The 144,179-nt window shown below is 38.4% G+C and overlaps 1 protein-coding gene across 1 annotated transcript; it reads right to left on the minus strand.

Moving 5' to 3' along the window:
* Nucleotides 1-10,756: 10,756 nt before the first annotated feature.
* Nucleotides 10,757-104,433, minus strand: LOC145982677 (uncharacterized). Its single transcript, XM_083116047.1, has 3 exons — nt 104,352-104,433; nt 64,834-65,039; nt 10,757-10,864 (listed from the first exon to the last, which is right to left on the minus strand). Exons 1-3 carry the CDS (start codon nt 104,362-104,364, stop codon nt 10,757-10,759), a joined length of 327 nt encoding a protein of 108 aa, XP_082972173.1. The 5' UTR covers nt 104,365-104,433.
* Between the last annotated feature and the right edge of the window lie 39,746 nt (nt 104,434-144,179).

Here is a 144,179-nt window from a genome sequence, read left to right on the forward strand (position 1 = left end):
CGACCCAATTGCCTTAGTTAACCGCTTTCCGAGGGCTGGCACTTAAGTTAATTTAAAGGAGCACAGGAGCTGGCAGACAAATGCCCTAAATTCACATAAAGGTTTAAAAATTAAAAGGAATAATATGTTAATGAGATCCATGATTTGTATCTATATTTCACACGTAAAAATACCTCAGATGTGTGAAAGAGAGATAGAGTGAATGTTGTGAGAGTTTGAGGAGGCTTTGTAAACAGTTGTTGATTGCAATATTTTTTTTTGTTGTTACAATATATATTCACTTTTTACCGTTCGTCAGTGTTGTTATTTGACGTTTTTTCAGGAACCAGATATTATGCTATTAGTGTTTTATGATTGTTCGAATCTACATATCAAAGGTAAACAAAACAGTGTAACATTTCAAGCTATTAATCTCCGCCTCGCAATAGTATGACAATAAACGACCGTCTCAGTTACCGAACTTGATAACTGGACCGTGAGTCACGACCGGTTTCCCGTACACATAACGACGTTTGGCCCCGTGCCGGTGTATGATTGACACGTCATTTCGGGGACCGTGAGTGCACTCGTTACACACACACACACTCACACACACGCATATACTTATATACCAACAGTAAAAATCATATAAATTGTCTCTCAAATCTGCGCGTTCCTTTTCCTCCAAACAATTGTTCATGCCCTTAAGAGAAAACCTTTTAGCAGCAGTACTTCTCTCCTCGGTAATTTAAAATGCATTACAGAAAACAAATTGCGAGCGAAGCGACCAATAAAATTTCAGATCCAAATTTTTGCAAAATGAAAACAATGTCGATTTAATATGGGGAAAAAATTCATGGAGTGCCATATTATTCTCTTTTACATTTTTTTTCATTTAGATTGTTTAGATCCCGTCGACCCCTAGCTACGGCTCTGAACGTGACTAGACTGCAAGAAAAGCAGACATTGCGAGCGAAGCGAGCAAGGACATTCTACAAAAGGTATTTATATTTGTATAAAATTTGAAATCAAGGCGGCAATTGCAGCTCTGTCCCCCCCCCCCTTCCCCGCAGGTGCTCTTGGCAGTCTGGAAGAAATAATGCAAGAAAGACGTGAAAACAAAATCCATCTTGAGTATCGTCTTGTCCTGCTATTATTAAATTCTGCTACTCTTGCTTTCCTTTACTTCCATGTTTGCCCCTAAAATTGATTTCTGTTCAAGGTTGTGGGGGTTTGGGGTTTAGCCACTGCACCCCCTTCCCCCGTAGTTGCCTTGAACTTTCATCGGCTTGAAAATACTTAATTTTCTTTAAGAGTATAATATAGTTTAATAACGGCGATAGGATTCATATATCCTAAATTTCTAGGTGAAAATATAATAATATAGGGGCATAGATGTCTGGAAGGGGGGCAAGGATTGCCACATCTTTCCCTTAGAAAACGAATGTCAACCAAAAAGTACGTTTTCACTTGTATAATTTGATTTCAGTCATAATAATTTACATTAATTATTATAATGAGGATGCAGGAATGCGATAATGCAACACAATTATCGTGGTAATATGCCCCATGGAAAAATACCTTGCTTGTCTCTTCGTGGAAAAAATCTGCAGACGTCCATGATTAGGGGGGCATTTGTCCTCCCCCTGGCCCCCTGGGCGCATGCCTATGATCCCCGTGATGGAATATGTAGCGCAAAGCCAGGGCTTTAAGATCAAATTTGTTTTGCTATTGTTTTTATTAGTAATTACCTCAGTTTTCTTCCTCTGAAGTTAAATTATTCTTGATGACGATTTATGATTACATTAAAGACAAGAATGAACATACACAATGAACCCATTTTGGTCGGAACTCGAACTCGGAACCTTGTTCGGCAAGAAATACAAATATCCATAAGGCATGAGTGTTTCATTGGAGATGTTCCTCTACTTCTGTCATTTTATAACTAATATATTTCTTTAATATACAATAATAAATCACAACTACCTAAAAATAAATATTATTTTGCATTTTCACGTGCATATGTTTTTTTACGGTTAGGGTGTGAACTGGCACCTGTTTATTTAGATTGTTCTTTATGTTTCGTGTGTAGTTAAAGATAGGAAAAATGCTTGAGGAACGATTAGGGCTATAAGAATTCCGCCCGTGACAGAGTGGTTAGCACAGTGCGCTACGATGTCTGATGTCCTGGGTTCGAATCCCGTCGTGCGTATGGGTGTTCGTTGTGAGTGCCCCTTCATCAATTTCATCATATCACTCATCCTCGTCGTCGCGATTATCAAGAGGTGAAAGAAAAACGACGCTAAATAAGAAAATAAAAAATACTTAAAGAACCATTCTTATTTCCGGACGTGTCCTACATTTTATAGTTGTGTCTGGCCTCCGGAAGGAATTTGAAACAAATCTCAAATGTCTTATACGTATTTTGGGCATCACGTAACTTCAAATTAGATGGAGAAACAGAAAAACTGACGGGAGTCTAAGATAACGTGGTTCCTTGGAGAAGTAAAATCAAAGAGTGTGCATGGTTGCTACTGGATTTTCGGAAAAGCTCAGAAATTATTTCAAGATTTTCTACATCCGGAAAAGTCAGGATATATGTATAAAAATGCTTACTTTGTGAAATTTTATCGATATAAGTGTCGGTAATTTGTTCGAACTAACAAGTAATTATTCCCCTTATTGGAGAAATAAGGCACACAATTCTGTTTTTTCCCAGTGTATAGTAGTTTTTTACATATTAATAAACAAGAACTTCCAGACTTTGTTTACGAAATTGTGATTTTTTTCCTTCCCGAATTCATGGATTGTTTTCTCTTCCCGGCCCCACATCGACGAAAAACGTTCTGTCTTACATACACAAGTTGAAATCACATACAGCCGTGCTATTAATTAGCAGTTGAGGAATTTTGGACTCAACCGTTCACTTAAACATTAATTTTTGAGCTGAAGATGTCATACTCTTGTTATATGCTAAGATGTCCTAGTAAATACGTTCGTGTCCAACATTTTGAGACAATTTGTCTTACTCTCCTCTGAAGAGCGATCTGATAGCCCTATGCGTGATGAGAACAGTTTTTGCTCAATTTCTAATATAATTCATTCCAGCATTTCCTTCAACTTCTATTACCTTGTTATTGCCTCCAATGCTTACACAACCTTTCCTTCGTGCTCGACATTTGGGTTCAGAAATGTTTACAACACCCCCATCTCCCGCGTGTAAATAGCAGGAGGCAACAACACTCTGGAAGACCATAATGTATACAACTTTTGTTTACTACATATTTTACGAAAATATTAGAATGTTAGCTTGATATAACTGTGGATTGGAACGAACGAAATAAAATACCTGTTTTATACGCACACTGGAACGAGGGAAGGCCAGCTGTGAGTCACTCTGGCAGTGAAGGTCAATGATCGAAGCAGTTAGTGCTTGCTTCCTACAAGCAGACGCCTTATCTTTCCTCAAGGAAACATGGAAATCTTCGTTACTTTTTTTCGCCAGACTAATGGTGAACATTTACAGGAACGTAAGGAGAAGTATCGTATTCTATTGGAATTAGATTTCGTGGTGTTTAAAAGATATCATAACAATATGTAAATCTCTTTTGTGACCTACACTGAACTTATTTTAAAGTTCCATTGACATGTGAAAGCGGAAATTTAGAGATCCTTCTTCCTTACGATTTCTAAACAACCGAAGAATGTGGTGAACGTGAAACTACTTATTGTTCGCAACAACGATAGGTATTATACAAATGGTTTCTAATCAAAAACCCTATTACATCACAGGAAGTGATATTTAAAACAATTCTACCACGTATCCAACGTAACCAATATTCAGATTGATTCCAAGCTTCTGTTTGGGTTATTTTGTGTCGCATTTTTACCTCTTGCGATAATCGCGATGATGAAGATAATGGGTAATGATACGAATGCAATTCTACATCTAAGCCTCAACAGGTTTCAAAAATGGTTCCTTTAGCTTCGTAGAGTGATACGGTGATTTTGATTTTTATTTTCATTTGGTATTTTAAGTCCACTTTATGCACCCAGAGGCTAATCGAGACTGCATCTACAGTTTAAAGTGGGATCCTAACCACTGTCTCTCCACCGGGTATCGAACCGGGGATTCCTTGATTACAAGGCGACTCCCCTACTACAGCGCCATCGGGAAGGATGAGAGACAGAGACAGAGAGAGAGAGAGAGAGAGAGAGGGAGAGAGAGAGAGAGAGAGAGAGAGAGAGAGAGAGAGAGAGAGAGAGAGAGAGAGTTACGGTGACTACGATAATGAAGAATTGAAAGTAGCAGAACGACTAAGCTATTCTTTTGTCAATATTGGGATTGTTAATGAATGTTATGAATGTCATTTCAAATTGAAAAAAAAATAAACTAAAAAATTTCCAGAGTGCCGTTACAAATCGTTAATTTTTCTCTTTCCACACATTACTTTGCTACTATGTAGATATTTGCATGCTAAGATGTAGAAAGTGCTGCATATTCAGTGTGTGGAATTGAGATTTATTTCTGAGAATGGAGTGAGTAATGGGAAAAGGATCACCTCACATGTTTGGATTATACCCCCCCCCTTACACACACGCACACAAAATACATCGGCTGTTGTTCTTATAAGGAAATATAACATGTATGAATTGTGTCAAGAAATATTGGAGCCTATTCACATCCCTACGGAACTTGGAAGAAAGCCCACGTAGAGATTGGGAAGTTTTGTTCCGACAAAATCGGGATGTATTGGAAATTAATAAGCAAAGTCCTACCTTGTGCTTTGCACCAAGCCATGAAGGCGTATAGGGGGTGTGGAGTTAGTGGAGTTGTGGCCCAACGCTTTCTTCATCAGGCTGAAGGTGGGAATGATGTGATCAGCACCACGCCCCTGGCCGCCTTCCCCAGAGTTTCCTCCAGGTACCCACTTTATACGACGCTGGGTGGGCACCGAAGCAGCTTGAACAGGTGGACAAAATCCCGATTATCCCCCGTCGGGGATCGAACCCAGATCTCTCGCATGGTAATAAAACGCCCTAACGACTTTGCTACTGCGGCACATACAGTAATTAAGGCAAGAATTGTTTTAGCGTTTCGTTCAACGTTTTTAGGGGAATCATTTTCGGAGATATAACGTGTAGCTCTTGTCGGTTCTGCGACCTGGCTTGAGAAAAGGCGATTTTCTTACGAACAACATTCCACCTGACAAGTCACGTGACTTTCCTACATTTCCTGTGCCTGTTGGCTTTTGCATGAAAGACGAGTTGCTCTTGATACAGGCAGAATCACCCGATCAATTAATGGTGCAATGTGTGTTGCCTACCCTTCCGGCATTATTTACTGCCATTAAAGTCTTATTGGGAAGAACTTTTTTCCACCACTGTACATGTCTGATTCTTTACCAGAACAACCACTCAACAAAGAGTATGGCATTGTTAATTTGGATAAGTTCAAAAATCAGGGCACTCACTGGATCTGTTATCTTAAATATTTAAAAGATGAGGCATTTGTGTTTGATTCATTTGGAGGTGTTCCACCTGAAAATTTAGTAAAATATCTAAAATCAACTCATCTTTATTACAATAATGCCCGTGTTCAAAACTTCAAAGATGTTAATTGTGGACATTTGTGTTTATCTGTTCTTAGATATATGTCTCAAATAAATAAACCATCAATTGAAAATTTTCAAAAGGCCCTGTGGTATTTAAAACATCATGGGGGTATTCCATCTCACCAGCCAAAATTCAATATTGAAACTCAAATTACATGATGACATAGTGTATCCCAAAACAATAGCTCTCAGAGCATTTTATGGCATGTACTTGATCCCCAATATTACACACCACAACAACAAAATTGCAGTTGGTGATGAAAAAATTGTCATTACTCCAGGGCAGTATAATCTGTCTACTCTAAATGCTCAATTACCCAGAGGTGTAGTTTTAACTCAAAATTCTGTCACTCACAGAGTAGAGATTGTATCTACTACAGAGACAGTGGATCTGGGTACTATAGGAGAGCTGTTAGGCTTTGAGAACAACACAAAACTTGAACCGGCCATTAAACACACTGCTATGAATATACCTAAATTCTTAGCCATAGAGACTCTAAATATTCACTGTAATGTGGCCGAGGGTATGATCACCAAATCAAATGGCATAGGCACTCACAAACAAACTGGGATCATTGCAACATTCAAACCTAATTCTGAATTTATGGAGCCAATCATCTACAATCCATCCCCAACATTATATTTTCCTGTGTGCCATAATAGAATAGATTAAATTGAATTGATGGTCACTAATGAAAAAGAAGAATTAGTTGATTTTGCTGGAGCCACAACAACTGCTATCATAGAGATTAATATTTAAATAAAAATACATACAAGAAAAAAATGGAAAATATTGAGAGTTATGAGCTACAATCATTCCCTCCAAACAGGAGGACATTTGCAAATTTAAATCAACCCAACACAGAGATTGAGGTTGATCTTGATGTAGGGGATGGCTTTATACACCCCCACAGAGCAGATCTATACATCAAATTTGATGTTGTAAAGCTCGATGGTACAGATTATCCGGCAAATTCAAATATAAGATTGTGAGATAATTTTGTGCCACATCTATTCTCTGAAATTGAGATCAGAAAGCATGGTGTTGTTATAAACAGAGTAGATTATCCGGGTATTACCTCCACAGCTTTGGCCACACTAAAATTATCCAAAACCGAGGCTTCTTACTACAAAATAGGTGGATTTGAGGCTGGTGATAAAATATTATCCAAGAACCACACAGTGCTGTTCCCCATGCGCCTGTTGCCAGGATTTTTCTCAGATTACTAAGATATTATGTGGAAGGGTGGTTTAAGAATCACATTTAGAAGAGCTGCAAATGATAATAATGCTTTGATGAGGTACAGTGCATTAAACTCTACAGGGGAAGCTCTGCCTAATACCCTACCTGATGAAGGCAAATGCATTATTCAGACTATGGAGTTAAGAATCCCTGTTGTTGAATATGAGGCCAGTTATGCTCTTAAATACAAAGCTGATATAATAAAAAATCCACAGGTTCTTTTACAATTTTATACATATCAATGTGTACAGAAGCCCGCAACTGGTACATATTATGAGTTTGATGCTACAAATTCATTCTCCAGCATGCAATATGACATGCCGGATTTTGTAGTAGTGCTGTTTCAGACTGGAAGACACAATAATCAGGAAAAAAATTCAAGTAAATTTGATAACTGCAACATCAAGAACATATATCTTAAAATGGCAGAAATGAGGTCTTTCCTAGAGAAAATTATAATTTAGACATGTCCAAGGATGATTTCCTCAAATTATATGAAGCATTTTCATCCTTCAAAAGGGTCACTACTGGCAACACTGACATGTATTACACACCAGATGAATTCAAAGCACAGAGACCCATGTTTGTCATCAACACTTCAAAAAGGAAACAAGTTGTGGTTAATGACAGGACAAACATTAAAATTATCTGTGAATTTCACGATGCACTCCCTGATGACACAATATGTAGTGTTATTCTCATAGGTGAAAAATCATATGTTTATGATGTAAGAAATGAGAGAGTCACGGAGCAATTCTAGAGGGCCGAGTCAAACACAGAATCCCCTTGATTACAAGACAATAATACAAACATTTTGCCGTCAGGAAAACTTTTATATATATTACTTACCCAAATTTAACAGCACTTCTGCTCGTGGCAGGGAAGCTCATATCAAACAGCACTTCTGCATTACAACAGAGCTCATAAACAGCTCCTGTGTATTGCAGGGAAGCTCAAATAAAGCACTTCTGCTCGTGGCAGGGAAGCTCAAATACAGAAATATGCAATAATGTTCTGTAAGTTACAGACTCAGGTTTATATTATTGCGACAAGACTAAACCAAAATGCAATTTAGGCTTGCATGACAATATCCAAGAAGCTAATATTATTTTTACTAAGAATTTCTCTTTGAGCTAATAACATGATGAATGACATGTAATTTTCCCTGAAAAGGCACAGTATAGATAAGAATTTCTCTTTGAGTAAATAACATGATGGATGACATGTAATTTCCCCTGAAAAAGCACAGTGCAGGTTATATTTCCTGCATGCCCGCAGATATAATCTCCCAGGCGTACAGAAAGAGGCCAATATTCTCTTTACTAAGAATTTTCTCTTTGAGTAAATAATATGATGGATGATATGTTATTTCTCTCTGAAAAGACACAGTGTAGATTATATTTCCTGCATGCTAGCAGATATAATCTCCCACGTGCATAATTTATTGCTGGCCGGGGCATGGGATTGATCAAAGATTAGTAAAAACATGCAAGCAATTAATTATGCTTGCCCGCTCTTCTCCTATTGTATTGATCGGGGGGTTCAACAGCAATAACTAGGCTCTGGTGATCCCCAATATAAAATAATTTTGCTTTTTTATGCTGTTGTATAATATTTTTTACCAGGTTTCAGATCTGGGAGTTGTATATCAACTAGCAATAATTATTCTCAAAATCTCACGTGTGGACATATTATTTTGCCACATGTATTTCAATCTTACATATTTTATCAGGACTCAAACCCGAGCCTCTTGTTTACAAGACAACAATATTAACATTTTGCCATCAGGGGAGGCTTCACATTTTATCAGGACTCAAACCCGAGCCTCTTGTTTACAAGACAACAATATTAACATTTTGCCATCAGGGGAGGCTTCACATTTTATGAGGACTCAAACCCAGAGGCCTCCTGATTACAAGGCAATAAAAACCATGGGGCTATGCACCACACTCTACTTCACTTGAATTCAGAATTTCTTAAAATTAAAAGCATATCACACTTGAAGAATTGGGGTATAAGCCCCTCTTGGCATAGTCTTAAGTATAGGCAAATCTGTCTGAGGAGGGTTCATCTTTTCTACACTTGAATTCAAAATTTCTTAAAAATAAGAGCATATCACACTTGAGGAATTGGGGTATAAGCCCCTCTTGGCATTGTCTTAAGTGTAGGCAAATCGGGCTGTTCAATCAAATAGCCTCTTCTTTTCTACACTTAAAAATTGGGTTTATCCTATATACTTTTATTCTACTACTTAGCCATATATATATATATATATATATATATATATATATATATATATATATATATATGAATAAGTTACTTAAAGAAGTAACAATAAACGATGTCGAGGGTATATTTTACACATGTTCTGTTAAATGGTACCTTAATCCCAATGTGCACAATAGGCTTTCATATGTTATGATTTATTTTACATAAAAATTGTACATAGGTACACTATCCAATTGTTTTGAACAATTATCAAAGTATTATAAATTATAGGTAATTTTTGAAAATACAATATATTCATCGTGATAATAAATTCAACTTGTCAGCAAATTTATTCGTATGCAATTTGTTACATTATAATAGTATCTAACTAAGTGCAAGAGTCCATTCAACAAGACTAGGATTTTGGGAATTGATTTTACATCAGTGAAATTTGTTGTTTTCAGTTTAGTTACAACACAAAATCTGTATACACACATATTAATCCTCGACATTTTCAATGTGTTATTTGGCATTCTGTTTTTTCTTTATTATTATTTATTGGTACACTGGTAAAATATCACTGTATCACTGAATAAACTGTTTTCTCTTAGAAACCTTCCAATGTATTGGCCGCCTGTTTAATTGACAACAATGATGGAAGTAACGTAACATTCCAGAAAAGTTACTACTAAACTTGAATAAGTGACGAGAGTATGCAGAATTTACAGATAGGAACTTTCATCCTCGACAACTTGCAACAACGTCACTCCTAATCAACAATAAATTACTCCACAAGAAAATGTAACCTTCCTTTGGTTATACAAATGATACACTATTATAAACTATAAGAGTAGCAAAACCTTAAATTACTAATTATTCTTCATGTATATTGTAGCCTCGGAATTTACTACTACTTTGAATGCACTGAATGTACTTCGTAAAACACACATGGCAATATTTTTTGTATAGGATATTGGAGTCTTCTTATGCAATCCTCTACGTCTAATAACTAATGAGTCATATTTCAGAAATATTTCTTACAATTTTGAAAAGGATCTCTTACTACATAATGTTAAAAGTTTTCTTTTCTCACCTATTAACTTCGCCGGTATGTTCCCTTTCTATATGAAATACACAAACGCATGTTTGTTGATGTTTATATCATATGAAGTGGTGAATACAGCATTTTTTTATTGTCTATGAATAAAATGGAAACTTGAAACCTTACAAAAATGAACTTGACATGTGAATTATTTGTAGGGTCTGATACAATTATATTATTCAATGCAACGAGCCAGATTTTATAGAAATTATAATTTTCACTTGTTTTGCTGTATTGTTGGCAGTGGCGGCGATTAGGGGGGCCTGGAGGGCACTTGTCCTCTACTTCTTGCCACTATTGCCCCCGCACTATGCTACACCTTATCTAACAAGGGGATATAAACTGTCCTTTCCCCCCTCCCTTTCCCCTGTTTTTGAACCTTGAACCCCTAGTTGTCGAACCCAATTCGCCGCCACTGATTGTTCGAAATACGTCTACTTCTCCACGATTTTTTCTTAAAATCCTATGCTAATCCTCTACTATATTTAAAGTACAAATTCAAAATAAACTTTGGTATTATTTTATAAGCAGTCTTTACAGTCTGTACAGATGCGTCACATTGCTTTATATGTGATGGCCTTCATAAATTCCATCTGCTTCTTTGGAACATTAAACCTGAGTGTCACGTTCTCCAAACTCTTCAGATTCGCACTCATCCATGTTGCAAGCTAGCTTATCTTGCAGCGTGGCAGTATCATCATTGCGTTGACCACATGGCTAAAAATTAAAAAAGAAATAAATATGCTTGAAAAAAAATATTGGTCAGCATAAGAAATAAGAAGATGTATGTGTAATAAACTACGGAGGCACCCTTGAATCTGTACAGCATAGCTGTATACACACAGGATAGAAAATGCTAATTTTCGAGGGCTCGTATCCTCGAAACGAGACTTCAACCAGTATAAAGTTACCAAGGAAAGTTGTTCGTCTTGATGTTCTCACGCTGCGAAAATTCGTTGGTCATCTACAGTGACATTGACACTCTGTACACACACACACACACACACACACACACACACATACGTGTAAACGTGGTTTTATAAGGCCCGAGTGAGTGTACATATGTTGTTGGAACCACTATAATTTGATAAATTAGCATAATCAAATTCATTTTAAAATGTCGAGACCATGCAAGTGATTACAAATACCACCGTGGTTTTTGAAAATTTTCATTTATGCAGTTTTCCTCACGAAAAAATGGTTACTATTCTTGTTGGAACCTGGTGCCAATATCACCTGTCTAAATTACGTGTTGTAATTTTAATACAATTGCATCCGTTGTGGGTACCAATCAATATTGCACAAACCGTCCAACCAATCACAATTCTTGTAGGTCACATGATTTCTTCCTGTGTGTAAGCAGCTACGTGCCATACCGAATTGGGCAAATAGTTGTGAAATGCGCTTTACGGCGTCAATTGAGAGCGCGTAACTTGGACGTATCTGTCTCGCCGCAGAGCATTCTGAAGGGGAGGGATAAAAAAAAGTTCCTCTCGTTGCGGTCGGAAGGGGAGGGGGAAAAGAAGAGTTCCTCTCGCGGCGGAGTTAGGAAGGGATTAACTGTTGTGCAGTCAGGGCCGTACTTAAGGAGTTTTTGCCCCACTGTGGAATTGAGACAATAATCACATTTACCCTAATTGCTGAATCTTAATTTTTACTTTGCATACTTTTATGTGTTGTTTGAAGATTTCAGAAATCAAAGCAGGCTTGCGCGGCCTATCATGCCGCAACTGTGTGAAACGGAGCTCTTTATTGGCACGCTACCAAGCGAAATGCAATAGGTAACAAGCGACAAGAGATACGTATCGCTTGGAAGTGAACCCTTAGTAATCAATTCGACATTTCGCATTGATGCGACAGGGCAAGCTGCACATGTCGCTTGCGGGTTGATGCATTATTGTCCATTTTTTTCCACTACGAAGTGGATGTAAACAAAAGCACGTGTTCTAGAGAAAGCCAGTGCAGCCCTATTGGTGGATTCTGGCCGTAGTTCCTCCGCAGACCTTTTGCACCCTGATAGATAGTCCATTCAATGCCGTCTTGAAACTAGAGTTATACAGCATTGTATGCTGTTCAAAGCATTTACTAGCCTTATGAATTCATAACCATTCTTTAGTAAAGCACCTACGGTGACATTCACTCATTTAAATTAACGAAATTCCCGCTACTTGTCAGTCACTCTGTGTTGTGCAGTGTTGCAAATTCGCAATATTAAGTAAAGTCTATAATCTTGAAACACCGGATTAGACAGAATCAGAAAACATGATTTAGACTGACACTGACTGACATGGGAATCTCTAGGTAACACACGTGTTGATGCATATACTACAAATACGCACACACTTCCAACTTCATGCTTTTTATCTAGAATGGTAAAATCAACACACTGCAAAAGGTTCTAGGGAAACCTTTGAAAAAGCCAAAGTGCTTGGTGCGAATACAACCAGTGATGCTTAAAATCGTACGGAATGTTACTTTAGCATTTATTACATGATCCACCTACGTTTCCTTTCCTTTACTTCCACATAAAACGTGCTCAGATTTCAGGAACCTGAATTCCCCCAGCTAGTCAAAGAAAAATGCCAGATGCATACACTGGCAACTGCTTCCACGAAGGAATTTGTAGAGGGCGGGGACACAAGCTTTTGGCGTTACAGATGGGCAAACTGTGCCATTCAGTGTTGCTACCTGACCTTTATAGAAACATCGTTACAATTCGGTAATATTCCAAAGCTGTTATCGTATCTAATTGCTATAGAGCCAACTTCGCAACTACAAAGTTTTATTAATGTTCCAACACGCGTGTACGTAATAAGACCTTCACATTTCTTGTATCTAATTCATAAGGGAAGAACTAACATAGTTGGAGACACTACTTCTGGCGGTCAAGAATCTTCCGAAACACTGTTACCCTCAAGCACACGGCTATTTATAGCTTTCCTCCCCTCGACCCTGCAAAACCTGCCCTCCTCTCCGTTGCAGTGTGGTGGTTCTCGAGATTTTGCGTAGTGTTTATAGGTTCTAAGTATCATTGAATGTTGATGTGGCTTCAATAGCAAGTGTTACAAAACATCTACATTTGAAACCTTGAACAAGTGGCGATACCAAAATTGCGGGGAATCCAGAGTATTGTGTTGAATCGTTAACTTCTGAACAGGTGTCTTAAAAACAAGCATTTATGCGGTCCGCCAGGAAATTCAGCCGAACAAAAACGCGGATGGCACATTTTAGCCGATTTTGTACTTGCTGCCGTCAGCAGGAAAGTGGATGTTTTTTTTTCATGAATATGAGTTTATCTACGCTGGTTAAATTATTGCATGATTCATTTGGTTTATTTTACTTCGCATTTCTACCACACTTGGTTAATCGCGAGGATGAGGATGAGTGATGATATGGTGAAATTGATGAAATAACACTCACAAAGAACATCCATGCCCAGGCCAAGATTCAAACTCGGGACTCCTGGCGTCGTAGCACACAGTGATAACCACTCCGCTACAACGGCCAGCTGTGTGAATTCTTCTTACATGGTATATTACCATTGACAAGAACTGACATTGTTGGTAAGTGTTTACCTCTATTTTATTATATTTTCTTCATCTCTAATATTTACAACAGTGTTCATTTTAAAAACTAAAATTTGCACATTTTTAAAAGTCCCTCTAGTTTCGAAACGTTGTGGAAAATACTGACACTGAAGCTAACACGTGCGCTGGGAGGGAGGGGCAAGTGCTGGCGAATAGAAAGTGGGCACCGCTCGCATTAATACAAATTTCGGTAACTTATTGGCCACACCTACTTCGTTCTAAAGCTGGAAACAGTATAGGTTTTTCGCGCATGAGCGGTGAATTTCTTGCTTTAGATTGAAGTCGCCAGTGTTCATGGGCGTCCGGAAGGGGGGCAAGGGGGGACGTGTCCCCCCTAAAAAATGAAAGTCAACCAAAAATTATATATTTCACACATATGATTTCATTTCAGCCACAATAAAATGTGTTAATTAATGCACGAACATGATAAATTCAAATTTAAGCAATGTTTTTTGAGGGAACATTGGGGAAATTGTGGCTTATTTGCCCCCCTGGAAAAAATACCTTCCTTTCCCCTCCCTGGAAAAAATCCTGCTGACGCCCATGCCAGTGTTGCCTGTCGATTGTCGCCTGCCACTTGTCGCTTCGATCTGAAGTCTCCTTGAAGGGGTCAGGGGAAGAATTCTGACAGGCGACAAGCGACAGTGTGCTTCCACATCGACTAGAGACATGGGTTCCTTTTGTCTTGTAGACTAAAACATTCACCGCCCGTGCACGACAAGTTGAGGCGTCACGATGCACAACATTGATAAAATAGCCAGTTTGAATGACATAACCAAGCGACATGAAATATTTGCAGCTTACTGTGCTGTATCAGTTCGAAACGTTTCATTGATTACCGAGGCTTGTCGCTTGTCGCGTTACGCTTCGGTCTAGAAGCTGCTTAAACGGCATAAACGGCAGGCGACTAGCGACATGGAGATTTTATACCAAAGCGACAAGCGACATTAGACCATTCAATATAAGGCAAAACATTGACCGCGCATGCGCGAACAAAAGTACGAAGCGGCATGATGCACGGTATTAACAAAACTGGCAATCGGAGACACACAAACTTCAAGCGACACCTGCATCTTGTCGTGTCGCTTCTGTTCGAAAGGTTCAATTAATTACTGCGGGTTCGCTTCCAAGGGACACGTGGTGGTTGTCGCTTTCGTGTGAAATCTCCCTTACAAAGACGACAAGTGACACGGAGAATTCACACATAAGCTGCAAGCGGCAAGCGACACTAGCACAGTTAGTTTAAATTCAAATATTCACAGCACATGAGCTAACAAGAGCACGAGGTGACAGGATGCACAGTATTGAGAAAACTGCCTAGTCAGAGCGACACGTGCAGCTTGTCCTGTCGCTTTGATACGAAAGGTTGCATTTATTTCTGAATACTGGTTTCCAAGTTAAGCGTGTCGCGTGCCGCTTGTTTTATTGAATTCTTCTCAGGAAAGGAAGAGATGCTTTTACAAATAGAGTTTCCCGCATAATTGTAATAATGAATGATCGACGTATAAACTTGATGTGAAGCGTGTTTGTTTCGCGAATGGAGCGAACAATAAAACGTTTTATAAATCTCATTCCTTGCAACAACCCAATCACAGTAACTGTTCATCCCCTGACCTCTACTTCCACGTCACCCATGAAGTCTGCTGGTGTTTCTTTGCACCTGGACCACAAGCGTTTCGTTCTCGCGCCTTTTTTTTACCGGACACCTGGTGTTTTCTTACTTCGGTAGTTCTTCTCGCAGTGAAGTGGGAGGGGTAAGTTCCACTTAAAGCCTCCCCGATGGAGCTGTCGACCTCCGTGGAGGATTGGTTAGCACAGAGAGCTACGACGCCACAGGTTCCGGGTTCGAGTCCCGGGTAAGGCATAGGTATTTGTGTTTGTCCAAATGAGAAAACTGAAAATTGAGATTAACCGAGAAATGAAAATCTTGAGAATAAAGTGAATAACTTCCGCTTGGGGGTATTCCTTTAAACAAAATGGCGTAGTAGTAGCTTCGTCGCCTTGTAATCAAGGGATACCGGTCCGATACCCGGTGGAGGTACTTAGTGGTTAGGATTCCACTTCAAACTGTAGGTCCAGTTCCGATTAGCCTTACTGTGCATAAAGTGGACTTAAAACACCAACTCAAACAAACGAGTTCCACCTGCACCAAAAGCAAGCATACAGTCAATAAGTTTAAATATCGTATGTCTTCATGTCGATAAAAATAACCCTTTTTACCACCTTGCTACCTCAATATCACAAACACTTCACCCTTGCAATACGCAACCACGATTAAGAAAGAGAAATGAGCCAACGTTCTCGAGGCAGAGTTGGGAGAAGTATATTATTGGTAAATAAGCATATCGTACAGTCACGGACACTTCTGTGTTGTAGCAACATTATTGACGTTCAATGGGATCATTAATACCATGACTGTACAACCCTAAACTGATGTTGCGTTATATTTTCTTGCAATGTCGGCTGTAATAACTCTCGTAACATGTCGCAATAAAACAAGTGGCTACACCAAAGTGAGGTAGAGGCGAACACACTATTATTCTGCACTGTTATCTCAAGAATCCGATATAACGATAAAATCTTGCTAATTATCAGGTAAATCAATTAATCATCGTAATAAGCAATAATATGCATTGGATTGTGGCTGTTCACCGAGAGTTGGACGGCGGAGAGCGAAGGACTAGCCTGTTTCCCGAGAGAAGAGGCCGAGCCTCGGGTAAAGAAATATAAAAATAAAACTTTATTACCAACGGTCAGATCCAACTGAAATTAAAGACAGCCCAGCAGCAGATTATCATCGACGAAATCCCCAAAGCAGAATTTGATAGGAGATAAATTAAGCCCGATATTAAAGGTTAAACAGCTAGACTGGATAACAATAGCTACAGACTCTCTGGCACTGTCTTCGGAACGAACGTGCAGGTTACAATAGGCCCGATCTTAGGCTAACCTCTCTTCGAGGTGCTTTTTGAAAGGGTCAAAGAACTCCAAATATACGGGCGAAGATAGCAGGACAAGAGCCTACGACTTGAGGACAATTTAGCAACGCTTGGACAGAGAGGGTACAGTAACGAACCTTTTGAATAGCAAATAAATAGACGAGCAGAGAAGCGGAAGACACAGTTTTACTCGGGTTTTCTTCGACGCGCTATCAGACAGTTTTACTCAGATTTTCTTCGACGTGTTATCATCGTCAATCTCTCGCGAACCACCCGCGAAAGTATCCGCTTTGTGTGTCGCGCCGTTCCGTGTTGTTTTATTTCGCACGTATCTGTGTACTATCAAGATGGAGTAGAGACAGAGAAAGGCCCTGCTGGGGGGGCGTCTGACCCAGTTGCCACCTTGAAGATGCGGAGATCCAATCTTATCGCCCGGAAGCTATCTATTGACCACGCCGCAAACATCCACGACTTCACCACGAGGACTTCAGTCAGAGCCGACAAAGGTAAGCCGGAATGGACGTGAAAATGGATAGGTTTCGTTAGCCCCGTCGTGACATCCAAGGAACTCGCTTAATTACATAAACATCTCGAACAGACATTGCTTATTACGGTGATTAAATTGCATCAACAATATTTTTAACAAGTAAAACCGTACAGCTTTCAGTTATTCAATTATACAAAGTATTTAATATTCAGATTGTACGACGCTATAAATTGTCAATATAATTATATAACAGTGATCCTGGTTAACCGCAAAAAGTAACCATATAAAGATTAACATTCAATTACAACAACATAAAAGGAGTAGTGTTTTTGCAGTGCAGGTTAAGCTCCTACCGGAAGAGATTTTTCCGTAAATGCTAAAGTAAATGTCAAATTAAGAACAGTTTAAATTAATGTAGCTAACTTTAAACATGCCGCCGAACTATTATTGTATTAATTACTCATGTATTTTGGATTGCCGAGATATGAATGCGTGAGTGAAAGTATGAGTGAAAGGGGCAATGATGTAATGTTTATGCATGTGCTCTTTTATAGAAATTACAGTATATATATAGAACTAACCCTGTGGTGTGATTTGTTCTACCCTATGTAATCTCTTGGGCTCCAACTGATGGCACTTACCCTGGGACAAAAGGTAAATAGGTTCTTTATGATTTCCTTTTGTTTATTTGTTTAATTGTTTTGTGGGTCTGACATTACCATTGTAATGTAGAACCAGAACGACGTCAGGCACGTTAAAATAAGTAGACGTCGCGTTACGTTAAACCGATATTAGCAACAGAGGGAGACATTTCTTAATCACAAGAAATGCTTTCAATTCACTACTTATAAAAAGTAGATGGTGTCGTCTAGGCAGAACAAACTGACTCGACTAGAAAAGCACAAGAAGCTAAAGGTCTCGATCATTGCGATCATATGGTCTAGTTTTATTATTGTGTGTAGTTTTATCAACTAACCTTGAAAGAAACAGTTTGCATCGACGTACACACGAAACATTTCCAACCATTGACAGCACAAAACATGCCGCTACTAATACACAGAGACGTAGTGCAACAAGCCTACGAGCGCAAAATGAACAATCTCTATTTTATGGTGGTATTTTAGGACTTTAGATTTGAATGTCGTTGGAGGGAAAATGGATTGTGCACTTAAGCATATGCCGTGTTTCAGGATATCTTTTACGGAAATGAAGCATTACAGTCGTAATCCATCGTTAACAATAACTAAATTCCATCAGGTTTCCTCACTTTGTCCTACATTGCGCAAATATTTGTAACATTTAATTACATCGATGAAACTTTTTTTTCTGTTATTTATTTTTCTAAATAAGCATTCAAACCAGAGACCTAAACGAATACGTACATGTGGGCATGTTAGAGATTTATCCTATAAAGAAATATTCTTCGTAATAAAGGAGTTAGTTAGTTAACACGAACAGTTTTCTTTCTCTTCGTCGGATACGGTGCACAGTTCACTTTTCCCTTCAACGGTTTCTCATGAGCAGACCTGTCATAAAAAACTGCAAATAGGTAAATATTGATTCGAAGTATTGAATTAATTAATAATAAAATCCTAGGTAGGTCACCCCGTGATAGTCAGACACCATACCACGTTCATTATTGAACTTCAGAAATTGCATTATAATATTAATTGTCAGAAAGGTGTGGAATATTTATTGATGATTATAATGTGAATCATGTAAAGGTAAAATAAAATTTATTAAATCGTTGCACGAATGTAGCTGTTAGAGCCAACACTTCCTATCTCACTTAATGTCCACTATTTTGGACAATTACTTGATTTAGGAATATTTGAAAAATACTAGCCAACGACGAAGCTGCTATGCCTGCAGTCGTTTGTAGAATCCACAGAAAATCTCAGTCCGGATACGAGTGCATCAGCTTAATCTATGGCGTAAACTTGATCTGACTTTTGTAATTGTTACTCGGCCCAGATTTGAAAGCACCACTGATGCAAGGCCTCTTGTTAAGTGAGCTTGTCATCCGTTTCTGTTCCTCAAATCCTAACTTATGTTGGCGGGATCTCACCTCACGTAAAAGTGTATCATTTTAAAGAGTGGGAAGTTGCATGAACGATTACTATACCGTAGCTAAGAAATGCTGATTACAATGACAGAAATATATTAATGTTGCAACAAAGTTATCGTTGAGAAATCACATCTTGTAACTTGGATATCTAGAAAAGTATTACAAGAAAGTTTGAACATTGTAATTTTTGACTTCATTGAAACTTGATGAAAAATGTGGGAAGATTTTTATTAGATTCTTGTGTTTACAGTCAAAAATACAATTAACACCTGTTATTGTAAAATATTCTGGTTGCGAATATGAGAGTTGTTGAAAGGTTCCCAATATAGCTATTTCGTTCTTTGATTTATTGGGCTGCTTTAAATAGAATTCGTGAAAGCAACGAGAGCAAGTGAAATATTCATTCGAGAATTAGACTGCAACAATCACTAGCAGAGTTGTCTGTTTCCATTCGAATCGTGCCCGCGACAAAAGCAAGTTCCGAGCGACCCAGCTGACCGGTGGCGCCAAAGTGTCGGGAATCGTCTCAAGCAGACCCTCAGTGAGCACACAGGCAATGAATTCGGTTTCTAACTGACACGTATACATACAAGACCAGGGACGTGACCGGGGATGGAGGATTGGGACAAAATATACTTTGTTCAATTTGGACCAAATTGTCTGTTTTTACCATGTATTTAGTAACAATTGATTTGCTCGCTCACACTCTAAACATTTGTTTCTATGACCCGAAACTCACGATTATGCTTATTCCTTCAAAATTGCTATTACAAAATTGTTAATTTGACTTCACGTAATGGATTTTTAGTTTTCAATATAACGCAGGTGCTCTGCATAGCCATGGAGTCCAACAGCCTTTTTAAAGACAAAAGCCTATCAACGGGTTCTTCGTTGAGCGCATTGAGTCCCATCGCCGCTGTTATCAGACTTTCTCAATAGGAGCCAGATCGTCCTTAATAAGTTTTCCGAACTATATTTATTCTTTTGAGTCATCACCCAAATTTTGGAGCTCTGACCAGAGTTCGAACCCAGGACCGCGGATAATACGTGGGAGACATTTTCATGGTAAGAGCATGATAATTACAATGGAATGAGAACCCAGGAGCTAGATATTTTGGCGCCCTAGTAGTAGGGTGACCATAATATTTTGGCCCAAAAACGGGACATCCCAAGGAGATCAGTTTACCTCCTCCCCTCCTGAAAAATCAGTTAGGCCTAATTATAAAATTATTGTTACAATTATACTATCGTTATTATTATTTGAAATATGAACTGTCATTTTTATAATCTCGGTGTGACTTACACGGTATTTCTGGTTCCTTCTGATCAACCTTTGATGTTAGCCCTACGCTAAAGTTGAGGAGTGCAAGAAGTATTTATCAGAACAATCAATCTTCTTGAGAGCAGTTATATTTTTTCATCAACCACTTATAAATCTCCTTGAAAACCTTACCCCACACATCTGACGCGAGATTTGCCATTTGAGTTTCTCGTTTGTGTCTTGTACCAAGTCCCTATTGAAACTGCATGTACGCTTCTTGGACATGCTTATGCACTGCTCTACAAATAACGGAACACACGCAAAACAATACAAATTTTTTTAGCATGAAATGTCTCAACTTTATACTTGGTTTTCAAGCTAACACTTATACTTTTATAAAACGGGACAAATAGTATTTTTAAATAATATCGAAGGGACGACCGGGACACGCCTCTCAAACGGGACTGTCCCGGACAAAACGGGACGTACGGTCACCCTATATAAATGACAACATCAATGAACTGTTGAGAAGAAGAGCGTGTCAAACAGCACGGTGTATTGAAATCGAGAGGTTAGGTTACGATGAAATGTTGCACGCAGAATGAAGCAACAACCGTCTACAATTTATCACAACCGAAACTTAGTCTTGATGGTTATTTATATCTCGAGGGTAGCAGCTTTGATGACGTCAGTGTTCATTTAATGACGAGTAGATAAATGGTTACTACGAAGTCAACGGTTGTGAACTCGATTTACTTGTCGCCCGCCGTCCAATGTTCCGAATTCTGGACTGGGCATGGACGCGAGTGTCACTTCATCAACTTCATCCTCATCGCGATTAGTCAAAAGTGTCCGAAAAGTGAAGTAAAATAATAAAAATGAATAAAAGTTGAGTCAGGTATAACGACCTGAGCGTTTCTGTGTGTGTTGAATCCATGTATCATTGAACTCCTCCTTTAAGAGGCAGATCTTCAAAGTAATCACCTAGGATCTTTCAAAAGTTCAATACCTGTTCAGGATAAGAAGACCGTTCCAAATCATACTTCGGATGGAAAGTCACAGCAGTAACAATCCTTCTCATAGGCGTGCGCACGGAGGGCAAGGGAGACATTACAATATGTGGGTATTGTCCATCATGAGAAAAAACCACATAAGCACAAGAAGACCAATACAATTCACTAAAAACAAAATAATTTAAAAAAACAATTTCGTGGTTGGTCGACACGTCACCGTCAAGTTAACATAGACAATGTGTTTACAAGATAACGGCACAGCTCCGAATGACGATAGGAAATGCTCCACCCCAGTGGCGGCGATTGGGTTCCAAAACCGCGGGGTCAAAGACAATATTTCCCTTTGAAGATAAGGTTTAGCACAGTGCAAGGACAAAAGTGACGAAGAACAGGGGGCAAGTACCCCCTCGCCCCCCTAATCGCCACCACTGCTCCACCATATTATGACCCCCCTCCGGCCCGTGACAAAACAAAAGACTTTCGAATTTTACAACAGATATACAAGCACATAAATTTCAATGTTGACAAACATGAAGCAATTTTTAATGTTTTGGTTGCTCCGTCACTCGGCCCTTCCATACGCGGACTATGCATTCGGTGACTTAATTACATACGAAATTTAATATTTTGAAACTTGTTTCGTTCTTGATAAGTCGGCCCCCGTGGTGGAGTGGTTAGCACATCGTGCTACGACACCAAGGGGCCCGGGTTCAATCCCGGCCTTGGCCTGGATGTTTGTGAGTGTCCATTCTTCAATTTCATGATATCATCACTCATCTCCATCTTAGCAAAAAGTGGCACAAGAAGCGAATTAAAATAAAGCAAATAAATCAATCAATCGTTCCCTATAATTCGACATTAATTTCAGCAATATCAATTTCCAACGATGTGGTTTGTCCTGCAATTATCAGGCAAGTTATATTCACGAAATCTATTGTTTCTAGATGTTACAGTCACCTAATGCTTCCAAATTAGTTTGTGTGAGATAATTTCTCCCCCAATTTATGTTATTAAAGCTTTTACATTCCTGTGATTTGGCATAAGCAAGTGGACAAACTTAAAAAGAAAACTACGACAAAAAGTCACATTTTAAAATTAATATACGATAGGTAAAATGGCTTTTTCTAGGCTCGTTACAACACTGTATGGTATAACCAAATAATTTTGATTGTGAACTATAATAATGTCTTCAGCAATGTATGAACTTTGTTCGGCAACACATATCGAAGTGTTTTTCGCAAGGTTTTTTAGTAAGACTGTATAAACAGCATTTGGATAAATTTTCAGAAGAATGATAAAAGGCACCTGTCTGTACTATATGTCATTCGGTTTTCTCTAAATTTGCTCTCAAAGACCTCCAGGGACTGCCCCTGCACCCTGGCGCTGACTCTAACTGACAGTCATCTTGAAACGAGCAAAGGGGCAATGTGTTTTCAAGCCGTTTATATTGATGGTGCACTGGTAATGCTGTCACCTTTTTATCAAGGGTCCCGAATTCATGTCCGGTGGAGGCACATATTTGCTTGGATTCCGTTCAAACCCGATTAGGTTTGAACGAATTCTCTTCATTCTCGGGACTTAAATCAACCCTTTAATTATTATCATTAGTATTCAGAAAACGTCACCCACCATTCACTTACTCTGTACGCATTTCTGTGCGGAATTTACTTCCAATTCCAAGTTTTCCTTTAGGGCACCGCCCTGCGTAACGAAGTGGGTAGCACGCCACGAGTTCTTAGTTCGATTCCCGACCTGGGCATTGGGGTTCTTTGTGAGAGTCTCTTCTTCAATTTCATCACTCATTCTTTTCTTCGCGATTAGCCAGAAGTAGCAGAAAAGCGAAGTAAAATAAACTCAATCAATCAGTGAATCGAATCAAACTTTTCAAGGGCCTCTAATAAGGTAGTTCTCAACCTTTTTCAGTACGGGACCCACCCTGAAGAATATTACACTTCACGGGACCCACAAGTATGGGTGCCGGCAGAATTACTTGAAGGGGTGTGCACCCAGTTTATAATAGTACGTGTTTTTGCTAAAATCGAGTAATTTACGAAGCCCTCTTTTACGCTTGCTTAAACAAATTTCACATACTTCATTCTAGAAAAGTAATTACATATATAATTTTAAAAGCTGAAATTGGGAGATGCCGGTGAAAAGCAATGGTAGGGTGCGCATAACAGAAATGTAAAGCTTAGACTACGGACACCACGGGTTGAATTTAAAATATTGAAACAATATATGCTAGTATTTTAAATGTAACAGTTTGTAAGACAGTAAGTAAATTCTCAAGCTCGACTTCGCTACCCACGAAACACCCTCTCGGGACCTAGCTGCGGGTCGCGCCCCATAGGTAGGGAAACGATACGATCCAATGCTTTATTCCCCCTAGCACTTGAGTCGGACAGAAACAAGTTTGGGAAGAATGCTTCTGCAAGCTGTGTCAGTGTATTACGCCTCGAAGTCTGGAGAAGGGTCGGCGAAGGGTGGGAATGAAGGAAGGAAAAAATAACGTTTGCTTCCACAAATTAAACTTGCAATAGCATAATTTTACTTGGATTCTCTTATTTTAAGTTTGCAGCTGAATCAGCAGGCAAGTTGTCCATCACTATGTTTATAACTATGCCACATGCAATACAAAATTTGAGGATTGAAAGAAAATCGCTAAGGAGACCGAGGACAACGGTAAACTATAAAATAACACGACGTACTTCGCGACAACATCAAGGGGATAAGGTGTATACAACCTCTCGCCTCACAGAAAGCAAGTTCAAGAGAAGTACAATCAATAAACGATTTTTCAAACCCATATATTTTATCTTCCTATGGTTTTTATGGGTATGTCCAATGATATTTTGTCCCTAAAATACACACCCTTCTGTCTCCCTATTTTTCCTGTTGTATTTTCAGGTTAGTGTTGCCCACGGGACGAGACAGGACAGGCTTTCAAAAATTCGAGACGAGACGAGATTGACCATGTGTCATAAGACAAACGAATATTTTCGAGACGAGACAACATTTCCACGAGATGAGACAGGCCAAAGTCTCGTCTCGTGGGCAACACTATTTCTGGTACAATGGAAATATTACGGGACGGTTTCCTTAACTTCATATTTACCATGGACCCTGCAGTACGTGCTCAAGACACTCGATCCAAATAATCTTTGCGATGAACTGAAAGTAAGCGAATGAAATATATCTAATCAAACCTATCATTATAAACAATTTTATTGGCATACGTACATTCACTAAAGTTCCAACCAACCACGGTTAAGTGGTGAGATTAACAGCCTCCAGAGCCAGAGGTAAGCGGGTTCAACGCTGGTTAGGCACAGACGATTCATTGTGTTTGTGCGATTTTAATGCCATTACTTCATCTTTCTACGGTGAAAAGCAACGTAAAATATCCAAAATGGGACACAAAAATAAAAGAAACTCTCCCCATTAAGTGTAAAATAGCCTATGCAACTTAAATTTAGTCATGGGCGGATTAACTGGGAAATGAGATACTCTCGCCCGAAACGTCTCAAAATATTATTATAAATGAGATGGCCGAGTGACATTAAGAAAGTATCAGCCCTTGTACCTCCATCGGAGAAGAGGTCGGTGATCCTCTATGACTAGGGAACAGCATTATTCTATATAGTTCACTTTGTTCAGAGATAGGTTGATCGAGACTGGATCACGAGGAGAGGGGAATGCTGCCATTCCTACAATATCTTGTTATCAAATTTTTAACTGTAAATATTTTAATGAAATATGAAAAGAAATTGCACTGTTCTCTAGGGATGTTCCCTACCAATGTTTCTAAATTTATTTTGTTCATAAAATGATTTAATGTAACGTGTATGGAAGGGAAATTCACTTAGTAGGCCTAGCAGTAAGGCACAGTTCTTGCTGTAATAATAAAATATTACTAATTGCCAGAGCTTAACCGTTATCGATTGCGTCGCCATCGATGTGGCAACAGATGGGGACGAGTAATACAATTCGACAAGACGTGAATTTTGACGTGAACCAAGTTTCAGCACCGTTCAACGTGAAAGCTTTATGGGTTATTTTCAATGATTACCGTTTCAAAGTACGCCAGCTATATTTCCGCATTTCTATTCGTAATGTCACTGATTGGGAATGACATTCTAAGAATGTGGATTTTCATGAATTATTAGCTGAGTGAGTGTGTGAAGACACGTGTCTCCTCTGACTAAAAGCGCAAAGTTAGAGTACAGACCCGTGGTAGCAGCGTGCCAAAGATTTATTGGCGGTAGGAGGAGAGGGTTTGCACGTAATTTTCCATTTATCCCATAGGAAACTTCAAGTCCGTGCTTCTTATGTATATGGATACAATACGATATCCCCACCCTTTCCCTTGCAGGAGTAATGCGGCGAATTCAGCAGACTTTCAAAAACCGCCCCTTCGCACTCTGTGATGTCTCAAACTGAAAATACTAATATCTAGGTATATTACCTTTAAATAAATGGTTCTCAACCTTTTTCAGTTCGAGACCCACCTTGAAGGATATTACACTTCACGGGACACACAAGTATGGGCGCCGGCAAAATTACTTGAAGGGGTTTGCACCCAATTTAAAATCATACTTTTGCTAACATCGAGTACTTTAAGAAGCCCTCTTTTACATTTCCGTAATGAAATTACGTATACTTACTTCAAGAAAAGTAAATATGTGATTTAAAAGACTAATTTACTCTAGTCTAACTTAACACGCATGATGAAATTGAGAGATGCCGGCAAAAAGCGATGGTAGAGCGCAAATAATAGACATGAAGAGCTTAGACTTCGTACAACAAGAGTTGAATTTAAATTGTTAAACAATGTATCTTAGTAATTAAAATGTAATAAGTGTTTGAGACACAAAAAATAAATTTTCGAGCCCGACTACGCGACACACCAAACGCCCTCTCGGGACCCTGCAGTGGGTCGCGCTCCATACGTTGAGAAACAACGCGTTTAAATACATTATTAGCCATTGGTATGAAGATATAAAACATTTTACCAAGAGTTTTACTTAACTACAAAGATTTAAATTTCCATACTTGTAATTGCGACAGTCAGTTAACAAACAACACCCTTAATCCACCATAATGCAATTATCATTTCAATTATTTTAACGGTTATCCCAACGTTAGCATTTTTCACATGTCCCTGCGCATTAACACTATGTTACACACGCATATCTCTAAGTTGGACGACAGAAACAGACAGAATGACCGGAAGTATGGGCTTGCTTACTATTCACCCTGAAACAACAAAATCAAGTTGAGTGATTGATACTGATATGGTTGAATGCTCTGCCCAGACTTGAAGGCGCCAATGCAACAGTCTCTTTTTATCTTCCCAGTTGTATCGTTTACGTGTCGGGAATCACTCGCCAAAATACAAAGTATTTCAGTTCGGCTCTGTTTTTTTATTTTTTTATTTGATTTAGTTTATTTTACTTCGCGTTTTGTGCCTCTTGGGGATGAGTGATGAAATGATGAAATTGATGAATGGACATTCACAACCAACCAAGCCCGACCGGGATTCGAACCCGGGACCCTTAGTTCGGCTCTGTGGCTGAATGGTTAGCGTAACGTGCAAAAAAACTTGGTGTCCTAGTTTCGCATCCTGGATAGAACCTGGACATGAAATTGTGTGTGTTCCAACAAACTGTTTCATTATTCATCCTAACCTTCATATTATCTGCAAGACTTGCCATATGAATCCTCAATTTGGGAAAGGCACATCCATTTGCTGCTCTTTTCTTCTGATTGATTTGATTTATTTTATTTCTTCCTTCTGTCTCTTTTGGCCAATCGCGAAGATTAGGATGAAATTAATGCAAGGGCAATGACAAATACGTATGGGCAGTGAGTAACAGACAGACTGACTGTGAGTCTAGAAGCCAAAGCCCCGTTTGTCGTCCAGGCAGAGCGGGATTGATAACATTTGGTCTCGTTGACTATTCCTTGTTTTGGGCAGTATCGACATTTTCATTATTATTATTATTATTATTAAGGGTTTTCTTATCATGAAACTTCACTTCCACTAATTGCATGATCTGTATTAATAGCACTTGTAATCTTTAAGATATAGACATCTGATTAAAAATTATTCTGTAAATTTAGTTTCTTTTTAAAAAAACTGAAACTTGAAAATGCATTTCACCATACCACACAAATACCGCACACGCACTAAAGGGAAATAAATGAAAACTACTGGTAAAATTCTAGCCAATTTTGATATGTCGCACGACCTCCTTCCCATTTAAATTTCTGAAGTTGAATTCAAGATGGCAGACATCAGGATGGCTGCCGACCATGCGGGTGACGTCAATGTGGTTCCCCCTTGGCCAGTCAACGACTGGTCATTGCCATTTTCACGTTCCATGCCGCAGTGGCCTTGTACTGGGGGTGTTAAGTGACTTATTGAGCCATAACTTTGTGGTATTGTTAACTCTGCAACAATTAAAGTTAGGTGAAAACAAATGTCACAGTTGTTTTCCTGGTGAAATTCTAGCCCATTTTGATATGTCGCATGACCCTCTTCCAATTTTAATTTCTGAAGTTGAATTCAAGATGGCGGACATCAATATGGCTGCCGACCATGCGTGAGACGTCAATGTGGTCCCCCCTTGGCCAGGCAACGATTGGTCATCGCCATTTTCACGTTCCATGTCGCAGTGGCCTTATACCGGGGGTGTTAAGTGACTTATTGAGCCACCCTGTATGTATATTTATACATATAAATTTAAATATAAAAATCCACGGTCGGTTTTATTTAATTTTTTGCTTTTGACGTCAGTCCACAATAAAACTTCAACTTAGATTCTATTTTGTATAACCTTACTTGGTGCCTTGTACCCAGGATATCCTTCTGGTTATTTGTTGAGATAATACATTCAACTTAAGAAATCGTATTAATAATAAGTTGAGATAGGATTATTTGTGTGTAAAATATTTGTGCCCTACGTAAGAAAGTGACAAAGAACTGTACTGTTTGATCGGGTGAACAGACTTTTTCGTTGCAGCTGTATGGGATTAAGGGATTAGCGAGCTAGCGACAAGTAGGTCAGTGGTACAAACATGGTTCGAACGTCGATCTCTCCGTCTTAGGACGAAGCAGCCGAAATAGGCTGGAATAAAACACTTGAATGCTGGGGCAATAGAATGTAGTTTTGTAAAAAGTAGTACCATAAATCTTGCGCGAGAATGAGCGAAGAAGAATTTGCGAAATTTGAGTTGCATTTAGAAGATTTTTTTTGCACGATATACTGCGCAGTGTCAGAAAGAAAAATATCAAGGATGGAAAAGTGAAAGTGCACAGGGTGTTCAAAAATTAACTGACGAAAATGAAAAGAGCATTAGCCTCACGACACTTTCCTTATTTACGTAGCAGAGTAGAGAAGAGGATAGGGAAGAGCAGCTTAAATATAGGGAAGAGGATATCTTTGGCTGCAAGTCGTTTCACTCTTCTTCCTTTAGAAAGTTCCGACCATTAAAATTCAAATTTCAAGACAGCAGGGGATACATTATTTTCATTATTGTAATGGTTGTTTCTACATACTTAATTTTTTGAGGACGCATTTGGAGGTGTTCATGCACCACTGGCAACCCCCGTGCGCACTACTATGCCCTCACATATCAATTTTAATTTGCTTCATATGTACAAGCTGTTTTTTGAAGGTGTGTTAATATCGGTTGTTTTATAGACCAAAATAAAGTAAATTGTACACTGTTACTCTTCTGTGTACTTATATAGGCTATATACACTCTCTCTCCATTATTAGAGTTTATCCGCCCTTGTGGCACTCTTTCTCATCCTATTACTGTGTTTATATATATATATTGGTTACTGGGACTCCTTGTTGGCGTAGTGGTAACGTCGCCGCCTTGTAATCAAAGGGTCCTGGGTTCGAATAACCATTTGAGGCATAACATGGTTAGGTTTCCAGTTTAAACTGTAGGTCTAGTCCGGTCCATACTGTATGTAAAGTGGACTTAAAACACTAACTCGATCAATCTATAATTTCTTTTTTACTGAAAGGTGCTATTCGGAAACGAGCAAAGCGTTTTCGTTACTTAAGAAAAATTATCCAACTTTAACCAACAGAATTATAATCGAAACGTTGTTTTATATATCTCGGCTATGACTGCCTGGAAAAGTTAAAGGAAGTAACGATTGTTAAATGTCGGTTGACTCATTATCTTAGCACAATAAATTCTGGGTTCGAATTCCTGTCAGTTTCATCTGTATTACGTGGCAATAAATAATTCATTAGCGCCAGAGATATATAAAGATACAGTAAACATATCATTTTGGGGGAAGGGGTACTGACTGCATTTACGTACAGTATCGGACAGTATTAAAAAAAAGTCGGTAATTGCTTTAGTAATATATCAAAAGGTTGATTTCTGGTTAAATATTTTTTTTTACTATTTCGTTGTTGTTAATTTTATCGGAAGAAAAAATTCTTACACTCTCCAGAAGATAAATCATGTATTAATTTCCGAATAATTAATCACCATTATATATGATATGCATATCATTAACATTCTTCTGTTAAGCCTTGCATGTATCCTGCAGCGAACGACGGAAACCTGTCAAAATACTTCATCGCAACCAAAGCAGTGGGACAAAGGCCACGACTGTAGAAATGAAGGTTCCAACGAACGTCTCTTTCAGGCGCCAAAGCGAACACTTATATACACAAGCAACAGTCGCGTGTGCATGGGGGCAATTGGTTGAGAATACAGTACTCCCCATATGGTTCAAGCTCGCTGTACAATTAACTTCAACTGCAAATAAAGATGGCGAAATGGTGTGAACGTTGTCTGCTATCGCAATTGTCCCCAATGGCGTAGTGGTAACGGTATCACATATAATGATGCGGTCCGGCGTTCGATCACCATTAGAGCCTCAGCGGCTGTTTCCATTGGATGATATTCAGCCAACAACTTCCCCCACAATTGTTAGCGCGAAATCACACCCATTGAAATGATTCCGGCAAACGTTTCGGAGCGTGTTGTAAACACACTTTATACGCATTGCTCCTACAGTGCCTGTGGCAGTGATTAAAGGTGCAAATATAACGATTATATTCTAAATGTAGTCCTGCATTTTGTTCAGTCTCTTAACAATGACCAGACTATCTATCAGAATATATAAAACGATGTGTAGGGCCTCACACAACCTTCAATCGCCGCTAATTTGGAGGTGATTTGATGTGAACAAGAAAAAGCATAGATTCAATATTAACATATTACTTTGAGGTTTAGAAAATGATAAAATATGTGTGTAACACTGGTGCAATAATTGGTTCCCTTTAATTAATGATTATAATTTTGCAATTATTATAATTATTATATAACTGCACTAATATAAACAACAAAGGAAGAAATGATTCATTAGAAAATAGTTTCTTGAATTTTAAGGTTAAAAAATATCAATATCTATTCATGTCACTGCTTGGGAATGACCTACTAAAAGCGCGGATTTTCATGAAAGACTAGCATGCGAGTCAATATGTGAAGAAAATCGTCTCCTCGAATTAATAGCGCGGAGTTAGAGTAGAACCCAGAGAACACTGGTAGCAGCAGATTTTCCATTTATCCTTTAGGAAAGTTCAATTTGCTGCTTCTCATGTAGTACATGCATGTGAAATATTGAGTTCAGAGTGCTGAAAACGTTTCTCCCCTACTTCTCTGTTGTTACTAGCGTTTTACATGAGAGTATTTATGTTTTGAACGTAGTTTCCCCCTTTCGCTGTAAGTAGGGTTGCGAGATTTCTAAAAGGTGGTAATGGAGATATTAGGCGTTCTTTTGTCAAGGTAGTAGGGCAGCTACTTAAGGCGTTAGGCATTTTAATTTTTTTTGTTTGGCATATGGCACTAGGCGTTAAGTTGAGTTCTGGCAAAGGGGGAATCGACCGCCCTTATCTTTTTTCGTTGTGAATTGTTTAAATATATATATATATATATATATATATATATATATTGGTATATATTGTGAGCGCTCACGTTTACGCTTGTCAGCGAGCATTGAGAATCGACCGAGGGTTGAATATTTGATTTCATGAAATTGCGCAACCGCCGCATCGAGAACTTAAACATGAGTGACGTAAGGGTGATTTGCGACGTAAGGGTGATTAGCGATGTCTGCAGCGAGGAGTTCCCAGAAAGTGAATACGTCGGCACAGCTAGGCAGGTTTGTTCCCGGTGCGATCTCCCGTTAAGTCCACGTGAAGAAACCAGTCTACCGAACAGCGGGGGGCAAGCCAATGAGACCAGCGCGCAACAGGTATCTCTGGGAGAAGCAGAACGGGTCAACGAAGCAGCTAGTCTCAGTGGTACCAACTCCCAACAGATCATCGAGATGCTACTGCGGATGGAAGCCAGGATGGAAGCCATGCGAAGCGGAATCGAAGCCAAGATGGAGGCTACGCGAAGCGGAATCGAAGCCTCGCTAGAATCAAAGATGGAAGCTACGCGAAGCGGAATCCAAGCCTCGCTAGAATCAAAGATGGAAGCCACCCAAAGCAAGATAGATGCCATCAGCACCCAGATGCGAGTGACGGAAGACCGCCTCCAGGAGACCATCCGTACTTCCGGTGAGGCGATTACGCAGGAACTCGTCACGCTGGTACAGGAATGCGAATCCCGGGTCGAAGCCAAGATCGCCGGAATCAACGTGCGGATCGACCGGCAAGAAAACCAGATGGCAACACTGTCTCAGAGCGTGCGCGACCAAGAGGAAGGTATGCAGCAGATGGCCCGACAATGCGTGCAGTTGGAAGCGACATGTGACCGTGGCATAGACACCCTGGGGCGACAAGTGAGAGAAATTTCAGGTCGAGCTGAAGGAAATTCCGAACGGATTGAGGACCTCGAGATGAAAGTGCGTCAACTGAGCATAACTAGCAGCGGCACTTCACATTCGTCGCGGGAGCCCCGAGTGACGTCACCACCGGCAGCCGAAATCGCCACGTGGTCGAACGGGGAAAGCGACCAGCGAGCTCCAGAAACGCCCCGCCCCCTTCGAAGAGAAAACACTGCGACACCACGGTTGAGTCCGCGCCGCGAGCAGAGGGACGAGGATTTACAGTTAGACCCACCGGTCGCCAGGAGGGCTCTGTTTCCGCCCGAATACCGGAAGCACTTCAAAAAAATTTCGGGTGCTGACAGAATTCTTTCTTCCACGTACCTCGAGGAATTTAATTCTACCGCCCGAGAGTTAGGTCTGACGGACGAGGATAGGCTTCTGATTCTGAAAGGTTTAATGCAGGACCGGGCTAAGAACTGGATGAACAGGAACGAGGGGAACTTCAATTCATATGAAGAGTTCAAAGAAGCTTTTCTCACTTATTTCCAACGTCCCCTGCAGGTAGAGAGGATGCTAATGCAGGTGAGAAACGAACGATACGACAGGGGCGGAGGACTCACGTATGCCCAGTACTTTTGGAAACGGTACAACGAGTTCAAGTCTCTGAAACCCCAAATGACCACGGCGGAGATAATAGCCGCTCTGGTGTACCATTTCCCACATGAGATTCGTCGTCATCTCAATGGAGCATGCGTGTTTGACGCCGACGCGATGTCCCTCACACTGGAAAACCTGTTTCAGTGCGAGGAGGAGAGGCAGAAAACCAGAGGTGAGAAGTTTAGCAAGCGGCGCCGACCGGAAGATGATTCGTCGCACCGGAATAAACACCCGCGCGTTCCTCTAGTCCAGCAGGGATGGAGAGGACAGCACCACGCTCCAGGCGCTGAAAGGAACCGCCAGCTGCAAGATCCACCTTCACCGCAACGAAGACGCCCGTTCAGAGGCAGGAGACGGCGTGGAGGTCCGACTCGTGCGTCGCCAAGGAGGAACGACAGCTTCTTTCAGAACGGCCAAGTCCGAGATGGCTTTTATCAGCGCCACGCGGATAGCAGGTCGGTCAGCCCGGAGTCAGATCGGGGAGATGCATGACGCCGTGGAGCGAGGACGCAACGGAGCCCAGCGAGAGAAGAGACCAGACCGAATTCCAGACGCGGTTCGCCCAGGCCAGGACCGTCGGGATACCAGCATCCGGGAAACTAATAAAAGTCTCGCGTCAGGGCTCGGATGCGGGGCAGACTACACCTGATCCACCTTCGCTTGAGCCGAACCACCCGGATGTAACAAAGACCACGCCGATCAGAATTCGTGCTGCTTGGCTGGACGAGGAGATCCACGCCGACGAGGAAGCCGAGGAAAGTCAAGAGGACCGCTGGCCTTCGAAATCGCCACATGTACAACTGCGAGTGGGCGATGAAATTGTGATGGGGCTCCTAGACACAGGAAGTGAGGCAAGCTTATGCTCGGAGGCAACTTGGCGGCGCATGACAAAGGGAGTGCGCAGGCCACAACTTCGGCACGTACGAGACTTTAGACTCATCGATTTCTCGGGCAAAGCGAGAGAGAGGCCTCTCGGTAACACCATTCTGCAGGCAACGCTGGATGAACATCATGTTGAGGTTGAGGTTCTGGTGGTCCAGTCATTGTCCGTGGACCTGCTGCTAGGAATGGATTTCCTGAGCCGGTACGCGTCTGTGCTTAACATCCGTCGACACTTTGTAACCTTGAATAATCGCGACGAAGAGTTTAACGTCGAATTCTGGAGGTCATGCGCAGGAGAAGAGGGCGAGTTCCAGCCCGTCGTCGCTTTATGTTCGGAGGTCGACCGCGACAAAGGAGTACAGGAAAGATTGCACGCCGCAGTTGCTTCGTGTGAGAATCTCTCAGCGAGTCAGAAGCAAGTTTTTGCCAAACTTTTGAGGAAGAATGCCGTCGTTCTTGATGAAAGGCCAGGAAAGTGCCAGAAGTATACGCATGAAATCCGTGTCGAGGGAGAAAGTCCAGTTGTCAGTAAGCCTTACCCGATAGCGTTTACACATCGACCGGAAGTGCGTCGGCAGCTGCAGCAGATGCTGGAGTGGGGCGTAATTAGGAAATCACGCTCCGTACATTTGAATCCTCTACTCGTGGTGAAGAAATTTGACAATAGCCTCAGAATTTGCGGAGATTTTCGCGCGCTAAATACGAGGTGTAAGCTGGAACGCGTCAGAACATTAAAACTACAGGACACCCTACAACTGTTCCATGGCAAGCACGTCTGGATTCTGGAAGGTCCCCTTGTGCGAACAGAGCATGCCTTATACAGCCTTCGGATTCGAGGATAACCTATACGAGTTTACCGTCGTTCCGTTCGGAATCTCTAACGGTGTGCAAGCTTTCACGAACGCCATGGCGGAAGTGCTCGGAGACGAAGTGAAAGATTTCTGTCTGTGGTATGTTGATGACATCTTGTGCTTTTCAAGAAACGTGGAAGAACATTTCGAACATCTAAGCATGATCCTCACTAAATTACGAGATGCGGGAATGACGATTAAACTCGAAAAATCGGCTTTCTTTCAACCGGAAGTGCAATTTTTGGGCCACATCATAGATGCTCAAGGCGTGAGGCAGGACCCAGTGAAGTTTGAAACAATAAGGAAGCTTGAGCCCCCGACATCAAGGAAAGGAGTCCAGCGCCTTCTAGGGATATTTACGTGGCACCGGCGCTTCATACAGAACTTCAGCGAACTTGCGTCACCCCTATTTGAACTGCTGAAGCAAGGAAAGGCATGGAAGTGGACAGATCAACATCAAGGAGCCCTAGATAAACTGAAGGACGCCGTCTGTGAACAGCTTCGATTCTACCACGCTGATTTTTCTGACGTTTTTTATGTCCAGTGCGACGCTTCGATCACGGCCGTGGGCGCAGTACTGTATCAAGAAAAGGAGGGGGAGAAACGTGTGATTCAGTACGCCAGTCGTTCCCTGCGGGGGGCGGAGAGAAATTACACCGTCGGAGAACTCGAGTGCCTGGCCGTGGTGTGGGCCATCGAAACCTTCCATGTTTACCTGGCCGGAGGCCACTTTGTTGTGAGAACTGACCACCGGAATCTCCAATGGATGCACCGCGCGAAAAACTGGAGTGGGAGATTAACGAGGTGGAGCAATCGCCTTCAGCGCTACTCGTTTGAGGTGGAGTATGTGAAAGGGCGAGAGAATGTTGTGCCTGATGCCCTGTCAAGATACGTTGGAGGGAAAGGATTAACAAAAGTGCACGTAAATTTGATGCAGTTCGATTCCCCGTACCTGACCACCTTCAGCCGCGGGCGGTTTGCGGAGATGCAACACGAAGATGCCGAGCTCGCACAGTACTTCAGTATCCTGGATGACCAGCAACCCGCAGATCCACGTCGCCAGCGACGCGTGAAAGAGCATTTTGTCGTCGCGAACGGGATCCTGTGCAAGACAGATGTCCACAACCCGGAGCGCCTGAGGGTATATGTGCCAGCTGAAGCGAGAAAGAAAATCTTGGAGGAAGCGCATGACAAATCAGGTCACTTCGGGGGGAGGAAAATGTGGAGATACTTCGAGAGTACCTATTATTGGAAAGGGATGCGGAAAGACGCTAAAAAATGGGTGCGCGATTGCGTCATCTGTATGCAAACTAAGCCTAACCGCGTCAGAGCAGCAAAAAACCCAACATCGTTTGTGGCAGAGAAACCGCGGGAAGTGTTGTTCGCAGACTGCGTGGGACCACTCCCGAAAAGCAAGGACGGCATGAAGTACCTATTCACAGTTATGGATGGATGCAGTCGTTTCCTGGTTGCGTATCCAGTCAGGTCAACCGCGACGAGAGTGCTGATCCGTAAGCTTACAGAAAATTACTTTGTGTACCACGGAACTCCGCGCTACATTCTCACGGACCGCGGAGCTCAGTTCACAAGTAACCTTTGGAGGGACACTTTGGAAACATACGCAGTGAAGCCCATATGGACCCCGAGCTAGAGGCCGCAGGCAAACAAGGTCGAACGCATGCACTGTGAAATGAACCGCCTCTTGAGATTATTTTGCCATAAACAGCATCAGGAATGGAGCAAGCACGTCACCTCGATTGTACTCCTCCTAAACAACACAGAATCCAACACCCTTGGGTTCACACCAGCAGAACTACAATTCGGCAGCACACCTCGGAGAGACGTAATTCGTCACTTTGGGTTGAAGGAGGACAACCGCGACCCAACTGTCAAACAAAAGATTTTGATGGCCGTCGAACGGACGAGAGAAACCAGGAAGAAGGCCAATGAAAACAGGCAAGAGACGGCGCCGAGATTCGAACTGGAGACCTCGCATTTGTAAAAAATCACGGACTTAGCTCTCAAATCGAAGGAAAAATCAAAAAGCTCTTTTTCATGTACGATGGTCCGTATTTCTGCAAGAGCAAGATCGCCGCCAATATTCTGGAGTTAGTGGACTGCACGTCTGGGAAGACCATAGCACCCCAGCATATAGAGAACTGCAAGAGGTGGAACTGTTCCGATGAGAAGCGCAGAGAGTGGACAGCACTGTGCGAGAGTAAGAGCGACGTAAGAGTGCAAGCTGACACGTAAATGCTCGCATCTTGTTCTTGTTTCGTATATATAATCTTCATATTATGTTTATATTCAGGGTGTTATTATATATGTTATGTATCTGGAAGGTCGCAGTGTCCGTGCAGTTCAGAGAGTAAATTTTGTATACAGGGTGTTCATGTATTTGCTTGTCAATTTTTATATACAGGGTGTTAATGTATTTGTTTGTCAATTTATATACAGGGTGTTAATGTATTTGTTTGTCAATTTACATACAGGGTGTGCATATATTTGTTGGTCAATTTTGTATACAGAGTGTTCAAGGATTTGTAACCAAAAAAATTCTGTCCCTGTGTAGAGCGAATTTTTCACGCTTACGAAATCCTTGGAAGAAGAAGGGGGCGAGGTTGTGACAGTCAGATTTACCGACGTCATTATTATTATTATTATTATTATTATTATTATTATTGTCCATAGCGGTTAAAAATGTGTTGATTCAAAGCGTTGAGAGTTTTAAGTTGTAAGAATACATATTTGATTTTTGCCAAGCCGACGGGAGGAACGAGACGTTCACGTGTCTTAAGGGAGAGCACCTGAAGGGTCACGTTATGCGTCTAAAGCTTAGGAAATTCGACCGTAATGACGAACATTTAAATATCTCGGTTTCCAGCGGTCAGATTCACGTGAAACTTATACCAGCGCCGCGGCATGTGTGCAAGGACGGATGTGTGGAGTTTCGTCGCGATCAAGCAACAATTACGGACGCCAGATCAAATCGGTTGTAATTGATCAGTTTGTGGACACCGCTTGCAATTGAGCTATGGGCGACAGCGAGGCTGAGGCTTAATCCGCACAAACTCAACTTTGAGCACGGCTCGTCCCACTTGGGAGACAATAGAGCAAAGTGAAATGACTCTTCGGAAGCGTCACTTCAACGAACGCCTTGCGTCTCTTTCCAAAATCTAAATAAACCAAGGACATGGTTTTTCGACACACAGTCTTACCGCGATCCTTGTAGCGAGAGCAGCTCCGTGCTATCTCTCCATATACAGTTTTGCCGCGATTCTTGTAACAAGAGCACCTTCGTGCTACCTCTGCGTGTACAGTGGACTTTGTTGTGTTTTACGAACACCAGTGTGTGTGATAGACAGTAAGTCTACACGAGTGCGCTTACCTCAACCGCTGGGAGCAGTTGAAGCGAGACCGTGTTTTTTGTGATTGCCTTACGCCGTTTATAATTTTTTGAGAAACGAGGAACACCGGAAACTATGGCGGGCTAGAGGAAGAAGAGAGATGAGGGCGTTACGTCGATTCGCCCGATGTCAGAAGAGACTACGCCGATGATGCCTACCATACGCCACGGAGAGAGGGAGGAACGACGAGCCACGCCGATGATGCCTATCCGCCGCCATGGAGAGAGAGAGAGAGAGAGAGAGGTCGAACGCCGCCCTATTGATACGCCGATGATGCCTACCATCCGCCACGTTGACGTCCCGACGCCCAGACCACCGATCCCGAGGGGAAGAGAAACCGAGAAACCAGAAGTATGAACACGTTTCGCATCTTCATCGTCGCGACCAAGGAAACCTTCCGTGTGAATACTATGTGTTTTTCAATCGCCCATAACGACGCCAGGATGCACCTCGGAAGCTGAGAGTTGGTAATGTATTCATCTGTGTGATTGTCAGCACGTGACGGCCCGATTGATTTAGAGAACGCCCTTGAAATTCGTCAACATTTTGAAAACGCCCACTCAACTCGAAATTTTATATCAAACTCCCGTCGCGCTTGTCATTTGTAATTTATTCGTCTCAGGTCAATTTTTCTTATTCCTTGTGATAATTTTTTAATGGTCTTAAATTTATTGTTGTTTGTGCTCCTTTGTATTCGTTTAAAGTGCGTACTATTAGAGTAAAGCGCCGCCCACTTAATTGTTTAATCTACTTGAGGTGTTAATTTTTTATGTGTCAGTGCTAGCTATGTCAGGCAGCATGTGTGATTATTTAGTAAAAGTATTTGCCTGGTAACATGAATTGCTCGTCGCGGCGAAGTGTTTAAGTCCCGCCTGCTAGAGAGTATATGTTTGCGTCACTCAACGGAGGTTATTTGTTATGTTTGAACCACGTGAGGTCTTGTAAAAGGAAAACGTCCGCCCACGTGAATGTAATTGTCGTTGAGACGCCTTTGTTTATGCTGGTTAAATAATGTATTGTCAACGCGCCGACTAGTTTCTTTTTAAAAGGTGAACATAAGTAAGGGCTGGCTAGGATTTGAGTAGCACTGGAGCAAAATCACAAATGACCTGATTAGACAAAAAGTAAGGTAAGATTAATTGAGAATGCAATAATTAGGGCTTGTCGTCATAACACCTGTACATGTCATGTATCATTCTTTGTGTCGATGACCCCGTGAGGATTGATTCTGTGAGTGAAAGTGAGAGTGAAAGAGGGGGAGATGTAGTAAATTGATCTTTGTTGATTATGAATGGAATATACTTTTTATTTTCATGTTAATTTTGGGCTATATCATTTCGTACGCATGTCGCTACCCGTGATTTTCAGGTATGCAGCTAGCCGCTTCCCGGCTACAGGTAAAGAGGTGGTTATTTGAAAGTACATATGTCTTTGTGTTTATTCGATATGGCTTATCACTATGCACTGTCGGTCACCGGTTCCTACACACGAACTTAACCTGGACCGTAACGCTATTTCGCTTGTCCGAGGGAGATTTTGCCGCCTCTATCTAGGTAGTGGTAGCATTTGTTTTCCCGGGCAAGGGAGGGCGTTTCACACAGAGAACAGCAATTTCAGGAAATCAGGCTGTGATTCCGCCCTTTGGAATTATTTCTCACTTATTGCAGACGATTATTTGACCAGAACCTTAGATAACTTGCAGGAAACATCCCGTTTCTACCGTTCTGCACGCCCTCTCATATCCGCGTCGTGGTTAACCAGACGGTACAAATTAGTTACCTTCACCTCGTACTAATCCACACAATCCACAATACTTTCACAAAAAAAAATACTTGGAACGGTAGCCATATTATTGGTATTATAACCTGAGCATTGCATTGGTTTGGTTTAGAGTACGAGGTCGTTGTATTATGAAGTTTATCTAATTTTGTGTGGTGTCGCCAGTGTCACATGTTGGTACAATGCTGAGGATTTCGGTTTTCCCCTTAGTTGACTTATATTCAATGACAACTTAAGGAAAGCTAAGCACTTGTTTATCGCAGAAGAAAATTGTTATAACAATGTAAAATGTGACAAATCCACAAAAAAATTATATGCAAGGTAATTTCGTACTTTTTAAGTCACGCGTATATAACAGATACTGAATGAATGAATGAATGAATGAATGAATGAATGAATGAATGAATGAATGAATACTGCATTTAATGTTCTTTGAATATTGCTCATGTATTAGGGGAGTATACAGACCCCCCCCACCACCACCGGTACGCTCTCAGACAAAAAAAAATGTAGAGTAAAAAGTAAAGTTGTTGTATGGAAATATGACCATTCTATTCAATTGCTATTGCCTTCGGTTTGTAGACCGATTGATTATAAAAAAAAGTGTTTTCTAAACTTTTTTTCCGAAGAGCTTGCATTTTCTGCAGCTTGCGTTTGCAATGTACGAGGTTGCAACCAGGAGACAGGACAACCAGGCGATCTTGCTTCTCTTCAATCGGTATCTAAGGTTGCCAGACCTTCATCTTTTATGCTTAACTTCGCTGCTTTTAAATAACGTAATTTTTCAACATTAAAGCATAAAGTTGGTTTACACAGTTTAAATTGAGAATATTTCTGTTATACGTTTCGTGAAGCAATGCAGAGAGAACACGGGAAGGGGCGTTCTTAGTTCTCTCTCTTCCCACACGACTTGCATGTGTTTCTGAGGCAGTGGCAACCATGCCCACTAAGTCCCTCGCCCTCGCAGACAAGGGATGGGGGGGGGGCACTCGGTGTTGATTTTAGATGTTATCTGTAGAAGCACTTCGCAGGTTTCTCTCGCTCTTCCTGTGTAACTTGCGATAAATGCAGAATTCCTGTGTTGTGCGCACAATCGAAGGCAAATGTAAAAATAGACAAATTGCTAATCATTATGTAAATTAATTCTTTGTTCCTCAATGTGATTTCCCGTGTAAAAATACTGTAGGCTTAAGTGTAACCCTACTTCAAATAATATATAAAAATAATAATAATACAGCTTCTTAAAGAAAGCCCTGCCTGGGAAAGTAAATAATGGAAAAACTATGGATATTTTTCCTGCTATAATGTTTCCCGTTGACTGTATATAGGAAAAGGACGTTTTGCTGTGGTCTTCGAAAACGATAGCGTCAAGGGGTCGTGGGTTTGATACCGGTGGGGACACGTGTACAGTGGTACGGATTCCACTTTAGACTGTAGGTTCAGTCTCGAATAGCCTTTCTGTGCAAAAAGTGGCAATTGAATTCTTCGAAAAGTAGCATACATTTCAAATCTTGGTCGTCTAATACACGAATGTTTGTGCTTACAGTTGCCATGCATCGCCAATATCAACACTAAACTAAGAGTTCCAGTGTATTTCTATTTTACACCCATTTTCTACCTATCGGGTTAATCGCCACTTATACGCCGAATTTGCATAAATTTCATATAGTCTGAATCTCTGGTTCATTCCGCATACAACGGGATATGACTCATTTCTCTAGGGCAATTAGCCTCCTATCTACACTCATTTAATTGAATCTCTACATTTTACTCAAAATCGGCTCGGGACCAAGGGGGTTACATGTGAAAATGGCCTTGGGAATCAAAAGGTTAATGTAAGAAATGGTCGAAAAGTTAACAATGTTTCCCAGTTTTCTTTGTTCAACAAATGTAAAAGAAAAATCATGCTAAAACGCTTTTGCAAGTCAGTTTAAATACAGATGTCTGAGAGATATGTGCAATCAAACCATGGCCAGTATTAATGGAAGGACTATTATGCCAACTCATTTTATACAGGCACACTTTGTGCTTGGAGGAAGTGGGTGGTCAGACGAGGCACTTTCTGCATCTCCCAAATAAATCAAGATTACATTCTGAGCTCCCAGCAGCCACTTACGGTTAACAACTTTTTTCTTTAGTAGAAATTTTAGACTAAATATTTGGTCAAAATTGCCGGTTTTCAATCAATTTTGCAAAAAAATATTTCTTGCTTGCTTCGATTGTAATATAAACGTTTCTACACGTCACATTATTTTGAACGAATTGGCGACCTACTCAATTAAAATGTTCCCTACATAACTATTTTTTTGTTTGGTCTATTTCGTGATTGAATCGAGACAATGAAGTGGAATGATAAAATTATGAAGGTACAAACACGATGTCCATGACTCCATATTATCGCGTTTATTCCTTAGATTTAGCTAAACTTCGCGGAAAATTGTGAAAAAGTATTAATGCAATCTTTCAAACCAGAATTTTGGTAATTGTTTGACACCCTCAAGATTGGCCCATGTAAGCAATTGGATCTCCGACGCTGTGCTTCTTGCTTGAGTGCGAGGGGACGTCAAGGGAGGGGAGGGGGTTGGTGACGCCGTTCTTGGCTGATTCGAGGGTTGCCGCTTGAAAGTACGGAAAGAAGGGAGACTATGCCATTCCTGTTTTCTCTGCTTTCAGGGCATATGGCCTGAGAGCGAATGATTGTCTACAGTCGGGTTAAACATTATGGAGACTCGAGTTTGAACTCCAATTAAAAATTAACCAGTAGAGCTACGTATTTAAATTTCGTCACGATTGGACCACAAGTTTTTTAATTACAGAATGTCGAAGTGAGCATAGTTTGAAAAACACATAAAAAGCTGCATTTTTTGTTCTCGTCTCACACATAAAGATCGATATTTAAGATTTATTGGGGATCGAAGGCATTTAATACCGAGAAAGACTTGATTCAGTTAACATGCATTTATTATTATTATTATTATTATTATTAGACGTATAACATATAGCGAATACATTACATTCAGTTAGGGAAGTTGTACAGTGAATATTGTTTAAAATTTGTGCATTCATAGAGCCGTAGGTTGAGAATTCTACGCCAAAAACAACAACACAATTCGACACACCCTTTACACACCATTAAACTTTTGCTTCTGTCGAAAGTATAATTTTAGAACATATATACTCAATATGAAGGAAAGCTCTTATTGTGAACCGACCGAGGAAATTTACTTCACTCAATTTAGGGTTAAAACGGACAATTTAGACCGGTTTGTTAGTGTAAAAAAATATGTATGTGAAATTATCCAATATTTGAAGGCATAGAAAACATTTCCAGGTCCCTAGCCTCCCCCTTCCCTGCATTGAGGGAGCTGCTGCTGTGCAACTGGACACCGCTGAAACCAACTTTGTTCTATTTTATGTCTTATATTTGTGCAGTTATAACCCCACCAAATGATCCCCTGTTTAAAAAGGAAGTGGGGGGAGGGGTGATGGACTGCGAGATTCATTTGTGGAGTTTATGGACAATACGAAGCTTTGTCATCTTCCAGACCATTGTTGTTTAGAAGTCATTTGTATTTCATATTTATTTTATGTCGCTTTTCTTCCACTTTTGACTATTCACGACGATGGATCATGATTATGTTAAATGGATGAAGAGACACTCACAAAACCGTCTCGTCCAGGCTGACGGGACTCGAACTCGGAGTGTACGGTCACTCAACGCACTCTTCCACAGTGTCGAACCTTTAGAAGTGGGGGAATTAATCTTTTCACACCATATTTCTCAGGAAATTACGTTACGACTATGCGTCAATAAGTGATTGAAAATATCATTATATTTTAACTAACAGTAAAAGTGTTGTTGAAAAGCTGTGATTTCTTTCTATAAAAATATGTTTCAAAGTATGGATATTTGTGTAAGAATAGAATTTAATCGGTAGGTTTTTAGAACTACAATTATATAGTTTAAAACTTTGTTGAAGAGTTTGATTCATTTTCTAAGATTAATCATTCATATTAATATGATACTTTTGGAGGTTAAGGCTTTCATTTTAAACCTAAAATTCCCAATCCGTTGTTCGGTGTAGCCATAGGCTAGAAAACACAACACTGAGCGGCGCATAATATGTTGACGGTAATGACTTGCAACAACTCTTTAGTTCTTTTCCTGAATATCCAGGAAAAGTAACTTGTTTATCTAAAATAATTCACTTATTCTACACATGTTTATGTAGTTTATTTATTTATATTAATATCGTTAGAATAAAATACAAAATTTACTTAAACGTTTTCCTTCTAAATGCTTTGAATTCAAAGCTTTATTCTTCCATAGCATTTGAACTTCAGAGGGAAACAAGCATGAGAGGAATGCTTGGCGCCTCGAAGTCCGGACAAGAGGCCGCGAAGAGTAGGGAGGAGCAAGGGAAAGTAACAATTATACCAATACAAAATTAGATTACAGCAGTAAAAATTAGTTGCATTTTGTTACTTCCAGTTTGCAAATGCAGCAGTAGGCAAGTTGTCATCGTGAATATTGTACACATTGTTGTATGCAATAAAAATCGAGGATTGAAAGAAAGGTTGTAAGAAATCCGAGGACAATATCAGAATGTCATAGAATACGGCACACAGCAGTGACAAGAGAGCGGAGAACGTGGTGCAGTGCGATGTGCACACGAAGCGAAAATTGGTTGCTAAGAGCCCTAAATCTCCTCTCCTAACCTAACAACGTAGAATTGTCATTAGAATCAGTGGCGGCGATTGGGTTCCAGAACTGGGGAGGGGGGGGCAAAGACAGTTTACTTTGGTGCATAAGATTTAGCATAGTGTGAGGGCAAAAGTGGCATAAATAAGGGGACAACAGTTTCCCTCGCTCCCCCTAATCGTCGCCACTGTTTAGAATTCTAATTGTAAAAATTAAACATGCTAGTTGCTTAGGAGAGTTAAGTTTAGTGCTGTCAGCATATTTTATGATCCTGTGATCCCGAGCGGCTGTCTCTTGATATATTACAGTTTCCTAGATACAGTGTGTTACTTTGTAACATTGTATATCTGACAATTATAGTACAATAAAATGTTCAATACATCCAAATGTCAACCTCTCTTCCACGTAGTACAACCTCGACTGCATTGTGCAGAAGAAGGAGGTTCTAGCGCTTGGATTCACAATCAGTATAATCCTCTGTGGGGTTTGCGTTATATGTTTGTCCCTTCATCCATTTCTAACATTCATTAGCATCCTCGCAATTAGCCAGAAATGGTAGAAATGCGACGTTAAATAAACTAAATCAACTAACAATAAAATGCTCAACGTACAAACACAACTGCATAAAATATATGTGACGCTTCGAAAGACGGTATTTTGAACTTATTATCCCTTCCCATGCCTTGAATTGCCTCGAATGTAAATATTCCTTACGTTGCTTAACTAAAATTATCCCCTAGGATAGTGAAATGGTAAACATTAATGAAGCGACAGAAAAATGCAACGTATAGCCTTTAACGTTAATCTGAATTGCTTTTCTTCGGTTAATCGTTAATGAGCATTAATGGTGGAATGCAGAAATAAGTGAAAGAACGAACACAATGGTATATCTGTGCCTTACTCAGGATTCTAAATTAGGGCTTCTGGCTTCGTAGCTACTCTTCATGCAGACCGGAAGGTAAAAAAAAATGAATACAATACAGTTGATTTGATTTGAATATTATTATTTAGCGTCGCTTTTCTTTCCCTTTTGTCTAGACGAAACGATGGGATGAGTAATGATACGATGAAATTGATGAAGAGCGCCCACAAAGGAACACCCAAGTAGCGTCGTAATGCGCTGTGCTAACCTTTCCGCCACGAAGGTCAGCTGCAATAGATTGATCGATTGATTTGCTTTATTTTACTTCGCTTTTTGTGCCACTTTTGGCTAATTTGCGAAAATGGGGATGAGTGATGATATGATGAAATTGATGAATGGGACTCACAAGCATCCACGCTCAGGCCGGGATTCCAACCCGGAACCCCTGGTGACGTAGCGCGATGTGCGAACCACTCCGCCATGAGGGCCGGCAGCTACAATAGAGTCGAATTTACTGAATGAGAACATATACGCATTGATTGATTGATCGATTGATTTGGTGTTTTAATTCCACTTTATGCACAGTTAGGCTAATCGGGACTGGACCCACAGTTTAAAGTGGGTTCCGAACCACTATATGGCTCCACCGCATATACCGTTTTAAGGGGAAGTTTAACTACATAGCTTTCATTTTTTACTATCCCTTCAACTGAGCGTGCTGTTGACAATATCACCCGCAGTACGGCCGTGATCGAGAATGTGTGGAGCCATATCTTCTGCTTGAAAGGTAGCACCGTAAGATGCACAAGAAAGAACTTTACCTTTTGTAGCACTCGCCCACACACATTTTAATGGCATAACCTCTGCCTAGGGCTTCGCTGTTCCCCTAAGTACACTTGTTTGTGTAACTACGTAAATATTGTCTCAATAAAGCCACACTAAGGAAATGAACACGCTTCCTTTTACTAAAACTGAATTTTATGTTGGCCCTTTATTTTATTACATAATTTATGTTAATCTCAATCAAATAAACATCTACATATTATTCACGTTTAGAAACGGGAAGAGTATTTATATAGTTTTTTTTTACCTTGTCATTCTAAAATTAATGGAATTAATATTTTCTTTATGATCGTAGATGGTAAGTACATGTGTAGTTTCCAGGCATTATTTATCATAAAGGAATAAAATCAAGGTTTTCTACTCGAGGTTTTCCCCTTTCCCCAAAGTTGTCTGTTGTAGAACATTAGCAAAGATACCCTTATTTCATTGTCCTCTCTGTTGTTTTATGTAAGTAAGAATGTGCATTAAGGATGATACGCATATAATAATTCGAATATCCCTGCGTAAGAATTTGTATGTTATCTATTTATATTTTCTCTTGAATACACGCACATAAACAACACGACAACAAGAGCAGGACACAGAATGTAACTTAAATGGAATTCTATCAACTTCAACATACGAAATGATGGGTTTCCTACTTTGTGAAGCTGATACGCAATGGAGAGATAGATGAACGTGATAACGGGCAGCTTAGCAAGTCGCGTTGATCCTTTTCTGCAAGAGGGGAGCGTACTTGTGTTCCCCCGCGACGTTGTCAGGTGAGGAGCTTATCAACTTTTGAAGTCGCACTTTAAGCAGAGAGGGCGGGAAGTGAAGACGACAAAAAGTGTGGCAACGTAGCAAAAAAACTCATGCACGGCGCAGTGGCCGCAGAGGTGGATCGCATAAAACAACAGTGTTGCCAAACACGGTCGTTAGAAAAAGAACTACATTGAAGTTAAGGACTCAGACCAAGCAGTTAGCTTTTAGACGTATGAACACTTGTCTCCGTCTCTACACTGTGGATTCTGTGTTCGAATCCTGTACGAGTTTAGGGAGCTTCCAGACCAAAGTGAGAAGCGAAGCATATAACTTGGAAACAAACACTCAAAAGTATATGTGACGTTTCGAAGTGACATGACAAGGTACACATGTCGAGTCGCATTGCGTCGTTCTAATCTGGTGGCGTCTTCTGGTAGCGCAGCTGCACTGAATGCTTGCTTATATTCTTAAGAGGTGCGTGTTGCTTGTTACTTCGGTATGAACCCCTTAGTTTGTACACACTGTTATTCTTAATATGAGCGTTTATATATATGAAATATTCGATAAAATATAAATGAAATATTCGAACCAATACTATTTTGCTATATTTTACTTCGCTTTTTATGCCACTTTTGGCTAATTTGCGAAGATGGGGATGACTGATGACATGATGAAATTGATGAATAAACACTCACAAACGTCTATGCAAAGGCCAGGATTCGAACCTGGGACCCGTGCGTCGTTTTCGAACCAATGCGACACGACAAACAACATGTGTCGCTTACGTGTTTCTCGCAATGAGCGTTGCCGTGTTTCTCCCATCTGGGGTCGTGCCCACGCGTTGAATGGTTTCTTACGGAGAGACTTCAAACCGAAGCTACAGGGAACAAGTATCACACAACGTCGGCAAGTGACAATTAAGGTTCACATCGAAGTGACAAGTGACAAGACACACGGGTCACTTTAGTCTATCAGAAAGCATTAAAATGCGAAAGCCCGAACACCAGACCGATGCGACATAATTCACGATATTTAGAAAACTGCCCATTCTGTGCAACACGGAAGCAATAAGCGAGACGTTAAACTTGTCACATTGCTTTGTTTCGAAATGTTGAATTCATTAGTGTTGCAATTGTCTCAAAGCGATACGTGTCACTTGTCGCCTTCCACTTCGGTCTGAAAGTTCCATGAATGTTATGCATCATGTCGTCTTGGTCTGTTGTTGGCGGATATGAGAAGACTTGCATATAGACCAAGGTACTTGTGTCAATTGTCACTTCGATATAACCCCCCCTCCCCTATTGCCCCGTCGATTGTCACTTTTGAACAGAAATCTCCATTCTTATTTCTTTAAAAAAAAATATTATTATTTCGTTATCAATTCATTTTTCTTCAGCATGACCGAAACAAGTAACGAGAAGTTACCAATAAAGTTTGAAAACTCTGCTATTTGTTTCTTGGCAATGGAAGAAAATGTGCTTTAGAAATGCATTTATAGTGCATTTACTAGTGTTATATTAAAACCAACTGATAATTTATTATGGATACATAAAAAAGTCACATTTGGAGGAAGAAATTATCTTGTAAAGTATTGTTTGAGTATAGGAATAAAGTATAATAGAAGAACAGATTTGATTCCAAAGTATTAAGTTGGCAACATTGACAGCTCGGGAGCAACAGGACGCCCAGGCGAGCGGGGAATCCCGGCGGCCGCCGAACGAACCTTTCCTTGCCCCTCAACCCCCTGCGATGTTCGGTACCAATACATGCGAAATAGATCCAAGATTTTACACACCCCCACTTCACGGTACCAAGAGATGCCATTAAACACCACAGTTTTACACAGCCTTGAAGGTACCAGCTTTCACCAGCAGGTGGCAGAGTGTAACACAGCCACATAAACACTATTCCAACAAATATGAACTTTTTGGTACCTTCGAAATACTTCGCGTACAGGTCGCAAGGGCTCTCAGGAGTCTCGAAATGGCCTTTTCCTTATTGGGACCGGCAAAAAGTCCCAACAATTTTTTTGGTCCCATTAAGAAAGGTGTTTAAAGATACGCCGGTCCTAAGAAGAATATATCTGCGTACCCACACACATTCACGCACACACACGCACACGCACACCCCCGCCCACACACACAAATACACACACAAGGTGCAGAAAATGATTTCAACAATGCTTGGATTGAAAACAAATAATATTTCCTAATAAACATTACTTGGATTGACTGATTGACTTGTTTTATTTTGCTTCACTTCTCGTGACACTTTTGGCTAATTTGAGAAGATGGGGATGAGTGATGACATGATGAAATTGATGAATAGACACTCACAAACATCCATTCCCAAGCCGGGATTCGAACCCGGGACCCCTGGCGTCAAAGCGCGATGTACTAATCACTCCGCCACGAAAGCCGGCGAAATATTACTTGGAAAGCGCTTTTTTCAGTTTAACATCCAACCAACACAACAAATGATGTTACCAATGTAGCTTGCAGGGGTTCGTGTCAGAGTTGCCACTAGCGTCCATTGTTTAGAGAAGCGACTTTAAAACAGTAGCGTACGAGTCTTATCAAAACATTAGTGAAACGAATAATTACACTTAAGAAGTTTGAATGATAATGGTGTGTTATATACTCCCTCTGTCCCATAATTATTGTCCGGTGCACTTATGTTTGTTGTCCCATAATATTTGTCCGATAGGCAAACTGTGACATTGGTGTATACAGAAGAAGAAAATTAAACACGGGAATGAGTCATACAACGTTATTACTCAAGGATCAGTACAAATTTGCCGATCAAGTATCCAAAAGAACATAAATAAAAAGTCACCATTTTGGCATACCGGACTATAATTATGGGACAGAGGGAGTATTATTTTCAACCTGGGTGGTTGAACGGTTAGCGCTCTCGCCTTTTGGTGCTTGAGGCCTATGGTATCATTCCCGTTGGGAGATCAGAAATTTCGGTGTTGAACTAGCATGGTGAGAGCAATTACTTAGAAATGAGTGTAGTGGACTCCGATCTCGAAAGTTGGATAACAACTGCGATTCGATTTGATGCACTAACTACGCGGCACCCAACATATACCGCTTGGCATGTTATGAACCTCTTCAGGATTTTTAATAGAAAATATATGTTTCGCTGTATGTATTCAAAAATGTAATATTTTTTGTTTTCCAAAAAATAATGGGAGAAAAATACTGAAAAGTAATACCCCTTTTTTCTTCATAGAAATTTCTATCGACTCTGAATAACGTACTGCTCAAATATTATTTTAACCTTATTAGCTGCCAAATGTAAAGTTGGATACAATGGAAAAGTAATTCGCTAATCAATTTTATGTTGTCAATTTAAAACCCAAACAGAGACCGATATGTTTTAAGCATAGAATTTGCAATAAAAAGCAGTTTCCAAAGCCCTGTCATTGTATTTGAGAATTTAGAAAATAAGCAAGAGAACAGAAATGCTTGAAAACCACCATCCACTGGTTGACTGAGTTGGTGCTTTAAGTCCACTTTATGCACACTACGGCTAATCATGACTGGACCTAAAGTTTAAAGTGGGATCCGATCCACTATGTGCCTCCAGCGGGTACCATCCACTGAGCACCACAAATAGTCACAAACTAAAAGTATGGAAGCGAATTGTCCGAATTGTGAAAAAAATATTGTAAGTCGCATATAAACAGGCATTAAAAACGATGTACCTAGGTAGCAATAACTCTGCATTCCAAATCACAACAAAACAAGGACATGAGTTTAGTGTGTGTTATATATATTCATTCATCCACAACTCCGGTCTGAAATGTATTTGTTCCTGGATCTGTCCATCCAGCAATCGTCAGAACCTACAGAGAAGGGGGATGTCTCATCCCGAGGGAGTTTTCAGGAGCTAAGAAACTTGCCATCAAATTCTGGGACATGTCACATGAAAAAAGAGAAGAAAAGAAAAGAAAAAAATCAGATAGAAATGAATATTTACACATATTAACGGATCCCTCTTTCATAGCTCGCCTCAAAAACAAAACTGAGAGCTGTAAATCGAACATAAAAATATCAAAGCAGGACAAACGCATCACAAGTGCGTTTTGTGCAAACATGTGTTCAAGCAGGACCAAAACTTGGTGCAGTTCTTAGAATGTTCGCTTTGTGATTAGCAATGGCCTACATTTCGTGTGTTATTCCTCTGATGATAGTTTGTAAATCATCTAGTGTCAGGTTGCCCCGAATACATGTCCATTTGCCCCGACCATGTTAGGCAAACGGACACTGGAACACCATGTGATTGATGGGACTATTTTGAGACAGGCGTTCCTTATTATGTGTATTATGCTCATGGTCGTATTTAAGGGGGGTGTTCAACGGGTCCAACCCCACCCCCCTTTGGTTCAGTAAAATTACCAGATTACCTGTTCTATCCGCTATGAGCAGTGACTTGCTTTTAAAACTTTCTTCGGACTTACAGTATTTTGTTCTAAATTAGAGGCGTATATGAGACATATGGATGGGAAAGAAATTAATTCCACACACCAGATGGGTTTGCAATCCAAATGTCTGCAATTTCCTGATAGTTTCGAACTTTCTCTGGAAAATACTCAAAACACACCTGCCATTTTGCAAATTCGATACAGTTACATGTAATTTCTGCCTGAAGCAGCTGTTTGTGAACTTATAGCGCGAATATTACCATTTCATTATAAGTTCTCGATATGGTTCGCTACCATTCAAGAATTAAGTATGCCTAAGGTTCAAACTTTTTGATAATTTGAAATTTTCCAACCGTATGATAATCCCGAAAGTTGATAAATAATTTCCCAAAGTCTAGATCGGAATAGGAAACTTTTTTCCGATTTTTCCTTATTGGAGATTATAACTGCAACTGGGTTAGCTTCAGCTATTAGTGCATCTACTCTCTCTGGGTTGGGTCGATTTGGATTTAGAAAAAAATGTTAGTGAAGGATATGATGGTGCTGATGTAATGGGTGGTAGCATTAAGGGGGTGAGATAGATAATATCAGAGAAATGTCTAAAAGCAATTTTTGTACATTGTTCAGCACATATTTTAACCCTGGCTGTTGCCCATTTCTGTGGAATTTCTGCAATATTGAGACTGTCAAATCAGTTATAATTTTCCCCTCGAGTCTTCTCAAAGAAGAACCCCCCGTGGAGGAGTGGTTAGCTCATAGCGATACGATGCCAATGGTTCCGGGTTCGAAACCCGCCTAGGCTTGGACGTTTGTGGGTGTCCATTTATCAATTTCATCATGTCATCACTCATCCATATCTTCGCAAATTAGCCAAAAGTGGCACAAATAGCGAAGTAAAATAAAGCAAATAAATGAATCAATCTCCTCAAAGGAATTTGGTTTTAGAAATTGCAGTGCAAGAAAGCCAGCGAAATACTGTAACGTTCTCAAGTTGTTTGACACAAGATGGACAGAAAAGTATCAGTGCTAAGTATAGGGTGACTTGTGAAATTGTACTCACTAATAGTAGAAGCTTTACTGTTGTTCATTTTTGGACCATTTTGTAGTAGAAATGAACACAAGTTTGTCTGAATACAGACAACATATTGAAAAATTGCAACAAATTATTCCTATATGAAATGCCTATTCTTCATTCATTTTAATAGTGTGTTAACACACAGAACCCGAAAAGTGGCAATTGACACATATACTTTGACTCCAATAAGACATTAACGTGTATAAACTTCAAATGAATCCCTTTTTAGTGTGTAAAAATACACACAGCAATGCATAAAAGGTTACTTTTATCAGATTCTGTTCCATGTGATGCACTAAAATGCATCAGTTGGGAAGATCAGACAATATCATTTCAAAGATAAAAAAATTACACATTCAGCTGTGTGAACTGATGCATTAAAAGTGTAAGTTCTGTGTGAAAATGTTGGATGGCCTGGTTGATATTTTTTTACATTTTCAAAGCTGAATGAAGAATGTGGCAAACAGTAATTGAAAAGACATATCCAGGGTCTGCATTGTAGGCAGTAGAAAATTGTGACAAGTTCTTTTACTCAAATATGCACAAATTGTTGGTGATCTTGGCTACACTGCCAGTTTCATCTTCAACATCCGAGAGGATTTGTTCAACATTATAGAGGTTGAAATAATGCCCTCCCAATTCAACGGGATATTCTCGACTAAAATGTCCTGCACTGTTAAGTGTACATACAAATATTAAAATAACACCGATGATGTTATTTTCAATTTTGTCAGATTAATTCTAATATTATTCTTTTTAAAAGTGAAACTGGGAATAGCTTTTTCGAAAGAATTTTCTGCTCACTTTATGTAGAGATGTTAGAAGTTCGTAGATAAACTTAATTTAATATATTGGTGGCCTTTCATGTGGTGGCAGATTGGATTTTGATAGCCAGATCATACCCAGAGATGGTATACGTTCCGGATTTTCAGGAACAATCCCGGAATGGTATCATTTATCCAGGTGTTCCGAATAATTTCTTCGGGATGCACAAATGTCCTGAAATCGGGTGGGAAAGAAGAAATTATTAAGACCCTACTTTCCTGAACTTTATTTATATTTAAATGCGTGGACGTAATTTTAAAATGCTCATTTTACAATACAGTCTAACTCTACATTGAACTGCTCCCTCTCCATAATACAAGAGTTGTTGAATTAGAAGACGGTACTGCAAACATCTTTGACTTCAGCATGGCGCCACCGTCTTGTAGCAGTGCTGAATTTCAGTAACGATTGCATAATAACCTGTTTACTATAAAGAGTCTGTGCTCGGATGCCTATCTGTTCAGTCTGCAGTTTTCAAATAAAGTTCCCACGCAATGCGGGATGTAATTGATTGATTTATTTGGTGTTTTAAGTCCACTTTATGCACAGAAAGGTTAATCGGGATTGGACCTACAGTTAAAAGTGGGATCCGAACCACTATGTGCCTCCAACAATGTGGGATGTAAATGACAATTATGTTGTATACATACATACAACTTTATCGGGTTCAGCTCCTTCCTCCCGCTCCCTAACAAGCTACCGGTCAGTAGTGTCCCGGTTTTTTCACTAATGAAATATAGGAACCCTGATTGTACCAAAAGTTGAACCCCCTTCCTTTAGTGAACTATATTACGCCCATGACTATGTTAATTGAATGTCCATACCTTGTTTGAAAAGCAAAATATTGATTTTTCAATAAAACGTTTCAGAGTTATTTCTAAAAATTTGCTTAGGGTGTCAGTTTGTCCAATCCTTAGCCAACGAAATCAGAAAAAAAATATAGATGGGCCATTAGCGGTTGCTGCCTGTTCGCACATTTAAATAAATATGCAATGCAATTAATTTTTATTATATTTATACTGAACGTCATTTCTTTAAAACATTAAAAATTCACGGGCGACACACCTTCCATTTACTTCCTTACGTCAGCGTTTCTATCTGATTCGAATGAGATCCACATTAGTAAAATTTCAAAATGAACAACTCCGTGGCGCTGTTTTTAACGGCGACTAGAGAAAGCAGAGAGGCAGGCTCTTATGGCTTGGATCAGTGGGCTTTCGGACTCGCTCGCTTCGCACGGATTATTGAGATATAGTACCAAAAGGCATGCGCCGACTTCCCTCTTCGTCATGTAGTGTTGCAATCTTTCCATTCCTTGCCGTGTGACGGATTCGAGACCAAGCCATATATAATTGAAAATTGAGTGTTTTTTTACGTAAATTTCGATTATGGGGGAGCAAAAGGTAATTGTGCACCTACACTACGCTTCATTACGCAGAGAAAAACTTCCCTTTCTTGATGTATGTTGGTACATAAGGACATGGACAGTTGGTTAGTAAGACACTCATTGTTTTCAGTCACTCACTCACTGTTGTTTCTTCAGTTGTTTCTTCGGAGCGTGATCTTGCAAAGCACGGAACTGCATTAGCAATGATTTTGTTACTCGAAGCTCGTGTGTTTTTGGTGCAACAAGTCTTTTGACATGGACGTGAATATACGGAAGAAGTGTGAAATAAGTTTATGCGTTACGAGCTAAGGTTCTGTCCCAGGGCTGGTCCCTGGAGACACAATTGGGGGCGTTAAAACCTTAGTCGTACCGGATTTCGCCCTCTCTATTTGAGAGTAGGACCCGTTGACCAATGGGCGACGAGTCAGAGGTAGAGCAGTTAAATTAAAGAAACACAAATTGAATAGTTAAGTGACTGAGTTTTATTTGGCAAGCCCTCCAATAGATTATTAAGAGGGAGAAGTTAGGGGTTAGCACCATAAAGTGGCAGATACTTACCTCAGGATCGACTGGACGCTGGAACGCTCGGCTGGGCACTGGTCCCGCTGGCTGGCCTGTCTGGGCGGCCCTGTAGAAGATTCTTCCCGTCCGGCACTGTCGCGCTCTCGCTACCCGATCTCGTTGGCTTCTCCTCGTGAGGCAGGTTGTTAACCCAATTTATAGTGCTCTCTGGAGTTGGGAAATGCTTAGGATCGGTTTTCTGGGTATGGCCGGTAACGTATGGAAAGGTTTCGTGATGCAGAACCACCACATCGTAATGCAATGCGGCGGTTGATCGATAAATTTCGCAGAACGGGATCAGTGAAGAATTCGTCGAAATCAGGCAGGTCACGAGTTCCAACAGAGGTCAAATTACAGGATATTTAGATTAGAATAGAGCAAAACCCAAAGAAGGCAATTAGGAAATTGTCACAGCAAGTGAGTGTGTCGTGCAGCAGCGCAAGAACCGAACTGAAAAAGCACTTTATCGAAATATCCTGTAATTTGTCCTCTGTAGGAACTCGTGACCTGCCTGATTTAGGCGCATTCTTCGCTTATCCCGTTCTAACGAATTTATCGATCAACCATCGCACTGCATTACGATGTGGTGGATCTGTATCAGGAAACCTTTCTATAAACTTATTTCTTCGGTTTATTCACCTCCATGTCGAAAGACTTGTTGCACCAAAAACACACGAGCTTCGAGTAACAAAATCATTGCTAATGTAGTTCCGCGCTTTGCAAGAACACGCTCCGAAGAAACAGCTGAAGAAATAACAATGAATGACTGACAACAATAAGTGTCTTACTAACCAACTGTCCATGTCCTTATGTACCAACAAACATCAAGAAAGGGGAGTTTTTCTCTGCGTAATGAAGCGTAGTGTAGGTGCACAATTACCTTTTGCTCACCCAGAAAAGAATTTTGCAATAAATCCGTCGCTGATTGACAGGTTTCTGAATGACAATATTTTTTAGGAAATATTTATCTTAATATAGGAAGGAGTGTACCCAGTATCTCTTCACCTCACGCTGTTCCGAGCATAGCATAGAAATCCGAACGAGGAAAGGGCGGGAATGGAACGGGAGGGGGAAAGCTGATACAACTCACAAATTGATGCATTGCTACAATGAGCTAACTGCCTTTTCTTAATATAAAGAAAGAAATATTGTATTTGACCACAAGTTCCGAGTGGATCAAGAACAAAGAAACACTTCTGAAGAAACATAAGTTTCATGTTCGTCAACGACAGAAAAAGAGCAGAGAAAGATTATTGTTTCAATCTGTTTTTTGAGAGTGGAATCAACAGGTTGCAAATAGCACAGAGCTTTGATGTGCTCATTCGTGGCGTGTAGTGACGAGCGTATTCAACGATGCAAGACAAAATGCGATGAGTGGAATCCATTGATACAAGTGGTGGAAAAATGCTTGAAAATGCCATCCGTTTGAATTAGACTCATTCATAATGTCGTAGGAATTGGCGTTGTTCAGACGTGGTCACTTTCACTTGTATTTGGAAGTTCAACGAAAATTTTAAATAATCAGAGTTTAATCTTGAATTCGTTATTCAGTGCGTATGAGGATGTCACTGATTTGAGATAATTTTTGCAAAGAACTTGATGCATTTGAGTAGGGTTTCAAGGATCCTCGTGACAATGTCTTAATTGAATAAGTACATTAAAAATGGTAATTAACTGAAGTGCACGCTGAAATGTATATGGCATCAAACTTGGGTTTCTGATGGGACAAATTTTTATTGAATAAATACAATATACATTATTAAAACCCAGTAATTTAGGGGTGGGAAAGAATAAGTAGTTGTAACAACGCTTCTTCTGGACGCGAGGCTGAGGTGCACACCCATAGACTCAGACCACCAGTCGCCACTAGTATGGACAACAATTTTATCAAGTCATCTGAGTGTTTAACGTTCCAAATTGAACAACTTGTAAACTCGTGATGACGAAACGACTGTTAAGTTGAATTTATCCATGAAGCGAATGTGAAATCTATGCACTAGTGTTGCACTTTGCAGATAAGGGAAAATGGCAGAAATCAAATAATACATTCTGCAATCTAATTTAATGAAATTGAGTAAATCACTTAATGAGTTTCATGTCGGCCGCGCAGGGGCGGCTTAGGGACGGAAATAATCGCACAAGCTTGTCTTTCCAGTCTCCAATGGTACTTAGGCACGTCTTCACTTCCCGATCGACATCCAAGCGGAAACTACCATAAGATATGTTTACGTTCTCAGCTCGTGAAGGCAGCAAGAGGAGTCTAGCACAATCCTTAAAAACGCATCCTTAAAAATGGCGACTGCACAAACATGATCTATTTATTCATAAGTTTGGATGCTAATAAGAACTGTTGAAGGAAAGGAAAAATAGCAGTGAATGTAAGTATTTAACAAATTGTATTTCATGTTGATATAGCCTATCACTTTACGGATACACTAGTACAAAGTTGTATTACCCGCATATTACGAAAGGGGTTGGTTGCATCTCAATCCCTTTTTGTATGGCTTTGAAATTTATTCCTCAGTAAGAACTAATTAAATAAATTACATAAACTTCACAACAATATTCAAAATGCGAATGTGTAATGCTTACATTAAGCTTATTTATATTACATTACAGTTACAGTGACAACTCTTTGGCCATAAAATACTAATTGTGAGATTTACTTCGAAAGCAATGAAGCAGTTTTTACAATTCCTAATTTAAATATCATTACAACACTACCGATTTATTTCCTGCAGTGTTATCCACAGCACAGTTTATATGTGTATTACAGCAAGCAAGCGTATGTTTAGTTTTTGTACTGAACATATGTTCAGTTTAAGGTAGTATCCGTTTGCTTCTGTGAAGATAATAAAGGGTCAGGGGGAAAAAAACCAGTTTAAGTCAATTTTCTGTTGTAAGTGAGGTAGCGGTGTTATTTCCTGCCATGTTGATGCTGGGCTGGACTTCATGACAGCTTTCTTTCGTTTCATACATTTGACACTTCCATTGGTCGAATCATATGTTTTTACGTCTCTATTACATGTCCAGTACCGTTTGAAATTACAAGTTATTTAAGTCATTATAAGTTTAAAAAATCATTTTATGGAGTTTGACGAATATTGACTTACCTGTTTTCCCCCTAAATTTAGACACTTGAACTATTTATAAAAATCAATAAAATATGTAAATACTTCATTCATTGTTCCCATCAGCCATTTATGTAGTTGTAATGGTTGAATGTTAAAAAAGAGAGCTAACATGATCTAAACAGCCAAATACCTATCACCATCTTCTATTTCTTCTTCTTCTTCCTACTTCTACTTCAGCTGTCAGGTATGCTCCACAATTCTGACTGGCAGTACTATGGTCTCAAGGATGGATTTAAAGACGGTTTCTAATCCTGAAGTAAGAATGGAAGCTGAAAGTCGATCGGAAAGTGAAGACCATTCTAAAACCCGTGTAAGACTGGCTTTTCTTGTGTTGTGTTTGTTACTTCAAGTTGCAGTACAACTTGCGCTGATAGCACTAGTGATTTCCTCATTCGCTTATCCAGAGGTTATAAAATCATTATCCAGAGATTGCTCTTGTTCAGGTGTTTAATATCTGCATATTGCGACACTGTCGTCTCTACGTTTCACATTCTGGTGGTGCGTGAATTAACCTGGCCGCCTGTACGATATTGCTGAAAACACACTTAAACTATCACCTTGGAGACAGACCGTGGTTGACATATACAGCGTGTCAATGCCCAAAATAGCACATCGTATAGAGTGCATTAAGACAAACAACTTTTCCTAATAACAGTTTTGCTTGACACCACGTTTCTACTCTATGAACCCTCGAAAAAGGGGAATTTTACCCTGAATTTATGAAAGTGCGCTGCCTAAGGTCATGGCTGCTACTGATGGATTAACTTTGCAAATACTATAAATAAAATATATACATGAGCAATCTCTAAATAATCAGTTCACCTCGTAATTGATATCACAGAATAAGTCACAGAATGTAGTAATCTTTTGTTTGTGTGAAATGTCACCAAAAATCTACTTGTTTCGATTATACAGAGGTGTGCCTTTTCTTGAAGGGTCTGGTCTCGTCTTGGTCTTGTCTCGGTAACATCCCTAAATGTCATGCTTACTAATGTAGAGCCTTCTTTTCACAGTAATATACATCAGTGGTGTATTTAGGATATTATTTCGAGACGGCCATTTAAGAGAAAAGTTTTCGTACCTTAAAGCCTGGTTGTCTCGAACGTAGGCACCATCGCCTCACGATCTCACCACTTAGGTCTAGGTGTTCCTTCGTGAACGTCACCCCATCAATTTAATCTAACCGTCGTTCATCCACATCGTTGCGACGTAAAAAAATATCAACACAAATAATGTCGCCATGCATCGTATTTATGCCTTAGGAGTATTGACATCCAAAATATAAGTAAAATCCATTCGTAATTGACAATTTCTGTGCTTCAAAAAATATCTAGTCAAGAAGTTGTGCACACAATAAATATTTTTAGTGGCGAAATGATTTTATAAGCTCTCAAACTCCATTTATTCCTTTCAAATATGCCAGTTTTGTTAAGACATAACTTTTAAGAAAAAAATTAAAATATTTAATGATGATTAAGATTCATGTTCACATACTGTAGGTGCTGATATGTTCCTTCGCGGTATTTTATTTAGATGCAGTAGTCATTTACCACTGCAGAATATCAACAGCGAAGTACTTGCACTCTCTATTGCTATCACATATAAAATAACTAGTTCTTCTGAAGCTATCAACCGAGTGGCAGATTCCTTTCTCAGTATAACAAACGCTGGAGTCTGGAAATATTTGTCAAGACAAAACACTTGACCATGTAGACAAGTCCTCACGAAAAGGATTATATGCACTCAGCTTCCTCCTCCCCCAGTGCTCTTTTGACAAGTAAACAAGCAGATAGTTTCCGTCTATTTTTCAGTTATCCTTGAAATTTTGCTTTGGGTAATTTCACGAAAAACTTTTCATCTTAAGATCCAAAGAAAGAACATAGCTGGAAAGAGAGTTGCTAAATTTAGCTCTTCTCTCACGTTACAAATATTAAAGTTAGCAATTTAAGTATCATAAACAGGGACGGCGCTACAGGGGGACTAAGGAGGCTGAGGTCCCTTAAAAGAGACCTCAGCACACTTAAAGAGACCTCAGACCCCTTAAAAAGACCTAAGCCCCCTTGTAACCCCAAGATTTTTATAGTACGGTAGAAGCATGTCGACTGAAAATAGAAAACTAGACATTTTCTTTCGTAATATTTTCTATTATAAAGCTTCTATTGGGGTAAGGCCATTACAATGTTCAAGTACATGTTCTACTTTAGTAAGCGAGCCTCCCCGATGGCGCAATGGTAATAAGGGATCCCAGGTTCGACACCCGACGAAAGCACATAGTGGCTCGAATCCCACTTTAAACTATAGGTCCAGTCCCAATTAGCCTTACTGTGCATAAAGTGTAGTTAAAACACCAAATCAAGAAAACCTACTTTAATAAGATAGCAAGAATACTTGATTACGGTGTGTTCTAAAATCGTAAGGGGGAGGGGCACCTGCACATCTGACTAGATCAACAACGCCTACTGATCATTTTACACTAAGTAATTGGCCAATCATGAGTTGCCAAACTTGCTACTTGATATGATAGTCTGATGCCTGCCTGGAAGGTGGACGTATTCAATGCATATAAGATTCTATTGGTTGTTGGAGGTTCAAATAGTAGCGAGGAATATACATGCGTATACAGTTATTATTAGCTACTATAAATCGAATCATTATTTTTAGGAATAGGTCTTACAAGTGTGATTATTTTTTTAAGTAGGAGAACATTCAACATCTAAAGAAGTGTCAAGTTCTATTTCTGTTTTCTCAATCGAGTACCGGCAATGGTATGAGTGTTATCAATGCCCTGTTCCATAATATATCCTTATCATTGCAAATATGCGAGACTGAGAGACACGTAGGTAAGGAATCAAGGAGTAGACAAACTACCTATTTCCTAAATGCTGAGACTGTGTAGCTACATCCGGTAGTCTAGATATAAGACTACTACCTTGAAATCAAGTTGTCCCGTGTTCGATCCTCGATTAAGGCAAAGTTCATTAAGTAGACCGGAATCCACTATAAGCACTAGGTCTCGTCTAGGTCTAGTCTCTGTACATGTAGTGGACGTTAATGCAAAGCCAACCAATTAAAACGGTGGAAAATTGAGCACACTTGTGTAATTTTATTGCTCGTAGGCCCAGGCCTACATGTATATTAATTATCATTTGTGAGGCTAGAAAATCGTTTCTGCAATACCGTCATAGTAACCCATTTCGATTCCAGCATGTGGAAGCAATAGAACTACGTGCGAACAGGATATTAAAGTTCCAGTTCCTAATTACCTAATTTCTAAATTAAGGGAAATGTTTACTAAGGACAGTGATGTGTTAATTGGAGTTCACAGTTTAAATTCAGAAAGTGACAGTTTGTCTGAAGTACGAAAAGCTGGTCTTGGACAGTTTAGAGTCCGCTAAGAACCGAAAGCAAATTCAAAATAATGACCCTTTATCACATGCTTGCAATGGTAGAAACATTCAAAATTGCCTTTCATGAACTTTCAAGCTTTGTGTTATTGCAATATACATTCACCATCAATAGCTGGATGTAGAAGAACATTTACTAGATTACTACAAATCAAATGTTGCCTTCGTAATAGGATTGGTAACGAGAGGTTGAATGTTCTATATATTCTCCCCATTGAGAGAAAACTTGCAAAATCTTTTGATTTAAACAAGGTTGTCGACCATGGTGCAAGTGCTCATAAAACAGAGGTATCTTATTGTAGTCTTTTGCTGTGGTTCCTTTTCTCATTTCAGCAAAGATGTATTGAGACTCTTTACATAGAAGAGGAACTGAGCAACAAAGAAATAAGAAGTGATTTTTATGATTTCTCAATTGTAACAGTTATTTAGAAAAATATTTCTGGACTCTTTTTGAGGGGTCTGGAAAATTTTCCATTCCTTCCTTCTAAAAGTGAGGCCCCAAATTACACCGATGTTAGTTAGCCCCGACAACTTGAAACGGAAATATGTAACCCCTTCCTCCCCCCCCCCACACACACACACTTATATCAGGCTGGAACAGTCAGTGGTCATGATGTAGGATAATTGTAACAGTAGCTTTTGAAAACGTTACTTGTATTGCAAAAAGTAACTCTGTTACAGCTACTTCATTTTAAAAGTAACTAGTTACAGTGGCAATTCCTTAAAAAGGTAACCGTTACTTGTAACTGAGTTACTTCTGACTAGATACTTCCAAACACTGAACATGCACAACTATACTATTTATATATCATTTTCAAGTGATGGAGGGTAGGTTAAATTCTTTTGAAGTATAGGTAGCATCCCCAAGGGATAAACATTTTCAACCAGAAGGGTTCTAAGTCAGGTTATAGGTGCCCTCTTATCTCCTGCTCCCCCGCTCTACACGTATCACAAAGATACATACACACGCACACAGTGAGAGATTTACAAAGATATGGTGTAAACTCCTAGTCAACAATTATGCCATTTTGGTTCATTGTATATTCCCCTCAGCCGGCCCCCGTGGCGGAATAGTTAGCACATCGCGCTACGACGCCAAGGGTATGGGCATGGATGTTTGTGAGTGACCATTCATGAAATTCGCAAATTAGTCAAAAATGGCACAAAAAGCAAAGTAAAATAAAGCAAATCAATAACAATATCAATATGTTCACCTCAAATTCAACCTCGAATTATTTTCAAGAAAAACTTTGGAGCAGTTGAAATTAGATGGACTTCTCCGGAAACGTATTACAAAGCCAATGAGGGAGGAAGATTATGTTTACAATGATTCACCTATAGATCTGCATATGCTTACGAAACATATAAGTTGATAATACATGAAGTACAAAACAGTTGAGGCATAAGTTCCAACTATATTTTAAATTTTGGGGTGTAAGCATTAGCGGCTTCTACCTATTCGCACTTTCGCACGTGCACACCCAAATAAATCTGTAATGTAAATCATTATTATTATACTTATTTACTGAACTCTATCTATTTCGAAACATGAAGTGTTCTCATGGTGGAGAAGCCTGCGATCAGTAATATCAACCCGCGTTGACCAGGCCGCGATCGAGGCTGGAACACAATGGTAGTTTCGCTTCCTATGTCGCTGTTGCAGCAGTCGCGTAGAGGACGCTGATTTGATGTTTTGGTTTGAGCGCCGTGTGAGGTGAGGTTGCAACATTTATGAAGGCCGTGAACGCAGCGATCTGTGTGCTAGTAAATGTGGTGTTGCAAACCCATTCCATTGGAGATCGTGTGACGGAGTCGATGAAACCCATACATCATCGCAAATTGAGAGATTTTCTTTTTATGAAAGGGAAATTTCGATGGTATATTGTCCCGAGCATAACAGGGGAAGAAAAGGAGGAGAGGGCAACTGAAACCAAAACGGGTGTTTTAAGCATGCCTTTGCTTCGTGCATCTTGGTCAAAATAAACTGCCACTGTGGTGCAGTAGTCGAATTATCAACCCGCAAGGAGGGAGCGTGCATCAAATAGTCAGCTGGTTTACATTGTGTGGCTGTTACTGCGTTACAAAATTATTTAACGCTGTCAAAAGGTCATTCCTGTTTTAGTGCAAAGTGTTTGATTTCATGATGAATAGGGAAACTGTACATAGCGAAAGCAGACTTAATATGTAACGTTATTGAATTTACAAAGCCTGTAGCAACTACAGTAACATATGGATACGGCGGAAGAGAAGGAACATTCTGAAGTGCGATTACGAAGCAGGGCAGTGTGAACTTAGTGAGTACTATTATTTGCTTTAACATTTGTTATTATCTTCATTTCGCTTGATTTGCTTGGTTTGATCAGTCTGTCATTAGAAATACACAACAGCTTCTGGACGATACACTGAAGTGCAAACCCATAGAGCCAGACCACGAGCCGCTACTGGGTGTAAGAGGTGACCTTCCACGTAAAACACCCAATTGTCAACCTCACTTCCACGTAGTACACCCTGGACTGCATTTTACAGACAAACGAGGCTCTGGCGACTGGCCCTATGGCCAGTATAATTCTGTGTGTTGTCCTGTTTATGTCCTTATGTGTGCTAAGTGCCCGTTTACAGCCTCAGCTTTTAACGAAAGTAAGAATATTTTAAGATTTTTAGTTATGCAACGATAGAGTTGTTATTTGTAAGAATAATGGGCTGGACCCCGTATAATGAGACGGGTGCAAAATAAGTGCTGAGACACCCAAAATTTTAAAATCAAATTCAAATTTTATATTTTATTCTATCTACAGAAATGAGGGCAATCATGCCTGGATTACATATGGAAAGCACTGATGATCCTGATACTGTAAATTACGTAAAATGTTGTTGGAAATATAACTTTTTAAATGCAATGTGTTTATATGCCACTATGTTTCGTTTCTTAGCAATAGCAAATTTTAAAAGAAAATATGTTATAAAACTTACATGGAATCCGCAGAAAATTGTCTTGCACATCTTGTTGATAGTGTGTCTTTTGACGATTATATACAATGCAATACAGAAAATGACGTGTAGAAGCAAGAAAGCCAGTCCCACAGACTCGACTAGAGTCCGTTCCTTGTCGTAGGTTTGATTGGTAGGTGGTGTCAAGGAGTCATTGCCGATATGGGCTATTGGTTCTGGAGTTTCAACTGGGAATACAAGAAGAAATAAACAATTATTTAATAATTCTGAACTTTAAGTAAGACCATCAAGATATAAATGCACTTTGTAATATTTTAGCATAAAAAAATCTGAAGTTGAAAATAAGAGGTACTTTAAATGTCTAATCACAGCGTAATGATAGTGTTTTGGATCACATTTACATTTACATTACCTGAGATTTTGCAGTCTTCTTGATAGCATGTGACCTAAATTTCTTCCGTCTTTACAATAAGTTAACTCACATCAAATATATACATTGGCCGCTGACTTGACGAATCATCTGCAGGAAGATTCAGATGACACCCGACATGAAAAGACTGGCAGTCATTGCCCTAAAACAGCTATTACAGTTTTTATATCGAGCCATTCCACTATCTAGTCAAAATTCAGAGGACTTCAACTCAACACTATTATTATTATTATAATTATTATTATTATTGGTATTGTGCAGCGTAGAGAGTCTTAAAGGTCTACATTCCCCGTTTAAAAATCAATTTTAAATTCATACTATACCCTGTCCCAGCTAACTGTAAAGCAGGACCACGCATATTCGGCAGACGAGGAGGAGGAAAATCGAGTGGTGAAAGCGCAGCGTTGCCATCCGTACGGTCCAGACTTAGTCCGTACGCTAAATGCACGGCTTGTCAAAATTTGCTCTTGCAGTTTTATCCCTAATATATCCCTCAGAAATTCTTAAACCAATCGTACGGAAGTGGAGACAAAATTACGGTCCGTTTGTCATGTGCGTTCGGTATTATCCTTTTCAAAAGTTTGCAACGGGAGGAAATCGGGTAACTCCCGTCGCCCATTACACAATCCTGTTTCTCTCACTGTTCATTGGTGGAGCCGTCTCGCGTTACTACTTTCGCAGAGACTTGTTCTCGTTCGCCTGGTCTGCAGTTAGCTGGTACGGAGTATAGAACATTGCTGCTAAACGAATGTCTGTATTTGCGAAAAGTAATGCTCATTTTTTATTACCAATACGTAAGTTTTTAAAGATTCCATTCTATGATTAAATTGAAAGCAGTATTTTCACTTCATTATTACAAATAGTTATGACCTTAAACTAATTAAAATTTGAGAAGTACTACTACATTTGTGTCTTGGTTCTTTAAGGTAGTTTTTTTCCACTTTCACTTTCGGCTAATCGCAACAATGAGAATGAGTGGTGATTAGATGGAATTGATAAGGGAACGCTCACAAATAATACCCAAGCTGAGGCCAGGATTTGGACCCTAGAACAATAGTGGTTTGTCCGAAAGCCTACCACTTAACACGCCACTACTACTTTTAATAATATTTAAGGTAAAGCAACGAAAATAAGTGAAGGAAAATATTAAAGCCATTTCTCTACTTTCAAAAATTATATTGCCTTTATGCAACATTGGCCTCTCCTGTGGTATTTGATCCTCAATATCCTCACCTGTTGTTCAAAGTCAACAACTTTACCTTGCAAGATTGAAAAAGTCAACCATTGTTAGTCGAGCTACAAAACAGATAGAACGTTTATGTTGAGCTTCCATGGTGGATTGTTGTTAGAGCAACCCTTAAGGTAGGACAGTTGGCGGACGAAATTTTCAAGATTCTCCCAGATGGTGTGAATTTTCAAAAGGTATTTCAAATACTGTCCATGCCTCGTGTGACCTAAGTTAAAAGCTTACAAACGACGATGTACAGGCCACTTTCGCACAACTGAGTTAAAGGGTCACATAGCAATAAAAGAAAAGCGCCTAATGGAGAGTTACAAAGATAATGGGCACAGGCGATTTCTGCACAGAGAAGAAAATATGTTTACTGTTGAGGAGGGTTTCAACTTCCAAAATGACAGGGTCTAAGTTCATGAGAACTAGTGTCAAGGTTCTAAGAGTCAAGAGGGTCTACCATCCTGTTTCAATGATGGCGTACGTATGTGGGGGATGAGTTATGGCAAGCACCAATGAGCTCCACTTCTGTGAGAAAGGGTGGAAACATGCGAGTCTATCAGGAGGCAATGGTCAACAATCTGAGGAACACTATGATCCATGGTCAGGAGTGGAGCTTCCAGCAGGATTCTGCACCAGCTCATAAGGCTCGAACAACCCAGCAGTGGCTCGAGACGAATGTGCTCGACTTAATATCCACCCAGATTAGCCATTTGGCATCAAGACTTCAACCCAAAGTGTGATCTGTTCTTCAAGACTTGGCTTGTAAAAAGAGACACTCCAGTATTGACAGTCTGAAACTCTCTCTCGTGAAGGCAGAGGCAAATTTCCCACTCGATACAGTGCGTAATGTAATTGATAAATGGCCCCAAGACCTAGGAAATGTGTGTGAACTGGGCCATATTTAATAATGTTTATACTCCACTTCGGGAATCTCTGAAGCAAGGCCGCGCATAAAGATGGAGAAGGGAAGAAAGCGAGTGAGCACAGCGAAGCAGTACACGTTGCTGCAGAGGCTGGTAAATATAATCACTTTCCTCCACCACACAATCCTGTTTCCTCGCGCTTGTTCGTTGGTGGAGCCTTCTCGCGCAGAGACTTTCCTTCGTTCGCTCGCTCCGAAGAATATCGGGACAGACTGTAGTGCTTTGCGTAGACAAATTATTCGTGTAACAGGCATGTTAAAGCATTTTCTGTTATTTCATTCAAAACCTTTGGCAGAAGTTATGGTGTATGTAATATACGTATATGTGGTAAAGTTCTCGCCTGTGCACTGCATTGTACCCAAAAGATTCATAGGGAGTGTGGAGGCAGGGGAGTCTAACTCATTCTTAATCTTGGCTGATGTGTGGTCAGATGCACGCTCTAGGCGACTTCAGCCGTCACATCACCTCAGAGGCTGTGTGAACAGCAGAGCAGCTTATTCAGGGACATTAACGGTAAAATTCTCACTTTAGTTGAAGGCCCTAGTTGCTTGCGCTTTAAAGTGAAGGTGCTAGGAGACATCTACTGGAGACACTTTCCAATGTAGCCCTTATCTAACAAAATAACCTATTAAAGTCATGAGAGCTTGCATCTGAAGCAGAGGCATGTTTGTTTTTTCTATTACACTCGCACAAGACTCCTCAAACCACACATTTTTATTGCCACACATTTTGACTTCAGGTTAAATAATGGCAACTAACAACTCAGTGACTGTCTTTGAGAGGAGGGCCACTGGGCGAATATTTTCTGCGGTCGACCTGTTCACTTCCTAACGCTCCCGACTACAAAAGAAGAACTAGGTAAATGCATACTCTTTTAACCAAATATGCATTTTATAGATATTTAAGTTGTATACTAAATGTGACTGACCATACAAAATATTATCGTCCCCATAAGCTTCCTGAGGCGCCTCTTCTGCGATGTCAATCATTAGAACAGCGAGGGGTTGGTCGAATTGTACCGTCAGAAACAACTGAATGCAAGGCTGTCTCATACTGATAGGAATCTCATTGTAAATACAGAATGAATACTTGTTTTGTGATTTTATTCATAATTACATCACGATATTATACCATTTCAATTTACACTTACAAGTTAGTGGAAAATATAAAATGTAATCAGTAATGGAATATCAGGAGATCAGCATACCTGAATAACTTGAAATGCAGGCAAAATGATAATACGGGCTGACTACAAGAAACGATTACGCCCTTTAGTACATCTTACTCCTCCTCATGAAAAATTATTTTACGCCACTGACTACCAAAGGTTTATCCAGAATTTGCAGTCTAGAGGAATGTAAGAAAGTTTTAAAAGAGAGGCATGACTGTAAATTTAGCGACATAATCTATATAAACATAATCTATGCTTTTTTGAAAACTTTTAGGGAAAGATGTTGGGAAACGTTGAGATGTTTTTGGAAAGTTTTGGCGGTGTGTATCTATGCATATTGTTGCATATTTTAGTATCCAAGTAAGTATGTGCTTTATCAGCAACTATTTCAGTATTTGTTCAATACAAAATATTCTAGAAAGAAAACTTTACGATTTGTGACTGTCCCGACTCAGTCATTTCCCAACTTGTCCAAAGTAAAAGTATTACTTGTTGAATTTGAAAACAGGTCAAGACTTCAAACAGTGCGAAGAGCAATTCTTTGTTCTCTGCTCCCTTTTCCAATGATGCTGCGTGTGCAACTCCAGACCTTAACATGGAATTTATTGAATTAATTCGGGACTCAGTATTGAAACAGAAATATGAGGTGGGTGTCCTTGCATATTTATCATATCTCTGAAAGCAGTATTCTCCAATAAGCTATTTTTCTGGAATGTTAGGGATATTTGGCAGCACTTACTTCCTTGTTTTATCAGCTGTCCGACGACGTATTATAATGTTCACAAAAAAATTAAAAATCTGGAATAAAGTTCAATAACAACGGGACAGGTAGAGTGCGACTATGAAGTGAAAATTGAAAGAACATTTAAACGAAAGAAAGTTTGTATGTAATAATGGATTTAGTTCAGAAATCTTTCTCAAAATGTTCTCCTCTATGTTGATTGATTGAATGATTTGTTGTTTTAAGTCCACTTTATGCACAGTAAGGCTAATCGGGATTGGACCTACAGTTTAAAGTGGGATCCGAACCACTTGTGCCTCCACCGGGTATCGAACCCGGGACCCCTTGATTACAAGGCAACAACGCTACCACTGCGCCATCGGGGAGGCCGTCCTCTATGTCGAATACACGCCCAAACCAGCTTCCTTACTTCTGTTTTAGTTACTCTTGAAGTAAAAGAGCGTCGCATTTGTTCATTAGCATCATGATTCTTTGTTTGAGAGTTTCCACGGAAACCACTGGTGTTGCGTAAACTAAGGCCTTCATGTGCCCTCACACATCAAAATTGAATGGAAACAAGATGGGACACCTTGCACGCCATGGAATTGACCCTACCCTGCCGATCAAACTCCTTTTGATAGCTTTATTGTTCATAAAACATTGTCAACGTGTTGGCATGACATACAGATTAAAACAAGTTGAATTCGATCACCACTTTTTTCTTATTTTAATTTTGAACCTGGAAATCGGGAGTTTTTCAACAAAGTCAATAAATGTGGAATATCTCGAAAATGGACCCCCTTGGTATAAGGCACTTGAGGTTAAAATTTGTTGCAAATTCGCTGTACTATCATACCTTCAAAGGAATACGTCGGGTTTGAGGTAACCCTAAAAACGGCACCAATTCGGATTTATTGAAGTGGGAAAAAGTACGAAAATTATGTTTACAAGGAAATAGTGGCACATTGGCCAGCCATATGACCGCGGCGATGGGCGTTCGACAAAGAAATGCGACATGCTCTATTTAAAAAAGAACATGACAGATGTGTGAAGTTGATGTGCAAGGGATGCACCAAAGGAAGCGAATGGGTTTGTTGAAGTCATGGTGGTAGGGAAGGGTTTAGCGAGATGTGTTATCCACGGAAAGTGATATGTGGAGACTGACAACCAAGAAGAAAGCGAATATCAGTAGTGTACATCGCCATTACGTAGAAAAACAAAGATGGTGGTGGTGCTGCGCTAGGTTGCAAATGTTTCAACATGTTTACTGTGTGCAGAGTGGAGGTGCTGAGGGAACCACATCACGGACGATTTTTCAAACTGTCTGCCATTAACTTCCACACAGAGATAACAACGCCGAATGAACGATTGTCTAGTGAGAGCAAACAACCCCGCGGTGTCTCCTATCGTCGCGGCGGTGACATTAATGTGTGCAACGAGATCCTCGACTGACACGACAGGTGTTTTGTATACGAGGCGTTTCATCTCTCCCCATTGAAAGAATTCCAGGGGAGTGATGTCCGGTGATCTTGCTGGCCACGGCACAGGCCCACCCCTATTGGCTTTGTACCAATTACAGCTAACCTATTTCACTTGAAGTTACTGTTATGAGTTTACAAGTTTGTAGTGACATATTTTACAACTAGCTAAAAAAAATTACATCATGTATCAGCCAAAAGACAGATATTGGCCAATCACAGTGGACACATATTGCACACTGATTAAGATACAATTTTAACCCTAGCTAACTGGGGAGAGCGGAGGGGGGGGGGGGCGGGCTTCGCAGGCCCACCACCTCTATTTTTTAGATTTTTCAACTGTTTGAAAGAAATAAATTATATTGTTTCCTGGGATGTTCCCAATATTTCTTTATTACTTTTGTTCATAAAAACATAAATGTAATGTAATTAGGAGGCAAAATGCACCTGGTGGGCATATCAGGCGCTATTTTTGAATGTGTCTCATTCGAGACACTCATGCCAGTGACAGTGTATAATTGGTTGGTAATGATGGTAATTATTATATTTAATAAGGAAATACACTTCTGGAAACTAAATAGCATTAATAAAAATTATTATGGATTTTGTGAGTTTAAGTGAATGATAAAATAAGCTTACGTGACACACATGCAATAATTGGTTATTATTTTTTATTAATGATATTATTTTTTGTAGTTATTATTATTAATAAATAACTGCTTATGTAATCAGCAAATAAAGCAGTGATTCAAAAATATAATGGTTTATTGAATTTTAGTGATAAAAGAAGTGTGGGCTTGTGAGTCGCCACCCTGTATGTAAGTTTCTCGTACGGCACGGGTAAGCTAAGGGTTAAAACTGAACGTGTAGTCCTGATGAGTACATTGGACCATGAAATGGGACTTAAAACAAGCTTTTACATATTTGTGTCGCAATTTAAATATTGATGTCATAAAATATGAAACAAATGTTAATAATTGATGTTTCGGGACAATTAAAAATCTTTACTGTTCACAACACGTATGCAGAAGTATACGTATTACGTGAATGTGTGTATATATCCTGTATAACGGAGCTTTCAGATGGAAGCGACACGTGGCTCTTGGAAACGAACCCTTAGAATTAAATGCAATCTTTCGAACCGAAGCAACATAAGCTGCAAGTGTTTCTTGTCAATTGCTCTGTACAGTTTTCTCAGGGAACTTTCAGACCGAAGCAACAAGTGACATGTGCCACTTGGAAGCAGACCCTCAGTAATCCATTCAACCTTTTGAACCGAAGTGCGACATCGAGCTAAACATGTCACTTGCATGTTGATCGGACTACACTGTTTTCTCAATGGAGTGCATTGTGCCGCTTCGGTCTGTTATTCTTCCATGTACGGTGATTGCTTTGCTTTATACTGAAGGAGACTGTGTCGCTTGTCTGTGACTTCTGTCTGAAAGCTCCTTCAGTGGCACACATTGTGTCGCCTCGGTCTTGTTTGTGCATGTGTGGTGAATGCTTGCTTATAGCCTGAAGGGGCCCATGTCGCTTGTCACTTCAATGTTACACCTCCACTGTAATATGTTACTTTGGTCTAAATGTTCTACTTAACAAGATTGTTAGTTACTTCATCAGAGATTAAGATTTAATTAGACTGTAAATTACAGAAAACAAATTGCAAGTACTGTCGGAAAAAATCGGGCATTTTGATAGAAGGTTCCTTTGATAATCATGAATGGGCCTCTGGAGTGGCATAAAGTTACGCTGTTGCCTTGTAATAAGAAGAGGTCTGAGGTTCAATCCTCAGTTTAGGCAGAATGCTTCAGATCTCATTTCAAAGTGTAGCTCAAACCCAGATTTCTTATATATATATATATATATATATATATATATATATATATATTGCAATTTGCGGCCAGACTTATTTTCTTCTGCTTCAGTTTTAGTGCCAGTGTTTTTCAACCGCCGTTTTGCAAAAGATCCGTTGCACCCAGGAGTTTAATTTAAATATAATTTTATTTTTGACAGCAAGTCTATACATAATTGAACTATAATTATACGATAGTTTATATATTAATATTAATTAAGGGTGCATATTTATTTCCAAATAAACTTTGAAGATCAGAAATGTATTTATGAGTGAAACTGTTGGGATCAGAGCATTGACTTGTAAGAAATACATTTACTGGGCTGTGGTTTCACAAAGGTTGAGAACAACTGCAACAAACAGCCAACATACATCACTAGTTGCTCCGTGCCCAGGTTTAGCGGCCATTTAACCAAATTATACATGATGTACTAGAAAGCCAGAATAAAAATATAGTATTTTACTGAACACAAAATTGAATGTAAAGAGATTTGATACTAGATTTTCAAAATGTATAGTAGTATTTTTTTTGCTTCATGTACGTGTTCCTATAACAAATTCAAACATTGAAAATCATATCAAACTATTAGGTTCCATTAAAAACACATACAGAACTACTCTAGTTATGTAAATAGGTTTATACTACATCGATATATTTAATAAGCCTACCGAAATATGAAGATAACATTCAGAAAGAACCGCCCATTAAAAAAAAACAGCTTTCTTGAAAACACTCTTTATATATAGCTACGAATTTCATATTGTAAATTGAATTTTATATTTAGAAATGAGTGTCTATTTTACAATAGGGATACAAACGAAAACGAACATGAAAAATACTGCTAACTCATGTATTTTCATTGATTTGGGAAAAAATCCGAAAAAAGCCCAACCAAAGAAGCCGCTGAAAAAAAATCCGTTTTTTTTTCTTTCAAAAAAGCCTTTTTTTCGACTACTTCCAACTCCAGCCACCACACAGGCGGACAGGGAAAATTTACGGCCCAATCAAATGGTCATGCACTATCCCACACCACACATTAACCGCAAACCTGTGCTGATGGTGTGCCACGAGAATTGCATGTGGATTTCCAAATACTAAACGTGACTGTTTTTACTATTGAACACACCCGTTTTGGTCTACAACACCCTGTTTCAAAAATTCGGGATAGTTTCCATCTGATACAAAAACCATTGGCAAAATACCACACGTGGGCCAAAGTCCTGAGGTGAAAGATCTTGAACCTTTTGGAGTTTGAAAGGGTACATCCACTCTTCGGACAGGACGCGCCACACATTAACATGGGAGGTGTTGTGGGTACTGGCTATAGCGCGCGTACTGGTGTCAGGACGATCCCTGACAGCATTTAACACCGCATCCACAAACTGATCTGTGCACATACTTCGTGGTCTTCCAATTTCTCGACGGGGTGGTAGCACTGATCCTGTTTCCCGAAGTCGAGAAAGAAGGTGTGCGACGGCAGCCTCCTATTTGGAAAACGTTCCGCATACAGACGCCGTGCTGCATGGCTATTACTTCCTGTCTCGCCATAAATGAGAAAATGAGATGCATGTCTGCCAACTCCTCTGTTGTGTATGCAGCGAATACTATTGCTGGATATCTGCCAACCAGTAGACGACGAACACTAGTGCACTATACACGATGGGCCGTGCCTCTCGATAACACCTAGCAGTGCATATTGCGAGGTTTGCCCAATTGGTCAAGTTCAAGTCCTTCCTCTTGTACGTATTCAACTGCAAATGTGTGATTTATTTATTTCGCAAAGATCCTTAACATAACATAATGTTCCAATAATAAAGGATCATATTAAAATCATTTATAATAAAGAATACATATACATTTTAAAAATTACAGAAAATAGAGAATAGAAAAGGCAGTAGGTACGTTATACAAAGTTACAGAATAAAATACAAGCACAATGTAGTACAATCTCAACAGAGTATCGCTAAATACTTTCAAATACAAACATATAATACATAGCACAATAGTCGATGAACACTAAGATTAAATACACAAATTGTGCAAATATCAAATCCATATGAGAGTAAATGAAGCATGACTTTGAATACACAGTATCGATAAAAATAATATAATACAAATACAGCTTCACAATATTATGAAAGGAAGCGCGAAGTCTACTTTAATTTTCTTTTGAACAAGTTTGTTATAATTTGTGCATAGTCTGATAACAACTGAAGATTTAAGTGTATTATTTTTCGATTTATAAATAAAATAAAGAAGCAGACACCTAAAATTTATTGGCTTAACATTAAGTTTAAAATATTGCAACACTTCAGGCGAATCTATTAAGTAATTCATAATCTTATAAAGTGTAAAATATTGAGTTAGTAATATTTTAGATTTCAAAGGTAGCACCTCAAAATCTACAAGTGAAAAATTATAAGAAATTTTATTTAATACTGCTGAACGATTAAACTTTTTAAAATACAAATATCGTAAAAATTTAAACTGAATTCGTTCAATATTATCTGAATGTACCTGATAAAATGGATCCCAAATTTCACTTAAGTGAAAATTAAAATCTGCGTATTCTTCAAATCTTTAGTTGACCTAATTATAAATCCAAGACGTTTATATGAATCCAAACATATATAAGAATAATGATGTTTATAGTTTAAATTCTTATCCAATATTAATCCTAAATCATTGATTACATCTACGCGTGTAAGTACACTTCCATTAAGAATATAATTGGGAAGTACGGCTTTTGTTTTATTTGTAAACGTTATTGTTGAACATTTACTAATGTTAAAATATAATTTATTCTGAACGCTTCATTGATAACAAGCATCTATATCTTTTTGTAATAAGATGGCATCTTCTGGAAGTATGATGCCTTTAAAAATCTTTAAATCATCTGCATACAATAAGCAGAGTGAAAACTTTATAACAGATGGAAGATCATTTATATATAAAGCAAAAAGAAGGGGACCGAGGTTTGATCCCTGAGGAACACCCGAATGTGCTGTATATAATGTCGATGTAGCATAGTTATGAACCACTTTGTATTTCCTGTTTTTTCAGACAGGATGTAATTATTTTTAATAAAGCATCAGATAAGCCAAAATAAGAAAGTTTATTTAATAATAAAGTATGATCAATCTTATCAAATGCCTTAATAAAATCAGTATATATAATGTCTACCTGAATGTTTTCAATAAAAGAATCCGAAATGTATTGAGTGAAATACATTAAATTAGTTAATGTGGATTTTTGGATAAAAACCATGTTGAGCAACAGAGATATAAGGCTGAGCATGAAAAAAAAATACTATACAGGATCTGTTCGAATATCTTTGCTGCGGTTGAGATTAATGCAATAGGTCTATAATTTTCAAAATTATTAATGTTTCCTTTTTTAAAAGCCGGCGTAATTTTACTAATTTTCCATTGATTTTGTGTCGATAGAATTAGATTATAGATAAAACATAGTGGGAGTCGAAGAGGGTCAGCACAACCTTTATATATATATGAAGGTATTTCATCTGGACCACTTGATTTCTTAGATCTAATTTTTTTTCAATGCTTTTATGTAATCCCTTGAAGTTATAGTATTTATGTTTAAACAGTGAGAAACACCCAGTGTTTCGCCTGTAGGAATATCATATGTTGGAGTTACCTTAGCATAAACACTGCTAAAGAACCTTGCAAATCCATCTGCAATATCCTGATTAGACGTTGTTGTAGCCTGTTGATATGTCATAGTAGATGGTTTTAATTGATGGTTGCTTCTTATTTTTGATATATTGTCAAAATGTTTTTGAATCATTTCGAATTTTATATTGCACGTTGATTACATAGTTTTTATAGGCTAAGTTTATTAACTTCTTAGACTCTCTTCGTAACTGAAAAAAACATTCATTATGATAATTAGAAATATGTCTTTTACGCCTCTGTAATTTCTTGCGTTTTAATATTCTTATTATGTCAGCATTAAACCAACAAAGATACAATTTTGTTTTATGAATTATTTTCTTTGGCACATGTTTATTGAGTATATCGTAAAAGGTCTGATAAAACTTATCAACTGCATTATTTGGGTGTTTACATTGAAGCAATTCTTCCCAACTACTACCAGCAAGATCCTGATACAACTTTAAAAAATTAGCTTGCTTAACGTTAAAACCCATAGCTGAATATAATTTAGTTCGATAGCACTTAAAATTAAAAGGTACATTAAATATAAGAGGAGGGTGGTGTCCGTCAACTGGTAGGAGCGGAGAAGTACTTTTTAAAACATTAATACGGTCTCTAACATTGGTTAACACTAGATCCAAAGTTTTATTGTTGTTATTGTTTATGTCATTAGATCTAATAAATTCATAAAATCATTAAGTGCATTTGCGATATTACCACACCGCGTAAGATCAGTATGTGAATCCAATATTGTGGGGATATTAAAATCTCCAATAATAAATATGTTACCATTATAAGAGATATACACCTCTTCTAACAAAGAATATAGGTTTAAATATTTATCCAATTTAGAATCAGGAGGAATATAGAATGATATAAATAAATAACTTTTGACCAGAATGTTTTTCGTAATTTGCTGCTTCATAAATTATTATGTTAACTGTAGCCATAAATATGTTACCATTATAAGAGATATACACGTCTTATAACAAGGAATATAGGTTTAAATATTTATCCAATTTAGTATCAGGAGGAATATAGAATAATATAAATAAATAACTTTTGACCAAAATGTTTTTCGTAATTTGCTGCTTCATAAATGATTATATTAACTCTAGCCATTTCTAGAAATGTATTTCCATTTCTTGATATGCGGTATATAATTAGTATACGGTCTTGGTGGTATTCCTTGAAATGTTCTACAATAACATGATACAATCAAAATTCATTTTACTATTTTCTCCTGGGGGGAAATCATCAACTCTGGGGAGTGTTATTGTTTGTTATTATCAAAATGTGAGAGGTATAAATACCAAAATTAATGATGTACAAAATAACACACTACCTGAACACTATGATATATATTGCTATTTGTTGAAACTTGGTTTAATGAAAATGAATCCTATTTTACAGAAATCTTACCAGAATATCAAGTAATACGCCATGATAGAAATTGGCAAAATCATAATAAGTCTCCTTGAGGTCGTTGTCAGATGCACATGTCTCATCTTGACGTGAAGTTTCCTGAGATGTGGTGTTTATCTATTGGCAGATTCAGGTCTTACACAAATCCTTGAGATCATTTACAGAGGTAATACTGTTAAACCTATGATTACAAGAAAGCGCCTCACTTCCAAGCACTACACCTTAGACTGCATTCTAAAGACTAGTGAGGCTCTGAGGTCTGAATTCACAGTCAGTATAATCCTCTGTGGGCTCGTGTTGTCGTCCATATTGTCTCTTCATTCATATCACCATATTATCATCAGTCCTCGTCTTCACAGCCCCCCCCCCCCAGAAACACACTTTTTGTCTAAGCACTTTACGGTCTCTTAATGCTAAGCCTTGTCTACCAGTGGATTTGACAGAAAACCTTCTGCCAGAATTCCATTTTCAATACGCTTCTCTCTAATTGCAGTCAGTAGAAAGTAAATTATCCTTGATCCTTGCCCCCCCCCCCGCACAGTTAAGACACCTAATCGCCGCCGCTGTGTACATACATTTTGAAACAACAAAAACAACATATAAGTAACAAACGCCACGTGAACGAAACACTGCATAAAAGAATGTATTACGTTCTCACCAATATCACAATCTCGATACGACAAGGGGTCTCTGATTCGAATCTCGTCCTGGGCATGGGTGTTTGTGAGTGTCTATTCATCAATTTCATCATATCATCACTCATTCGCATCTTCGCAAATTAGCCAAAAGTGGCACAAAAAGAAATTAAACAATCAAATCAATCAATAAATCAACCAATATAGGAAATGGAACACGTAAATTTAGGGAAACACATGACTCTGCATTAAACTACATATCTCCTCAACTCCTGACTTTAAAGACACCAAACAAAAACCAATCCCTAAAGGAAATCATAAGCTATGAATTTGGTTCACTGACTTTAGGACGCAAATTACATAGTTTCTTACATATTTGTTGTTTTTTGGTCAGAAACCAAATTTTATGCTAATTGTAAAAATTAAGGAAAATATTTGAATCTTTCTAATTCAATTAAGATTTATGATAGCTCTATCAAACAAAAACCATAATTTAACAAATTTTCTGTTCTTTCATTTTGGTTATCTTTATTTTTTGTGTACAATGCATCGTGATCGAGTTATATATTTCTTTTTAATTTTTAAGTTGAATTTTTGTCGCCATTTTCCAAGATGGCGGATTTTCCCCAAATACTTGGATGGCGAATTTTTAGTATATTATTAACTATACCATTCTGCACAATCTGGCACAAAAATAATTTGTGTTGCAATTATTTCCGGGTTAGACTTTCGTTTTCCCGTTCGTTTCCTCTACTAACAACTGCAGCACGTTATTTGGTTTGCCCAGGTCGAATTTTGTATCTTAAGTTGTGTAAAAATTTGTGTTAATTTCTCAAACACTGTTGAAGTGCATAATTATATAATTTCCTTTATGGCATTTGAGATTAAGTGAAGCATTTTACAAATCAATGTGCTAGCTTTCCGTTAATTCGAAAATTTGAACAATTAAAAAATATGGACAGTTTAAGAGGCTATTGTATAAAAAAAAATATTACATATTCATGCAAACAATTTTGTGGGATTATGATGATCGATTTTGAAGAATAATGCATCCACTGTTTTGGGAGGGATCGGCACCTCTGATTAGGAGGGGAGGCAGATAAAGTATAGTGTTAAGTAAAGCTTTAAAAATGTTACTTTTAGTAGACACGCTGTCGTATTTAAATATTTTATTTCAATTATGACATGAATTGTGAGGAACTTACCATTGGCCTTTTGAGGGAAAGGGCATCTCTGCTAAGTGATATACAATAAATGAATATTCTACATCAAATTTACAGCTGTCTCATCTAACTAAAATGAACGTGACAATCTTAGACTTAACATTAATATTCAAAAGTTGTATCCCCCGTAGAAATTTAATCTTCAATTTTTCCAACAGAATTCACGTCGTGACAATATAAGGCATAATGTGTAAGACCTGAACATTGTCCTGGCCCCCCCCAAATACTTATTAGCTTACTCGTTATAGTCACAAATTGCTATTTATAGCTATATATGAAAGGGTCCCGGGTTCGATCCCCGGTGGAGACATAGTGGTTTGAATTCCACTTTCAAACTGTAGGTCCAATCCCGATTGGCGCCTTACTGTGCATAAAGTGGACATAAAACACCAAATCAATCCAATGAATTCAATTCATTCAATGCTATTTATATATCAGTTATGCTTAAATGATAACGTAAGTCAACTTCCGTCCAATGCTTTATTGTTTATTCAGTCAATTTTTTATAACAACCCCTCCCCCGCACCCCCCCCCCCAAAGTTGTTTGGACGAAACGTACGTCCACAAACTCACATGTGGAAACCCCTTGGACCGAACCACCGTGCAATGTGCCCCCACAGGGTATCGACAATGTTTAGCTTAGACGTGAAAAGTATGTTCCCAAGCATCAAGAGGGGGCACGTTTTGGACATTATTAAAAAGCGAATGGGACAAGAAATTATAGGAGAATGGAATAGGTAGTGAAGTCGCTGGAAACCATTTTGAATAACGGTTACAGTATAATGGGAGATAAAATAATGTTAATGAGTGAAGGACTGAATATAGGTTCTAGCCTAAGCCCAGCATTGGCTGAATTGGTTATGAATGAATGGGAAAAGAAAGTGATAGAAAAAGGAGGTGATAAAAATAATTCTGTTTTGCAGATATGTGGACGATTGTTTTGGCATATGGAAGGAAACGAAGAGGCAGCTCGACATTTTTGCTAAAGAAATACAAGATGAAGAAAGAGGGATTTTATTGGAACTTGAAATAGAAGATTAACACAAGTTAAGCTACCTACTTATATTGATGAAAAGGAAGAGAGGACAAGAAATTGAAACCGCTTGGCATCAGAAGAAGTGTGCAGCAGGGGTATTCTGCCACAAAAGAAATGATGTAGTAAGTGAGGCGACAAAAAGAAATTTTATAAAGAATATGGAGGACAGAATAAAGAAAATATGCACGAAAGAATGTGAAAAGAAGGCAAAATAAATAGCCTATGGAACAGCTGGAAAAGAATGGCTATGAAAAGCAGACTAGACTGGACATAAACAGAAGAAGGAAGAAAAGGGGCAGGGGAGAATTGAAAGAGAAAGATAAAGAGAGAAGGTTTGGAATAAGAAGTATGGGGAAGACCACAGAAAAGATATGCAAAGTGCTTAGGAAAGCGGACATTAAAACTTACAGGAAGGGAGGGAGAAGCATCTTAGGAATAGCGAAGAATGCAAACAAGAAAAAGGTAAGCATAGAAGATAGGAAGAGGAAGGGATTATCTACGAAGTGAAATGTAAAAAATGTCAGAGTGTATACATAGGAGAAACGAAAAAGAGACTGAAAGACAGGTTGAAACAACATATGGATGATGTACGATTTAAGAGAGAGAGAAATGCGATATTTAAACACACGAGAGAAACAGGACATGACATAGAGTGGGATGAGGCTAAGCAGATAGGAAGGGAGAAGAGAATGCTAGTGAGAAAATGGAAGGAGGTCAAGGAAATAGAGAAGAAAGGTGAACAAGACACAATGAACTGGAATGGGGGGACTGAAGTTAAACAAAGAATGGAAGAAGGTGTTGAAAGAGTGGAAAGGGCAAGAGAGAAAGAGGAGAGGAGAAGGAATAAAAATGAAGGAAAAAGAGCGTGAGATAAAAAAGTCCAACCACATTCTATATAGAAGTAAATGTGTTTAGCCTTTTAGGAGAAAGTACAGTTGACAAGGGAAAGCCACCTGCTAGAAAGTTCCAAAACAACTTTCTAATTGTCTGGAGGGAGTAATGTTTGTGTATATATAATGCCCTGTTTTTGTATCTTCTTACATTTGTACTTGATACAGAGTCTGAAGAAGACCTTGCTAGAAGGTTGAAACATTACGTTTAGTTTATGTTTTTAATAAAATAAATTACTGCCTTGGTCAGCATATTTAGTTTTTCTAAGTTCAGTGTAAGAATAATGTTCTCTACACCAAAGGTTCTAGGTTTGAGTACAGATCTTTTTATGTGTGTAAGCCTTATCCCAATTTGTTTTTCTAATCTCTTTCATCCTATCAGCATTAATCCTCATTGTCATGAATACTAATCTAAAGATGTAGAAAACGTTGTAAGTAATAAAATACAATAAAGACAAGTATTTTCGTTGCAATAAAATTGAAATATTATTATCTCCCTGACATTACTTAAACAAACATATTAAGATGTCTTTCTTTGTATAAAAGTTTGTATATAATTATGTGGTAATATTTTACAGCTAAAGTAGAAATAAAGAGATCTGCTATCGTGGGGGCATCTCCCTAGGAACGCCTTCAACGCTTCATATTTTTCTGGATTACGATTGAAATCTAACATTGTAATGAGTAATCAGAAATTGTTTCTTTTTGTTTATACCTTCAATATGTATCTTGGAAGCACAGTTGAACTAACCCTACCTCACCCTTGCCGCATGAGAAACTTACTTACCTGAAGAGGGTGTTGGGGCCTCACAGGCCCAGACTGTTTTTATCACTAAAATTCAAAAACCATTTTGTTTTTAAATCACTGCTTCCTATATTAATTACATATGTGCAGTTATTTACTAATTATAATAATTACAAAGATTACCATCATTAATAAAAATGAAACCAATCATTGCATGTGTGTTACACACACAATTTACCGTTCACTAGAACTCACAAAAAACATAATAATTTTTCGTTGGTGCATTTTTCATTGAGAATTACAACAATTACCAGCCAATTGCACACTGTCACTCGCATAGTGTCTCGAATTGCACGCATTCGAAGATGGCGACTAATAGGCACACTAAGTGCATTTTTCTTCCTATTTACATGGCATTTATGGTTTTATGGACAAATTAATACAGAAATATTGAGAACACCGCCGACCCCCGTTGCGGAGTGGTTATCACATCTTGCTACGATGCCAGGGATCCTGGGTTGTGAGTGTCCATTCATCAGTTTCATCCTATCACTCATCCTCATTTTCGCAAATTAGCCAAATATGGCACGAGAAGCGAATTAAAATAAATTGTATGTAGCTATGCGGTAGTATTCTACAGCTGAAGTAGAAATAAAGAGACCTGCCATCGTGGGGACGGGGTCTTCCTAGTATGGAATTCAAAGGTTGAATATTGCTTTTAGTTTTGTAATGAGTAATCGAAAATTACTTCTTTTGTTTGTACCTTTAACATGTATCTTGACAGGAAAGTTGAACTAACACTTTAAAATTAATACAGATTAACAAAAGCTAATTATTCAGTTTCTAAATTGAAATATTTTGGAATGACAATAACTAATGAAAATGATATGAACAATTAAGGTTAAAGTTGGAATGAATGTTTTAAAAAAGGTAAAATACCATAGAAAGAAAGACATTGTGGGTGGTACGGACATCATTGCCACAGGTGTTTTAAACACATGGGAGATTTGATGCTGCGAATGTGCTGCTGTTATATTAAATTGTAACTTTAATTTCATCTTCATCGCAGAAATTATGCCGGAACATGATAGATTATAATCAGTGCTGCAAAACTAGGATTTTAAATCAAATATGATCGTTAACAGAAAAAGAAAAACGGAACTAAAAAACACAGCATTTATTTACGTCAATTGTAATATTAACAATTTAAGTGCTTTATTGTTTTGAGTCAATTAAAGAATAATTCGTAATAATTCTGCGCGACTCTATTAACAACTTAAGATTTTTTTTTACATGATATCACACTTTTCGACATGGCTGTAAATATTATAATCCTTTGTCTTATGTACCTATACGCATTTATCGAGAATAATTATTACAAAAAAAATCTTCTGTTTCATGTCTCGCAACATCTAGGGAATTCTTATTCACATGAATTATAATTTTGAAAGTGGTAACCAAAACAAAACAAAAAGAACGAAAGTAAATGTCTACTTCATACAAGGAAAACATACATACCATTAAATTATCGGATAGCATATAGAGTATAATAACAAATATCGTGCGCATACGTAGCACTTAATACATTTTTGTGGATAATTTCAAGAGTTCCTCCGATTCCTACCCCTGTCGTTGAATTACACATACTCTAAAAGCGCAGAATAAATTATGTATTATCGGCCCATGGCAGGTATAGCGACGACCTTAATGACTTGAAGTTTATGTATCCCGTTCGAGCTACCCGGCCATTGCGCTTTATTATGTTAATTGTAGATTTAGCCAATAATATCTTACATTTGATGTAAATAACTCTTGAATAGCCTTTCTATCGCGCTCCAATGTAAAGCTTAGGCAACCAAATGACGAACGAACTTCTTTTTGGACCCAAAAAGCCTGGCACCGCCACCGGAAATATTGGACAATGAACCGCCTCAATCAAGTGACAATTTAAGGCTTACTATGTAAGAATTGAGAGCCTCGGTGATCTAGTCGGTATGGCGTCTGACTGCCAGACGGGAGACTCGGGTTCGATTTCCGGGATGGGTGATGTGAGGTCGGAATTTTCCCGGCCTTGTCTCAGCATAAAACGCCTCAGAGGCTAGCCCAGTCTCAAATCAATGGGTACCGGTGCAACCCCAAAGAATAGAGGCGGCCGGAGTGTGATGCTGATCCCATCACCTCCAAAATGACAGAAATCGAGAATATGTGGGGTCCTACCCCCTAAATATGCATTCATGGCACGGGGAGGGGTGTAATGGGCGACCTTCTGCTAAGGCGCTCAAAAGTCAACCTCACTTCCACGTAGTACACCCTGGACTGTATTTTGCAGACGAACGAGGCTCTGGCGACTGGCACTATGGCCAGTATAATTTTGTGTGTGTTGTCCTGTTTTTTGTCCTTATGTGTGCTGAGTGACCCTTTACAGCCTCAGCTTTTAACGAAAGTCAGAATATTTTAATATTTTAGTAACACGACACTGCAATTATGCTTTTGAGTTTATTTCGTATTTTGCAGTTTACGCGTGATTTGCGAGACAAGTGGGTTAAGAACGTGACAGGGAGGGAAATAATGGAAGTGGTAGAAGGTAGAAGAGGAATCATAAGTGAGATAGTGCAACGAGTGGGGAGATATTTGTGGGAAGTGAGAGAACGACGAGGAAAGGCGATAGCAGATACTGATAAGAGCGAAGAAACCGCACAAAGAGACCTTAGCTTATAATACGTGTACTGTGGGACCAGCACTGTGCAATATATATATATATATGTTTGTTTGTTTTTGTTTCATATTTTCAAACATGTGTCAAAAGAATAACCAATGTGAATCAACATGTAGTGCGTACAGCCAACGGCTCGCAAAAAAAAAGTTCAAGATAAAAATAAAAATATTTGAGTTATGGTAAGGGGCTGGACCCCGTATAATGTGACGGTTGCAAAATAGCCTAAGTGCTGAAGCACCCAAATTTTAAATTCAAATGGTACGGGGAACCTTTACCTTATGTAACAATTTCCCCCCATAATAATACTTACTACTAATTATTTATTTGGCAATGTACAATGTAGTGTTGCTTACGTGGTAACGTACTTGAACTTCAGTCACAGAAAAATCCCCACCAATAGTTGTGTCGAAGCTGTCTGCATCGACAAGTCCGTATGTATGTAGGTATGTGTGTGTACATATGTATATATCCATTCAGGTTGTTGTCATGATCGACCTAATATGCCACATTTAATCCTACCTGGTTTATGCAAAGAAATGTGAGATAATTGTCCCAAACGCAGGGTGAGCGTTGGTGCCGTATCCCCTGCTTCTGTGGCTTCTTTGTGAATGATATAGCATGGAAAACTTTTGCTGTTGACCACCCACATAGGTGTCTTTTAATCGAAGACCATACTCCTCCATAGGTGAATTCGAAGATGGTACCCATGCAGTGAATTCCACAGCTGACAGGTGTAGAGTATTCACCCAGCGAAGGTGTTTTATGGCAACTAGCTGAACTTCTGCATAACCAAGACGTCTTTTGTTTAACAAATTTTATCTGGAATGGTTATTGACATAATCGAGACAGTAATTTTCCTCTTTCTACATTGATCTAAATTTGAAAGATGTTTTGAGCGGTTTTCAAAGATGATGCGCGTAACGGGTTGTGTGCCGTCATTATAGTATTTTGTAAACAATGAAGCCCTTGAGACGAAATAAATAGATCTCAATCAACAGTGGTAATCCATTACTTTATATAGATAGTACTCGGAGCCTTTTGCATCTACGAGGGCAAATCAGTAATTCGGTTCCACGATTTTTTTTGCAGAGGATTGGATAATCACACCAAGGTGAACTTTTGGGTAGTGAAAATGTCATCCGACCCGAGGTCATAATGAGTGATTTTGTAATGTTCCTTTGTCTCTGCCACAGATGGCAGCAGTGACAAACATGGCTACCCGCCTAACATCGTCGACTGTCGAGGAGCAGCGTTCCGTGGTGCGGTTCTTCTGGGCTGAAGGCAAGACACCGACGGAGATTCACGCGAGGATGAAGCTGGTGTATGGGGACGACGTCCTGTACCGCAAAGCCATTGGGAATTGGTGTCAGCAGTTCAAGGCCGGTCGCACCAGTGTCACGGACGAGGAGCGATCCGGACGACCTGTGAACGTGTAACAATAATCGCTCGGTACGGCTGGGAAATCATTGAACTTCCGCCATGCAGTCCAGATCTGGCGCCCTCTGATTATCACCTCTTCGGCCCTATGAAGAAGGCATTCTCTGGCCAGTACTTCTCGTCTGATCGTGAAGTGCAACATGCTGTGCGGCAGTGGTTGCAGCAGTAGCCGACGACGTTTTATGCCACTGGCATATCCAAATTGGTGTCACGGTGGGAAAAATGTATTGCCGTCGGTGGTGGATATGTAGAAAAATAAGTAACGAACTGCTACTCCTGCACACTTATTGTCGTCTTGTTTGACCAATAAATTCCTGTGAAAAAAATGTGGAACCGACTTATTGCTTTGCTCTCGTATGAACAACAGTTTACCTATGTACTCATATTAATCGCATAAATGGAGCAGTTTGGAAAATGCCACTTTTATCATCACGCAACATTTCCACAAGCAAGATTTGTTGCACCAAGAAATTCATTTTGGATGATAACTGCCAAAATGTACGTGCACAAAAGCTTCGAAAAGAGCTGGAGTAGTAGGGGTCCTGGGTTCGAATCCCGGCCTGGGTGTGAATGTTTGCGAGTGTCCATTCATCAATTTCATCATGTCATCACTCATCTCCATCTTCGCAAATTAGCCAAATGTGGTACAAAAAGCGAAGTAAAATAAAGCAAATCAAAATAAACAAACGAAAAAAGAGCTAGAGTAGGAGATATGCGTCCCCCAATGATATTTATAAGTATAAGTGTGATACTTGTATTTATGCTAATTAAATGGCAAAAGTAAAAATACTTATGTAATGTGGCCTATTGACCTTGGCAAGGCTGGTTCAACATCGAAAAGTGATGAGAAATATCAAAGGATTTTTGTATTGCTAATTGTAGGAACTAAAATGCAGTCATATAAATATTCTTATCAAATAATTGGATTTCATTATTGCTGTTAGTATTGTAATTTTGGGGATAAAGAGAAAATATTGTTTTATGATATTACAGTAAAATAAAACAACATTGTACACTTAGAAAATTAGAACATATATAATAACTGACAAATATGCTGCGATATGTAGCCCATTAGAATAATTTGCCTGGTTTCTAAAATATCTCTATGACATTGGTAATTTCCGTGGCAGAGTGGTGAGTGTATGGCTTTACACCATCAGAGGTTCTAGTTTCGAATCCTTCAACTAATACTCATCTATTTCATAATTCATCCTCATCATCGCGATCAACCCCATAGGTAGAAAATCTACATAAAATAAAAATAAGTTCATGATATATATTTACAAAAAAGGTATATATTTGAAATGAGGCTGCGGAATTTTCTTCTTTTTGGGTCAGCCCTGTTTACATGGCTACGATGATTCGGATGATTAAATGATAGTAACTGTTCCTTTAGTGGGGTGAACGAGGTGACCTTCTATGAAAGTATTCAACCCCCCTTCTACTAAGTACACCCTCAGCCAGGGGCGGCTTAAGGGCCGGGCGACTGTGAGCGCCCCCCACAGGGTGGGGGAGGGTAGGGAGGATGTCGTCCTTGATTAGCAACAAAACCTTATTTCCGATTATTTGTTTCTTTGATTTTATTTTTCAAGTCCATTTTATGCACAGAAAAAAACAATCGGGACTGGATCTACAGTTTATATCTATATGCTTCCAAGTAACCTGACTATTTGCTTTAAAAAGATTTGGATTTATTGTTGAAGAATTAATTGAAGTTACTGCTGCACAACATAAGTTCATTGTAAAATCAAGTACAAGTTATACTAAGATATTGCTGTTATTATGATGTTATGTAGATATTATACAAACACATACCTACAATAAACGTGTTCTTTAGCAGTAATAGCTAAATATGTCAGCGAAAAATGCAGGCTCGACCAGGACTCGAACCCGGGTCTCTTCCATATCGTGACATTGCTCTACCACTTTATTTCTTTTTAAGGAATACCCTTTTCGGTGGTATACCCGTCATTCACAATCTTTTTCAACATTCGTACATATCAGTTTCTCTCTTTATTATCGGTTTTCTCACTTTACGGACAACACAAACATCCATGTCCTAGCCGGGACTGGAGCCAGGGACCCCTGGGTCCGTAGCGCGCTATGCTAAGCACGCCGCCGCGGTAGCCGACAACCACTGAGCTACCGTTTGGAATCTTCTCTGCAAGTGCCACCGCAACGGGAACTGTTGCCTTTGAAACACTGTAGACGTCGACGTTGCCTGGTTTCTCCCAGCGTAGAGATCTAACTTCATTAAATTAGTCCCACACAGGAGATGTACTACGTACTAGGGACGTTCAATATATAAGTTTCCCTGTGCTATAAAATATTGCATAAAGCAATACCATTAAAAAGAAGCACATGGTTGACAAACGCCATCCTTCGTCTATAAGGAACAACAATCGATTCGTTATCAGACGTGAAGGCGCATGCGCTCAAGGGCGAAAAGTAAATGCTTGTTAGGAAAATGCGGGCTCGCGTCATAAGGAGTTCAGAAGCATGGATACTAAGGGCGTTCTGCTTATGGACTTTTTGGAACGAGGAAGAACAATTAATGCTGACCGTTATTGTCAAACATTGGATAAACTGAAAAACGCAATTCGACATAAGCGAACAGGTCTCCTGTCAGCTGGTGTCATTCTTCTTGACGATAACGCTCGCCCCCCCCCCCCCCTCAGCAGTGCAAACAAAACACAAAATTGAACAATTGGGGTGGGAACGGCTGCCCCACCCTCCATACAACCCCGATTTAGCACAGAGTGATTTCCATCTTTTTCTGGTGTTAGTCGGAATTGCAAGGTTACCGTTTCGAAACAGATGAAGAAGTGAAGCGCAATGTGAGAATAGTGCTCAATAGCCAGAGCCCTGATTTTCTTGCAGAGGGTATGGACAAATTGGGGCAACGGTGGGACAAATACCTGAATCTCTATGGGAATTATGTGGAGAAGTGAGGAAGGATCCTCCTACACATGTATGTATAGTTTTCTAATGTATCTTAAAAATATTTTTTTACAGCATACGGAAACTTATATATTGAACGACCCACGTAGATAGCTCAAATATATCTATGTATATCTATTTTTGAAATATCTACGTAGTACATCTCCCGTGTGAGCCTAATTAAATGAAGTAATACTTAAAGTATTTAAAGAATAAGGGTATTTTCTTTCGTCACTAAAACTACGTATAAATAATATCCTCGACATGTTTTTTTTATTTTATTATTTTTATTGGAGGTAGGTGGAAAGTAGGAGGATCAAGGTAGAACGGTGGGAAGGGTCCAGGGTGGAAAGTAGGGGGTACCACAAAAATTCACCTCGCCGGGGTCAAAAGTGTTACCTTGATCCACTTCTACGCTCGGCCTCGAAACAGCATTATTCCAGGATAGCAAGACTGACACCTGGAGCCACAGTTACGGTGAATTTAATTAGGAATGCATGGGTTGAGCTGCGGAGTGGTTGGCGGAGCACACTGCGACTACACATGTCCCTAGTTCGAATCCCAACCTAAGCATGAATGTTCTTTGCGACTGTCCCTTCATCAATATCGTTCATATCGTCATTCATCCTCATAATCGCGATTAGCCAAAAGAGGCAGAAAAGCGAAGTAAAATAAACCAAATCAATCCATCAATGTGCAAACCTCCGTATACCCATGAGTGTGTCGAGTGTCCCTTAAAATTATAGACGTGAAAATTTTTCTTCTGATATTTACTTTTTGATAGACGATGATAATATGCTTTCATCAAGAGTTAATTTCAATCAAAACATTTTTGTGTATGTCAGACTTTATACATACATAAGTGCTCCCCTGTGCTTTGCACCACGCGACGAAGGCGTATGTGGTGTGTGGAGTTGGGGCCCCAAACTTTCTTGATCACGGCCGGAAGCGGGGGGTGATGTGAACAGCACCATACCACTGTTCCCTTTTACCCCCCAGAGTTTCCCCTGGTACCCACTTCATACGACGCTAGGTGTGCGCCGGAGCTGCTTGAACACGTGGGAAAACTTCCGGTCACTCCCCCGCCGTAGATCGAACCCGGGTCTCTCGCATGCTATAACGACTGAGTGTCTCTCTCTCTCTCTCTCTCTCTCTCTCTCTCTCTCTCTCATATATATATCTAGGTAATATATGCCTGTGTGTTTATTTATATAATGAACATATATATGCATATATTTTAACGTGACTAGAGAAACAGCTTGAGTTCCGTACCATTCTGAATTTTAATTTTAAAAATCAAATCTATACTTCTACGTACATTTATAAACATTATATCCTTATCCCATATACTAATTGATTGATGTAATTTATTTTACTTCGTATTTCTACCTCTTTTGGTCAATCAGGATATTAAGGATGAATGGTGTTAAGATGAAATGATGAAAGGGCAATCACAGACACACATGGACGGCACATAACATAAATCCCACTGACGATCATACTTGGTAAGAGTCCAGACACCAGAGTCTCGTTAATCTCAAAATGCAGTCCAGGGTGTACTAGGTTGAAGTGAGGTTGATATTTGGGTGTATTGAGAGAAAGGCATCCTTTAAACACCTCATTTTATGTAACAAAAAACGTATCGCGGAGATGTGATTGGTAGTTTAACATGAGCATAAGGAGCGATTCCTTTTGGCATCTAAAATCCTATACCTCCTTCAGGAACGTCTAAATTTAGGCACCCTAAAACGAACAGTCATTGTCATTTGTATCAGAGTAAATAGCAATCTCCATCCTCTGAAATGTTAACAATTGTACGATCCCCCCCTCCCCTTCCAAGAGATCAACAATTCACATTAAAGGACATGGCGATTGCCTCTTTACCTCGACATTGAAAAGTGTCACTGGACAATGTGTGTCGAATAAGAACATTGCGTGAACCCAGTGGGCCACAGGTAGAGTTGGAAGAGGTCGAAAAAAAACGACTTTTCTTTTAAGAACCTGAGTTTTTTTCGTGGCTTTTTTGGTTTGACTTTTTTCTGCTTTTTCACGAAAGTGTCTCAAATAAATGAAAATACAGCACTTGTCAGCATTTTTCCTGTTCCATGGTTTTTGTTTATCTCCCTACTGTAAATTAGACACTCATTTCTAAATATAGAATACAATTTACAATATGAAATTCGTAGCTAGACATAAACAGTGTTTTCAAGAAAGCTGGCTTTTTGAATGGGCGGTTCTTTCCGAGTTTTATCTTCACATTTCGGTAGGCTTATATAGTATAAATATATTCACATAACTAGAGAAGTTTTGTATGTGTTTTTAATAAAACCTAATAGTATGATATGATTTTCAATGCTTGAATTTGTTATGCGAACACACACATGAAGCAAAAATGAAAATACTGCCTTACCTTTTGAAAATCTAGTATCAAATCTCTTTACATTAAATTTTGTGTTCAATAAAATATATATTTGTATTCAGGCTTTCCAGTACATCATGTATAATTTGGTTAAACGCCCGCTAAACCTGGTCACGAAGTAACTAGTGATGTATTTTGGCTGCTTGTTGCAGTGGTTTTCAATCTTTGTGACACCACAGCCCAGTAAATTTATTTCTTACATGTCGTTGCCCTGATCTCAACAATTTCACTCATAAATATATTTCTGAAGTTTATACGGAAATTAATATGCAACCTTAATTAATATTAATATATTGAGTATGGCATAATCATAGTTCAATAATGTATAGACTTGCTGTCAAATATAAAATTAGATTTATAAAAATAGTCGTCAACCCCTGGGTGCAACGGATCGTTTGCGACGCGGCGGTTGTAAAACTGAAGTAGAAGCAAATGAGACGGCGCAAATAGTAAAAAATAATCTATTAAAGATATGTGGACTGGACTCACAGTTTGAAATGAGATCCAAAGCACTCTGCCTCCACAGAGGATTCAACCTCAGACCTCTTCTTATTACGAGGCAACAGCGTTACTTTATTCCACTCCAGGGGGTCATTCATGATTATAAAAAGAACCTTCTGTCAAAAAGCCAGCCTTTTTCCATCAACAGTACTTGCAATTTGTTCTTATGTGATTTACAGGCTAAATTAGATCTTAATCTCTGATGAAGTAGCTAACATTTTGGTTAAGTATAGAGAACATTCAGAACGAAGCAACACATGACAGTGGAGGGTATCACATTGAAGCGACAAGGGTCACATCAGTCTAAGCAAACATTCACCACGCATGCACAAACAAGACCGAAGCTACATGATACGTGCCAATGAAGAAGCTTTCAGACTGAAGTTACAGATGACAAGCGACACAGTCTTCTTCAGTATAAAGCAAGACATTCACCGTGCATGCAAGAATAAAGACCGAATACACAACATTGAGAAAACAGTATAGTCCGAGCAACATGCAAGTGACATGTTTAGCTTGTTGTCGTGCTTCAGTTCAAAAGCTTGAATGGATTACTGAGGGTCTGCTTCCAAGTGACACATGTCACTTGTTGCTTTGGTTTGAAAATTCTCTGAAAAAACGGTACAGACCAAGTGACAAGCGACACTTGCAGCTTATGTTGCTTCGGTTCGAAAGGTTGCATTTACTTCTAAGGGTTGCTTTCCAAGAACCACGTGTCACTTCCGGTTCAAAGCTCCGTTAAACAGGATATATACACAAATTCACGTAATACGTATGCTTCCGCATATGTGTTGTGAACATTAAAGATTTTTAATTGTACCGAAACATCGAGTATTTTGATATTAACATTTGTTTCATATTATATGACAAACATTTATATTGAGACACAAACATGTAAAAGCTTTTTTTAAGTCCATTTCATGGTCGGATGTGCTCATCAGGACTACATGTTTAGTTTTAACCCCTAGCTTGCCCGTGCCATACGAAAAACTTACATACCAGGGGGCGGCTCATAGGTCCACACTTTTTTTTATCACAAAAATTTTAAAAAAAACGTTTTATTGTTGAATCAATGTAATTTTATTTTCAAACAGTTGGGAAATCTAGAAAATAGAGGTAGTGGGCCTGAACTCCCCCCCCCCCTCCCCTCGGTAAGATACCTGAACAATTATGCAATATGTGTCTCCTGGGATTAGCCAATATCTGTCTCTTGGCTGCTACATTATGTCAAATTCTTTTAGCTAGTTGTAAAGTATGTCACTACAAACCTGTAAACTCATAACAGTAACTTCAAGTGAAATAGGTTAGCTGTATTTGGTAAAAATCCAAAAAAGCCAAAACAAATCGTTTCTTTTTTCAAAAAGGCCGGATTTTTATCGAAAAAAACCGTCCATTCAAAAAAGCCAGCTTTTTGCAGCTCTAGCCACAGGTAAAATATAATCAATCTCTCCCACGACAGAAGGTCCTTAATCCGCCACTAATCTTAAGCTACCTCCGAAACTGGTACACACAGTGCTCGAAGTGATGTGAGGTATGGTATTCTCCCAGCAAGCAACATCTATGCAGAACCTGTACCCTAGCCCCATTACTTTCATTGGTTGCAGACTAAATCATAGGTGAATGCTCCCAAACCAAAAGCTGAGGCACATATCCGCCTATACAGTATACAATCTCCACTTCAAAAATTGGGTACACATCAACCATTTAAGGTAACCATAAAGCGGAATACACAATCCTGTATTTGTTTTTCCGTTGTTTTACGTCACATTACTTCCTTGCTTGGATAATCGCGACAATTAAGTTGAGTGATGATTACATGGAATTCATGATGGGATACTTGGAAACTCCCAAAGCGGGACTCGAACGTTTGAACTTCTGTAGCGAGATCCAAAGTCGATCATGAACGAGCACGGCCACGAAACATACTAAGCCATCTTGTGTTGTTCTGTCAAGGAACTAATTGACCGAAACGTATAACATGGATCTCTATTTGTAAGATCAAATTTTGGACCGTCAAGCTGACTACAGTTCTTCAGTATTTTTTCTTCCGTCATTCAAGAAGATTTCAGTGACACTTTCATCATTGTCCTTGCCTCTTTGTTCTCAATCGTTCCCCGACCAGTGGTGAACACTGCACATACCTATAGTAAGAATCATGAACCTTCCGACCCTCTGTAAACAACCGTCTTACTTCGAGTAACGTATCACTCCGCGCCAGCTGTTCGTGAATGGTGCGGCCATCATATGCTGCTCAATCGCAACCTTTAATTTTACGTAACATGGAAAAACGTATTCTTATTTTAACTGATAATCTACACATTGAAGTACAATACATTTTCTACACGTGATTAAATACGTGTTCTTGTTCAAGAATGAACATATTTTTCTACGCCAAAAGTCCCATTTATCTGACACAGGGCTAACAGATCCCCCTTCCCCCCTTCCTCTCTCAGTATGACAGCGCCAAAGTTATGCAAGAGATTCGTTTCAGTAAATTCAAGCCTTTTGGTTTTATTGCTTCCTCTTCCACTAAATTATTGTCCAACATTGTTGACATGTAGAGTATTGTTTTCTCATTTGTGCAACAAATATACCGCCAGTTTTAGCAGAAGCTAAACAAAGATAAGCCGGGGAATAAAAAGAAATTGTTTATCTTTCTCTCGGTTTCTCGTGCACAAGAAGACGATAATAAGCACATTATTTACGCACGTCTCATGCAAGTAATGTATTTTCTTACCTTGATTCAGCAGTTCCTTTTTTAACTTGAGGCATTTTCGGCACTAGACAGCATCCTGTCAGAGTACGGTCAAATTTGCATCTCAAAAAGGTACTCAACGTGGCACAAGAGGCGATTTAACGTCTACTTCCCCACAGTGAACAGGACGGCTCTTTGATTGAAAGAATACGAAAGCCCATCGCTTTGTATTCCGCTTATCTCAAAATCGGTGTACTTGTTTATACGAGCAACAACGTGTTGTTTTCGCGGGACTCACAACTTGACCGGTCGTTTTCCTTTCTTTCACCACACCAAAAACGCAAAGACGCAGACACACAATTACACTTGGACACAAACTTCACTGCTTGCTCTGGATAGCACCAACAACACGTCACATAAGCGTTAAGAACAACCTGCTTCTTGTCACTTTTCAAACGGCTTATTTCCGAAAGACTACTCCGAAAACACGGGAGACCTTCCTGCACGCATGGAAGTCGCCATGTTCGAAACTGGTGCTATTTTCTTGCTGTTCACGTGATCGATTGTAATTTACACAATAATCACGTATTATTATTATAAACAGAAACCTTTAATGAAAATATATTTTAAAATGTATAATCCAATGTAATTTACACGTTTTTCTTCCTTTAGCGTACTTTCATAGAAAGGACTACATGATGCGGAAGAAATCCGTTATTTGGCTGTTGCCAACCTCAATACTTCTCACTAACTCAAGTACAGAAACGGAAGTGGTATGTCGAATATCGGTATATGAGAGTGTGATTTCACATTGTCAGTGACGATCCTCCGGGAATGGGGGAGGGGTGGGATGCAGGAGTCGATCTATAATCAAGAGGTGTTCACCATCCGGATGGTGACAGCCTCACATTCCGGAATACTTTTGCGGGTGAAGGAGGGCAGGCCTTAGGGTGAGGGAGGTTGATTCAAAAAGAGAGAAGAAAATGTGACAATATTTAAAAATTCACCCGCAAATATGCATTTTATTTTATATGTAGTGTACAACAAAATGTGGCTGCCTCAAAATATTTCTGTATTCTACATTCTTCTTTCCCCACTTTTATGCTTCTCTAAGTTGCGGTTTTAGTTTCCCTTGGTGTCTTTGCTGCATAATCCAGCATTTTTGAACGGGATGAGAAGAACATACGAGTGTGTTTTTGGATGAAGTAACTTTAGAGATGTTGAAGTACACTTTTGAGGATACTGGAATGTATGACATTCAGGTGTAGATCGACCACGTTGTGACACGCACATTTGTCATTAGTTACGAGACGATGAGGGGATAGGTGATATTTGAATTCCAAATTAGTTAGCCGCCCCCTGACGGAGTGGTTAGCACATCGCGCTACGACGCCAGGGGTCCCGGGTTCGAATCGTGGCCTGGGCATGAATGTTTGTGAATGTCCATTCATCGATTTCATCATATCATCATCATTCATCCCCATCTTCGCAAATTTGCCATAAGTGGCACAAGAGAGGAAGTAAAATAAAGCAAATCAATCAAACCAAATGAGTTATTCCCATTATTTTTATCTAATTAATAATTATTAATTTAGTCAATCAAATCATATGTGTTAGCTTACTTTCATTATCTATAATAATAAATCATAACACTTTCAAACATCAAATAAATTTAATGATGAAACCCCGGTTTCAAAACGTAATTTATCTCAATGTGTCACATTCTTCTAGCAAGGTTTTTTTTAGTAAAAGATGAGAGACATTTAATCCTTTGGTACGGAACCGTCTTACTCCTGGGGGATAAGATGTAAATTTTGTATTTAATTTTTTTTTTAATTTAGCGTTGCTTTTCTTCAACTTTTGGCTAATCCCAACGATGAGAATGAATGATCGTCAGATGAAATACATGAAGGGACACTCACAAATAACACCCATGCTGGGATTCAAGCCAGAGAACTTCGGTGATGAGTCTGAAAGTCAACCACCAGGCAAGATGTACATTTTTTTTACATACATTCAATAACTTTCAACGTCATAAGTGATACATTGCTTATTCCGCATCTGTTGACAAATGGAATGTTTTTACACCTTGTAGGCTATGTGGATTATTTTTTTTTTCATAAGTTTGCTACACTGTTAGGGTACACGTGCTTTTGTTTACAGAAGGTCTTAAGTTCTATGATTCTCACTTTAGGGATAGAGCCATCAATCCCTGTCCAGGGGGTCGGTGGTCAACTGTTGTTGAACATTTCTTTTTAGAGTGAGTGTGAAAACGATAAAGTTTTAAAAGATGAGTGTAAGTTGCAATTTTTCTATACATTGCCGTTAATTTATTTTAAACAGCACTTACGGTACCTCTTTATGGATGTCGTTCAATTGTTATAAATTGATTGATTTTACTTCGGTTTTCTGTCACTTTTCGCTAATCGCGAAGATGAGGATGACTAATGATATGATGCAATTGAGAAGGGACACTCACAAATAACACCCATTTCCAGGCCGGGATTCGAACCCGGGATGATTGTTACGAGTAACAACACTCGACATGAAGTTGTTTAGGTAAGACTTCTTCAGGTCAATGGATAAAGTTTAATGCCAGTGCCTTGGCGAAAACATTTTACTCCGGTGGACAAATTTTATGGGTTGAGCTTTTTTCGGTGAATTGTGGCTGCTATGAATTTTTCAGGTATTTTGAAGGAATGTACGCAAAATCTGCACCACAAAACATGCAAATATTAGCAACATTAACTAATTATTTATTGATAATATCAGTCATAAGAGCTTTAACATACTTGTAACACCTACTTTTTTACACGAAACGAAATCGAACTATACATAGAACTCAGACACTCACAATTACAATACCAGACAAAAAAAAAATCACATTCCCAAAGTTCGGCTAACTGCATACCAAAAAGTACCATTTCACACAAGCATGCAGTTGTACAATACGTTACCAAATAGTTACAAAAATTTTGAGAGAACCACGCACTTTGAAAGCAACATTTTGCTCTGTTGGGATTTACAGAGCTGTCCTGTCATTGCTCTATTAACGTCCCACAATCGGCAGAAGTGGGGTATGGTTGGTGGACTACTACAATGTGATCCTCCCAGCTAGATCCGAGGGATCCGCTGACCAACGACAGGTGCGGTCCTCCATTCATATTGGGGGTTAGGCGTAGAGCTGACAACTCTGCACGGTAAAAAGACATGTCAAGAAACAGCAAAATGAGACCATGGATGTTCCCAAGGTAAAATATTCCGGAGGTAAAGTAGTCCCTCATTCGGATCTTCGGGTGGGGACTACTTTGGGAGGTCCCTGGAATAAGGATAAGATCTACATTAGGAATAAGGATATTAAATTAGGCTCCTGTAATGTTCTGAACCTTTACCGGCCAGAGGCATTTCAGTGTAAAGTTAATGAGATAGTTAAGTATAAAGTAGATGTAGTAGCTGTCCAGGAAGTTAGGTGGATAGGACGAGGGAATTATAAAACAAAAAATTATACCATTTTATATTTTTGGAACAGGCTTTTTCATAAATAATAGAATTATCTCGGCTCTTAAAACAGTAGAATTTATTAATGATAGGATATCATATGCAGTTTTACAGGGAAGGTGGTGTAAAATTATTTTAATAAACATACATGCACCAACGGAAGATAAAGATGATAATACTAAAGATGATATGCAGAGTTGGAACAGATCTTTGATAAATTTTCCCAGTATGATATGAAAATTCTGTTAGGTGACTGGAATGCACAGATTGGCAAAGAAGAGATATTTAAACCCACGATTTGTAAATTAAGTCTACATGAATTAAGTAATGATAATGGTTTAAAAAATTATTATTTTTGCAACCTCAAAGAATTTAATAGTGAAAAGTACCACTTTTAAACATAAAGATATCCATAAATATACCTGGTCTTCTCCAGATGGTGAAACTTATAATCAGATAGATCATATTCTCATTGTCAAGAGAAGGCATACTAGTAAAATTGACGTTCGAACACATAGAAGTGCTGACTGTGCCAGTGACCATTATTTAGTAATTGCTAAATTAAGAGAAAGACTCGCAGTGATAAATCATAAGCAACAAAATCTAAAAGTTATAAAATTTAATACAGGAAAATTTGCTGATGAAAGAATTAAGAAAGATTACCAAATTAAACTGTCAAATAGATTTGATGTTTTGCAGGATTTAAATGATGATGAAAATATAAATGAAACAGACTTAAATAAGAATTGGGAGCACTTACGTAATGCAATAAAATCAGCAGCTAAAGAAAGTATCATAAACCACGAAAAAGTAAGCCAAGGTTTGATAAGGAATGTCATAATCTAATAGAAATAAGAAATCAGGCTAGCCTCGTTAAATAACTCTGATGATACAAATCTTAGCAATTATAATAGAATAAAGCGAGAAGTTAACCGCACGTTTAGAAGTACAAAAAGAGATTACTTGAAAAGCAAAATTAACGAAATTGAAAAAAATAGCCAAAAAAAATATCAGAGACTTATATAAAGGTGTAAATGAATTTTGAAAGGGGTGGCAACCTTAAGTAAATTTGATAAAAGATAAGGACGGTGATTTTCTAGCTGACCCATGCGATATTCTAAATAGATGGAAGAACTACTTTAATGACCTTTTAAATGTTCATGTAAGAGATAAATCAGAAGTAAATTAAGTGCACACAGTAGAACCATTAGTTCCAGAACCTAACTTGACTGAAGTTAAAGATGCTTTTAAAAGTCTAAAGAATAACAAAGCACCTGGCATTGATTTAATACCCGCTGAGTTAATTAAATATGGTGGAAATTCGTTAATGTGTCAAATTCATAAATTAATTTGTTTAATATGGAATAAAGAAGAAATGAATCAACAGTGGAAAGAATCCATAATTGTTCCTGTGTCTAAAAAAGGTGAGAAAATGAACTGCAATAATTACCGTGGAATTCCTCTACTCTCAACAACATATAAAATATTATCTAACATTATTTTAGCAAGAATAACCTTATATGCTAATGAAATTATAGGTGATTATCAATGTGGATTTAAACGTAACAGATCAACTACAGATCAAATTTTTCACATTAGACAGACACTTGAAAAAAAGTGGGAATATAATCAAAATGTCCATCAGCTATTCGTTGATTTCAAAAATGCATATGATTCGGTCAAAAGAGATAAATTATATAATATATTAGTAGAGTTTGGAATACCTAAGAAGCTTGTTAATATGATAAAAGTATGCACCAGTGAAACAGAAAGTAAAATTCGTGTGGGTATTAATGTGTCGGACAAATTTACAATTCATGATGGGTTAAAACAAGGAGATGCATTATCTCCATTGCTCTTTAATTTTGCCTTAGAATATGCTGTAAGGAAGGTAAAAGAAACTAAAGAAGGACTAAAATTAAATGGTTTGACTCAGTTGTTAGCATATGCAGATGATGTTGACTTATTAGGGGATGTTATAAATACAATTAAGAATAAGGCTAAAATATTTTTCAAAACTGCTAAAGAGATAGGTTTGGAAGTTAACAAAGAGAAAACTAAATATATGCTTACAGGCCGAAACCAAGTGTTAGGTAATAATCAAAATCTAATTATTGATAACAACTCGTTTGAACCAGTTTCCAAATTCAAATACTTAGGAGTAATATTAACAAGTGAAAATGATATGAAAGAGGAAATAAAAAGCAGGCTTAATTCAGGAAATGCATGTTACTTCTCTCTTCATAAAGTTTTGTCTTCTCGTTTAATATCTAAGAAACTAAAAGTTAAAATACACAAAACAGAAATTTTGCCTGTAGTATTATATGGGTGTGAAACTTGGTCCCTTACATTGAAAGAGGAACATAAATTGAGAGTATTTGAAAATAAGATCCTTAGGAAAATATTTGGACCTAAATAGTATGGGGAAACAGGTGAGTGGAGAAGGTTACATAATTTAGAACTACATAATTTGTATTCATGTCCAGATGTTATTCGAATAATTAAATCAAGAAGACGTAGGTGGGCAGGCCATGTGGCATGAATGGGAGAGGAAAGAGAAGTTTACATGATTCTTGTTGGGAAACCTGATGGTAAGAGACCTGTAGGAAGGCCAAGACGAAGATGGACAACGTTGAGATAGACCTAAAGGAAATCGGTAGGGATGGAAAAGACTATATAGATCTTGCTGAAGATAGGGACAGATGGAGGGCTGTGTTGCTGCAGCCATGAATCTTCGGGTTTAAGAAGGCTAGAGAGTTGGTTAGTCATAAGAGCTTCTGTAGCTGCTCAGGGCGTAAGATATCCCTTGCAACTCCCTCCTTCATTCTTCCAGAGTGGCTGATTCAGTTTGTACTCTCCAGCTTTTTGTGGGTTATTGTCACGAGCTTCCGCAGGAATTTCTCCAGGGGAAGGAAGGAAAGTAACATATCCCCCCCACAATAAAACTGCTTCAACTTGTGTTCCTGCAACAACTCTAACAGTATCACTTGTAATTATTAGTCCCTTAAAATAATTAACGTAAATTATTGCGGTCCCGCTCAGGACACCATGGTTATTATCTCTTCGTCACACATATTTCAATCGTGTGTTTCTTTGTGACTTCATCTAATCATAATTCATTCTCATCGTGGCGAGCAGATCAAATAGATAGAAAATCGACGTAAAATAAGAAAATTGCCAATACATCCAGATTTATTCTTGGATAGTATTATCTGATCATAGGTGAACTGCGACGACGGTCCAATGAGGGTCACCATCAACACGTGCCAGAGCGTCACAACATGATAGGATGGGTCATACAATAGATAGCTAATGGTAGCGGGCAGAAACAGAAGTCTCCAGGTAGGTGAAGACGTATTCTCTGGCGCCCTGATGCTTCTCAGTGCAGTGCCCGATGCATCTCCTGAATGGAACCCGTTCGGACGAACGCCTCAACTGCCACCATTTGTGTCCGAACAGGCCTACGTTCCAGGACAGACTAATTGCCAGACTTGCAGCTGCCTAAGCATGGGAGACTTCTGCGCATGGGAATCAGGTAGGATTGCCAACTGATATTAGTAGATACAATATGTGTCACCCTGTACATTATTTTCTGAAATGTTGTCCTGTTAAAAATACTTTTCTATTGACAGTTCTCTGTGTGTGCTGAAATATTTATACTTAATATAGTACATAGCAACACGTTGTAAATTATTCAATAGAATAGAGAAATTAATAGTAGTATACCCTGCCCCAAGATCTCTGGAGCAAGCAAGTAGTGACGCGAGACGGCTCCACCAATGACCACGTGAGAGGGAACTGTATTGCGTGAAGGGGAGGAAAGCAACTGCAGTTACCAGTAATTGCAACAGTGTTTACTGCTTCACTCTGCCCACTCGATCTCCTCTCTTTGCCGATATGAGCGGCAATGCTCCAGCCGGGACAGAATATGGCAAACCCGGATATCGAAATATTTGTGGCAAGAATGTTTTGGCCTAAGATTGTTTTAGCCCAAGCAAGAGAGCTTTACCTTAATCAAAATACATTTGATTTGTTATAGAACAGCGGCCACAATTGACAACTCCCCTCGAAATCCTTATGGGGTCGTGGGGACGAAGGGTCGAGGGCAGTGGTGAACAATTTGTCCAAAACAAGGGTAGCAGAATCTTGATTTATGGATTCATTAGGTTTATTTCTGGCAACCTACAAATATACATATGCATACATACACAAACATGGAAATTGACGGGGTCCCGGGTTCGAATCCCGCTCGGGCTTGGTTGTTTGTGAATGTCCATTCATCAATTTCATCACTCATCCCCATCTTCGCAAATGAGCCAAGAGGCACAAAATGAGAAGTAAAATAAACTAAATCAATCAATCAATCAATGGAAATTGACGGGGTTAATGGGTGGGTGGTTGTCCTCAAGCTTACGCTGTCGCCCTCCGTGGGGGAGTGGTTATCACAGCGTGCTATGAATCCATGTGTCATTGGGTCGAATCCCGGCCTGGGTATGGGTGTTCAGTGTGAGTGTAACTCCATCAATTTAATCGTATCATCACTCATCCTCATCTCAGCGATTATGCAAAAGTAGCAGATAAGCGAAGTAAAATATACCTAATCAATCCATGAATCAAGATTCTGCTACCCTTGTTTTTGACACAGTGTTCACGGCCCTCGACCCTTCGTCTCAAAGACTCTTCTTCAGAACAATATAAACCACTTTAGATCGTTTTAACGTATAAACAACAATAGTGGAACAAAATCAAGTAAATAATAAACATTCTAAATACACGGTGTAATTAGCGGATTTAGCGGGAGGGGCACGGGGGCAAGTGCCCCTTCCGAATGAGAAGACTAAATATATGAAAAGTTATGATATCATTATTTCCCAACAAACGAAAAATGTTCGAACAACACAAGGCAGAAACGTTTCGTGACTTCCTTGGGTGATATTCTTTTCCGGACAGACAAATAATAAAATAAAGTTTTTGCAGAAATTAATTAATGGGACTGGATTTACTAGACACTGGCATGTGCTCCACCGAAAATCGAATAAAGTACATCTTTGTTACAAAACAATAACGTTTATACTACGGCATTGGGAGGCCTTCAGAGGATAAAATATGGAGACAGAGATTCTATGCAAATTTACACTAATGAAGATCACGAAGAAATATATATTATAAAATCTCTCTCTCTCTCTCTCTCTCTCTCTCTCTCTCTCTCTCTCTCTCTTTCACTAGCGCGCACCCTCCCCCCCCCTACCTCAGATACACACATACAAATATTCAGGTATTTCCGATGTTTGTGACAGTTTTGCCCATGAAAATGAATTCTCGACATTCATTCTTTCCTTTCTAAATCATTGCTAATTCAAGTACTGTAAAACTGATTCTGGTTCACAAAAAGGGCTAACATTGTCGGCTTGTTGATCGATTGATTGAGTTGGTGTTTTAAGTCCACTTTATGCACAGTAAGGCTAATCGGTACTGGGCCTACAGTTTAAAATGGGATCCGAACCACTATTTGCCTCCTCCGGGAATCGAACCCGGGCCACTTGGTTACAAGGCGACGCCGATACTACTGCGCCATCGGGAATGACACTGTTGGCTTGTAAACAAGGTCCCAGGTTCGATTTCCAGTGCAGACACGAGACACAGTGGATTTGAGCAGTCTCAATTAGCTTATGTGAACGCACAGTAGGCCTAAAACAAACTTCGGCAAACTTAAAAAAGAAAAAAAAATACGCTAAGAAAATATGCTTTGCATTTAGTATGTAAAAAGTCTACATATTATATTTCCAACGTTACATCCTATCATGCACTTATTCTGGTCTTACGCATATTCTGTGAACCCCGAGAAAATAAATCTAGATCCGCCTGTGTACGGACAGAGTCTATATCGGTACTTACCTAGTGGATTCATTTCTTCGTGAAGTTCAACGGAAGTCCCCTGTCTTGAGTGTCGCTCGGTGGGTCAGCAACCACTTCGCTGGAGAGCTCACTGCACAATGAGGTGTTTGTAAAACGCTCGCCACGTGAGCAGCGCATTGCATGTGTCAACGTGTATTCATTTAAAAAGTCCCACTTATTCGACGGTGGGTGAGAAATTTGCCCCTCGCCCACTCATATCAACAGAGCCTTTGGGCCTATTGTTTTCTAAGAGGAACAATAGCCACTGACTCATGTTCGATGAACGATAGTTGTCGAAGACATAACAAGCATGTTCCAAGAGAGTTTGGTGACGCTTACAAAACTTAATCAATCTCTTTGTGCAAAGTACAACAACAATTCCTAGAGTCAGGGGTGTTCAGAGCGGGTGATGATTCATGCTACGTCATGAAAACATTTGGAGGTGGGCAAAAATAATTGAACCTTCATATTACAATGAACAATAAATTATATAATATGTAACTTATCATGTAACATACATGTCCAGGTCGGAATTCGAACCCGGTTTCCCTGGCGTCGACATAGACAGAGGTGCCCATAAGGAGATTTGGGAGGGGTTGTTCCCCCTTCAATAAATAAAAAAATAAACATTTATATATTTTTCCAAAATATATGTAAAACATTTACACCTTAAAAGCACCATATTTAATTCATTACATGAAGAAAAGAAAGTATTTAGGGGAATCCAAGGGAATTGTAATGGGTAATATGTGTTATTTGGGGACAATATCAAACTCTTAGACATTAAACCTTAAATTGACACGTCGATTCTGGGAGGATTGACAATTAAAGTTTTGGGGGGAGGTCAATATCCAACTCTTGAATATCAGTGTTAAGTCTTAGACTATGGTTGGTATTTTAGTTAGGAGAGATTGAGCATTAAATTGAGGGGTATCCAATTCTTACGTATTACTATTGTCTTAGACTGTTGCGGAAATTCTGGTGTGGGCGCTGAGAATTAATTATTTGTGTTGGAGGAGGCAATATCCACTCTTCAATATAAACAGTGAGACTAAAATTGTCATTGGAACTTTGGTGGGAGGATCGAGTACTAAATTTAATGGGAGGGGGGTGATATGTAGTTCCTGATAAAGAGTTAAATTTTTCTTTGGGGGGGGGAGAGTTTGAATATTATATTTTCTGGTCTATATTATACATTATAGCGATATGATATCCACATGTTTTCCACGCTGAACGTGCGAAAAGAGAACTTGGAAAAGAGTAAATATTGCGGGATCCTAAGAAAGTATTGACACCTCATTAAATTACTAATTCTTGAAAGCATGCAAAGAAATGGATGCAACAATTTTCTTGATCGCTTTGCTGGCAATGGTGTGTTGTGAAAATGGGTGTTTGGTTTTTTAGTGAGGTGAATATGAAGTTTTATGCTACAGCTGCATTACAAGACATGGACGATATTCTCGATATTGAGAATATAATGCTTAGTGTTGTTATACTGCTTAACGTAAAGCACGTGCATCGTTTGGATGATGCACTTCTATTATCAATATTATTATATTATTTAATCCCTGCATGCTGTAATAGTTGTACTAAGTGTACTTCACATAGTTACACCTTGCACTTTACCCAATAAAATAGAGAGTAATATCAAATTCGAATATCTAACTTTTTGTCACAGAACAATTTTATTTTAACCTGTGAAATTTGCACTGAATATAAAACTCCATGCATTTATTGCTATGAATTACTAAGATAATTATATTTACCGCAATCAGAGGTGGCGATTTCTTTGAAGGAGGAATCTTAATATTCTTACCATGAACTTAGGAATTTCTTACTAGGGTTCTGTAATGTCTCGTGAAATAATAATTGAATCGGTCACACGGCTACAGCATGTTGCTTTGTTTGCCAAGGTTGAATTTTCTATTTGAAGTTGAGTAACAATTTGTGTTAAATACTCAAATTGTCGGTTTAATAAATATTTTTCTCCACTCACAAACACTGTTTAAATGCACATTTATATAATTTAATTCATTACATTTAACTGATCCCTCCTGTGGGTAACTAAAGAAAGTGCGGGAGTAAAGGCGGCCAGGGACGTGGTGCTGATCACATCACCCCCCGCCTTCGGCCGTGATCAAGAAAGTGTAGGGTCCTAACTCCAAACCCCTGTACGTCTTCACGTCGTAGTGCAAAACACAGGGGAGCACTCTATTTATTTTTTTACCTTTTTTAAACAATCAATGTGCTGACTTTCCGTTATTTTGATAATTAAACAATTAAAAAATATATGTACAGTTTAACATGGTATTGTATTCAAATAAACATTTATTATTAGGTATTCATCCAAACTATTTGAGGGGGAAAATGCATCCATGGTCTTTAGGTGATGGGCACCCCTGTTTAGGGAAGTGGAGCAGATCAAGTAAAGCTAAAATAAAATATACTTTCAGGAGACACGTAATTAAATACTTTATGGGGATTATGACATGATTTGGGGGGAACGCGCTATTGGCCTTGGGCACCCCTGGATATAGTTGTCGAGATGATTACTAGAATGAGGACGAAAATGACACATATACTCGTACCATATACAGGAGTGGTAAATCTATCCCTGGGTTAAACCGAATTTGCCCCTTATGGATCATTTGAGTTATCTACTCTGTTTCCTCTAGGAATTTAGAGAATCTGTTTGGTGCAGAGGGGAGCTATTGTCGTGGTTCGGTTCGGATTACTCGTGAAACTGTAGATATAGTCTAATTTAGCACATGTGTGAAAAAGACTTGAATATAATGTATATATTTACAAATAATTTGGCCACAACGCTTGTCTCCTCAAAATAATTTGTGTGGTGGAACGTCACAGGCTTTGGGGAGAGGGGTATGGTCACCCCGCGTATGGTATCATTAATTGGTGATGGTAATGTAGTAAGAAAACTGGATATGTGAATATTATTTCATTTCGAATAAGTCTTTTATTTCTGTGTACGCGTGTGGGACGGGTGAGTAAAAAGTAAATCAAATATCACTTCTCAGAAGATATTCCTGTAATTCTCAAACGAAGGTGGTTATCCTAAATCTGAAGAGATCGTAATGTTACATGACAAGGCAAATTTACTTTGCTTCAAAATGATAACATGACAGTAGCATTGGATTCAGGCCAATAGCTTAAAAAAATACACAGACGATTGTGTAAGTGATCAAATTGGATTAGAAAAGACCCGAAAACCTGTGACGTAATTTAATTTTTACGTGTATCCATTCCTTCATTAACGGACAAACTTGCCAAATTTAGAAAAAAAACAAGCTAGATTTCCATTTACTAGGTAACCGCGGAATGCTACATTTTCACATGACTAAGATTATTGGTTCTAGATTTCTAACGAATTGCAAATGAAGGTAATTTATATCATATTTAATTTGCCTTTGAATCCAAATTCATTACACAAAATGTTAACAACCTGCTTGGTGACCCAGCGCGTTAAGTTGTCGACTTTCGATCTGGCCACCGAAGTTCCTGGGCTTGAATCAGTGGCAAGGCATGGGTGTAATCTTGCGAGTCTCATCGTCACTCATCCTCATCGCCGCAAATTCCCAAATTCTGCAGAAGATGAACACAAAATAACAAAAATAATTATTTTTTTATCTTTGTGGCTTTTATAGATTCATAAATAGCCAAATCGATGTAAATATTTTTTTCTTAAACTTATTATTTTCTACTCACAGTGTTTTTCTACTTTTCATGACTACGAATATGTCCCTTCGGTGGGGATTTTTGTCAATTTTTGATTCCCGCTGACGAACAAAAGAACAGATCGATCGAGATAACAATGCTTCGTTATGTCAGCCAGCACGGAGTGTTATTTCAGTTCACATTATTGTATCTGTGGTAGTTTCCGAGCAATGGAAATATATCGTATGGTTTTATTGTTGGCGTGAACAGACAAATTTGTGCATATTCATTTCTCGTTTTGCTTCTATATTACAATTTGCATCCATATTTTAAATATTTATTACATATTTACATACATGTTTTGCAGTTGTCAGTGCAAATCGATCCGCCCGATAGACAGCATAAAACGTTTATTATCATATTTTTACCTATTTCGGCTAATTACGTTGCTACTCTATTTCTTTTGTTAACCGCCACAGCTGGTCTTCAGTCAATTAACAACAGACGCCAAACCTCTCTTGGAAACAAATTTTCAGAATAAAGAAGGGTGTCTAGAATAAGCAAGATAACTTGTTGGGAGGGCTACTTACAGTAATGTATTTCGAGAAATAAAACTTAACTTCAAACAACCAAAAGCAGATAGATACCTGTAAGACTTGCAACACCTTGAAAATGAAGATTGAAGCAGAAGAAAATGATTATCTCAGACATGAAAGATATACACATCAAACTTCTGCGGACAAGACTTGAAGTGAAAGATTAGATATCCTAATATCCCAAGAGAATACAAATGTCAAATGTGAAACATTTGATCTCCAACAGTGTTTACCTACACCAGATTTAAAGACTTCTGGAGCATTTGACAAGAAACTCCAATGGACCTACAATTAAACCATTAAACTCAGACAACGAACGGAAGATGTGTGGCATGAAGGCATTTCTGACTGTGGAGCTAATCAGATTGGATCTTGTATTTACAAACACCTGAAGAACCTTCCATCTGAAGTTGCTTACAATGTTTTGTATTCCGATACCTGAGGGCGACAGAATCGAAACTCACACGTTTCTGCCATGTTCCTAACGCCACACTCTCAGATGCCGGTAAGCGCAACGATCGACCACAAGCTCATGATATCAGGTCAAGTAACGAGAGTTCCTTGAATTTTAAACTCTTCTAAAGGGGCCGTTGTGTTGAGAAAGAAAACCGAAAATTGAACACCTTTCAAAAGTATTCATGTGGAATGGTTACAATATTCTTCAAAGGATTTTCGAACGTTTCACATCAAACATTCTCTCAAGAGAAACAGCCATTTTCAAACCATGTATCTTAATCAAACAGACATGCATTCAAATCACATCACTCTTCATGCCATAACAGACAAACCTGTGCCTATTAGAATGGAGAAAAAGAGAAATCTACTTTCTTTCTTACCATTAATTTCTCCAATGTTCCATCCATTCTAATAACACTGGGGAACAAAATTGAACTTTATCTTTTGCACACGAGGGAAAACGTTTTGCGCTTAATTCAAATGTGTAAGTAGTTTTTCTCCATCACTCACAGTTTCTTTTGACACCCAAGTTAAGTCTGTAATATGTTTGTGTATCTTTACATACATACATGACACTATTCAACTTAACTAAAATGTGAGAGTTGTTAACTTCATTCTGCATTTTTCACTTGGAAAATCCCTCTTTATCATCCAACAGTAATCAGTAAGCATTCTTGCCCTCTATTGTCCCTGGTACCTCTTTTCCATGTGAGAGAAGTAAATCATGATGGAAACGCCATCTTTGTATGACTGTAACAGTTCACCCACAATCGAATGGTAGTTCGGAACTTCACGATTTCCTAAAACGTTCATACACAATGCTTTTAAATTAACTTCACGCTGAACTTTTAATTCCGCTAAACAGGTATTCAAATTTATTATTCGTTATCAAAATTCTAATTTGGGAGCACACAAAAATTCTTTCCTTGATTTTATCGTCCTAACAAGAGGAAATTTTCCCTTCAAATAATGAACACCAGCAACATTTTTGTCCATCGCATTAACGAAGTTTTTGAAAAACCCCTCCCTAACTTGATATGCAGTGGAGGAAGAAGAATCATATCAGAGATGACTAGTGAGGGATGTACTACATTTTGACTGTCCAGGTGTATGTGATTCACAATTTGGCCATTTTTTTTCTTCTTGCAATGATTTATCTTGTCTCTGCTGTCCCACTCGCACAAAAAACAGCAAATTTTAGTATAGTCGAGCTTCAAAGCCATTAACAAAGCAATTACTTTTAAATCGAAGCATATGATCCAACAATACTTGTCACACTGATCTTTTAACAGTATTTTCATATTTTGATGCGTTTCCATCATGTTAGTTGTACAAACTAAAGGTACAGAAGGACATATTTTTCCCATTCTGCAAGAGAACAGCCTTCAAACTAGTTTTCGAGGAATAAGTGAATAGTCTCCGCTATATTGTTTTATATTCATAAACAAATATTTCAATCATATCGGAAAAATTATTACAATACACTATCGTTTCCTCTGGAATTAAAATCTTCAAACTCCCTTCCTGTCGGTTACGAAAGAAACACACTTCGGTGCCTTTCTGAAGGAGATTCCAGCCTTGCAGCCTAGATCCCAAAATTTCGGCTGTTTCTTTCGCAATTTCAAATCCCGTTCATAGTTGTTTAATTCACCTTGTGTTAACACATGAGGTTCACAGAAAGAGGCTTCGAAAGTAGAATGATCTTGCTTCTCATTTTGAACTTTAGTAGCTGCCTAATGTTCCCATTCATCTTCTACAGTTAGATATGTATGGGGATATGGTACAGGTACTGGCCTCACAGCAGATGGCAAAATTGGTTCCTTTACTTTTTATTTGCATTCACTACTTACTCCATTTACATTTGAAAAACAGAAATATCAGTCTGATGTAAAATCTCGTAGTTCAAGCTAATACATTCCATTTCCATTGATGTCGCGTCAAATACGAGGTTCACCCCTCCCTCCTTTCAATGTGATTCACCCCTCGCACACAATAAAATTTGCGTGCTTCATTCTGCATTCATAAAGGTCAAATTGTTTGTGCTCACCTTCTGTTCGAAATCATTTAAAATATTGTTTTACATACATTACTTATTACAGAAAAAATACTTAAATTCGGAAAAAGCAATACTTAAAAATGTCACTGTACAAAAACTGTGGGTGATAGAAAAATTCTGAGTGCATATATGAATTCAGCATAACATTTTACATTAGAAACACATGTTCGTGTGCCAAAAACTGTGCTCTCCAGTGTAATGATCTCAAACATTCCAATTTAGTTTATATTGATCCTGCTTTAAAAGAAATGGAAGAGGAGGAAATGTAAACTGAAATATTCTTAAGGTTATCTGTTAACATAGTAGCTCAAATGTATTACCCTTTCTGATCAATTTTATTTTTCTTTAAAAAAGTATATTTCTGTGTCATGGCACTGAATGTTGATGGTCATAATCACTTAAGTCATGTTGTAACAGAGCACATATTCACCTAAGTCACAAAATCAATTAAAAAATATTATAAGTACAATTTTATATTGGGTATGTGAAAATATACTATACACTTGTTACGATCCTGGTAATTTTCTTACCCTTACTCCAGTAGTCGTGGACATCAAGATTCTAATGGTCTTCAATAAAACCCATCTCAAGGTAGGTTTAAGAAGAATCTAACCAAGGTTGTATAGTTTATAGGTAAATGTTTATTATTTCACTCGGATACTTACAACGGGAATGCAGGTAACCCGAAAACCGGAACTTTGAGTATGGTTTCTCGTAGTTAAAATTATACTAGCTTGAAGATCAACACTAAGGTGGCCCAAATCTAGGTTTTACAGAAGAGCGGCGTAAACCTGTACAATTCTTCCTAGACGTGGAGTTATCACCTGAGATGGCCAATCTAGGTTTTGCAGAAGAGCAGCGCAAACCTATTTCACTTCTTCCTAGATTGGAACCGTTCCTACTTGGCCAGTCTAGGTTTTACAAAAGAGCGGCGTAAACCTGTTTCACTTCTTCCTAGACTGGAACTGACCTCTTTACAAGCCAAAATTCGTCGTATTTATAATCAAGTTTCCAGCCTCGAACTCCGACCTTTAGGTAAATTTCTGATACAATATTCTGAATTATAACACATAAATATTTGGAATATACATAGTTTTGCTTTGAGTAATTTACAAAGAAAGTTTACATATTCATTTGAGTTAACAACTATTTCTTTAACGTTGATAAACTTCTTACATTTTGGAAAATTACAAATTTAAACGTTCCGCCATTACCTAATCACAATCTGGATAGTTCATTATCAATGGTAATCTCTGATTGGCGATTTTATATTTACATCATATTAATATGCATGTTGCGTTAAACGAACTGACTTCATTAGTATATTACATAAAGGTTAATTCATTAGATCATAAGCACTCTAATTGGTGAGTTCACGTTTACGTCACAAACTGAGTCATACAACATGTAAATTTATAAACATTATTAAGAAATCAAGGTGATACTAAATCTTTTTCCTTTCAACATGTACATTTACAATTATAATGCAAAGTTACGAAAATGTGCAATAACGTAACAGGTTCCCCCTCTGTAGTTATAAAAAAAATAAGTAATGAAAGTGAAATAAATTTTCATTTTCTAAATTCTTATCATTTTAAATTATACAATTTCATTTTAATCTCAAATCTATCAAACTCAATCTTAATTCTCTGAGAACTTCCACATATTTCAGATTAGAAAATAAAATAGTTATTTTTTTTTTACTTGTGAACACAACTAACGTCCATTATTACAAATTAAAGAGAATAAAATATTTAGTTCTTTGAACAAATAACCACGTTACTTCCGAATTATTTAAACTCAAAATAGCAATGTTTCATAAACACTATGAACTTGTAACAACAACATTAGAGATAACATATTCAAGATTATATTTGTAACTTTTCACTTAAGTACAATTCCTAAATTCAACTTCATATTTTAACTTTAACAGAACTTATGGAATTTTACAAACGTCATACCATTCTCAACTGTTATTATGTACCATATTCTTTATGATTTCGAAGGTTTCATATCTAAATTAGTTAACATACTTAAGTTAATTTCATAAATAGATTTTAATTAAACGCAACAGTTTTAATGACTTATCGAACAACTGCAACTATAAAACATCATACACTTTCAAATTAATTAGTTTCTTCACATTTATCAGAATGAACATATAGAAATATAACACTTAATTTCATTGAACAATCTATATTATAATACTTAGTTCACATTTGGGAAAATGTGATACAGAACAACTATCTTCCCTTACGAAAAGTTTACTATAAAGGTTATCTGTTATATGGTAAAATTTTTAAATAGAAAAAGTATTTCCTATGAATATCTAATCTTGTTTATCTAATAAGACTTTTCAAAACAATTTGGCTTTAACTATCATCTTTTTAAGTTTATAGGCATAATAGTTAACAAAATTATTTGATTCATCATAATTATGAACCATACTTTTCCAAAAACCTTTGATCTGGCAATCATCTGAAACTCAAATTAATAGGAAATTCTAATTCTCTCATTAGTTCTTAGTCCATTCTCAAGACTTAGCCCTTATAACAGTTTCGACCCTTATTTATTTGCGTAGCGCAAAAGTAACATCAGATATATACTCATTCTTTCAGGCTAGACCATTCAGTATTACTTAATGACCCTTTTAATGTCACAGTACAACATTAACTTCAGAGATTCTCACATTCCTTTAACATTAGATAATTCTCTATGAAATTTGACCTTTCTTATAAACTTTTACAATTAAAGTCACTTTTGCTAGCACTCTGAGGCCTCTGCCTCTTAAATAACAATTTCCTCCTTAAATTGTTGTAACAATTTATTTTCTATCCTCGGAGAGTAAGGGAATTAACCTTTCCTCCTGGCAACGTTTCTTAGGCTCACCATGCATCGACGCTTACAGGACTTATGGAAACATCCTCAGTTTCCTTGGTTCTGTTTATAAGGTATTCCTGTTCCTTTAGGTATTCTTCTATTAACTGTCCATCTTTTATTATGTAAAATCTCTGTCTTCCTGCTTCTAAGTTCGCCATATGCCTTTTCATGAATGGTTTTCCCAATACTAGGTCCTTATCCAAATCTCGGACTACTTGTATATATACTGTGTCTTCAAACACATATTCTCGTACTTTAAAACGGATCTTTCTTTATCCCATTATTCTAGAATTTCCCATTCTAGGAAAATTCAGTAACATTACTTCAGGACACTTCTTAAGTATAAGTCCCGGTAATCTGTCTCGCAACTTAAGCCAAACTTTATAGTTTATTATAGTGCATTCACTCTCTGTATCTAGAGTGCACTTCATTTTCAATCCTTAAATTTCGGAGATTATCTCAAATTTCCTTGACAACTTCATCCCTTTATATTCAGATTCTTCTACCATTTTCCATTCTTCATCTTCTACTTCTAATTCTATATGTAATACTTCTAAAGGATCTTCTGTAAGGAATTTATCTAAGCTCTCACTTTTTCCCGACATAGTTTCCCCTTCCGTTTCAAATGAGAGAGCTTCATTTACAACTAGGACGAGTTTGAATTCTGAGTGAGGAGCATGGAACTTCCCCATGCAGGAGCTACTGGGTATAACTCCGTCTGTATTCCTCAGTTTGGCAGGCAATTTCTTTCCTCTTGCCAGAACTATTGAAGTTCCGGGACCGGTTATCGTGGAAACGGGATTGGTTCCAAGATTGTCTATTTTGTTGACCTTTATTATTATTATTATGGAAACTTCTCCTTTGATAAGTTCTTTGGTTTCCATTTTCATACTTATGCCGATTCCGAGTTGGTTCATTCTTCCCTTCATTCTCATCACTAAATCTGGTTGTAACTAGTTGAATTTGCCTAACTCTAGGTTAAAACTGTCTTCTATCTTCCATCTTGGAGTTATCTCCTCCATTTGTCTCCAGTTGTTCGGAAGCTCCATATCGACTAAGGTAATTGGCTAATTGTTCCATAGTCTTAGGATCTCGTGTCAATACCAATTGTCGAACTCTTACTGGAAGTTGGCTGATGATTATGTTAAATACTTCATCTTGGTTTACTACGTCTACCAAATTGCAGTAATTCCCATAGACATCTCAGCAGTACTCTTCTAAACTCAACGCAAGGGACTTCTATAATCTCTTATTCCTTAATAGCTGCATTTTCCGTTGTTTAGCCTCTAAAGAAGCATATTGTTTCCGAAATGCATAGCAAAATTGATCAAAACTTTTCCATTTTCGTTCATTGGCTATGAGCCATGATTTAGCCTTTAATGTCATTAATGAAGGTAAAATCTTCAACCTGTAAGATTTTGAAACTTCCATTATATCCAGGTAAGTTCTTAAACCTTCGATATATCGTTCAACCGAAACTGAATTTATCTCTCCAGAAAATTTCTCCAAGGCTTTTATATCTGCAAGTTTAAAATTCCCATACTTAGGTTTCCTACAGTTGGTTCTCGTATCCTCCTCTGAGGGGTTATCGTAGAATTATTGGGACTTTTTCACTCTCTTTGATTGTCAGCTCCTATTCAGTTCCGAATCCTCCTCGGATGTTTCACTAGAGGACGTGTGGTTACTTCTATCAGGATATCTCCTCTTAGACATGCTGGCGTTAGGAGTAGCCAAATCTTCAGAGTAAATCCTCTGACTTCTTTCCACTGGATCCATACCTAAAGGCAATCATTCCAACTTTGTAGCCAAATAATTTATTTCACTAGAGGTTTTATAAAACTGCCGTTGTACCTATTTTATTTCGTCTTCTATTTCTTTCAATCTTTAATTTTTTTCTTTCATCAAACTCTTTGTAGTCTCGAGTTGTAGATTTTCAAACAGGCTTGCTAATTCGTCTCTTTAGCTTCTCTCCGATTCTTTTCCTTATCTATCTCTTCTAGCAACTCTTTTTGGTTTGCGTTCATTTGTTCTTTTACTTCTTGACATTTTCCTTGTTCAATTTTTTCCATTTCAGTCTTCATTCATATTTGGTATTCTTCAACGGTTTTGAGTAACTCATTCATACTGATCTTACACTCCAATTTTACTTCTTCTATTAATTATTTCATTTCCTGCCTTTCTTTCTGCCTTTCCTCTTTGTGTTTCTGTCTGTTTTCTTCATCTTCTTGTCTCTCTTTCTGTCTCTTCTCTTCATCTTTCTGTTTTTCTTTCTGTCTCTTCTCTTCATATTCTTGTTTATTGGCCTTGAGCCATTCGAGAATACTGCTGATTGACTCAAGATTACCTTGGCAAACTTAGCATTTAAAATTTGTTCTGTCAAAATGTTCACTTGGTGGATCCATACCTAAACAACTCAAATGGAAGAGACACTTGCATTATTGGCATTTGACTGTTTCTTCTTCAGATTTGGAGTCATTAGTGCAGCACTTTGTAGCAGCCATATTTGATTTTCTTTGTTCACCCCTTAAAACCCTTTTTGACATGATTAAATGCTATTACTTATAATGTTACAATAACTGATTTTTCCAACACTTTTCTAATTAAAGTTTTTTTCTTGTAATACTCTCCAAACTCGCGAAGCCTCCAGGCCGTTGTGCTAATAGGAATATGGTACTCGAACAACGTCGGTGGTCGTAATCGTCAACTGTCGCGATCTTCACGATGTAGTGGTCAGGATTTCTCAGCTATCGGGCTTCAACGTTGCTACGCCAAAAAGAAACTGTTAGGCTTCTACGATGACCTTTCAGCAGAATTTTAGAAATCAAGTAGTTTAGATCACGAGAAACACATTTTATATTGTATCACGAATAAAAGAAGACATACACAATTAAGGGGGTAGGATAACTGTAATGAAAAGTCGAGAATTGCCTACCAGAAAATGAAACATACAAATATATAGTGCTAGCAGTGCGGGATATGCAAACCTTAAAATTCCGCAGTGCGAGGAAGGGCGGGGATGAGCAAGCCTATAAGAGACCTTTCCATGCTTATTACATGAATATATGAAAATCGCGCCCATACAAAAATCTCTGTAAATCGCGATCAGCTTAAGTATTCATTCCTAGCGACTACCTGGTCACCATGCGTCACGGACCAACTGCTCCCCATGAGTCACGTTCCACCGCAGATGAACGCCAGGAACTATGCATTGGGATTTCCCCCCCCCCCCACTTTATCCTTTCCAGCTTTTTATTTATCACCCTCATTACTGCTCTAACTTTCCCAGTGTTCAGTTCAGTTCGTGCGCCTTGGGTGTTTATGTTGTTATATGTTCGATATGGAAATGACAACGACCAGCTACGGTAAGCCATGTGCCCACTATGAAGAATACTCGTATATGGTAATGAGAACCAAAGAAGACGGGACTGTGATTTGGCGTTGTTGAAAACAGAGATCAACGCGTTGTTGAGGAATGATTAAGAGCAAAGACTGTAATGTACTTAGTTCAAACGAGCATCAATGTGGAGCTCTGGATGACGCTCGCTTAGAAGTACAGAAGATACTAAATAAGACGAAGAAGAGAGCACGAGAGAAAGATACTTCGATTTCTACAATATATTCAGAAGAGTTAGGTGACCTGCATAATCGAGGGTATGGTTTTGTCACGGAAATGCCAGAACAGCAAGTAACGAAGAGGACGTTATACAACAACCGGGCCAAATTGCAAGGAAATCAAAATGAACCAATCTCAAGAAGTTGATCTACAAGCAGAAGTACTAACTATGAATGACGGTAGCAGTTTTCTTTTAACCGACGATAACTTAGGAAAAAGGATCATAGCTTTCAGTGGAAAAGCAGGAAGAGAAGTTCTAAAGAGTAAACAAGACTTTTTATGTGGATGGGACCTTTAAAAACTGTAGCAAGTAATTTTCTCAAATACACGATTTATGCAGACTTTGGAAGTTCAAAGAGTAAAACAAACATATATCCAGTGGCCTTTGCATTCATACCAAACAAAAGAGAAGGAACATACATACGTCCTTTTCGTAATTAACTTGAACATATTCCCCAATGGATTCCTAAAAATGTTACCTTTGATTTTGAACCAGCAGCGATTTCTGCACTAAAAGTTGTGTTCCCAAGCTTTCTGAGCTTTTCGACTATTTTTTGGAGAGGTGGTTAGAAAATTGTGAAGTCCCGGTCAGGCTTTGAACTTGCTACAGACGGCGCCATCGAACCACAAACGCTGTAGAAGGCTGGCACAAAAAAATTAATAATATGCTTCCATTGGAAAGGCGAACCCTAAAATTAAAGACGTGATCGAATGTATGAAGACAGAAGCAGAAAACGCAGCGTGTGCGTTAATGAGGATAGAGGTAAGTATGGAAGGCAAACGAAGGAAAACAACCAACATGAAACTGGACAAAAGGCTGGAAAAACAGTAAAAATGTACGAAGAGGACGGTGACATGAGAGCTTGTTTGAAAGCAATATCCTACATTAAAAAACTTGAGTAAATGGAGTAAAACTTGAGTTCATGGCCCTAAAGTTAGAAGTATAGAAATAAAAATGTACATAATGTAAGTAGTAACTTATAAAAATAATCCAATATTGACCATGCTTATAAGGTGATTTTTAACACTCCTAAATGAACTCATAAATTTAAAATTTAAAAAAAATTAATCAATATTGATGATGCTTATAACCTGATTTTAAACACGCATAAATGACAAAAAAAAATACTTTTGCTATTTTGCCAGTCCAAAGACTGGATAAAGTGTGATGGGAGTCAGTTTTATTTGAAAAATATGATTAATTGACAGGTAGGGACCGTACTGGGCGCTATTTTCGCTAGGCGAAATTTTTACTGTGCGCGTTTTACAGGACACCCCTTTACATACTCAAATATATGTGTATGTAAAACAATAAACGTAGTAATTTTTCCAGCACCGTAGAGCAGAGAACAAAATACCAGCTAAATATTGTTAGCTGAAAGAATTTGTCATTCATTGTAACTTGACTAACACGCAGTATTTTTCGGTGAATTACTTCCGTTTCATGCTCCATACCAGAAACTAAACATTAACTTGTCTCTAACCACGAGTTTTTCTACGTTAGCTCCGTAGTGTGGGGCTACTAGTTGAGACTCTACTGGACGTACACATAAAGAGCGAATCAAACGAACTGGGTATCCTGTAGGAATGCTCCAGTTGGTGCTGGACTGGCTACCCATCTGCTAGTTTTTGCCACACATGATAGTTGTTACCGTACTTGTCGGTATACTTTTGCTACCATGAGACATTGTGCAGAGCAGACAATACAAAAATTGATTGATTTGATTTATTTTACTTCGCTTTTTATACCACTTTTTGGCTAATTTGCGAATATGGGGATGAGTGATGATATGATGAAATTGATGAATGGACACTTACAAACATACATGCCCAGGCCAGGTTTCGAACCCGGGACCCCTGGCGTCGTAGCGTGATGTACTAAGCATTCCGGCACGGCGGCCGGCAGACAATCTAAAAAGATGGACGAGCGGTTTGATGAACGATGTAGGAGAGTTACTACTGTTATTAAAAATTTAAAAAGAAGAGCATGGAATAGAAATTGTCTCGATAGGGAAGATGGTAACACTGGTAAACATTACTTTTTTTAACAAGATAATTAAATGACGAGTTTGGTGTAATTTTGTGCCCTGAATTCAAATATATCATTAGAATTCTTCCATCAAGCACAGTTTTTCTGTGAGAGTTACATTTTGAAATTGACCTGTAGCGTTCTTTATGGCCTACCATGGGATGCTTTAACTTGTATTTAACTTATATGTAGCGTTTCTTTTGAAGATGTGTAGGGGTTGTTCACCTAGTTTATTCATAAATTATTCCAAGGTTAGCTTGAAGGCTGTGCTGCTGTATAATGGCATTGAGTTGCCATCAGTACATATTGCGCATGCAGCTGGTACGAATGAAACATTTGAAAATATGAAAGAGCTGTTGGAAAAACTCGAATATAGCAAATACAACTAGTATATCTGTAGAGACTTAAAGGGTATTGCCTTACTTCTTGATTTGGAACTTGGATGCACTAAACTTTGCCGTTTATTGTGCGAATAGAACAGCAGGGATAAGAAGTCTCACTACATTAGAAAATTGTGACCTAAATGTGAATATCTTATTCCTGGACAGAACAATGTGGCAAATACCCCATCAGTGAATCCTGAAAAGTGTAATTATCTCAATTGCATATCAAATTGGGAGTCATGAAAAATTTTGTGAAACCAATGGATAAAAATTGTAATGCATTTATGTACGAGGGGATATCAAAAAGTAATTGAGTAATTTTTTTACAGCCAAACTGGAATGTATTCACAGAAACTGAAATATACGTTTTGAAGGTTGAAAATTACTCTACTTTCACACATAACATCCATTCACATTTATACATTTGTCCCACCGTGCCAATTTTTCGATGCCCATGCGGTCGAAATCGTTCGGCTGGACGCGTAACCAACGACGCACGGCTGTCACAACTTTCGTGTCGCAGCTGTCAGTGGGCTAAACAGGTAAAAGTCTGGTTGATAGGGCCAGGTCTGGACTGTATGCTGGGACCACATAATCACACTCCGCAGCTCAACTGTGTCGAAGGTCTCAAGCGTAGCTGCCATTTTGAAACAACTGCCTCTCGGCGTGCTCGAGGTGCACATACCTACCATGTCGTGGAAAGGTGGCGAAAAACATGTACTTTCAAAGGTATACTTCAGTTTTTGTGAATACATTTCCGTTTGGCTCTAAAAAAAATACTCAATTACTTTGAAATTGAACTGTAGCGTTCTTTATGGCCTGCTATGGGATGCTTTAACCTGTAATTAACTTATATGTAGTGTTTATTTTCAAGATGTATAGGGCTTGTTCACCTAGTTTATTCATAGATTCTTCCAAAGTTAGCTTGAAGGCTGTGCTGCTTTGCAAATTAGCCAAAAGTGGCACGAAAAGTGAAGTAAAATATAGCAAATCAATCAATCAAATGCTGTGCTGCTGTATAAAGGCATACCATCTAAATTTCACGTTACTGTTCCGAAAGTGAAAGAAGTGATAGAGTGACTTCTTGTAAATTCATACAAAGCTATGGGATGCAACATGTCTTTAAAAATTCACTTCTTAGACTCCCACCTAGACTTCTTCCCATAAAATCTTGGGGATGTCAGCAATATGCTTGGCGAGAGTTTCCACCAGCAGATTTCTACAATGGAAAAAAGGTGCCAAGGCAAATGGAGTCCCCCTATGTTGGCTGACTAATTTGACTACTACTGGACCATAAAGAGAGATATCCCAAATGCAAATTTTCCCTCAAATCATTACGTATCAATCCCTAAGATTGTATATTTATTTTTATTAAAGTCTCTCTGAACGCTTCATGTTGACCAGGGCATTCACTTGTTTTTCTCAGTTGTCTCAACCTCTGAGGCATGTTTACAATGCATTGTGTTGTGCCATGCAAACCTCCTGAGCATTCAGGAAACAGGTAATACTTCTGGTTATAGAGTCAGCGGTTTGCATGGTAGCAATTAAATAACACGATTCGGCATAGAGGAAGAGCTCGATGGCCTAGTAATATAGAGGTGAGACAAGCTGGGAGGGGACTGACTTTTGGGATGGAGTTGAGAGAGAAGAGGTGGTCAGCAAGGCAGTAGGTCAGAAGTGGAACGACGCTCTGGTCGACGAATTAGAGAAGCTTACAGAGGACTTCGCTTATTTGATTCAGCTAAAGACTTCAGATAGACAGGTAATTATCCTACACCCAGCCATGATTCAGGTTCAACGGTTCATAAAACCCAACGAGTGACCATTGTCTTTTCTGTAGTGTGATTTTGTACCTTTCGCATTGCCAAGCATTAACTCGTCATGCCAATGACGAATGGTCTCATCAAGAGGATGAATGATGAGTAGTTTATATCACCCCAGCAATTAATTGCATAAACAACTGGTTCAGATCCCCTCATTCTTTAGAATGACACGATTATCTTGAACAGGTTTAGGTAAGCCAGAATGGCATGTTTCTTTATTATTATGATTTACGTATAGCACTGAATTCTTAAAATTTATACGTCTGTCACACAAAAGCCCTGCGTGATGGAAAAAATCTAAAAATATATTCGCATTCAGCATGAAAAATACTTCGAGATTCAGTTAATTTTGTTCTTGTGAAAGAAAAAAGTTCATTTTTGTAGACCAGTGTAATCAATGCATACTGAACAAGCTTTTTAATGAACTTGGATACGCATTTTCATGCATGAGATTCCCAGGATTCATTCATAAGAAAAGTTCAACAAAATATAACAAACATTTAATACACTTATAATAATAAGGATTTTAAATTCATTATCGGCTATTAATATTTGGCACGTACAAATCTCATCGACTTGCAGAATAAATTCCTAAATATTAATGAACTGAACACGAATGCACATCATCTCTGTTACTTTTTATTTTATCGAGAGGGGAACAAAAACAACCAACACTCAGAAACCACTTTCCTTTGATTGATTGATTTAGTTTATTTTACTTCGTGTTTTGTGCCTCTTAGCTAATTTGCGACGATGGGGATGAGTCATGAAATTGTTGAATGGACATTCACAAACAACCAAGCATGAGCGGGATTCGAACCCGGGACCCTTGGCTTCGCAGCGCGATGTGCTAACCACTTTCTTTCTTTTTCTTTCTTTTTTTTACAAAAGGAATACCCCTATTCGGCAGTATCTCCCGTCATTCACACATTCGTACACTTTCACATATGTCAATTCCCACTTTATTCACATTGTTTCTCATTATTCGGACGAACACAAACATCCAAGCTAGAGCGGCATTCGAACCCGGGACCCCTAGCGTTGCAGCGCGATGAGATTTTTTTTATTATTTTTTTTACATAATATTACCAATTATACATTAGTAGTATAAAAGTATATAATATAAACTCGATAAATGATGAGCCTCCCTCAGGCAGATTTGGCTACACTTAAAACTAGCTCAAGATGTGCATATGAGATTATTGCTCAAGTGTGGTACTCTGTCTAATCCAAGATTTTTGTAAAAATGCCCTCGGGAATTTCCCGTGAAATGATGAGCCCCCTCAGATTGATTTGCCTACACTTACAAAAGCCACATCTGTGAGATTGTTGTCCATAAGCTTGTCAAAAATATGCCCTTCTTGATATTGTTTTTGCTACACCTAAAACTAAGCCAAAAATACTCATAAGAGCTACCCACATACACCCACCCACACCCACACCCACCCACACCCACACATATTTACTTCCGGTCCACTTCCGGTTCACTTCCGGTCCACTTAAGGTTTGCCTACTTCCGGTCCACTTCCGGTCCACTTCCGGTTCACTTGTGGCCTATTTCTGGTTTATTTCTATTGCATCATGTTGAGCAACAAATTATTACCCAATATTATGCAATAAATTATTAGGGATGTGTTGTTTTCTGATTGGTTGGTTATGACATAATGTGATGATGTGTTATATTCTGATTGGGTTATTGTTTCAGATGTTTCCAATGCGGTCCGTGCTTAGGCTATAGAAAGAGATTTTGCATTACATATCAGCCAGTATTGTGAGAGTTGTTGAAGAGTAAGGGTGTGTTGTTGCAGTGCTCCTCATATTTTTTCAAACACAAAAATATTGCAAATTTATATAAATTGAATTACAAATCTATTTGATTTAATATACAGAATTTTTTATTATTCATATCAAACATATTTGTAATATATTGAACAAAGGGTTTATATCTGCCCCAATTTGTTATACATGACACATGGTATTACACATGCATTTGTGCTAGGGCAGTGCTTCTGTACTTATTCTACTTTTGTGCATGTAGGCTATCAGCTTTATACAACCTGTCATAGGTTTATTAAGTATAGAGCTTTGATTTGAACCCCAAGAAATTTTATATAACTACCAAAGCCAAAAATATTAACACACATACACACACACACACACTAAGTATACAAAGCACACTGCTGAACCCAACTGATATTTTTTATTAAGTATAGAATTTTGATTTGAATCCCAAGAAATTGTATATAATAAACCAACAACAAAAATGCCAAATCAAAAATATTGTAATCAATGCAATAAGAATATATCCAGCCCCAACTGGGCTAGGCACCAAAGGAATTGTGATCCAGACAAATGCAGAACTCCCACTAAAATATGCCCTAAATGCCATAGAAAATATAGCATGGAATATTTCACATATAAACATAAGGGTACTTGTTCTGCACAGTCATCAACATTGCCCCCACAACCATCTACATCTGGTCTGAAAAGGAAGCATGAAACACCTGTTAATGCTAGAGCAGCAAAGCAGCCACGCTATGAACCCATCCATAGCAGTTTTGCTGGCCAACTTAGGGATTACCGGTTTGTATCAGAGCAAAAATGTGATATTAAGAATTTTTTGAACAGTATAAATCCTGATGTGCAGGCAATTCTAAATGCACAAAATGGCTCTTATAAGCTGTCCCTCAAATTATTTACACAATATAAGAAAACAAATGGCACAAAATTTACACAGCCTCACATAACAGAAACTGTACCTATATATTCAAATGCAAATTTAGACAAAATAATAAGCAGTTTGATAGAGCAATTGAATATTAAACACTCTGAATTTGCAGCAAAAGAGTCAGGATGGAGCCTATGTGGATCTCCACACAAGCTCTATGTTAATATTTCTGAATTCAACCCATTACAAGGATCTACATATCTGCCATTACCTGCCAATATTAAAAACAAAAGAGCCGTGGTTAACATAGAAAATAATGATGAGAAATGCTTTCCGTGGTGTATTTTAGCTGCTTTGTTTCCAGTTTTAAGGCATCCTGAGAGAATAACTTATTATAAACAACATGAACATGATTTTGATGATGCAATGGAGGGCTTAGAATATCGAATGTCAGTTCAGAATATTGATAAATTTGAAAAAAAAAAAGGCCCGAGATATCAATGGTAAACAATTATCTATTAATGTATTTATTTGTTCTACTGGCCGTGGCAATTGCTTGATAGATCCTCTCAGAATCAGTACACTTGATGATGATTTTGCTGTCCCGATTGATCTGCTCTTAATTGAAGGAGATGGTACATACCATTACACTTTGATACATAATCTTGAAGCTTTAGTCAGAAAACAACTAGACAAATCTAATACAATATTCAAGTTGTGTAGAAGATGTTTAACTGTATTTGATGGTAAAAAATAATAAATGGATTTGTGAAGTGAATGCAGAAATTGCTAAAAATAAGTTAGTTGAACATTTAAAATATTGTGGCAACCATAAACCTGTTCATATGGTGATGCCCAGTCCAAGTGAAAATGCCAAATTCAAAAAATTTGAAGCCTTGTTGGAACACCCAGCATATATAGTCTGTGATTTTGAATCAAACCTCGAACCCCTTGCATTCTGCAGCGCAGATCCTGATGAATCTTCAATTACATCATACCAGCTACATGAACTTTCTAGTTTTTATTATGTTGTTGTACAGGATGGTGTTGTTAATGAAGAATATATATACATGGGACCAGATGCCATCAAAAAATATGCACATAGAATAGGAAATGAGTGCCGTTGCATAGCATCTAATGTCTTATTAAAATCAAAACCCATGTTGCCTTTAACAGAGAAACAGATTGAAGATTTCAACAATGCAGAAAAATGCCCGGTATGTGATTCTGAATTTTCAGATACAAATATCAAGGTACATCACCATTCCCATACAGATGGTAAATTCTTAATGGCCCTGTGTAATAGCTGTAATATTAAGATCCAGAGACCAAAATTTGTCCCTATATTTTGCCATGGTGCATCCAATTATGATTTTCATCATTTGATCAGGTACGAGGGGTTTGACAAGCAGAATTTAAATATTTTAGCAGAAAATAATGAGAAATATATTGCTATTAGCAAGATAATTAAAGTTAATGGTGTTCCCATTCACTTAAGGTTTCTTGATTCCTACAGAATTCTGTCTGCTAGCCTGGCTACTCTTGCCAATCAATTATCTGATGATCAATTCAAAATCACAAGTGCTATGTTTCCAAATCAGGACCTGAAATTAATTAGGCTGAAGGGTGTTTATCCATATGACTATGTTACAGATTTTTCTAAATTTGATGAGTGTTCTCTGCCACCACAACAAGCATTTTACAGCAAACTCAGAGCATCTGGAATCACTGATGATGATTATCACCATGCCCAGTTGATGTGGAACAATTTAAAATGCAAGACATTTGGTGATTATCACAAGGCATATTTAAAACTTGATGTCACTCTCTTAGCTGATATACTTCAGGCATTTAGAAAATCTTCCATGGAAAATTATAAGCTGGATCCAATGTATTTTTACAGTGCACCAGGCCTAGCATGGTCTGCAATGTTTTTGAATACTAAAATGCAGTTGGATCTGATCCAAGATCAAGATATGTATCTGTTTATGGAACAATGTATAACAGGAGGCATGGTGCAATGTTCTCAGAGATATGCCAGAGCAAATAACAAGTATATTCCCAATTATGATCCAGCACTGCCATCAAATTATATACTGTATGTGGATGCCAATAGCCTCTATGGTTATGCTATGATGGATTAACTCCCATATGCAGGGCTTGAGTGGGTTGAAGATTTCAATATTGAAGATCTTAAGGATTTTGATGAAAGTCACTATGGCCTGTTCTTAGAAGTCGATCTGACAATTCCTGATGATTTACACAACACATTTTCTGATCTGCCCCCAATTCCTGAGGTTGAGTGTTCACCTGGCTCTAAACAGAAGAAGCTCATGATGACTCTAGAGCCAAAACAGGGTTATGTCATATATTATAAAAACCTCCAGTTCCTGATGAATCATGGTGTTCAAGTGACCAAAGTTGGCAAAGTTTTGAGGTTCAGGCACTCAAAATGGTTGAAGCCATGTATTGATACAAACTCAGAGCTTCGAACATCTGCAATGAGCCAATTTGATAAAACTTTGTTTAAATTGATGGTCAATTCAGTGTATGGCAAAACCATAGAAAATGTCAGAAAACATACTGATGTTAAAATAATTACTGACCCCAGCCGGTGCAAAAAATTGATTGCAAAGCCTAATTTCAACTACAGAAGAATTTATGATGAACATATGGCACTCTTCAACATGAAAAAAACAAAGATTTAGTTTGATAAGCCTATTTATGTAGGGGCTGTGATATTGGAATTGGCCAAATTACACATGTTAAAGCTCTATTATGATGTGTTGAAGCCTATTTATGGTGATTGTGTAAAATTGATGTACATGGACACAGATAGTTTTATTCTTGATATTCAAACAGAAGATGTTTATCAAGATATATCACAGCCTGAATTGCTTGAATATTTTGATACCAGTGAACATACAGAGATTCAACCCCACAACAAAAAGGTGCCTGGCAAGTTAAAAGATGAGACACTTGGTGATGTTATTGTCGGATTTGCTGGGTTAAGGGCCAAGATGTACAGTTTTGAAACATGTAGTGGTGTTGTTGCCAAAAAGGCCAAGGGCATTGGCAGAGTAACTGTTGACAAAGAGCTCCAATTTGAAGATTATGAAGATTGTCTCAAAACCCAGAGTTCAATCAGAACATCAGAATGCAGAATTCAGAGTAAAGATCACTTGTTGACTACAAATGTTGTAAGAAAAGTGGCTCTGGACCCACATGATGATAAGAGCTGTATTTTGTCATGTGGCATACATACTCTACCATGGGGGCATTGTGATTTGAAAAGTGGTAATCAATGCCCAATTACAGAGCATGATTTGAAATAAATAAACATGCCTATGAACTTATTTGGGTTCAAAAAACAGGCTATTATGGACCTGCCAACACCAGCACCCTCTTCTGATATAATATCTAAACTAAGTGCTTTGTTAATTATTCATCTGAACAGCATACTTACAGATGTTGATGATAAAACAGGTAAAATATTGTACATATTTAACAATAATTTAAAGCATTGCCAATTACCTGTAGGTGGTCAATTACAATTTATTGCAACTCCCGAGGGTAATGTCAAGATTTCAGTAGGGAGAAATATTTATAGAATTAAGCACTCAAACATGATTTCTGGCACTGTATATACTGTTTCTGCTGGTGATTGTTTATATATTGAGGTCCCGGGATCCTATGACAAGCTTATACCTTTTTTTATAGAATTAAGAATTAGATATTCAATAATAAATAACCACTAAAACAAAATGCCTAATAATATATTTGGCCATACAAGACATGAAGATCACAGTGATGAGATTTTAATGCTTGATGTCAGAGTCAAAAAATTAAGAAGTGATTTACAAGCTTTACAAACCACACTCAATGCCAGTCTTCAACTAGAAATTACAAATTTACAATCACAATGCATGGACCCTCTAGTTAAAATTGACTCAGAACTTAAATTGCTGCTTCAAAAATATACTGACTTGGCAACATTAGATAATTTTCAAAGTTTAGAGGAGGCTGTAGCAGCTCTTCAAGCCAAATTTAAGACCCAGGCCACCAACTCTGAGCAATTGAAACAACAATTAGAAGAGCAGATTAATAATGCCCAGACACAGCTCCAAACAATTGTCAAGAGCATAAAATCACAAGAAGATTTTGATCTAGTGATTTCCACTCTAAAGGAACAGATTCAATCACTCCAGATACCTAATCTGGACCCTATGAACAATGCCAAAGAAAAAATTGAGACACTTGAAAATTTTATGAACAACTTGCCATCTTCTGATGCTTTGAGTGCAATAACTCGGAGTGTTGCCAATATTAAGCTGCAACTTGAAACATATGAAGATTTTGGAAAAATTCAAAGTACCATAACCCATCTTGAGGGTACAATAGCAGCAGTGCAAAGTGATCTGACAAATGTACAAGAATCTCTAGAATCCCGCTTGCCTGGTATTGTAGATACCCTTGTCAGTGTCCAGCAACAGATCACAAAACTTGAAAACCTCAACACTGAATCTGAGCTATCTCATTTTCATCACTTGATCGATGATATCCAAACAAAACTTGAAATTTTACAACAATCAACACCCACTCAGGCAGACATAGCCCTGCTCCAAGATGCTATGCGTGGTGTGGTTGATGCTTCTGAATTAAATGATGTGAAATTGGCACTTGAATCTTTGCAGAATACTGTATCAAATCTGCCTACATCACAGGAACTTAAAAATATTAAGAGAGCTGTGAATCGCATATTGAAATCAGAAGATATCAAGAATATCCAGACAGAGATCAAACAACTTACTCAGACAGTGGCCACTCTACCAACGAATCAACATATTAATGAACTGCATGCCCTGTTTGAGGATATCAGAAGACAAGTCCATGATCTTACTGCTCAAAATTCAAAATTGGCAGTTGTTGAAAATTTACAGCAAATTGTAGCTAATATCAAGCAACAGCTAGGGACCATGGAATCCAATCAAGCAAATGCTCTGTCTGTTTTTGCCACCCAACTTCAAGAAATTGTGCAACAATACAAGAAACTTGTTGTGGACATAAAGATCAAGCCAGGCCATGATGATGTTGTTAGGACTATCAATGAGCACCTTGAATCTGTAACAAGTAGATTGCTTACAGCAGAAAAAGAAATAACTGGCCTAATCGAGAATCCTAAACATACAGTAATTCTTGAATTGTACAGTATCCCCAACAAAGAATATGATTCACCATTTACACCAGGTGGCAAAATATATATGCTGTCCCCTGCACAATTTTATTACCAATTTTTTGTTGGGGGCACACTTAGACCAATCAAGATCAAATATTGGCTTCAACCACAGGCACACCACTACCCTACCTTATCAATAACAAATGCTGATAACAAAGCAAAAATCACCAGTGTAGAGTTAGAGGATTTTACAGACCCCAATACATTAGAAACATCTTATGCTGAAGATGATGGCTCTCTGGAATTTAATGTACAAATAGGAGACAAACTGTATTTAGAAAATCCTGTAGTATCAGCTGCTGAACACCCTATAGTTGCAATATTCTTGTTTACATACTATGTGTAGACAAATTATTGTTGATGAATTACACAGACAAGCCAGACATAATTATAAGAGACTGCCAGTGGTTACAAAAGGCATAGATGATTTATGGCAGTGTGACTTGGTTGAAATGGCAAGTGGACAGTTGAAAAACTTAGACAAGATCAACAAGGGCTACAAGTATCTACTTACTGTCATAGATATATTTTCAAAATTTGCCTGGGCTGTGCCACTCAAATCCAAAACTGGAAAATGTGTTACAGAAGCCTTCAGGACAATCATCAATCAGAGTGGAAGATCACCGCGCTATTTGCAAACAGATAATGGCAAAGAATTCTATAATTTTGTGTTCCAACAATTTATTAAAAGCCAGGTAATACAACATTACTCGAGTTACAGTGATCTCAAGGCCTCAATTGTAGAAAGATTCAACAAAACTCTAAAAAATCATATGTATAAACAATTCACACTTCAAGGTAATTATAAATAGCTTAATATTCTTCCAGAACTTCTACATAAATATAACAACTGTGTCCATTCCACAATCAACATGAAACCCTCTGAGGTAACTTCATCTGATGAGCAAAAATTGATCAGAACTGTTTATTATCCTAGATACCAGCCAAGAACAAGAAAAGCCAAATACAAGGTGGGTGATCAAGTAAGAATCAGCAAATATAAGCACATATTCAAAAGAGGCTTTACCAGAAACTGGAGCACTGAATTATTTACAGTGGTTCAAGTTAAACCTGGGACCCTTAACACATATATAATAAAAGATCACCGAGGAGAAATTCTCAAAGGCAGGTTTTATGAAGAAGAACTCAGCAAAACTAAGCAGCCTGACACATATCTCATAGAAAAAATCATCCGCAGAAAAGGCAACAAGTTACTTGTCAAATGGCTAGGACTCCCAGAACACAGCTGGATCGAGGCAAACAAAGTGATACTATGAACACCTGGGATGTTATAAAGAGGCTGCCAGAGCCTGAACAGCAGAATAAGATAAATGGAATGCTGCTGCCTGATAATATTAGATGTCTTATTGTTGGGCCATCGGCTTGTGGTAAAACTACACTAATGGTTGATAATTTTTTATTGGCACCCAACTGGTTAGACTGGAAAAACAGGCACTTGAATGTCTTCTCTAAGAGCTTGGAACAATTAAAATATCAGTAGTTGATGAAGCTATATGATGGATTGGATATAGCCACTTTTGAACCAGACGTTAAGCCACTCCATGACTGTCTTGATAACTCTGTTGTTGTGTTTGATGACATTATACTGGATAATCAAAACAAGGTTAGAAATTTTTTTACACAGGGCCGGCACAAAAACATTGATTGCTTCTACCTGGCACAGACTTTTTCTAAAATACCGAAGCAGCTGATCCGAGACAACAGCAATTTTATATGTGTGTTTCATCAAGATCATACCAACCTCAAACACATACATGATGAATATGTAGGTGGGGACTTGAGCTACAATGATTTTTCCAAGTTTTGCAGTAGGTGCTGGAACCAGGACAGCTATGGGTTTGTCACAATTGATATGACAAGGAAACCTAATAGTGGCAGATACAGAAATAAAATCAACAATTTTTGAGACATTGAAACATATATAAATAACCATGAAAAGGCCAATTATTGATGATCTTAAATTAAGAGATTATCTTGTAAAAAGATTTGAGGGATGGAAATCAGAGAACCGAGGAATCTGTGAACAACACAAGCAAACAGAACAGCCTATTATTGATGCTATTAGTGAATTAGGTAAAAATATCAAAACTGTTACAGAGCAAAATCAAAATTTGATCACAGAGCTTGTACCTGTAGCTGCTAGGAACATATTAGATTATCCAATCACCCCACTTTCTAGTATTCATACACCAAGTCCTGTTGCTCCTCGAAGAATTGAAGCTACTCAGGATCCTATTGAATTGGGTCTTCTTGCTCAAAAATATTTAAGCACACCTAAAGACAACAAAGATGAGGTCTTTGGCTTATATGCTGACACAGAGCGTGATGGTAGCATCATACATAGAATTGGGAATTTCAGAGTAACATTTATGGGAGATGATCTGATTGTATATTCAGAATCTCATCTTTGAGAAAGAGGTGGTTTTGTTAAATATCCTGGCACACCTGGATTGTGGGAACTGATGACTAGGAAAAGGCCTGTCAGCTATACAGATCAAGATTATGAGCATTACAAAGAAATATTAATAAAATCAGATGCTCTATACCAGAACAATGATCCCACACAAAAAAGAGTCAAGTCTAGCAGTGGAGCAAAATACAACAACTTAATCAAGCCCATATGGACACAGATCAAGACTGGTAGTGGAATCAAACATTACAACACCCTGCCTAAAGAATTTGTGTGGGTTGATGATGTCAGGAAACTTGTAGATAGGTTGCTGGTGATAGCTGGGGAGGAAAATGCTGGCAACCACAATTTTTACAATGAAAAGTTTGGAATTATGGACATGATAAGCACAAAATTGTCTAATTTTATAGTGTATGACACTAAATGCATTGGATATCTTATAAAAATTATTAATACTCTACCACCTAAATTTTGGAATATCTCTGAGGGTCGGGGGCTGGTTAATGACATTATAAACAAGCTGCCATTTGAACTACACATTCCAGACTATCAGTACTGTGGTCCCGGTACAAAATTAGACCATAGATTAAACAGAGGTGATCCTGGTGTTAATCCCCTAGATGCTCCTTGTAGAGACCATGACATACGTAGCATACAACACACATTCTGATCTTGACAAGAGACATGTTGCAGACAAGAAATTAGAAGAGGCTGCATTTGGTAGATTTGTAAGCAAAGATGCTTCTTTAAGTGAGAGAATAGCAGCATTGGGGACCACCATAGCTATGAACACCAAACAAAAACTGGGGTGGGGGTTGTGAATATATATATAATAAACCTACAATGAAGGCCAAGGGTGTTATGTATCAGATACCTTATGCAGGTCTTAAATCTCTTAAAACTATTGATAGTCTTTTAACCAAAAAGCAGCGCAAGAAAAAAATTCTTGTCTTGCCAAGGGCCATGGTATGAAATTATTACTTAGTACCCCCCAATTAAAAAAAATTACAGCAATCCAGGAAAAAATCACATGTGGGTGGATTTATATTTACTATCCCGGCCATCTTAGCAGAACTTGGGGCTGTGGGGAGCTTGGCTGGGGGATCAGCTGCCATAGCAAAAACAGTAAAAATGCCAAGAAAAATAAGGCAGAATTAGATGAAATAAAGCGCCATAATCTGGCCATGGAGAAACAAGGCAAAGGTGTTAAAAGAGCCATGAATAAGTTTAAAAAAACAAGAGCCGCTTACAAACCAAGATATTGAAGCTTTAATCAAGCCACTGGGCATCAACAACCACTCAACAAAGAGGGTGGCAGAGTTAATTTGGATAAGTACAAAAATCAGGGCACTCACTGGATCTGTTATCTTAAATATTTAAAAGATGAGGCATTTGTGTTTGATTCATTTGGAGGTGTTCCACCTGAAAATTTAGTAAAATATCTAAAATCAACTCATCTTTATTACAATAATGCCCGTGTTCAAAATTTCAAAGATGTTAATTGTGGACATTTGTGTTTATCTGTTCTTAGATATCTGTCTCAAATAAATAAACCATCAATTGAAGATTTTCAAAAAGCCCTGTGGTATCTGAAACATCATGGGGGTATTCCATCTCACCAGACAAAATTCAATATTGAAACTTACATTACATGATGATATAGTATATCCCAAAACAATAGCTCTCAGAGCATTTTATGGCATGTACTTGATCCCTAATATTACACGCCACAACAACACAATTGCAGTTGGTGATCAAAAAATTGTCATCACTCCAGGGCAGTATAATCTGTCTACTCTAAATGCTCAGTTACCCAGAGGTATAGTGCTAACTCAAAAATCTGTCACTCACAGAGTAGAGATTGTATCTGCTACAGAAACAGCGGATCTGGGTACTATAGGAGAGCTGTTAGGCTTTGAGAACAACACAAAACTTGAACCAGCCATTAAACACACTGCTATTAATATACCTAAATTCTTAGCCATAGAGACTCTAAATATTCACTGTAATGTGGCCGAGGGTATGATCACCAAATCAAATGGCATAGGCACTCACAAACAAACTGGCATCATTGCAACATTCAAACCTAACTCTGAATTCATGGAGCCCATCATCTACACTCCATCCCCAACATTATATTTTCCTGTGTGCCATAATAGAATAGATTACATTGAGTTGATGGTCACTAATGAAAAAGAAGAATAAGTTGATGTTGCTGGAGCCACAACAACTGCAATCATAGAGATTAATATTTAAATAAAAATACATACAAAAAAAATGGAAAATATTGAGAGTTATGAGCTACAATCATTCCCCCCAAACAGGAGGACATTTGCAAATTTAAATCAACCCAACACAGAGATTGAGGTTGATCTTGATGTAGGAGATGGCTTTATACACCCCCACAGAGCAGATCTATACTTCAAATTTGATGTTGTAAAGCTCGATGGTACAGATTATCCGGCAAATTCAAATATAAGATTGGTAGACAATTTTGTGCCACATCTGTTCTCTGAAATTGAGATCAGAAAACATGGTGTTGTTATAAACAGAGTAGATTACCCTGGCATTACCTCTACAGCTTTGGCCACACTAAAATTATCCAAAACCGAGGCTTCTTACTACAAAATAGGTGGATTTGAGGCTGGTGATAAAATATTATCCAAGAGCCACACAGTACTGTTCCCCATGCGCCTGTTGCCAGGATTCTTCTCAGATTACAAAGATATTATGTGGAAGAGTGGTTTAAGAATCACATTTAGAAGAGCTGCCAATGATAATAATGCTTTGATGAGGTACAGTACATTAAACTCTACCGGGGAAGCTCTGCCTAATACCCTACCTGATGAGGGCAAGTGCATTATTCAGACTATGGAGCTAAGAATTCCAGTTGTTGAATATGAAGCCAGTTATGCTCTTAAATACAAAGCAGATATCCTAAAAAATCCACAGGTGCCTTTACAATTTTATACATATCAATGTGTGCAGAAGCCTGCCACTGGTACCTATTATGAATTTGATGCTACAAACTCATTCTCCAGTATACAATATGACATGCCAGATTTTGTGGTGGTACTGTTTCAGACTGGAAGACACAATAATCAAGAAAAAAATTCAAGTAAGTTTGATAACTGCAACATCAAGAACATATATCTTAAAAATGGCAGAAATGAGGTGTTTCCTAGAGAAAATTATAATTTAAACATATCCAAGGATGATTTTCTTAAATTATATGAAGCATTTACAGCATACAAAAGGGTCACTACTGGCAATACTGACATGTATTACACACCAGATGAATTCAAAGCACAGAGACCCATGTTTGTCATCAACACCTCAAAAAGGAAACAAGTTGTGGTTAATGACAGGACAAACATTAAAATTATCTGTGAATTCCACGATACACTCCCTAATGACACCATATGTAGTGTTATTCTTATAGGTGAAAAATCATATGTTTATGATGTAAGAAATGAGAGAGTCACAGAGCAATTCTAGAAAGTCTCTGCATAATACACAAGTTGGGCCTGGTGTCCAATTGAACTCAAACCGGAAGTGGGACCGGAAGTGGACCGGAAGTGGACCGGAAGTAAACCGGAAGTGGACCGGAAGTGGACCGGAAGTAAATATGTGTGGGTGTGGGTGGGTGTGGGTGGCTCTTATGAGCATCTTGGCTTAATTTTTGGTGTAGCAAAAACAATATCAAGATGTGCATATTTTTGACAAGCTTATGGACAACAATCTCACAGATGTGGCTTTTGTAAGTATAGGCAAATCAATCTGAGGGGCTCATCATTTCACGGGAAATTCCCGAGGGCATTTTTACAAAAATCTTGGATTAGACAGAGTACCACACTTGAGCAATAAGCTCATATGCACATCTTGAGCTAGGTTTAAGTGTAGCCAAATCTGCCTGAGAGAGGCTCATGATTTCTCGGGTTTATAATAGCATCAATTACACTACTTACATTGCAACTCATTTTGCAGTAGACATTACAGTAAGAAAATTAGCATACAATCTATTTATTTTACAGTAAGGTATCCTGTGGTATTCTTGATCGAGGTAATTTACAAATTGTATATTAAAATCTGGTTGCCGATATGTCGATAGGAAATAGGCATAGTGTCCTAAGAGCCATTGTACACTTTTACGTTTTGTTTTTGAGTAATAGGCAAAAGCTGGATATAAAATATTATCTACAGAGATGTTATACACTGATGTCCGACAATAGTACTGACAAGTTTCCTTATAGAGAGACATGATGTTTGTATTATTTGGCATTCATTCGGTCTATGGACTAAATATCAGATACGTTACATCTAGCATACATTGGCGTATTTACTAATTTAAGCTCATAGAGAATCTATCCATTAATTAATTTTTGGTGGACAATTATATACCATGCTGATCGGATTCGTGCTGTAAGATGGTGAGCCTGAATATTATTCCATATTTCTCTCCAATTGATTCAGGGATTTTGCTCAATAATTTTACACTTTGGTTGTTCTAATGTCCATAGTCTGCCATATATTTCCGATGTCGCTGGTATTGTTAATATCGGAGATTGTAATAGGGCATAACTAATATCCACTATTGTTGCCTTAAAATACCATAAAGTGTCTAAAACACCATAAAGTAATATCAATAGGAGCCTCTAGTGAATTATAGTCCAAAGCGCTTCTCAAAACTTTACTTGTGAGGCTGAGTGGATGCTGAATCAATGTCTGCGTGTCAGCTTGAATAAAGCCTGGCATTTGAGTTCTATATTCACAAGATTCATTCCTCCCTCGGCAAAAGGCAAACAAAGTAACACATGTTTTACCCTCAATATCTGACCATTCCAAATAAACCAATTTACTGCACTCTTAAGTTTATTTATATCTAACTTCCCTAGTGGGAGGATTTTGGCCTTGTACCATACCTTTGACAGTGCATACATCTGTACAAAGGTCACCCTTGACTGTATACTAAGGCTGCGATTTTTTTTTGTTTGTAATATCGCTTTTCCCCAGTTGTTACTCTATCATAATTTAATTGGACCATACTTTGAATTGAGTGCATATATATTATATCTAGTATGCGTATCGTTTGTACAATCTTAAAATCACCTCGCTGGGAGTGAGAATGAACCAAATTTAAATTCAAAAGGGATGATATTTCTTGGTTTATTTTAAATCCCGACCATATTCCAAATTTCTGTAATACCTGACACATTGCATCAATATCAGACTGTTCATGTATTAATACAGTTATATCGTCAGCATACGCTAACACCTTAATGGTAGTAGATTGTATGTTAGTTCCTTGAACTTTTCGGCCTAATTCAGAAAGAAAGGGTCTCAGTGCAATACAAAACGCTAACATCGACAAAGAGAGCGAGAGAGAGAGAGAGAGAGAGAGAGAGAGAGAAGAAAGAATGTATGCTACATTCACACAGGCTGACATCATTCTTTGTTCTTAATTCTTTGTATGTATTTATGATGTTATTCTGAGTAAAGTGTGTTTGAAGTCCAATCTAATTGCTTATCTTTGTTGTTATAACACAAACTCTTACCATCGGAAAAAAATAATGCGGGGAAAAATATTAATAGAACAAGATCATTGGTGGGAAGGTGGTAGATCCTCCTTCCTCCATGGGAATTCGTACCCTGGACGTGACCACCAACACTATGGAATTATCCTTAGTATAATGAAGAACATATCTGAATGTGAATTAACCACAAAAAGGGGGTATTTTCTTTTCAAGACTGCAGTTCGAAAAAAGTCAAAACAGGGAGAAAGTATGGTGAACTAGCACGACCAAATTGAAATATTTAGTATATTAAAATAAATTGTTATAAAACTAAAATTACTAAATATAGTAGACTGCAGACTTCTGGAGTATGCCTTTCTCCAGAAACAACCCATTAATTTATGCAAGAAGAAAATCTTGCAAAATCTTAAAAATTATCCATGTTATTTTTGTAGGTTTGCATCAAAATATTTCATAGCTCAAGGAAGGGAAGGACATGGCCCCCTTTCTCTGGGTACGAGCGCCTCTGTGAGTGTGCGTGTGTGTGTGTGTGAGAGATAGGCATAGATGCTATTCTAAAAAACTGTGTACGAACAATGCATGCATCCAGCGAAAAAACAGCTTCCTAAATCCTCCGGCCCTTGACAAAGATTTTGTTTAGTTCTGAATGACCATATTGCCGACTTCCTTGGCGGAGTGGTTAGCACACCGTGCTACGACCCCAGAAGTCTCGGGTTAGGATCCCGGCCTTGGCATGGGTGTATTTGTGAGTATCCCTTCATCAATTTCATCACACTATCACTGACCATCATCTTTGCGATTAGCGAAAAGTGGATAAAATGCGAAGTAAAATAAACAAAATGGACGGTAGGGTACAACTGTCATATAAAGCCCATTTTCCCATTTCGCTGAATATATTTTGGAGCCTGTATTTTTCTTTGCAGTTCACTTCGGCAATAAAAAATGATCAGACTGTCTCGTAGTATTTACTTTTTTTAATCTACATGAACGTTGCATGTTGTAAATAGTTGTAATAAAATACAAACACCCATGACTTCAAATGAACTCCATGGCGCAACATCCTCCACAGAGACAGGGAATGGTCAGCGCACCGAGTCCCATCATCGCTGTTTTCTGGCTTTCGAGACCGGAGTCGGCTACATTTTTTTTCTAGTAGCTCCCCAGTTGTCCTCAGGTCAACGCCGACATTTTGTGGCTTCCATCGGAAATCGAACCCGGGACTCCTAGCACCGTTAGCCGTTTGGCTGCACGAAAACGGAAATTTAATACAGCACACGGAAATATAGATCAGAGAATGGGTTGTGGAAACAAGATATGTTATATGTATTCCAAAGCTATTAGTTAATCATTTTCAAATGCCATCTTAACAAGAATTAAATTAGAGAACAATCATGTAACGTAAGAATAAGGGCGTGACTTATGTCACATTACTATCAGTCTCGGTTTGCGTTCAACACACCTAGTACTTGTATAATTTATCAGAAAGATTTCTCTTGACGGACATCATGATATTAATGTACTTTGAGACTTAGAAGAACGTACTTTCACTCGCCATCTAACATTGAACATGCAGGATAAATCCTCCTAGGTTTACATTTCGTATTTTAATCGCTTTATTTCACCTTACTACCTCTATAGTTGATCATAACATAGACTAAGGATGATACAGTGATGATAGGTATGGCACCGTTTCAAAATTCGAGGCGAGAACGACGTAAGACCCTGCTTTGCCTATGGACACGAGATCGAGAATGAGACTCCCTCTTTAAAATAGACCCAATCCAGAATTGGAGGTATTGAAGGACGTATTTAGGGAGAGAGCTCAGAGGGTCAAGTCATCCTGAAAGAATTACTGGAAGGCAAAATATTTATTTGGATCATATGGCTTTGAAGGTCAGTACAAAATAAGATTTATGCATACTACTACTACTACTAATGGTTCTCCTCTGTGGCCGTGCGGTGTATGGCGCTGTGCTTTGGACTCTGACTGCGGGACGGCATGGGTTCGAGTCCGCCTGGGTTCAGTCTCTGGGTTCTCGACCTGTGTACGGGACCGACTGCACCACCCACCATAGTGAGGAAAGTGGGGAGCTACGAGTGAGTAGCGTAAGCCGGTCATGGATATCTCCTATAACGGCTGGGGGTTCGACGTGCTGACACCACGTCACCTCATTACCGGTTGAAGAACTGCACACCTCTAGGTAGGACTGTGGGATGGAGACTGGCAGTCAGGAGATAGGCCCTTCGATGTCTGTATTGCCATGGGTTATTATTGTTATTGTTATTATTACTACTACTACTAATGATAATGGGCTTAAAATATTAATCAGGAGCTTTACGTTTCTTTAACGGGATCTAACATATCTTTTTGTTATTCAATAAATATTCAATTCTTAATCTATTTGACATTAATGTCCTTGTTTTGTTTTAGTTCAAATTTTGGTGAACCAGAATAGAGGCAAGCGTGCTGTTATATCTCTATCCTAATACCGTCTTTAAACCTATTGATGCAATAATAACAATGTAATATTGAGTAATTTAATACTTTATTAATATTTTAATTATAATTATTATAATTTCTGAGACTCCCTCCGAAATATATTTCTAGATACGTGCCTGGAGGTATGATATTTATTTCCTCTTATTTCCTCTACATACATGTATATTTTGTACATTTGCACAAGAGATATGTAATAATCTTTAAGAAAATGTAAATATCCAATAAAATTTGCCTATAAATTCGCACACTACTCATAACTTATTAAACATATCAATATTTTTTCATTCATGAATTTTTTACGCTTACAATAACCTCTAAGTATTAGTAAATCATTGTTTGTATTTCCCATCTAGTTTCTAATTCCATTTAGCTCTCGCCAGTGGGCACTGTATCTTCCTATTTATACATATTTTTTTTCTTTTGGCTTCCACCTCATAAGACTTATCATTAATTTCCTCAATTATCTCATCCGACTCGTTTGCATTTACACCCTTCTACATGTTAAATTAAAACAATAATCTTTCGTAATCATTAAACAGGGTGGAATAAATAGCGGGGAGGCTATTGCAACATTAATAATTTGAATTACATCCCCATTAAAAATTAATTTAAAAATTTTAAATGAATTTCGGGTGGAGGATTCAATATGCAAACCTCCTTATTAATTCAATGTGAAGATAATTATAAAAATTTGAGGGGATTGTATTTATACAAATATATATTCGTACTAATTTCTTTAGGCGAAATGACTTCCGTCTGTAGATCATCACGTAACTAGTGAGGAACTCTTAACATGTGCCAACCGATGTCCAAATTACAAGCAAAGAAGTGCGCTTGTAGAGGATACATTTTTCTATCCAAGGCAAAGCACCTTGATCACTTACAAACCTGTAATATACCCCCCTCCAATTGCAGGTTAAAGCCAAACGTAATGGTTTAATTTTCATCTCTGTCATATGATATTCGGCCAGATGTGAGCCTAACTACTAATTTATTTATTCGATAGCGATTCAAGGAAGAAATGGTATTTACACTCCCCTGTCACTTACAACAAAAGAGACAAAAACCCTGGTAACATGTTGAATATTCTTTGAAATATACATGTGAGATGTGACTAATATTTCGGAATATATTAAATATGGCTGTCCCCCACAAAATATTCGCCTCCCATCTATGACTCGCCAGATATGCCTCTCTGTCTTTAATATACTAATGACAATACCAGATTTAACTTCACAGATTGCAGTTTCACGGATATTGGTAATTATTATTTGGCCTAGGTATATTTAAAATTTACACTGACACACAATACTTCTATTTCCTCTGGACCAGCCTTTCACATGCCTTCTATCTCTCCAGAAACTTGCATTTTTCTTATTTAACGTCGCTTCTCTCTACCACTCTTGCTCAGTCGCAAGAATGAAAATGAACGATTGTTGGGTGAGATTTCTGAAATGACCCTCCCAATGGACACCTATGTCCAATCTGAGACGCGAACCCTGAACCTTGGACCATGAGATCGTGAAGAGACGAGTAAGGCAGCAAAGGTTTTTGTTATTTTATAGGTCGCTGTTCTATCTCCCATGTTAATCTCGACAAAGCGAAAGGATGAATTGATGAAATGACGATAGCAAAAAACATTCATGACTTACCAGGGTTCGAACCTACGACCTCTGGTTTTGCAACGCATTACGTTGTTCATTTGTTTTCAGATGCCTTGATTTGGCTCTAATTTCCCTACATTAGTTGTAATAAACATATTTTTTGTAACAAGATCAACATGTCAAATGCTGTTTTTGAACTGACACTAACTCATCTAAGAGATTACGTGTGTGAGCGAATGCACACGCACACAAAAACACCACACATTTGTCACTATCATATAGAAATCTTAACTCCCAAACATACAGATAGATTTATTCCCTTGTTGCATTTGTAAAGCTGCACTTCTTTTCCTAGTATAGTGACATCACAGTGAAATGATCCTGTAATTAACTGTAAATAAGTCGCGATTAGTAGATCTACATGAAGTTGTTTTCAGCCCAACCCTGTGGCCGAGTGGTTAGCACATCGCGCTGCGACGCCAAGGGTCCCGGGTTCGAATCCCGGTCGTGCTTGGTTCTTTGTGAATGTCCATTCATCAATTTCATCATTTCATCACTCATCCCCATCTTCGCAAATTAGCCAAGAGGCACAAAACGCGAAGTAAAATAAACTAAATCAAATCAAAAATCAAATTGAAGTTGTTTTCAGGTAAAAAAAAAAAGAACAGTCTTATACTTGATGTATTGTTGCCGGCACGCATGAATAAAATCAGAATACATTCACGGGTGGGCACACGCAAAATGAAATTTATATATGTGAACATATCTGCAACCGCATCACTAATGTATTTTTGGTTATATGGAGTCACTTTTCAACCACTTCTGGCTAACGCAACGATCAAGATGGATAATAATAAAATTAAATTGACGAAGGGAAATTCACAAAAAAAAAAACATCCAAGTGCAGGCCGTGAATCGAACCCGGGAACTTCGGTGGCAAGATTGAAACTCGACTACGTAATGCCTTCGGCTGCCGAAGGGAAGTCCATGCTTCTCAGTGAATATCAGCAAATCTATACACCACCTCCCCCTTCCTCCTGTTCGTTGTGTCGATCAAGCTCATTCAAGGTCTTGTTTGAATCGTGTTCAAGCGATAACCAGGTGGGCAGTGTGGATGGAAGTGAGGCCTCGGACATGTTTTCTTACTAGCCAGGACTGCATTGCGTAGCACAGCATTATCAGATTAGAAGCAGGACTTCTTTCTGAGACGACTGTACGTGTATGACAACTAGCGGGGATACAGAGAAACAGTTACTGTCCGGTACTGTGAGCTTTCCGGTACTGTGCAACTCCCCCCTACTTTAAGTCATGTTCAGGAATCCGCGAATATATTTCGTTTATTCATTCTTGGTTTTCGACTTTTAGCCACTGTGTCATTTTTAAAAATAAAAACAAAATTTAACCAACGTTTCGGAGGCTGAATCTGCCTCCATCTTCAGGGTAGCGTGTAGTTGTCCTGTTAAATCATATGGTGTCTATAAATGGTTGCCCTGGATGATTATTCTTGGTGACCCGGGCTCCATCTCGTCTGTCGGTCACAAGGACCTCTATATACATTAAGTTGCCAGGGAGGATTGTCAGTGGCCCAGGCTCCACGTCACGTCAAGACCTATTTTTGTATGTAGGTTGTCATGGAGGATTTGCGGTGGCCCAGACTCCACCTTGTCAAAGGATTGATGCTGTAGGATATCAACACCCCAAAAATGGAAAAAAAACTCCTTCAGTGCATCTTGTGCTACTGTCAGACCCTGAATGATTGTGGAAACGTTGGTTATTTTTTTTTTTATTTTTAAAAATAACACAGTGGTTAAAATCCAAGACCAAGAATGAATAAATCACCACTGATTAGCTACAAAGAATTATTTCGTTTATGTCTTATGGTTTCAAAGTTAGGACCACTTCCGGTTGCCATTTTGGAAACTTCTAGCTCGAAATTACTTACATTTACTATACATCGAGACAGATTTTACAAATCCGCAGAGACATTTCGTCTGTGTCTTATGGTTTCGAAGTCAACCATGAAACACCGTTACGTACCTTTTTCCAAAATTACCAGTAGCCAATTTCCTCTAAATATTACCCCATTTACAGAAACATTGTTACTCCTGAAAAATAAACACTTCCAAAATAGGTACGTCCCAGAAACATTACTACTAATAATAATAATTATAAAAAATAGTAATATTCATTATAATAGTATTGGTGTCCTCCTCCGTAGTCGAGCGGGTTAAGGCGTTCACTCGTCTTGAGATCGTTCGCTGCGGGACGGCGTAGGTTCGAATCCGGCTCTGGTCGGAATTTATTCGGCCTACGTATAGGGCCGGTGGGGAGCTCCGAGTGAGTGAGT

This window comes from Lepisma saccharinum, unplaced genomic scaffold, assembly GCF_977018435.1.
Source record: "Lepisma saccharinum unplaced genomic scaffold, izLepSacc3.1 HAP1_SCAFFOLD_311, whole genome shotgun sequence".
Lineage (NCBI taxonomy): Eukaryota > Metazoa > Arthropoda > Insecta > Zygentoma > Lepismatidae > Lepisma > Lepisma saccharinum.

Excerpts from the sequence above, each read along its gene's own strand:
- LOC145982677 (XM_083116047.1), bottom strand. Across the intron at positions 10,865-64,833 it reads CAATTTTCTGCGGATTCCAT|CCATGTGGTCAACGCAATGA; the intron begins GTAAGTTTTATA and ends TTTAATTTTTAG.